Below are 144,179 nucleotides of genomic sequence, written 5' to 3'. Positions count from 1 at the left end.
GAGAGTGAGAGAGAGAGCTATAGGCAAAGAGGAGAGATTTGGCTTGGTGATCTTTGTCACTCACAGCATGTTTTCCCCCTTTAGGTATGTTCTAGATGTTGTTTGATGCTTGTTAATCAGTGTTAGTACCCTGATTGTAATCATTAGCAAGGTGAATGTAGGATTTTTAAGACTTTTTCAGTTGAGAATGAGAGAGAGAGCTTGAGAGAGAAAGAGTGAGTGAGCTATAGACAAAGAGGGGAAATTTGGCTTGGTGATCTTTGTCACAATGTGTTTTGGCCCTTCAAGTATGTTCTGGATGTTGTTTGATGCTTGTTAATTAGTGTTAGCACCCTTGTTGTAATCATTAGCAAGGTGCATGTTAAGATTTTTTGTCATGCTATAACTCGTTCGCTGTAATCAGACACGCATTGCATGGTCCAATTGCCTCAATCAAACCATCCAATTTTTTACCATTCAAACACCCTTCCCTTGTCTGAGTCACCAGATTCAGACACTCTGACCACTTATCCATTCGAATACCCTTCCCTCATCCAAGTCACCTAACTCAAACACTCAGACCACTTGTCCACTTAAACACACCTCATTCATCTGATTCTCTAGACTTGGACCACCCTATTTGGACCATCCTACTTGGACTTGCCAATTGGACCATCCAACTCGGATGGTTGTTTGACTCAAACTCAAAACACTCAAATGCACAAAATTGGGCACTTGGACTTGGATAGTTTGACTCGACCCCTCTGACTCAGACCATCTGAGTTGACCACTCTCTCAAATAGAGCTAGAATGAGAGATTCTGATCCTAGGAATCGGACAACTAATACTCGGATACTAAAAACAGAACTTAAGATCTGAGAAAACCAACATACCCTAGACCAAAGAGAGCCTAGAGAGAGCCCAACTCGGAGTTGAGCACCACCCTCCTAGTCCTCTAAACACATCGAAAGGCTCATAGAGCCTCCAAAATCCAAAATTTGTGACTTAGCAGCCTAAGAAGCAACTGTGAACATAAGCTCTTCGACCACCCATTCGAAACATCTTAAAGGACCCAAAAAAACCTGTTAGAGTGACCACCACCTATAGGAGCAGACTAGAAAAATATGTGTTGCACCACATTGTTTTCATCACAGTCACACACTACATAAATAATCACTTAAAGTGCGCAACTAGAAAGCTCAAAGCCTGGTTTTGTGTGGCACATGAAAAGAAGCACCCCAGAAGCACTTAAGTGCACTTAAAATTGACAACTGTTTAAAATAACAAGGAACTCACATGTACGATAAGAAAAACTTAAAAAACCCACTAATAGGAGAAGACCCTCATATCTTGAACATGTGACTAAGGATATTAAGCCTTAGAGCAAGCCTTTTGGAGAGCAAAAGGAGCTGACATGATTAGGGACTAAATCTTACCCAAGTTGATCAGCTTGATTGACAGTTTAAAAGCCCAAGAGACTAACGAAATGTCACGATCTTGCACTAATCCCAAAAATGATGAGCTCGATGTGGGAGATTTCCCAGTCAATATCTAGCCATGATAAATCAGTACAATTTGCAAACTAAAATGGAGCACCACAGTAGACCAATCGAGAACATCATATCGGACCTCAAGAAAGAGCAAAGACTAGCAAAGAAAGCATTGCAAAAGGCATTGTCGCCTATAATCAGGAGCAGTGAGCTCAAAGGCTGATGTAGGAGATAGAAATGTGAGAGGTCCAGGGAGTTTTAGCACTTGCCAATGGAAACAGAATAGGACCCAACACTAAGAGGGAAAGAGCACTTGAAGTCAACCTTACATTGAGTAAGCTTCTCACAAAGCCAACTCATATAGATAACATGGTTGTGGAGTAGAGTGGAGTAGAGGGAGTAGCCCTAGAAACTTCATTGCTAATAGGAATAGGTATTACTCTGAATTCAAAAAGCCAAATGAAGATACACATAGAGTTTCCAAGCAACTCGATATGTATCAGCTTGATAATGGCCCATATAGTTTTGTAGAGTAGTTTGAATACGTAACCAAGGGGAATGGCCTAATGGACCCTGCTCAACGTGCACAAGCTTTTGGTCTTTGCCTTGGGGATAAAGGACGGATGTGGTACACTAGTCTAAACAATGTTGAACAGAATAATTTCAACAATCTCAAGAGTCTCTTCAGCAAGAGATTCTCTAAGGAAGGGTACTCAAATAACCTTATTGTTTGACTAATGAATGTCAATCAAAAGAATAATGAGGATATTTGAGACTACATCACCCACTTGCGGAGTCTCTTTAAGAGAATCCCAACTATAGAGTGACCTAGCGAGTGAGTAGTCTCTCTACCATATTCTTAAGTGGAATTAGGAGTGAAGAGCTTTACAAGGCCTTGATGGACAATTCGAACCTGCAAAGGGATGTGCTAACTAGGGTATTTGATGAAGCCATACGAATGGATGACCTACTCAAAGAGAGACGTTCAAGGACCATTGTTAACTTCAACACAAGAAAAATAGAAAAAAGCAAAAAAAATGGATATGTGCAAGTCACGAGCTGAAAGAGGCATCCTAGAAGGAAATCAGACCTAGAAGAGTCCAAAAGTGCATGCATGGCATGACCACTAGAGCCCAAAAAGTGCTAAAAAAAAGAAGGTTCACCTTTGAATGGAAAGACACAGCCAAAATCCTTGTAAAAGAACACTAGGCTCCCTCCTGTGCAAATTGTAAGGGTAGACAGATGGTAGAAAGAAAGCCAGGAAGATAGGAGGACAATAGGAAAGAGGGCCTAGTACGCCACAACCACCATGTAAAAGAGGGGATGACCACCCAAAAGGGATAAGGTTTTTGTATATAAACTCAAAAAGTGAACGAGAAGCTCATTCTTTGGTGTGTGGCAAAAGTTCTTCCTCTTTTTCTTCTTTCCTTCTTGCTTGTGCTTGAGTGTGAGAGTGTGAGAGAGTGTGTGTGTGAGGGTGAGGGATGTTGGAGAAGAAGCTCTCCATCATTTCCTTTATTCTTCCTCTCTTCTCTTCTCCTCTCTTGTTTCATGCAGCTATAGAGGATGGAGCTTGAAGGAGAGGAATTGAGATTGCTCGAGCTCACATTATGAATCGTGGAGTTACCAGTCTGCATGAGGAAGGAGGTTACTTAATTAGGCATCGAGGTAAGATCACTACACTCGTAGAGAGGGATAGCGTGTCGACTATGTGAGAGGTAGTCATTAGTGCTCGGCTTGAAATGCTTGAAATAATAAGCGGTCCATGGGACTTGACAGTCAAGCATGAGCTCCCAACATTTTGGTTCCATTGTCAAGACCAATGGATTTGAGCCTTGAGCGCTTGCGCATTTTGAATCGAGCATTGATGTAGGGTTTCACCCCTGAATTGGTGCTTGATATAGGTAAGAGATTTAGGCGCTTTGATCTTTGAAACAAGTAAGTGTTTGGAGTTTTTGATGAGTAGACAAGTAGATTACTTCAGCCCATGGATTACTTTGTGGTTTTTTGTTGCATTTATGTAGATTAGGACCAAGAACTTGCAAGGAAACAATAGGGTTTTGTTGCTATGAAATAGGAAGAACAAGGAAAAGAAAAAGGAAAAAATGAGTTTTGGGGTTTAATGCCTACAAGACATGGAGTTGGAATGTTAAGGATGACTAGACATGACCCTAAAAGCCCAAAACCAGTAGGGGAGAGCTCATTTCTGCACTTCAGTAATGTGAGAGAGAGCTTGAGAGAGATAGAGAGAGAGAGAGAGCTGCAAGCACAGAACAAATCGAGTATTTTTATTTCGAGTCTATCTTTCATTCGAGGCCTTCCTTATGCTCTATTTGCTTGTTTTGGAAGGTTACACATTATGCCGTAAACACTAGGGACCCTTGGCATCGATTGAGCCAATATCTGCATTTGCACCCACCACAATCGAACCATCCATCAGTGTCTGCCGACTCCGAAAGTCAAAATAGTCGGAAAATCTGACTGGTAGAATTGGACTGTCCAACTAGTTAGCTAGACCATGCCCAATAATCGGCATTGTCTGATTAAACCATCCGATTGGACAACCTTCTGTTCAATCGGACAATCCACTCGGACCACCTTATGTCTAATCAGACAAAACCCCAATCCGACCAAACTTGGGAATCTGACCACCTTGGTCCGATCGGACTACCATTCGATTAGACATACCCAGTCAGACTCAAATTGTCCAACTCCCAAAGTTGGACCACCTAGAATTGGACCATCCAATTCTAGGAATCGGACCAACATTGCAAAACAAAAACAAGGACAAATCACCCAGCTTCCTACCAGAACCAGCTGAACTAATCCCTAAAACCCCCCGAGATAAATAACCTGACTTACAGAAGAGCCAAGAACATGGGAAATTGTGACCTACAGCCTAGAGGCAACCTCTAATAGCCTAGTCGAGAGTCCAAACCTTACTTAGACCCCAATTCCACCCTGACCGATCAAAAAGGAGTATTAAAGACCCTATACAATTCTTAGGAGCAACTAGAGAACGCGCTTAGAGCCACATTAGGCTAGAACAAAAAGGGAAATAGTGTGAGATACATTTTCCATTTTGCAATCGCACCCCACATTGAGTTTATCACTTGAAGTGCACTCAAAAAGCTGGAAGCTTGATTTTCACAGTGCACGGAAAAGAGCACCATACACACTGAGTGAAGTTAAATTGAGGATTGTCTGTAAACAACAAGGAACTCACTCAGACTCAAGAAACTAAATGAACCCACCAATAGGAGAAGACCCTAAAAATTGGATGCGTAATCAAGAACCCCAAGTGGTAGGACTAAGAGGAAGATGCGACACAAGAGCTAGACAAATCGGAGGCCTGATATCATTGCATGCGTGAACCTACCCGATTTAATCAACCTCATCAACACCCTGGTGGAACAAGAGATTGCAGATATGGCAAAGAGTAGCATGAACCCCAACGCAATGAAAAGCTCCATCTAGGGGATTTTCCAGATGAAATCCAATAAATGGTGAGTAAGTACGACTTGCAAACCTAGATGGACCACCATGGTAGGCCATTCGAGGATATCATAGTGAACCTCAAAGAGCAGAGGAAATTAGTGCAAGAAGCTTTGCAAGGGATAGTGGCATACAATTAGGAATAGCAAGGCAAAAGCTTGCGACAGAACATAGAAATGCACGAGATTCAATGAGTGCCAGCCCTAACAGGTAGAAATAGGACATAACCTGACACAAAAAGGGAAATAGCACTAAAAGGCGATTTCACGTTGAGTGAGCTACTTACAAGTGACTGCTAGACAATGTGTTAATAGAGAAGAGCATCAATGGCAACCTCATTGCTTGTAGGATTAGAGGTTAACCACAGGGCTCTAAGAGCCAATCAAGAATCCTTATCGTGGCTAAGCGGCTAGACAAGTACCAACCAAATGATAGCCCATATAGCTTCATAGAGTAGTTCAAGCAAGTTTGCGAGGGCAATAGCCTCACCAATCTTACTTTGTGCTCACAATCTTTCAGTCTATGCTTAGGAGATGAGGATAGAACGTGGTACACGAGTCTAGATGGTACTGAGTGGATTGACTTCAAGAACCTTAAGAGTCTCTTCATTAAGAGATTCTCTAAGCCTGGGTACTTCGATAACCTTCTAGTGTAGCAGTTGATGAACGTCAAGCAAAAAGACAAGAAGGACATCAGAGACTACATTACCCATGTGCAGAGTCGCTTCAAGAGGATCCCAACTGGTGAGCGACCTACCCAAAGAGTGGTCTTCACTGTCTTCATCAATGGGATACGAAGTGAGAAACTCTACAAGGCCTTGGCGGGAAATTCAAGCTTGCAGGGAGATGCACTAGCTAGGGTCTTTGACGAGGCAATTAGAGTGGACAACCAACTCAAAAAGAGAAGCTCCAAGAGTTTGACCCGAGAAGAGACAAATGCTAGAAACTTTGAGAGAGTTTCAACATCAAGTGAAAGATCAGGCCCAAGCACTTAGGATAAAGAAAAGGGCATGGATGCAAGTTAGAAGCTAGTAGAGATGAAGATGGAGCTAACCAAATTATAAGAAATGATAAGATGACCAACACGTCCTCATGTTCAATGCGTGTATTATGGAAAAAACCACATGCCAGTTGAGTGTCAGGTCCTGACCTTACACCAATTATGGTAGGTTCGATCACAATGTCATGTATTATTGACTATGGAGGAGACTCCTCTACTCACAACTGTACAGATATCCTTGCTTGGCAAATATGCCACAAAAATTCTTCAGAAGGGAAGCCCCATTGGCTTTCTTGGCACCTAATGATACCAAACAAGCCATTCTTAGGATGGAGATAAACCTCATAGGCATACCTAGACCACTTGGACCCTACGTAACCCATCCACCGAGTGATGCTCCAATCCACTATGTGGAGGAGCCAAATGACAAAGAGCCTTATTGTAACGTGCCCACCCCTTGAATTACGGGACACGTCTTAGCAGCCCATCAAGAGATCAATCTAGAAGACGCTGTGCGGCACTCCCAAGGAATGACATGGGGTTCGCCAACTAGGGTCTCTCGAGTCTACCTTGCAACGGAAATTATCCGACCATTCCCACTAGGATTGACCTGAAGTCCGGGTTCCTAGCAGTTGAGTCTTCCTAACGGCTGACAGCCGATCCACTTTGCATAGATGTAATTGGACCCAAGCAGACTCATACCGCACTTGGTTCAAAGAGAATGGGAAATGAGAGGGAGGCATCGCTCAACCTCTCTGCCCGTAGGGCGGTCCCCTAAAATGGTATGAATAAGGGTTTCAACTTACAAGTTCAAAGGTCCTTGTTTAACTAACGTTCACATCAAAATAAATTCCATTAAGGAAAGCTCTCGGCTAACTGAGACCACCCTGCCGTAGAATGGACCCGACGGTCACATCCACCTCGCTTTCCTCGGGGGTTGTTTTAGTTATCTAATTACCTACCACATTATGTTTGACACATAAAAGAAACTTTCTTAATTAACCTATTAATCACTGGTTCCTTTACATAATTTAGGGCACGGACACAAAGACAAGATAAAACAAGATAAAACAGTGCCTTAACTTATCTTCATGTTAATGTTTGTCTCCCGCCCATACAGGAGAATTATGTGTCCCTTTCTGCCTCTACAAAAATAATCCTTCTATATGCCAGATTACATCAAGTAGCATGCCCGAAGGCTGTCCCAGAAATCTATAGGATTGCTGCTCCAAGTTCCGCCCGTAGACTAGTACACGGGCCTCGAGATCCCATCTCGAGTCACATCGACCTCTTGTGCGAGATCCGGAGCAAGGAATTTATGGCCAGAGCCTCCCTTGGCACCCAAGTGTCCTACCATTCCAAGAAGTACCCACGGAGAGACCTCGCGTGGCGGGCTAGGTCCATATACCCGGCGCGGCTAACAACCCCCTTGGATAGGGCCAGGCAGACAGTCGGAGGTAACTTATCCTACCTCTCCCTCTAGGCTTTTAACTTGAAGCATTAGGATAGAACATCCATACTTTGCCCAACCAGTACGCACGTGCTCGAGGGACTTGTCCTCTCTCTCTCTCTCTCTCTCTTTCTCTCTCTCTCTCTCTCTCGACACTCGACACGTTGGATCTCAGATCTCCAGTTTGCTCTTTCTCCACTGCGGATGTACCACATCTTGCATCCAGGAGGGATCCCCTGCTATTAGCGACTTTGACGACTGCTACTACATCCCAGGATAGTATATCTTCCTACATCTGTTACATATACACATCCCACCACTTTATCACAGCCGACAGTTGTTCCCCTATCACAGCCGACCATTGTTCCCCTTTTGTAGCCATTATCTGGAGTACCAGAGCTACATACGCACATACACATACACGACACTTATCACACTCACAACACTGTATTTTCAGTTTCCAGTTTTTAGCTTTTCATTCAGCACTTTTATTTTGGATAGCTGGACCTCATCAGTTGTATCACACTTTGTTTCATAGGCCAGTTTTGGTCTTTAGAAGACGTTAATATAACTTTCTTTCTTTCTTTCTTTCTCTCTCTCTCTCTCTCTCTCTTTCTCTCTCTTGTCATCAAGTTTCTGGTTATGCATGTCATTGTATGTGATATCATACCATCCATATCATGGATCCATGGCAACAATGGCTTTCACCATCCACTTTCATTGATCCATTTTGAGGATATGGAAAGAGAGATTGCATTCAATTATGATGTGTGCAATCTCTATTTCCACTGCCTTTGTCTCTCCTTGAGAAAAGAGAGAGGACTAGAAACTTGCCCCATTGCTAGGACAAGACTGGCTTGCCTCCTAGGCGTAGGTGTACCACTTGAATGGTTTTTTCTAGATGGGATAGAGGAAGCCCCCCCAATGGAGGAAATAGAGATGATTGGAGAGGGATCTTGTTTCGCATGTGAGACCTCATGATCGAGAGAGACCACCTCCTCACTTGCCCTTGAAAGGCCTTTGTGCCACCTCAATGACAAGTATTTTTGACAAAAATGTTGATAGACATTGTCGAGAATAGCAGGACATGGTGTGGCCTCCCCTCCTAATTTGCAAAGGTGGATATTGAGAATGCGAGTGATGGATGAGATTTGGATCTTTGGGAAATACTTTCATTGCTACTTGCAAGTGTCCGATTTCTCCTTCACTCACATGAAGTAGGTACGATGCAAGCAAAAGGCCTCATGAAGAGGGGGGTGGCCATTGATGATGTATGGAGAGAGGGTCATGGGTGGAGGGTGACATGATTGAATAAGGGAGTAGAAAGGGTAGAGAGATTGAAGGAGTAGAGAGCTTGAGCCTTAAAGGAGTAGAGAGAGGCTAGAGCTTGATGGAGGAGGAACTTGGAAGGGTTAAGTGGTTAAGGGAGGAGAGAGCTTGAGAGAGGAGGGATGGAGACCTTGAAAGGAGTAGGAGGGGTGAAGAATTAGAAAGGATGAATGAGATGGAGGAGGGGGAGAGAATTTTATAGAAAGGGATAGTGTTTTAGGGTTTAGGGTTGAGAGAGAGAGAGAGAGAGAGAGAGAGGATTTGAAATTTGAAATTTGAATGGTAACCCATGGGAGTAGATGGTTGTATTGTGCCATTGGGTATATGTGTGAGAGAGAGATGGATGAGAGAGGGCGAGGGAAGGAGAGAGTATTTAAACTTGTTAGTTTAAACTATATTATTCTCTTTGGGTGAGAGAGAGAATAAAGAGAGAAACAAAAGAATATAGAACAGAGAAAGAAAAGAAAGAAAGAAAAGAGGAGAGAAAAGAAAGAAAAGAAAGCAAGAAAAGCATAGAAAAAGGGAGAAAAAATTGTTAAAAATGTGATTGTTTGAGAATGGGACAGGGCACGCAATTAGACGCCAAAACTATTGAATGGCTTTACAACATCCCCACTACATAAATTACCAAGAGTTTGATTAAATGGTGTGTGGTCCTCGGGAATTTCTACATCCCATAAGAAAAACCCTAATTTGGGAAGTTCCTTCTATATCTATAAATAGACAAGCTACCTACCATTCAATCCATCCTTGTTTTGTAGGTTATGTTAGCAGATATGTCAGCTCATGTGTGAGTTTAAGTTGTAGAACACTATATTGGAGAAGATGGGAATTTCCCATAAGTTTGGGACACGTGGTCAAATCTTTGGATTTATCATAACTTGAACACTATAACTCCAAATCAAGCACTCTATAGCTCAATAGATTCCATTTTTCAAGTGCTTTCCAATGATAGGTCACATCATATGGTTTTGAGAAACTTATGGGCATGTTATCTGGGTGCCACTTTTTAGAATTTGAAAAATGGGAATATTGTGTTGTAGTGGCTTGGGCACATTATTTAGGTTATTTAGGCATTTCTTATTGTGTCATTTTATGGTGATATTGGGCGTTTATCGTTGGTCAATTAGCATTAAATGTTGGCTGACCTAACATATTTTATGGCATTATTTGTGTCTATTTATTCTAGGCTCCTCGTCCTCACTTGGTCAGTTCACCACCTGGAGGTCTCGTGGAGAGAGGAGCCAGTGTTGGTGCCCACATAGCCAGTGACTCACTGTTGTATGCAACAATCTCATGTCTGATATACGGATTCCATTTCCCGAGCATACATCTGAGTTCTCATGTGTATTGCGTTCATTCTTTCCTTTCTCTTTTGTCTTGTGTTTTAGGAGTTTATTGCAGCTCATGTTTATGCTTCCATTGTTGCACCACTTCTAACATGGTATCAGATTTCAAGATTTGTGTTCCTTCCACTGTGTTTTCTTGTTGATTTCAGGATTGCTTACAACCTTGCTAATCAGGTGACTACTACTCCAACCAAGTGACCTATTTTATCTATGTTTTTTGCAGATTTGCCAACGCGTGTTGTTTGCAACTCCTTTGTTGCCTACGTGTTCAGTTTTCAGGCTCCTGCAATAGGCTTTTAGCCTTTTTGTGGTAGTACTCAACTTGCTTTTGGTGTATTTGACTCCTTCTTGGTTGGGTGACTGTGTGCCTTCAAGCTATTTTTGCTATTTTTTGTAGTTTTTGACTCATTTTTTGTAGCAACTTTTGTCTTCTTTTGGTCAAAATTTTGTTTTTTGCAGTCTGTGCTTGTGTTTTGGCTATGTTCCCTCTCTAAATACCTTATTTTCTCTACTTCTCTTCTTCATCCTCTATAGATGGCTTCTTCGTGCACATCCACTGATGACAAGCTCCATGGACTTGATTATTACACATGGAGTGTAGTGATGAGGGTTTAGTTTATTCAGAAGTGGTTATGGTATGTGGTTGGCAAAGCTATGGCACGTCCTCAACAACCTTCTCATGTTCCATCTGATTTTGATGAAGACAACCATGAGGAGGCAGTGCTTACATGGGATTCGAATGATGCCTATGCTTATTCAGCCTTAGTTTGGTGTATTTCCAAATATGTCCTTCCATTGGTCACCTCTTGCAGGACAGTTTTAGATGCATGGTTTACAATTGATGTACAAGGATCCTTCAACCATGAGGGCCGTTACTCTCTATGGCCAACTCTAGCAACTAAAGTTTGAGCCCAAAGATACGATCCAATCATTTCTACTTCATGTTACCCAACTCCACGACTAGCTTTGCACTATGCAGTTTGCTCTAGCAAAGGCACATCTTGTTGATACAATACTCTACAAGCTTCCTCAAGAGTTAGATGGAGTGGCGAATGCTTTACGAGCATAGACATCTACAACTCCTATCAGTTTTCTTCATATGTCCTCAATGCTCCTTGTGCATGAGGCGAGTTTTCGGCTACAAGGGCAACTTCCGTCACATTATGGAGGTTTAGGTGAGGCTTTTACAGCTTTAGAGAGGGGTTTGAAGATGAAGAAGTCAAAGGCCCAGTGTTATCACTATGGAAAGAAAGGCCATTTACGGAAGGACTGCAAAGAGTTAGCGGCTTCTAGGAAGAAAAAGGAGCAGAAGATGAAGTAGGATGCAAACTCCTCCGACAAGTCATCATCTTCCTCATATTCCAGCTCAGATCCTTTGGCCATGGCAAAGTCCAAGGTGCAGAAGGGGTCCTCTTCTTGAGATCGTGGGAAGGGCTTGGTGGCCCCTTCCTCAACTACTTTCTAGTGGTGGTGATGAGTTCATTCCTCACGACTCTCCAGTTCTAGAGAGGGAGTGTGAGCGGGTGGCAAGATGGGGCAACTACACCTCATCTATAATTCTATATAGATGCACATGATCTAGAGAGGGACATCCTTGACACATCAACTGAAGTCTTGCATGTAGAAATATTGGAGCTAGGATTGATATTCAATTTCATGATGGGTTGGTTCTTTTACAAAGAGCGGGTGGCTTTTGTTTGGAGCTCACATGAGGGGACACTTTGGCAGTTTTGGCCAAAGGAGGAGATCCATGGTCATTTATATGTTGTGGCATTGGTGACAGGATGATCACATGTGCTACATCAGCAGCATTGTTGATAGACATTGAGAGCTACTATGATCTTCTCTAGTTTTCGGAGCTGGTATGATTGACATCGATATCAGGTTCACTCCAAGGCACCTTGGTGGTGGCTTGATCACCCACTGCTTGGGTATCCATGGTTCTATGATGTATGGTTTATAATTCATTCTCATTGTACCATTGTATTGTATCAAATCACCCATGGTCTTAGAAAGGGTGTTAGCAGATATATCAGCTCATGTGTGAGTTTAAGTTGCAAAGGCTTGGGCACATTATTTAGGTTTTTTAGTCATTTTTTATTATGCAATTTTATGGGCATATTAGGCATTTATTGCTGGCCAACTTGAAATATTTTATGGCATTATTTGTGTATATTTATTCTAGGCTCCTCCTCCTCAGTTAGCCAGTTCACCACCTAGAGGTCCCGAGAAGCCGGTGCTGGTGCCCATGCAACCAGTGACTCACCATTGTATGCAACAGTCTCGTGTTTGATAAATGGATTCCATTTTCCAAGCATACATCTAAGTTCTCATTTGTATTGTATTCTTTCTTTCCCTTTCTCTTTTGTCTTGTGTTTCAGCTGTTTATTACAGTTGATGTTTACGCTTCCATCATTGCACCACTTTTGACACGTTCAACCATCAATTCTCTTCCACTAGCTATTCGGCCCACAAAGATTGTTTCTCTGCTACATGGACTACATACCCATCTTTCCATAGTTGCATTGATTCAATTTACGAGTCTCAGTCACAGAGATTGCTGTGTTTTGGTTTCTAGCTTGCTACCATTCCATTTCTAGAATTGGCATGATTTGTATTTGCATCTACAACATGTCATTTTTGTGTTTTCAGCACTTATCATCATCATTCTTTGCTCTGACGGGTGGTTATTGCACTTTGGTTTCGTCTTTGGTGGATGACACACATCGGCACCTTCCTTAGCTTGCTCCCATGAGAGCCACAGCTGATGAATAGCTCTACCCTTGAGCATTTTGTACATTCTCTCATTCAATACATCATTGATTCATTTACTTTAGAGTTCTATTTCTTCCATGTTTGTGTTTGTGTTTTTGCGTTTTGTGTTTTTGCAATTTGTGTTTTGTGTTTTGATTTTTGCACTGAGGGTTTGTGTTATTTAATTGTCTAAGTTATTGCATTTTAGTCATGTTCATACATTCTATATTTTCTTAGAGTTACTACTATTTTAAAGAGTATATTGTGGCTATCATAAAGATCTTGTTTTTGTGCAAGATACATGAACAACAGATGTAAGTGATTCATGAAGGCTCAAATGGCTTGATTTTTGGATCCTTTGATGCTTTCTTTAGCTACTTCTTCAATGGAAGCTACGAGGAGGCATTATGGTCTTGATTTGGAGGACAATGATCCTTCTACAAACCTTTCTTGTAGGGATTAGTCACCAAGGCCCAACTCTTCTTCGTCTCATACTTCTTCAAAAGGAGCACCCTGTTCACGAGATTGATCACTTCTCAATAGGGAGAATACTAACACTTAGGACATAGACAAAGTTTAGAATCTTCACAATCAAGCCCAATGGTAAGTTCATACAATCCATCATTGTGTGAATTTGATTTTTTCTATACTGCTCCTTCTATTATGCAAGAACCAATTGTAAGTCACCATGGAGACCTAGATTGGTATTGGTATGGTTTTGAAGAAAACTTTGTGTTTAGAGATGTTCCAGAAGGCAATCCTTCATTCTCTTTTTCATTTGAGTATATTTCACACACTTCCCTCCTACATTTACTTCACATTTAGATTCCTCTTCTTTCAATCTAGATCCTTACTTTAAACCTACCATAGGTTATTCAGTCTTAGTGCCCATTGTCTTTGATGCACAACAAGGTTTTGGGCCATCACTAGACACTCAAAAGAATATCACTCTACACATGCTAAGTTAAAAATGCATTACAAATAGATTAGCTGTTTAAAACAATCCCAAAACATGTAAATTACCAAAAGTCTCATTAAATGGTATGCCGTCTAGATAGTCTTTATGTCACATGAGCAAAACCCTAATTTGGGAGGATCCTTCTACATCTATAAATAGATAGATTGTCCATCATTCAACCCATCCTTGTCTTGCAAGTTTCAGCCACCATCAACCCTCTTCCACTAGCTATATAGCCCCCAGAGACTACTATTGCATGGTCTACAATTGTCGCCCAGCCTCCCATTGCTATTGGTGATGAGCAACCATCACCTTCTTGCTGCCCTTCCATTTCCAGCATTAGCCTAGTTCTCCTTTGCATCTACAATATGTTTTTTTTAATAGAACATGTACCTATTCTAGAATATTGACCTAATGTCCTCCTTTATGTAGTTTGGCAAAAGAGTTTACTACTATCCCACACCCCTCCTTCATCACCACCTACAACAACTACCTCTGCCTCCTCATTAAGCTCAGGCTCGATCAACTAGTGAAACCTTATGATAACGAGCTACCCTAACTCTTCTTTGTAATCAACGCTGGAATTGATTGAGTAGCAATGGTTTGTATTCACTTTCATGCCCTATTATTGCCAATCTATTGTGTTCAATTGTTGGAGGACATGGGAACAACAAGTTCACTATGTGTTCACTATCTTACAAGCTCAATACAGGCAAATCGTTGTGTTCATGGAATGTGGAAGAGGTTAGGTGAGAGATAGCCACCAACCTTTGCCAATCAAACCTCTTGAATGAATAAGAGGGGTCCCACATCCCACCATTGAGTTTGTGTAGTGCAAGAATCAATGTAGCAAATAAGAAGGTCTTTGAATTAGATTGAGGATTAATTGTCAAAAATGCAATGGCTCATGAGACTATATTGTGAAACCACTATGTTATATCATGATTGACATGTGTGATCTTCATGGAATGATATATCCAACAAGGAAGGATAGTATACATCATTAATAAAGGTGCTAATGCTCAATAGTTCAAGAGGCTACTACCAAGTGGCTTTGCATAATAACATTATCACAGTCTCTCGATAAGTGTGATAATGGTGGCCCTAGTAGGCACGTCTAACGTCCCATCATTACAAATGCCCCCCCCTTTTATAATGAAATTAATGAATTTTTTTCTCATTCCCCCCCCCTTAAATTGCTGATAGGTGGCGAGGGGGGAAGTAGTAGTTGACGTGGGGTGGGTGTTGAAATGACAAAGGGGAGGAACGGACAAGAAGAGATGTCATTAGCAGAAATGTGAAGGAAGGAGTACGTGACGAGGGAGATGAGAGAGATGATGGAGAGGACCATGTGGAAGATGAATGGAAGAGGAAGGCCATGTGGCCAAGCCCCCCTTTGGCGTATCGAGGCCGTAGCCACCTGGGAGGCCAAGGAGCCCCCCCCCCCCCCCAAATAATACACCCCCACCACCTATAGAATCCCCCCTATCAAAATGAGAGTGGACATTACATCTTGCCTCCACCCCTTTGCCATTGAGAGATAGAGAGAGAGGAAGAGAGAGGAAGAGAAAGAGAGAGGAGACAAGAGAGAGAGAAGGACGAGAAGAAGAAGAGCAGAAGAGAGGGAGAGAGAAGGAGAAGAAGAGTAGAAGAGAGGGAGAGAGAAGGAGAACAAGAGTAAGAGAGAGGGATAGACAGAGGAGAGAAGAAGAGAAGGAGGAGAAGAAGAAGGTAGAAGAAGAAGAGGAAAAGAGAGAGAAAGAACAAGGAGAGGGAAAGAGAGAGAGAGAGAGGAAGAGAGATTCTTTCCCTTCCCCTCTGAAGAGGGTAGCCACACGCATTTCCTTCCCTCGTGTGGCTGCAAGCCTATACTTGTCTTATGAGATTATCCACCACTCGTAAACAGCCCCACTACTCGAGCACAAGGTGTGGAAGTCTTGTGCAACTCGAAAAGAGCGAGGATGGTTCCCAAGTGGAAAATGACACATGTGGATGGAAACCCCACACCGAGTAGCAACCAAACCTCGAGTAAGGAAATCATTCCCCATCCAACTATGGTAGCGGACGTAAGTAATGTATTTTCAAGTTAATGAATGCTCGCTTTCATTCACGCATGAGATGTGTTAGACCCACGCTAAGCCGCACAGAAAAGGATTATTGAAAAGGGTAAGTTTATCACAACAATTGAAAGATGGAGTTTACAAAGTGCATGTATCTAGGGAAGTTAGCTACACCTAGATGTTATGCGACAAATCCATATGTAGTATGAATGGCATACAAGGTTTCAAGGTATTGTCGACTCTCCCCTCTTGGAAATTAATAAATAAAGTATCTTACCATACTTGAAGTACGTAGAGCTTGCACGCTTGAAAGATCACATGATAAGTAATCTATCTTAGAGGAAAATGAATCTTGAAACTCTAGTGCATAGTTAACACAAACAACAACCATAAGGGTTAGGACTTAGGTGCCTTGGATTCCATTTAATAGCGGCTATGTTTATTAATCCTGCTTGGGGTTGGGTTAGATGCAACAACAACTCTAGGGCAAGCAAAGGCTCTAGGGTTAGGAAACCCTGAGTCAAAGGAAAGACCGATACTTTTGTACTCGTTAGGAAGAAGGTTTGGTTATCAATCAAAGTAAGGGATTATTAGAACTCATGTCTTAAGCAATGTCCTAGCTGAATGGAGGAAGTGTTCAGTAAATTTTTCATGGAATCACTTAGATCCCAAGGGGGAGAGCAAACACGCGATGGAAGGCTATCGTGACTATTCCTGCAATGTTTGGAAAAGGATACCATTGTTTGTGGATTGATTAGATAATGTCCTAAATGCTTTTGCATTAAATTGATTGTGGGATGTGAATTGGATGGTTATTCCAAGTGCTTGTGTTTGATGGTAAAAGCAAGCCAGGGTTCTGTAATGATAAGTTACCATGGGAATAAACGAATGTTCTTCTTGGAAGATGATATTAGACTGATTGCTTTGATCGCACGTGCTTGGTTCTTAATTGGATTAATTAAGGAAGGATATTTTGCACGTGTGGATCATCTTTAAGGTCATGTTGCATTTCAACCCGAGAGGGCACTACTCAATTCAGGGGCCAAAGGTCAAGTGGTGAAAAGGCCAACCACGGAAAGTGTGTCTCCCTCCTAGGTCACTTGGGGTCAATGGAGTTCTAGACACCCCTTGCCGAGTTTGGAAGGGAGTTGAAGACTCTTGTGAGCAATGTCTGGAGGCGTTAGAAGATCCTATTCTAGATATTGGATGGAAATTATAGGTGCCATGTGATTTGGACCAAGTACTTGTGTTGGACAGAAGGGATATATAACTCTCCTGTATGGGCAGGAGACAAAGATTAACTTGAGATAAGTGAAGGAACATGTTTGAACTTGTTTGTCAAAGGAATGTTTGCTCTATTTTCGCGACTGTGATGTAAATTACGTGAATAAACTGTGTTCCCTAAAGGCTTAATTAAGGAAGCTGATTTTGAATGTCACACATAAATATGATAGGACCTAATTAGAAAACTAAAGCTATCAAAAGGGGAAGCAAGTGCGGGCAGAACCCCGATGGGTCTATCCTATGGCAAGGTGGTCCTTGAGAATTGGGAGGCTTCTCACAGGGTTTTATCATCATTTGACCCTTAGATAAGGTTAGGTTAGAACTTGATTCATGCCATTTTAGGGGATCGGAATGGGACTATGCCCTGCAGGCAGAGAGTTTAAGTGGCACAGACATGCAAGAGAATAAGTTCCTTCTCAAGAAAATTAATGCATGCGAGTTTGATGGAGAAGGGATAGACGTCGGAGCAAAGGCGGAGATATGGATTGAGTTGATAGATGATTATTTCTCTGCTTCAGGAAATGTTGCTACCAATCAAGCAATGATAGCCAAACTTAAGTTAGTTGGCCATGCTCAGATATGGTGGAAGCAATGGTGCAAAGATCAAGGTATTTCTGAAGCCACTGCCACTTGGACTCAATTGAAAGATTCTTTACAAAGAAAATACATTCCGCCAACCTACCAAACTTTCAGGATGAATGAATTCTTCAAGCTCAAACAATTGGAATTAACCTTGGAAGCCTACTACTTGAAGTTTGTAACCCTACTAAAATATGCACCACCTATGGGTATTGCACAACAAGTATCCAAGTTTTGCCATGGCCTAAATAGTCCTCTGAACCATTGTCTAGAAGCAATGCATCAAACAAACTTGCAAGATGCATTACTTTGAGCAAAGACAATTGTCCAGGAACTTAATTTGGACAATTGTGACAAAGAGGATTCTCGAAAGCAAGGCAAGAGATGCCACATGTGCAGAGAAATAGGGCACATTCGTAGGAGATGTCCCTATCGTCAATGTTTCCATTGCAATGAGCTAGGGCACATCCAAGCAGATTGCCCTGACTTAAGTCTACAAGACATTGAGCCTCCAAGAAAACAAAGCTACACAGGCACAACCTATGGATATATAGAGAAATCAGATGACGACAAAGACAAACACCTAGAGCCTACTACATCTTTCCAAGATGAATAGTAATCCTAGAAATTTTATCAACATGTAATACAAATTATATTTGGAATAAACCTTGCTCTTGTAACTATTGCTAACTCAAGTAATATGAGTTGTATCTATTTTGAACCTAGAACTTGCAAATGATTAGGGATACTCTTACAAGGAATGGAAGCTATAACTTGCAATGAATTTTCTTTAAGTTTTCTTCTCACCTAATATAGATTGGGTCTTGCCAAAATGACGAAGTTTGGGAGTATTCTTTAATACTACAAGGAAAGCCGATTGACCATGGACCTCAGTCGAGGTCTAAAAAGAGGACAATGTAGAAACAAAGTTTCCGCAACCACTTCAGTCTACTAAAAGGATCCTAGGACAATTCGGCCTAAAGAAGAAAATCATGCTACAGACGACCAGAAATCTTGTGACTCCAAGGGATAAAGCTTCGTGTTGTTTCTATTGCAAGGAGCTAGGTCATTTCAAAAGGGAATGTCCAAAGCACCCTAAACACTGATGCTCCATACTCCATGCATTGCTATACAATGTTCTCTTTCACTCTACAGGTTTTGGAGCAACTTTGACCCCATTGATGCTCGAGATAACCCACCTTCAATGAAAGACCAAAACGGGCAAACAAAGGGTCGAGTCTCAAAACTATGATGTGGATTATCAATGTCATTTTGTGGCTATGCTACTTTATCTTTGCCCCACATTTTAATGTTTGAATTATATACAATATAAGCATGTTGACCCAAAAAGGAAATGTGTACCATGGTGCACTATACATTACACAATCCAATGCAAGGATGGGCTTTGCATCTTGGTTGTCAATGAGGATGCAATTGTGGATTTATGACATGCTACACAAAGGCTTCACTTTGCAAGCAACAAGTTTTGCAACATCACATACACATAGTGCAAATAGGTGGCAAGATGGTAGCTTGAAGACCATAAGAGATACTTTTCTTACATTGCAGGATACTCTAAATATTTCAAGAAAGTTGGAAAGTGTCATCTTGCAAATGGCCCAAGATGATGCACATAGATTGCACAATTGGGTCCTTGCCAATAAGAGCCAATTTTTTTTAAAAAATTCTTTGATGAGTCAAAAGGGCATGCATTTATGCTCAGTGTGCAAACCAATTGGCACTTAGAGGTGGCAAAAACACATGGAGACAATGTGTTGTTGGCAATGGATGCCACATTTGGCACTAATAAATACAAGGTATAATACCAAGAAAAGAAATTGATGCTAACTTTTATGTGCATTGAAAAATTTCAAATAATGTTGACAATAATGATATTTTTCAATTTCATTTATACACAATCTTGGTGTTATACTCTCATGGTAATGGTATCACTATTGCTTAGGCCATTACATCTTCAAGCACCATGCTTGACATTCAAGTGTGGCTAGTTGCCTTTCAAGATCAATTATTGGATGCAAGAAAATCATGGCAACACAATGCATTTATGATGGATGATGCCATTGTAGAAATACAAGCTATCATGTAAGCCATCTATAGAATTATTCCTCCACTTTAATTATTGTGCTATGGCACTTTATGTTGCATTGTGCAAGGATATGGAAGTTCACTTGAGGGTTCATTCTATTTTGTTGTTTGTGATAGGGAGCTCTTTGGTGTGCCAATGTACCTTTGTATTTGGCATGTTTGATGCTCTTGGTTAAATAACTTAATGAAGAAGGTTTTTGATAGATCAAAATGGGCCAACATGTTTAGAGCGCTAGGTCAAATAATGAATATGCAAATCCAAGTGAAGACTAATCATGTAAGTATGGAGTGAGAAGCCATGGACTTGGTGTATGCTTTCTTACATAGGTACAAGGAGGAGGAGAACTTCATCAAGTATTTTAAGTACCAGTGCATGGCATTAATAGGTAAGAATTGTGTTCTAATTAATACTTTTACCTCTCATATGATCCTAATTTTTTCTTTTGGCTTTCCAAGGAATGTGGATTCGAGCAACTTGCAATTTTCCACATTCAAATTAAGGGAAAAATGGTAACATTTAGTCTTATCATGGGATTTTAAAATCATGCTTTCTTATTTGATGCTAATTGAATTGGTCAAAGGGTAGATTGGCTCCTACAAAAGCTATTAGGCCCTTGTCATTCTTATTGATGATATTAGGGTATGTTAAAGAAGGATGCATTTTTAAAAAAATTCAATATCTTGGATGTTGTTGTGCAAGCTTAGTGCAACGTGCCCAAGGAATCCTTGATGACAATGTAAGATTCTTGAATGTTGAGCACAAGGTTGCCTTAGTGAAGAGCCAAAGCAAGACCTATGGCACAAAGTGGAGAATGCAAACTATGAGTGGTCATCTTGCTCATGCGAGTGGGTCATGCATGGGTCATCAAGACATCCATGGACTTGTACAACTTGTGCAACTTGTGCAACAAAGATACAACACGTGAGTCACTCTATTGCTAAAAATTTCCTGTTGTGATTTGCAAGAAAATTAGTAAGTGATTGTGGTTCAAAAATTTTGATAGGTCATGGGTTCTTATGCCATATGGACCCAATCAATGTTGAGGACTTGCTTCCCACGTCTCCCCATGGGGTTGGTGCAAGTACAAATAACTACATGCCATCATTGTTAAATTGTTGCAAGTTAACATCCATTGATGGAAAATGGTTTGTCACTAGGCTTGTCGACATCATCAAGTGAGTACACGATTGTGCAAATACACCAAATTGTTGATGAGATTCTTCCACTGTGGTAGGTATTAGTGGCTATGATCAATCTTAGCTTCAATCTACTATTGATGTTATGGTTGTCGTAAAATTATGTGCAATTGGTAAATGGCTATGATCAATCTTAGATTCGATCTACTATTGATGTTATGGTTGTCTTAAAATTATGTGCACTTGGTAAATGGTGATGTGGAACTATTAGATTTTTCTTGACATCTTACTCTTCACATGCAGATGTCTATCCAACAAGCAAAGATATCAAAGTCATAGCTACCACATCCACTTACTAACTTTTAGCTTGCTAAAGATGACTTTGGGAATTCACTAGCTAGGGCACATCCATTCTTTGAATCAAGTTGCCAAAAGAATGTTTTGAGGCGGAAAGCACATTTGAGAAAGCTCCCCTCTCTCCCAAAGCCTCCCAAAAAATTTAAGGTTACAATAATGCAAGAGAAATTAGACAAGGCATGTGAGGAGGAAGAAGAAAGAAAGGCTTCAAGTTGATCATGATTGTGCTTGCTTAGGCACATATGTTGGACTAATTTTTAATCGCATTAGCAACATGTACAAAACTTTTTTGGTACACATGCTACCTTGGTGTTGCAGTTGGTCAATCACATCTTTCTCTTTCTCATTTTATTTGTCTCTCTGTATTACTTATATTGTCATCACTTTTTATTTCTTCTCACTTTTGCTTTGAGAATTTTTGTTTGTATTCATCTTTAAGGCTTGAAGTGCCTCAAACTAATGTGACACAAATTGGATAAATTGATCTCCTCTATTTTTATTCCTTTTGTAAGAAATCTTTGGCTAATGCTCTCTCATTCTTGCTCAAGCACACATATAGATAGATAGATGCATACATGTGTACACATTTTTTGTACATATTGCCTTGGGATTACAAATAAATCATCAAACAATGTACTAGAATCCTAAGATTTTAAAATGTATAGGTGCAAGTGCAAGCTTCATGTAAATGTATATCACATTTTTTGATGCATATTGCTAGGTCTAAAAGGACACATGAGCAATTCGATCCTCAGCAAAGACCCACAAACTACTAACCATTCAGTTTCATATGGAGTCTTGTAAAGTTCCATGCAGCTTGTGTTTGAGCAAGGAAGGCGAGGATGGAGTGAAGAGATCCAAGTAAGGTGACATAAGTTGAGTAACCTCATCCAAGGATCTAAGTAGCTCAATTCAAGGTATTAGGCCTGTAGAAATTACATGGCACAGTGGGTAGAATCTAAGCAAGGAGTAGAGAACACACAAAAAATATGAGAATACTAGATATTGCTTTAATTTCAAAAAAATTGATACAAAGATATCTCTATCCACATGTATGCTTCCACTGTGAAGCTTAGATGGTGATCAAGATAGGAGATAGGTGAAGAGTTTAGGGTAGCTAGAAGAACTCTCACTAGGTGAGTATAGATTTTCAATGGCTTTAGAGGGATCTTCCTTTTATAGCTCAGAAGGTAGTTTGGTCAGCATGTCCAACCATATTATGAACCTTTCCTAGTCAGTTAGGGACCGTCGAGCTAATGGCACATCCCCTGACCCCAAAATAGGGGTTTCTAATAACTCCCACACCCCGCAACTCAATGCATTGTGCCTCAAGTTGCTACCAATATAACTACTCTATCTAACCCAAAGGTTAGATCCACAAAGGTCACATGTTTGCCATCTGGTCACATAGGCCTTATTTGGCATACAAGTCAAGACCCACCGTGCTCACACATGGCTTTTCCTCATAATGGGGACCTTAAAACTTAAAGCACCATGGATCATTATTGGAACCTTATGAGGGTGGGGCATTAAGCATATCTAAAAAGGCCGAGGGATGAGGCCTTAAGAGGCCAAATTTGAGTGTGTGATCTTGCCATGAGCTACGGCCGAGGGCCAAGTGAGAGGACCTAGTGGTGGCTAGCTAGAGCATATGGTCGAGGGCCTAATGGGAGGACTGTCAAGAATCTCGTGGTGGGGGGAGTTGCTCAAGATGCTGCGCCGAACACACATAGAATGCACAAGGAGAAGCTCACTCAAGAGACAAGAAGAGAGATGGAGGCCAAAACGTTTTCTTGCTGGTTTTTTCTTCTTCTTTCATACACTTCACAATATACACAAAGTATAGATAAGATACAACATAAAGGAAAGTGGCCTACTAAGTCAAACAATGCATAATTGACTACACTAGTCGAACTGGTGCTATAACCATGCCAGCTGTAAATAGGTGTAACAACCTGAATATAATAAGTAATGAGTCAGTGGCCATGTGAGAGTCATAATGACCACCGACGTGCTAAGTGTAGACATGTGGATCCATCTAACCAGGCGGTCCATCATCAATGTCCACAAGTGTTGAGCTTGTCATCTCAACACTCCCCCTCAAGCTCAACTGCATCTCTACAACTCCAAGTAAGCTTCGAAACTTTTGAAGCTTCTCTGTACCCAATGCCTTCGTGAATATGTCAACTATCTGATCTTGTGTGCTAACATACACCAAGTCAATCTCACATGCTAATACCTTCTCTCTCACAAAGTGGTAGTGTACCTCAATATGTTTTGTCCTGGCATGGAACACAGGGTTCTTAGCCAACTGTATACTGCTCATGTTGTCACAATAAATGACAACTAGACCATCCACCTACATATCCAAATCAGCCATTAACTTTTGTAGCCATACTACCTCACATGCTGCAACAACAACACCTCTATACTCAGCCTCTGTACTCGACAAAGCAACTGTACATTGCTTTTTGCTGTTCCATGCAACTGCTGCACTACTAAGAGAGAACATGTATCCACTGGTAGATCTTCTATCAGACATACTACCAGCCCAATCTGCATTTGTGTACCCAAACACTTGTACCTCTGTACCTACCTCATAGAAAAGTCCATAATGTAATGTGGACTTCACATATCTCAATATGCATCTGACTGCATCCAAATGTGGCTTTCTAGGTACTTGCATAAACTGACTCACAAGACCAACAGTGTAGCTCAAGTCTAGCCTTCTAATGGTAATGTAGATCAAACTCCCCACTATCCTCCTGAACATAGTAGGGTCTTCTATCTCATCCCCAACATCAGCACTCAACTTTACATTCTGCTCCAACGGGACTGAAAGTGGTTTGCATGCTATCATACCATACTTGGACAACATATCCAAGCCATACTGTCTTTGGGACAGCCATATACCATCATCACATCTGATCACCTCAATGCCAAGGAAGTATCTTAGCTCACCTAAATTCTTCATCTCAAAATTCTTCTTCAAAGAATCCTTGACTTCAGCAATCCCACTATCACTATCACCTGTAATAATTAAGTCATCCACATAGATGACTATGATGACCAAACCTGCATCTCCCTTTCTCACATAAAATGAGTGATCAACATCGGAAACATAAAAGCCAATATTGACAAGATACTCTCTGATCTTTTCAGGCCACTCTCTAGGTGCTTGCTTGAGCCCATAGAGCGCCTTCTTCAACTTGCACACATATGTGGGATGCCCTAAATCTTCATAACATGCTGGCTGATCCATATACACTTCTTCTTGCAAATCACCATGCAAGAAGGCATTCTTCACATCCATTTGCTACAACCTCCAAACTTTAGCTGCTGCCAAAGCAATCACGCATCTGACAGTTGCCATCCTAGCAACTGTACTGAAGGTTTCATCATAATCTATGCCATATGTCATCTAGGCATAGCCTTTTGCAACCAGCCTAGCCTTGTACCTGCTAATAAAACCATTTGCATTGTGCTTAATCTTATAAACCCACTTACATCCAATAGCTTTCTTGCCCTTTGGCAATGATATTAGATCCCAAGTCTTATTGGCCTCTAGTGCAGCCATCTCCTCATCCATTGCTGCATCCCAATGAGCATGACCAAAAGCCTCCTCAAAACATGTGGGCTCAACATCCTCAACTAGTTTCACCATATAAGCATAATGGTGAGCTGCATAACCTTCAAAACCAAATCTTTTAATAGGGTATCTCACCCTGCTAGACCTGCGTACCACTGGATCACTCAATGGAGTCTTTGCATTAACATGTGCTCTCTGCACACCTAGAGTCCTCACTGAAGGAATGCGAAGCTCATCATCCAAGCTCTCTAAGCCACTAGAGTCTCCATCAAGAACTGCATCAATGCCTTCTAACACTTTACTTTTTCCTTTGTCTTTACCTGTAGGGCTACTAGATGCACCTGAAGATGTAGAGCTACTCCTTAGTCTCCCAGACCAAGGACTACCAGATGATGTCTTTGGTCCACTAAGAGTCTGTGATTCTTGCTTTTCAGCCTGCACATGAGTGTCATGATCATCATCATCATCCAGTGCATCACCACTAGATGCATACCAACTACTCATTTCATCAAAGATGACATCCCTGCTCACTCTAAACTTACATGTGATAGGGTTGTAAGAGCGATACCCTTTCTGCTCTAAAGAGTATCCAATAAAGACACACTTTTCAGCCTTTGGATCGAGTTTCTTCCGCAACTCATCTGGCACATGAACATACACAATGCAATCAAACACTTTCAAGTGTGAAACATCAGGCTTCTTACCTGTAAAACATTCTTCGGGGGTCATACCATGAACTACAGCTGTGGGAGTTCTGTTCATAATATAAACAGCAGTATGAACAGCCTTAGACCAAAAATGCTTAGGCATATTCTTTTCAGCCAATCAAGGCATGTGCAACTTCTGCAATATGCATGTTTTTCCTTTCTACAACCCCATTTTGCTGTGGAGTATACCTGCATGTGAACTGTCTCTTTATCCCATGAGACCTTAGAAAATCACTGAACTCATTCGAGAGGTACTCTCCCCCTCCATCTAACCTCAAGCACTTTACTTTCAAGCCTGTTTCTCTTTCAACTGCAGCCTTGAAAGTTCTAAAGTGCTCAAATGCTTCATTCTTTTCCTTCATAAAATATACCCACAGCTTTCTAGAATAATCATCAATGAATGTGACAAAGTATGAACTGCCTCTAAGAGATACATTTTGTGTAGGCCCCCAAATGTCTGTATGCACAACATCAAGGATATTTCTGCTTACATCTCTATCATGTGAAAAGGGTTGTCTTGCCTGCATACCAAACTGACATGCTTCGCATACCTTATGAAATTCTACAACTCTAAATGTAGGCAAACCTGTAACCAACCCTTTAGACTGCATTAATTTCAGCCTTTGTACATTTGCATGTCCAATGCGTTTGTGCCAAATTTCAATGTCTGCCAACAACACCTTTTCCTTTAACAGACATAGCAGCATTCATAGTAGGAATTCCAGCATCCAGAGTAAACATACATCCAACTCTACTTCCCTTTGCTACTAACCTGCACTTGTCATTGAAGTCTTCTACAAAGCAACCCTTTGCATTAAATCTGACTTGCAGCCCTTGCTCCATTAGGGCCAAAAACACTTCAAAAAGTGCACTTTTGTTAATCACGGGATTAAGGAAAGGGCCAAGGAGAGTTCGCCACGTGTGCAAGAATATGGTATTCTTGTCTCCTCTTTTTTAGAGATAGTGGAGTCCATTTCGTGATTCTCTCTTCTTTTTTAGCCAAAACCCCTAAAGTCTGACATGTTTTGGAGTCCCAAAGACGTTATTTACTTACAAATCTGACAAAATACGTGACAAAGATGTGATGAAATTAATAATGAGTTTTTTGAAAGTCGAGAGATCTTTCAATATTGTTTTTGGCGCCCAATACATACTCATTTGTGTTCTTGGTGCTACTTTTTAGTTCATTCACCCCTCTTTGAGCTTCTTTCTTTGCGCTTTCATTCTTTTCATGGCTTCCTCCAGGCGCCCTTCTCGTTTAATACACTCTTGCACAGTCTATAGCCAGGGAGCAGATGGAAATTTTGAGCCCAAAACCTTTGCTATAAACGATTGGGTTACCATGCTGCCATCTTGCAAGGGCTCTCATAAGGTGAAAAGAAGAAAACGAGATGATATAAAAAATCACTAGAAGGGGCGTATCATTGCCTTCAAAATTATGCTCGAAGGCTGGTTTGTCAAGGTGCAACATGTTTACATGGCCAAGGATATGCACTTGCCTCCAAACGAACGTGTTCCCCAACAAACACATTGTAAGTTATTAGTTGAATAACGTATATAATTCTTTTCCATTTATACAAGTTCTAACAAACGGTTCGTCATTGTAGATATCTTTCCATCAACAAGTATTGAATGGCAATCTGTGGAAAGCCTAAGTGGGACTTTCCATGCCATTCATAAGGTATTGGCAGACATTATTTATGCCGATCAAACTATGTCTTTTTTTAGTGAATGCAAGGTTTTTATATATTATGCATAGTATGTGGTTCCCTCTAAAGTGGATAGGTATGGGAATATCGAAGATTTGCCATTGCTAAGTCTTTCATCTCTAAACTAGGAGATTCCTGACAAGGTAACGGTGCAGAGTTTCACATTCAAAATATCTTAGGATATTAAAAAGTCCATGACAGTTGGAAGGATCTCAAGAAGAATACGTTTATCATGGTTTGTACCCCTCCATATCTTCGTGGCTTGCTTCAAAACAGCAAATTTACAAAGAACGAAGGTATCCTGGCTAAGTAGAAACTTTTCGGAAGAGGATTTGGACAACACTATAGGGACGCTTTGGAAATCTAGAGAGTGCGACCATAAGGGTGATATCTTGAGATGCAGTGTATGCCCTCAATCCTTGGCTTTGGCTTACAGTATCCCTCGCCAAACTCTTGCTTTGGGCTTTGATTACAGGAGATACAAACTAAGATTGGGTATTTGGGTTCCCTTGGATTCCGATACAGATTGCACACCATATAAACTTGCGGTGCACGTTTTGCCACATGAAGAAGTAAAGAAGGTGAATGTTACTTCCAATTGGAGTCTGAAAGATGTGAGGGATACCTTGGAATTGCTAGACAATACATCCCCTAGATATAAGTTCAAAGTGAATGGCGTAACAATTGGTAAAAGAGCCGAGCACTCTTTCTCTTGTACGAGTTGTTTGTCTCCCACAATTGTGAGTTTTGAGCCTTGAGAATGAAATCTTTGCAGGAATTTATCTTAATAGACTGTCCTTAAGATATTTTTTAGTGGGAACTCATAAGCTATCATGAAGCAAGTTGCCTTTCGAATGTATATAAATAAAATGTACATTACATTCGATTTATAAGTGAAAAATTTCATTACACCATGAGGTACAAAAATTTCATATAAATCTACAAAGCCAAAATAATAAGGCTTGTGTATGCTTATGTTTTCTATTTTGATTCTTTATCTACTACCTTCTCCTTTGTTGGCTTTGTGGCTTCTTTATCGATTTCTTCAAAGATGTTTTTTCTCACAGGGCCTTTCTTTTTTTTATATTGTTGAAAGAATTTCACCTTTATAGGTAGTCTCTTTTCTTGGGGCTTAAGAGGGGATGGATCAAATTTCAAAGGAGAAAGCATTGGCATTCCTTTTTTTTAAGACTCTGCAGTAGTGGTCCCATTGCCTTTGCCCTTGCCCTTGCCCTTGCCCTTGCCCTTGCCATTGCCATTGTCTTTACCCTTTCCCTTTCCCTTTCCCTTGCTTGTGCCCTTGGCCATTGAAGTTTTGGGAGGAAGAGGGGAGTCAGGATCATATGGTGTGATTGCCTTGTCCAGAATCAGCTCAATGCATCTCTCCCTTATCCACCAAACATATGAATTAGGATAGTCTCTACGCTGTAAAAATAAATGTTATAAGTTAGTGAAAAGAAATCATGATAAGGGTTACACAAACATCAAATGAAATTAACTTACATTCACTCCTTCTATTTGTAACAACTTTGAATCCAATGTTCTGCAAATATTTGAGATAACTCTCCATCCACAAGAATGCGCATTGCTTTGCAATGGAACTTCTTGTAGAAGAAACGTATAAGGCCTTTGAGGATCAGCAAGATCCTCATATGTAGTATCCAAAAATGTAGAAACAAGTCTACTAGCACTGCAAAAGGAAGCTTTGTAAGTTCAAAATATTTTTTGTAAATAAAATCAAAGTAAGTAATTTTCTTTCAACATACATTCGTGCTTGGCCATGAACACCGCTAAGAGACTTCATAAAGATAATTTCTCTTGTAAGACAATTAATATAGATGAGACTTCAATGTCCTCTGCAAATTCATAATAGAGATGAGTAGAAGGGTGAAAGAAAATGAATATAAATTTTCCTCTACAGAAAAGAAAAATACTTTTCTACATAAGGGAAAAAGATGTGGTAATTTGTCACACTATCGAAGCTACGAAAAAATGGTAAAATATTAGACCCAGCTTTTGCAAATAGTTCCACAGAGAGAAGTGGATCAACAATATATATGGTTCTACGGATATCGAGAGTGAGAGAGGAGACCAATGCCTTGCAGTCAATAGCAAAATCTATTCAATACAAATTACATCCAAAATATACTTGAACCTATAAGACTTACCTTACGTAAAAAAAACAAAAAATATGAGCCTTACCTTATGCAACAAAAAACAACGGAGTCAGATAGTTGGACATCCCTTTTTTCCAACATGGGCTTGTCCTCGGGAGATATACTAAGATATTCCTCCTCAGGTTCCGCAGAAACATTCACAAGCATCTGCCCATACACTTTGCCCATCCTCTCGCTGTTGACGAGAGCAAGTGATGCGGCTTTCCTCTTGTAAACTTCGTCTTCAGTTTCCAACACCTCCTGATTTTTTTCACTCAAGAAAGACTCCTGCTGGGTAGCACCCCTTGTAAAGTAAAGGTGAGTTACATCCTCAACCTTTAGCTTTTTCCCTTTCCTTGACAATTTCAAGGGAATGTTAAGGATTTCAAGGGCTTTTTGATCGTTGGAAGGTAAGGGCCTCATCACTTTATCAAACCTATACCTGATTCTGCTGATGATGCTGAAATCCTTATTCATAAGGGTAATTCTATGAGCATGGGCGGCAGCAATGTAAGCATCGTTCATGAAATCAATAACAAAATCCTATGCGGCCTCTTGTAGGGCACCAGAGATAGTTTGCCACTTGAGATAATCTATCAGAGATCTCTTTAACGACTCTTATAAAAGTAGCCTTTGGAATGACATGCTGTGTAGCTCTCTAGGCTTTCCTGATCTCACTGAAACATCTTTGCATATAGGAGAACCGGGACTTCCTCTTTCTCTTTTGTGGCTTGGGAGGTTCAGTGGCTTCAGCAGATGAAGGCTTAGGTGCAATTGCAGGGGATGAATCTTTCACAGGGCAAGTCTCACCCTTTGCTTCCTCAACTTCAGGAGAAGAAACATTCACTGCACTGAAATTCTTTAACTCCATGGAAGATGTTAGGCCAACACCTGGTGTAGGGGGGATTTCTGTGGTAAAATGCTTTGGGCCTGTGATGGCCCAGCTTCAGCAAAATTTGAAGAGGGATCCTCCTTAGATTCATCAAATTGTAACTTTCTTCTACCCCCACTGTCCTTCCTATCCAGATACACTCTTCTTGCAGTTTGCTTTGTCCTTGCCATCCAGAGAAGCAAATACAAGAACCAGAAGGAAAAAAAGTGAAATAGCAAAAATCTGTAAACACAACAGGCCTTATACGACGCAAGAAGGGATGAAAAGAGAAATGCCTATACGGCGCGATATCAAGAATACAAAGAGTATGGAAGTGCGCCCTTGCTCCGTATTGGAGAGACAAGAAGAGAAATTCCAAGAAGAGAAATGCCGAAATGGCGTGATAGGAGGAATACGAAGACAATGGAAGCACGCCCTCGCTCCGTATTGGAGAGGACAATCGCGTCGTATCAAAGACGAGATGAAAAATGTTGATATGGCACGATATGGAGAAAACAAAGACTACGTAAACACGCCCTCGCTCCGTATTGGAGATGACATAAGGCTGATATGACGCGAGGGGGAGGTTACAAAAGCCTCGGACAAACGTCCTCACTCCGTATCGGCACACCTTGTTTTGACCATCGAAGCAAAGAAATCAGCAAAGAGACACTCGTTCGGAAGTAAGGACGATGAACCGATACAACGCGAGAGAATAGAAACGCAGAAGACGCAAGACTTGGATTGCACCGTATCAGCAAGTAAGGCTGAAGAGCTCGAGAAATGTAAAGTGTACATGTAGGCAAAATAACCCCTTATATACCCACATCAATCATGACACATGTCAGATGCTGATTGTGCCACGTGTCTGCGCATATCGTGCATATGCTATGTGTCGACTAACAATCGGTCCACGTGTTTGCCACGTGTTTATCGGCCACGTGTTGGCCAATGGCTACTGCCACATGTCGAAGCCCAACGGATAGTGCCAGGTGGCATTATTGCGCGCCTACATAAGGGTGTGTCCCTAATCCGCACGGCTTTTTTCGGTTTCTTTGTGGACCTCTATCTCTTCTCCTAATACGGCACGAGAAGCGAGTGTTTGTCTTCTGCGCTTTCGTATATTCGCGTCATTTTGGGTGTTCTGCAGAGTCTTCCTTCAGTGTGCCTCCTAAGCTCATAGCGCCCGAGGTCGGGTGATCACTGATTCTGGCTCTCTCTTCTCCCATATTTACGGTTGTGGCTCTTTCATTAAGGTTCCTGCTGGAATCACCGATACGGCGCGAGGAGGCACATCCGTGTCAAGCGTTTCAGTCTTATCATGCCGTATCGGCACAAGTTGGAAACATGTCTGAACCCATAGAATTCCTAGGCTCCAAGGCTTTTCCAAGAACTGGTAAAAGAAGAAGGCTTTCAAAAGGCTCAAGGGCATCAACATGTGATGAGCCTATGCATTATGTTTCTTGTCCATGCTCTGCCACTAGTGTGAGAATGCCAAGTACATCTCCAGGGAAGGAAAAGTCAATAATGAGAGGTCAAGGAGTATCAGAGCTTACTGATATCACTCCATCAGAGAGGCTTCTTGATTTTATCCTTCAGAATGGAATGGATCTCTCATTCTAAGTTATGAAGAATGTCTTTAATCCTGATTGGGACCTTGACAGTGTTTTGAAATCTTGTAAAAAATATATTTTGGATGACTTTTTGGAGTTTGAAAATCTTGCAGGTTCTTCTATTGAAGTTGGCACAATTGAATATGTCCATGTTCCCATTGGGTCAACAGGAAATGAAAAGTCAGTGTTTACTAAGAAGTGTGGTGCCCACTCTCTGGAGAGGTTTTATTCAAGAGACATATTGTGCTCCACTCATTCCAAAAACTACAAGATGATGAGAAAATTTGCTGCTTTTATTGTTTTCACCCTTGTCAAATATCATGTGAAAGTTGATGAGCAACAATTGGAAGGAGCAAAGTCTGCCAGTTTTTGCATGTTAGATGATCTGGCAGATGAAAAGGAAACAGAGGAGGTTGTAGATACAGATTTTGAGGCTTCTATTGCTGAGAATTTGGATGTTGCTCACTTCAAAGCTTAGACTATCATTGAGGAGAGCCAAGGAGATACAAACCCTCCAACTGATGAGAGTTCTCACCATACTGTTCCTTCTCTACCATCTATATCTTTCAAGGACAAGGAGTACATTTTACTGATAGATATTCAAAAACTTTTCAATCTCAGGGAAGATTATTGTCTAGCAATTATTGCAGAGGCTTTTGATGCTGCAAATGGGATAATTGACACAGAGAATGAATCAAAGGAAGAGATACTCAAACTTGATAAAGAAACTCTAGACGATAAGTTTATTGATGCTGGTGAGGCCCTCTCTCTTTGTTTTGAAAAGGCCAAAGAAGTTGAGAAAGAGTTGAGTATTACTGATGAGGACTTCGATCGCATTCAAAGCCAACTTGGGATTTCCAATTTTGGAAGAGAGGAGTCTGAATATATTAAAGAATTGATTAACACCAATGAGACATCATCATCAATAAATTTATGGAATCCAGTTAAATTGGAGTACGATGAAAATCAAGTGGTAAAATAATTTTGAATTTGCTTTTACACATTGGTAGGTTTGCATTTCATGCTCATTTTGTATGGGTTTTATTTGCAGTTGGAGATTGCTGATACAGATAACTTCTTGGGACGTGGCAAAGGATCGAGAGCTGGTGGTAGTACATTGAAAGACATTGCACTCGGCCACTACTTGGCTAGGATTGACCCTGATTCCTTTTTAGTACTTCATTGTAGTTTCTCAGAGGATGCAGCATGGCCCATACTTTGTATTAAAGCTCTTACAAGGCTTCTAGGTTTCTCAGGATTACAATATAATGCCCACAAAGTAATGTTTTTGGAAAAGACTGCAGCAATTAGGAAATTTGGCTACGGCCCAGATTACTTTGCTTCTAGAGCATGATACTTTTTGGCGTTCACATCCTACGCCTTGGCTACAAACCAAACTTATGTAAAATCTACAGCTGGCTACAAGAGAAAACAATTTCTACGTTATAGAGGAAGGATTCTTGAGGAGGAAGAGAATGTGAGAGTTTTGGAAAACTAGCTTTGTATATATTCTTTCTTATATATAAAAGTGTGATTGCTCATGTGTCATTGCCGTCTTTTATCTGCATTCTTTGAAGTTGTCATCGAAAAAACCAATTGAATAGCTCCTCCAAAGCATTACTTTTTGTAACTCCTCCCCCATGCCTCATGCTTCGAAAATAACTTGTGCGTGCTTGATAGTGGGATTTTTCCATGCCTTGGTTACTATAAGTTGCTAAGGGGCCATGCTCCTCCACAAAGTAAGGTCCATGAATATGAAGAATATGTTGCAATACAAAGTAACACTAATTTTATACCAATTGAAAAACATGTCAAAATAAGCCTATATTAAATAATTGTTACTTTACCAGAAAAAAAGTGATATCTTTTTCTCCCCATGCCTTTTTTATCACCTGAAAAAGCTTTGTGATTGATATTTTGAACTCTTCTGCATATGTATATGTTGTCTTATGTTGCCTGAGGAGTTTCAGAAAAACATCAAGGTGTATCCAAACCTCCATTCTAAGAAACACAAGCCTTGGCGTGCTTGCAACATTTGTTGTGATCTCACATAGCTCTCTCCAACACTCCCAAGCCACATTCACATGCTTTCCTGAATGGTTTCCTAAGAATCGTCTAGCTTTTGAGCCTCCCATAGAGACATCGGCCAAGATATCTCTTGTTTTTCCTAAAAGTATTGGATCCTTTCTCAAGTGAACTTTCCCCCCATGAAATCCCATTTTCAATAGTAATGCCTCGCATTTATCAACACACTCATCTGATAAAGATAATGGCTTAATGAAATATGCATAGTCAAGATGCAACCTGAGAAGCTTATCAATTATTCTAATCTCTGCATGCAAAGAACAAATATGAACATTCTTAAGAGAGATGGAAATAATGGGATCCCAGATGTCTTCTATGTTTTTAAATTTACTCAAATCTATAGAGTCTCTATTTGGGGCTCTTCTTACTGGTCGCAAACTACTCCAATCTTTGGATCCAATACTTTCCATGCAATAAATGCAAGGATATTTTGCATTTGCACCATTACATATTCCAAGCATACATTTGATAGTTTTCAAATCAACACTCATATGCCATTCCACATTAAATTTACCAACCCCATCAACTACCAACATTTCGTCTTCACTTTGAGACTTAATGATATTTGGAATACCTGTATTGTTGAACAACCATTTCAACGTTTGATGATTTTCAATTGGTACCTGGGCTGCACCAATCCACCAAATCTCCATCTCAGATTGGATCTTATGCAATGGAGCTTGGCCCTCACCATTGCTATGGTCCAATGCCATGTTCATGAGGCAAATGCTAATTCTTTCCATCTTCTGTCCCTTTTGAATCTGTGCTTCATCCAACTTCAAGGCAAACTTTAGAACACCATAACTTTCTTCTACTATGATTTTATACGTGTGAACCATTGCAATTTGCACCTTTTTTAGATCAACCCATATATTGTTAAACGCATTGTAATCAAAAATTGCCTTCTTTTTTGTTTTTCATAGGACATAGACCTTTCGATGTGAATGTAATCTCCAAAAACATGTGGAATCTTGCGATTCATGGCAATTCTTGCAGTCGAAACTGCAAGGGCTCGGGGCAATCCAAATATAGTTACCCTATTGCGTTTAAGATTTTTAAACCATAATCTAGAGATAGCAGGATAACCTTTTCGACTTATACCCACAGTATCACATGTCTCTACGATTTCATTTGCTTTCACTGTGCCTTTTAAATCCTTCACTAACTCTTTGAGAGTTGGACCTCTCAAATCCGCATTTTTGGGTGACTTAAGAATCCTCAAAATATCTTTCTTATTCATGGTTTCCTCATTCTCTCGGATATTTATGCCTAATATGTTAGAGACATATTTCTTTGTAAGATTTAGTCTCCTTTTCTTTGCTCTCTCACACAAGCTAGTTATATTTTTTAATGGTCTCTTACTCTCTATAAATCCTATTGGAGTTTCTCTCAAGCGTGTTAGCTTATCCTGCAATGACTTGTTAACATTTTTCAAAGTATCAATCTGACTTGTCAACTCTAAAATATTTGTTTGTGTAGTTTCTAGTGCTTTTTTCATTTTGTGCATTTGAGCTATATATGTGTAAGATGTAGAGTATAACCTCATACAGTAACCAAGCATTCCATTGTAACCTTCTCCAGCATATCTTATATAGTCATGGACATTGAAAAAAGGAGGTGGTTTACCTGTAGAAGGATCCCTGGGATAAATATTTCCGTCCACCCACAAATCTATATGCTTCATTCCTTGTGTTCGCAACGTGTTGCCTTCAATCTCATCTATCAATACTCGATGATGTATACTTCTCCAAGATGTGTAAATCGGATCTAGCTGAATAGTTAGCTTGTATTTACATGTGCTTGCGCCTGTGTTATTTGAAGTAGTATTGCTAGATATTCTAGCAAATGAACCTAGCAAGAATCTCATAGTGATAGGAAGCAAGTGCAACAAAAAGAATGGTAACAGAGAATAGTGTGTAGAAAGAAAACGCGGGAGCAAACAAATGCGAAGTTCGTACGAAAATCTCAAAAATACAAAATCTCTCGAGTTCCAAGACAAAAATGGCCAAAAAGGTGACCCCTGACCTGGATTAAAAGATGAGGGCAATTAATGGCCGACCTCTTCAATGAACCAAATATTCTCTCATTAATCACATCTGGACAACGAAATTTAGAGGTTTTATTCTTCCTAAACCTCAACTAACTAGCAACTTAATCACTTTCTTACAAGTGCCATTTTTGAAGCGTTTTTGGCCCTAATGCTACCATCTGACCCATTGACACCAAGTTCTTTGTAATAGACGACACATGTAATACATGTGAAAGACTCTTTGTCTTACCATCATGCAAGGACAAGGGAACTTTTCCAATGTGTGAAATTGGGTGGCATGAGTCATCACCCGTCTGCACATAACGTGCATTCTACAAATCCTATATCTCTCCAAACCATTCTGCATGGCTGGTCATATGATTGGATGCACCTGAATCAACATACCAAACATCTTCATGTGTTCCCTTTCTTGTAATAGCATTCAACATATGTTGCACAACAAACAGACGTTCATTTTTGTCTTCATTCTGTTGTGAAGACGATGCATAGTTTCCTTGCTACAACTTGCCACTCCGAATATCATCTTTCTTAGCATAACATTGGGCTGCAATATGACCTGTTTTGCCACAGTAGTGACACACAATACCAGAGTTGTTAGAACCTCTGTTCTGCCATCCACCTCTTCCTCTAAAGCTCCCCCTGCCTCGAAAGTTACCACAACCTCTTGAAACCTACATATCACCAAATTGTTGATTCAATCTGTTTTGCTAGTTGTCACTACCACCTCCTGTACCACGGCCTCTTGAAGAGAACCTACCACGTCCCCTTCCTAAATTGGAGTAGAAAGCTTGGACCTATTCACTAATTCTTTCAAATGTCTCACTCTGCATCTTGATCTCTTCACCAACTCATCGAAATCTAGGAATGGCTTTCTAACATATATGGAAGTTACAAAAGACTTCCAAGCCTTTTCATTGTTAAGTCCACCCAAGATAGACGACACCAAATCATCATCATCGGGCATTGCATCAATCGCTTCCAATGCATGTGCAATGCTCCTTACCTTCAGTACATACTCATTGATAGACATATTCCCTTTCTTCAATGTATTCAACTCTTGCTTGAGTTGAATCTTTCATGCCTTTGTATTTACAGAAAACATACTTTCAAGTATGGTCCAAGTTGCATATGAATTCTCTGCATTTCTAATATGTCCTAGCATATTATTGTCAGTTACTCCAGACAACCAATACATGACCTTCTTGTCTTTTTCATTCCATTCCTTTCGTGCCTTTGTCTCTTCTGCAGTTGGAGGATCACTCACCTCCAGCTCATTTTCTTCACTTGAAACAAACTCGTAGAGGCCTTTTCCAATAAGGAAATTCGTAACACGGAACTTCCATGAAGGGTAGTTGTTCTTATCAAGCTTCTCAATGATGGGGCTTCCACTGTTCTCTGCCATTATCACAAAACTAATACCAAACAGCAAGTAGATCTTTCGCAACACTCGACCTGTAGTGCACAACAATACACCAGACAGCCTTTTTCACTGTCTGCTCAACAATACATGCAATCTGCAACCAGTTTGCAGATAAACCTTGTGTTTACTCACTGTAAACACCTTTGAACTTACATATCTAAAATCTGTAACCTGCACACCCACTTCCGGTCAATACAGTGGAAGTCACAGTGTACCCTGAAACTGTTGTCCGCAACCTTGCGGCTCTAAAACGGGCCCTGAAACGGCCTCAGATGCCCAAAATAACTGTGGGAAAGCCCTAAAGGGCAAATCTACAAAATACACAGAGTTCTTTGCGCACACCAAATCTCACTGCAATCTGAGATTTTTGCTCTGCCCTGCTTCCGATGCCTCCACAGGCACTATCCAAGAGAAAGAGTGGAAGGATGGGAGAGCTTCTTACCCGTGGCTTGCTTGCTCAAACCTTGCTTATTCTCCTTTGCTTCAACCTTTGAAATCAGCCTCTCTCAGTGGCACGGCTCTGATACCATGTCAAGAATCGCGTGGTGGGGGGAGTTGCTCAAGATGCTGCGCCGAATACACACAGAATGCACAAGGAGAAGTTCACTCAAGAGACAAGAAGAGAGATGGAGGCCAAAACGTTTTCTTGATTTTTTTTTCTTCTTTCACACACTTTACAATATACACAAAGTATAGATAAGATACAACATAAAGGAAAGTGGCCTACTAAGTCAAACAATGCATAACCGACTACACTAATCGAACTGCCGCTATAACTATGCCAGTTGTAAATAGGTGTAACAACCTGAATATAATAAGTAATGAGTCAGTGGCCATGTGAGAGTCATAATGACCACCGACGTGCTAAGTGTAGACGTGTGGACCCATCTAACCAGGTGGTCCATCATCAATGTCCACATGTGTTGAGCTTGTCATCTCAACAAGGACCTAGTGCATAGAGTGGCACATGAGCTTTAAGGAATAAGGGTTGTCATGATGATGTACAATTGACATTATGGCTATAGGCCACGTTGGCCATGTGAAAGGGTGGGGTGTCCCTTTTGAGTATGGTCCTTATGGGCTGAGCGACGAGCATACTAGTGGGTGTTGTTCGAGGGGGGGGGGTAGTTTATTGAGAGTTAATGAGGCTATCTTGGTGTAAGCAGCATGTCTAACTGATAGTCTGTGAGGCCTAGTATAACCTTGATGCTTTAAGAAAAAAGTGACCTATCACTTCCTCTTGCAACAAAGAAGAAGAAGCTAGTCCTTGTAATAGGGAGCAAGCATTGCTAGAGCCTGAATGTTTGTGCACAAAATATATCCTTTATACCATTTTACCATCATCACAAATCTATGCCTTGGCTCTTTTTAAAATAGGTTTGCATCCACCTATCTAAAAAATGCCATTGTCTTTTTTCTTTCTTCTCATAGGGTGGATTACACATAAACCAAAAGAAATGAACTTTTTTGTGCTTTTTTATGTTTTGATTGCTCTAGGGTCCCTAGAGGCTTCATACACAAAAAATCATTTTGAATCTTCAAACAACTAATCTACCTTTATTCCCTCTTATTTTTCGATAAATCATAACACCTTGCTTGATGAGGGCCTACTGCTCTTGGTTGCATGTACACCCATGGTTCTTGAGTGTTGTTCCTATCCATTGTCCATGGTCATCCTTTGTATTTTAAACATAGATAGCCTCAATGAAATTTAGAGGATGTTGATGATGACTTGCAAATCCCATAAAAATGATTCAACAAGAAGAGACTTGTAGTTCTTGCAAGAAAGAAGGCAAGGAGCTAACTATGAGAAATGGAGGAATCATCACTATGGAGCACCAACTAAAAATGGTGCCTTTGTGGCTATGGCTCTGACTGTGGAAGAAGGGAGCTAATGGAAAGAATGGACGGATGAATTTGTGGAATGGAAAGGAAGAATGCCAAAAGAAGTAGCTTTTAGAGAAACACACCAATCAAGCTTTTTTTTACTATATACAACATGAAATGAGCTTTTTGTGAAAAGGGGGCCTTTTGGGAGAGAAGGGAAAATTGTTAACTTTTTCCCTTCACATTTGAATGCCCTATGGGGCCCAACTAGCATGTTATTGGGATGTTTTGCCACTACCATAGAATTTTTTGAACTGATTTGAGCCTGGTTTATGCTCAGTTGATTGTGTTTTTTCATTGTTGGAATATAGTTTACAACAAGCAAGTTTTCATGAAACTCTACTTGAAGAACTACAGGAAACTAGTCCTAACCTATAGGAAACTATTCTTGGACTGTAAGAAACTGTTCCTAAACTGCATGAAGACTATTCCTAAACTGCATGAAGATTGTTTTTGAATAGCAAAAAGTCTATTCTTGAATTGCAAGAAAACTGTTCCTAAACTGCAGTAAGTATTTTCTTGAATTGCAGGGAGTCAAGATTGTATATAGCATTGAATACCTTAGTTGCAAATATAACAAATGCTCAAGACACTGACAACATCACTCAAATTGTGAGAGAGAAGCTTGATAACAAAAACTTTGCTCTATGGAAATTCAAGATGTAAAACTTTTTGACTGGCAAAGGTTATTGGGATTTATGTACGGGGGTTGAAGCTGAACCGTGAATGGAATCCCACACAAGAACATCAGAGATCTCACTGACAGTGGTTGGAAAGAGCTACTAAAGTACTGTATTAATTTTCTTTATGAATTTATGATGTGATGGCTATGTAGATTACCAATTGCTATTCCTTTAAGGATGCTTGGGATGCACTCATGAGAGGAATTATGGTAATGTCACGCATGTAAGGAAGATATAGCTGAAGCAACAGTTCAACAACATGTCTAGGAATGACACAAGCATTCAAGCATACAAGATGGAAATAAAGACCACAGCTAACCAGCTGGCTACTATTAGATCTCATGTTTCAGAGGGAGATATTATTGTAGTGACATTGAATGGGTTAGGCAAGTAGTATAAGGCATTTGATACATATATTTCTATGAGAATAGGACCCACTTGATTGGGATGAGTTACTTGTACTGTTGCTACGTGAAGAAGTAAATATTGTCTTAAATACACGTTCAAGAACATCTTAGGGCAGAGACACTGTCTTTTACTCTAGTTAGTGAGCTAGAGGTGGTAGAACTCACGGAGCTTTCTGGGGTCAAGGAGACACTTGAAACACACATTAACAGTGATAGAAAAATACTTGGCATAGCTCAAATACACAAGGACAATGAGGATCTAGAGCCTTTAGAGGCACGAGAGGTCACCTAGAGGCAAAGGTGACTCCTGGAAGTCTCATGAGCAGTCTAATAGGGATAAAGACTATCATGACTATGAAAGATATGGGCATATTGCCAAGGATTCTCATAAAAAGCAAGCTAATATGAAGGCAAAAGGTAAGCAACATGGACATTATGCATCTTCAAGTTGTACTCAAGTTGACTATGGGAGATCGACTATTTGTTATGCAACATGTATCACAAAATTAGTTTGATGAGTTAGTAGCAGGGTCTCATGGATTTGTATTATGTATTGGTGATGATACATAGTATGATATTCAACATATAGGTGTGGTTCCGTTGGTCATGCTCGATGGCAAAAAGAAGAGCCTACATGATGTACTACATGTACCTTTAATTACCAAGAATTTACTATCGATTGGATAGATGGAAAAACAAAATCTACAAGTCAGATTCAACAAGGATGGGTGTTTTATTGAAGAATATGGCAATGGTTGTACGTTGATTGCTAAAGGAAAGAGAGATGGCCGAATGTTTACCTTGGATGCATTTATTCCAGAATTGAAGGCATCCATTTTTGCCCATGATACAGGAGTAGTTTGGGATGTAGAAATCTAGCATAGACACATCGCTCATGTTAATGTATAGAAACTGAAAAATATGCAGCAGAAAGAGATTGTACTTGGCTTGCCGAAGTTCAAGTACATTGATCTTGGACACGTATGCTCTATGTGTCAGTTTGGAAAATAAGCGAGATTCTCATTCATGAGACATGTCAGAAACAGTGCTCGGCCTTTGCAATTGATATATTTGGATGTATGGGGACTTGCCCAAAATGCATCTTTTGATGGTGCTAGGTATTATGTATCCTTCATTGATGATTTCAAGTGATAAACATGGTTGTACATTTTGAAGCACAAGGATGAGGTGCTAGATGTCTTTAAGGACTTTAAGAAGCATGCTAAAAATGAACTTGGCTATTATATTTCCTATCTAAGATGTGATGGAGGTACAGAATATGTATCCAAAGAGTTTGACATGTACCTTGCTAAATATGGAATAAAAAGGCAGCTCAGATGTAGTTACACACCTTAATAGAACAATATGGCAGAGAGAAAAAATCAGGTGCTTATGGAAGCTCCCAAGGAAATGCTTAATGAAAAGAATTTTTCAAATGCTTATTGGGCTAAAGCAGTGGTTACTGCAATTTATGTGTTGAACCAAACATCTACAGCTGGGATTCATAATTTGATTCCGTATGAGAATTATATGGGCACGAGCGTGGTATTAATCACCTAAAAGTATTTGGTTTGCCTACATACATGTGCTTGATGAAAAGAGGAAGAAGTTAGACCCAAAAGCTATGAAAAGTTTTTTTCTTGGCTATGCATAAGAAAGAAAGGCTTACAAATGCTATGATCCGTTCACTCAGAAAACCCACCCTGATATGTAGGAATGTAATTTTTGATAAGCTCGCCTCATGGTATGGTAATCCAAATGTAGTGGTCTTTAGTGGACTAGCCAATCCTACATATGCTAAAAATTATCCTTCAACCAATACATCTATGAGTGGGATTGACAGGTGATGTTCATCTATTGTTAGTCCTTGGACAGGACAACTTCGCAATTGTGCTACTACATCCACTGACACGGATATGTCAGTGTGGGGGAGATTAAATAAAGGTTAAGAAAAGGTGTTTGACAATGTCACTGACCCACTTACATTTGGATATGAGCCACTTGTCAATGACATTCTTGATAATGAATTGGGAATACCATCAGATATGACGCGTGGTGTAAAGCAAAGCATGCATGTGCCCCCTCATGAGAGGCAAGCCCAGAGTGCACTACAATTGAGGAGGTTTGAAAGGGTCAAAAAACCAATTGATAGGTTGACATACAGTGGGTATTCACCCAACCATTATGCATATATGACTAAACTGTCAAGCTATAGAGAACCTATGAAGTTCAGTGAGACAATTACATATGAGAATTGATGTGCTACTACGGATGAAGAATACATAGCATTGGCTAAAAATAAGACATGGGAATTGGTTTGTTTGCCTAAAGGCAAAGTACCCATCGATTGAAAATGGGTTTATAAAGTGAAATGCAAGTCACATGGTTTGCTGGAAAAGTATAAAGCCTAGCTAGTTGCAAAGGGATATGCACAACAATACGGCCTATATTATGAGGAGATTTGTTGAGATGACAAGCTTAACACATGTGGACATTAATGATGGACCGCCTGGTTAGATGGGTCCACACGTCTACACTTAGCACATCGGTGGTCATTATGACTCTCACATGGCCACTGATTCATTACTTATTAAATTCAGGTTGTTACACTTATTTACAGCTGGCATAGTTATAGTGCCAGTCGACTAGCGTAGTCGGTTATGCGTTGTTTGACTTAGTAGGCCACTTTCCTTTATGTTGTATCTTATCTATACTTTGTACATTGTAAAGTGTGTGGAAGAAGAAGAAGAAACCAGCAAGAAAACGTTTTTGCCTCCATCTCTCTTCTTGTCTCTTGAGTGAGCTTCTCCTTATGCATTCGGTGTGTGTTCTCGGTGTGTGTTCGGCGCAACATCTTGAGCAAGTCCCCCCACCACGCGATTCTTGACATGGTATCAGAGTTGCACCACTGATTGAGGCTGGTTTTGAAGGCTAAAGCGAAGGAGAGGAGCCAAGGATTTGAGCAAGCAAGCAACGGGTAAGAAGCTCTTCCATTCTCTCCTTCTTCTCTTGGATAGTGCCTGTGGAGGCACCAAAAGCAGGGCTGAGCAAAAATCTCAGATTGCAGTGAGATTTGGTGTGCGCGAAGAGCATTGTGTATCCTATCGATAGACCCTTTACAACTTTTCCGCTACTATTTTGGCCATCCGAGGTCATTTCAGGCCCCGTTTTAGACTCGCAAGGTTGCGGATAGTAGTTCGAGATACCCTACAATTTCAGCTGTGTTTGCCGTATACAGGTGCACAGGTTATAGATTTCAAATCTATAAGTTCAAAGGTGTTTACCAGCTAATAAACACAAGGTTTATGTGCAAATTGGTTGTAGATTGCATGTATTGTTGAGCAAACAGTGAAAAAGGTTGTCTGGTGTATTGCTGTGCACTACAGGTTGAGGGTTGCAAAAGATTTGCTTGTTGTTTGGTATTAGTTTTGTGATAATGGTAGAGAACAGTGGAAAACCCATCATTGAGAAGCTTGACAAGAACAACTACCCTTCATGGAAGTTCCATGTCACGAACTTCCTTATTGGAAAAGGGCTCTACAATTTTGTTTTAGGTGAAGAAAAGGAGCCGGAGATGAGTGATCCTCCAACTACAGAAGAGACAAAGTCATGGAAGGAATGGAATGCAAAAGACAAAAAGTTCATGTATTGGCTGTTTGCAGTAATTGACAATAATATGCTGGGACATATTAGAAATGCAAAGAATTCATATATAGCTTGGACCATACTTGAAAGTATGTTTTCCGTAAATACAAAGGCATGAAAGATTCAACTCAAGAAAGAGTTGAATACATTGAAGAAAGGGAAGATGTCTATCAATGAGTATGCACTGAAGATAAGGAGCATTGCAGATGCCTTGGCAACAATTGATGCAATGCCCGATGATGATGATTTGGTGTTGTCTACCTTGAGTGGACTTAACAATGAAAAGGCTTGGAAGTCTTTTGTAACTTCCATATATGTCAGAAAGCCATTTCCAAATTTTGATGAGTTGGTCTCCCTTATGATCACTAAAGAGATCAACATGCAGAGTGAGACATCTGAAAAAAGTGGTGAACAGGTCCAAGCTTTCTACTCCAGTTCAGGAAGGGGATGTGGCAGGTCCTCTTCAAGAGGCCGTGGTACAGGACATGGTAGTGACAACCAGCAAAACAGATTGAATGAGCAATTTCACAATATGTAGGTTTCAGGAGGTCGTGGTAACTTTAGAGGCAGGGGGAGCTTTAGAGAAAGAGGTGGATGGCAAAACATAGGTCCTAACAACTTTGGTATTGTGTGTCGCTACTGTGGCAAAATAGGTCATATTGCAGCTCAACGTTATGCTAAGAAAGATGATATTCGCAGTGGTAAGTTGCAGCAAGGAAACTATGCACCGTCTTCATGACAGAATGAAGACAAAAATGAATGTATGTTTGTTATGCAGCATATGTTGAATGCTATTACAGGAAAGGAAACACATGATGATGTTTGGTATGTTGATTCAGGTGCATCCAATCACATGACCAGCCATGTAGAATGGTTTGGAGAGATGCAGGATTTGCAAAATACAGGTTATGTGCAGACGAGTGATGATTCATGCCACCTAATTTTACACATTGGAAATTTTTTCTTGTCCTTGCATGATGGTAAGACAAAGATTTTTTCAGATGTATTACATGTGCCATCTATTACAAAGAACTTGGTGTAAGTGGGTCAGATGGTAGAGCAAGGGCTGCAAGTCAGATTTAATGCAAGGCTACTTTGTAAAAGACTTGAATAACAAGTGCAAGTTGGTTGCAAAGGGAAGTAGAGTTGGACGTATGTTTGCTCTAGATGCTGGAATTCCTACTATGAATGTTGCTATGTATGCTAAAGGAAAAGGTGTTGTTGCAGATATTGAAATTTGGGACAAACGCATTGGACATGCAAATGTACAAAGGCTGAAATCAATGCAGTCCAAAGGGTTGGTTACAGATTTGCCTACATTTAGAATTGCAAAATTTCATAAGGTATGCGAAGCATGTCAGTTTGGTAAGCAGGCAAGACAACCCTTTTCACATGACAGAGATGTAAGCAAAAATATCCTTCATGTTGTGCATATAGATATTTGGGGGCCTACATAAAATGTATCTCTTGGAGGCAGTTCATACTTTGTCACATTCATTGATGATTGTTCTAGAAAGCTGTGGGTATGTTTTATGAAGAAAAAGAGTGAAGTGTTTGAGCACTTTAGAACTTTCAAGGCTGCAGTTGAAAGAGAAACACGCTTGAAAGTAAAGTGATTGAGGTTAGATGGAGGGGGAGAGTACCTCTCGAATGAGTTCAGTGATTTTCTGAGGTCTCATGGGATAAAGAGACAGTTCGCATGCAGGTATACCCCATACCAAAATGGGGTTGCAGAAATGAAAAATGGGCATATTGCAAAAGTTGCACGTGCCTTGATGGCTGAAAAGAATATGCCTAAGCATTTTTTGTTTGAGGTTGTTCATACTGCTATTTATACTATGAATAGAACTCCCACAGTTGCAAATCATGGTATGACCCCTGAAGAATGCTTTATTGGCAAGAAGCTTGATGTATCGCACTTGAAGATATTTAGCTGTGTTTCATATGTTCATGTGCCAAATGAGCTATGGAAGAAGCTTGATCCAAAGGCAGAAAAATGTGTCTTTATTGGATACTCTTTAGAGCAGAAAGGGTATCGCTATTATAACCCTGTCACATGTAAGTTCAGAGTGAGCAGGGATGTCATCTTTGATAAAATTAGTAGTTGGTTTGTATCTAGTGGTGATGCATTGGATGATGATGATGATCATGACACTCATGTACAGGCTGAAAAGCAAGAATCACGGACTCTTAGTGGACCAAAGACATCATCTCGTAGTCCTTGGTCTAGGAGACTAAGGAGTAGCTTTACAACTTTAGATGCATCTAGTAGCACTACAGGTAAAGAAAAAGGAAAGAATAAAGTGTCATATGGCATTGATGTAGTTCTTGATGGAGACTCTAGTGGATCAGAGAGCTTGGATGATGAGCTTGGTATTTCTTTTGTCAGGACACCAGGTGTACAAAGAGCTCATAGTAGTGTAAAGGTTCCATTGAGTGATACGGTGGTATGCAGATCTAGCAGGGTCAGATACCCTATTAAAAGATTTGGTTTTGAAGGTTATGCAGCTCACCATTATGCTTATATGGTGAAACTAGTTGAGGATGTTGAGCCCACTTGTTTTGAGGATATTGTTGGTCATACTCATTGGGATGCAGGAATGGATGAGGAGATGGCTGCATTTGATGCCTTGGGATCTAGTACCATTTCCGAAGGGCAAGAAATCTATTGGATGTAAGTGGGTTTATAAGATTAAGCACAATGCAGATGGTTCTATTAGTAGGTACAAAGCTAGGTTGGTTGCAAAAGGATATGCTTAGACATATGGCATAGATTATGAAGAAACCTTCATTCCAGTTGCTAGGATGGAAACTGTCAGATGTGTGATTGCTTTAGCAGCAGCCAAAGGTTAGAGGTTGCAGCAAATGGATGTGAAGAATGCCTTCTTGAATGGTGATTTGCAGGAAGAAGTGTATATGGATCAGCCAGCAAGTTATGAAGATTTAGAGCATTCCACGTATGTGTGCAGGTTGAAGAAGGTGCTCTATGGGCTCAAGCAAGTACCTAGAGCATGGTCTGACAAGATCAGAGAGTATCTTGTCAATATTGGCTTTTATGTTTGTGATGTTGATCACTCACTTTATGTGAGAAAGGGAGATGCAGGTTTGGTCATCATAGTCATCTATGTGAATGACTTGATTATTACAGGTGATAGTGATAGTGAGATTACTGAAGTCAAGGACTTTTTGAAGAAGAAGTTTGAGATGAAGGATTTAGGTGAGCTAAGGTACTTCCTTGGCATTGAGGTGATTAGATGTGATGATGGTATATGGCTATCCCAAAGATAGTATGGCTTGGATATGTTGTCAAAGTATGGTATGACAACATGCAAACCACTTTCAGTCCCGTTGGAGCAGAATGTAAAGCTAAGTGCTGATGTTGGGGATGACATAGAAGACCCTACTATGTTCAGGCGAATAGTGGGGATTTTGATCTATATGACCATTACAAGGCCAGACTTGAGCTACGCTGTTGGTCTTGTGAGTCAGTTTATGCAAGTACCTAGAAAGCCACATTTGGATGCAGTTAGACACATATTGAGATATGAGAAGTCCACATTACATTATGGACTTTTCTATGAGGTAGGTATAGATGTACAGGTGTTTGGATACACAGATGCAGATTAGGCTGGTAGTATGTCTGATAGAAGATCAACAAGTGGATACATGTTCTCTCTTGGTAGTGCAACAGTTACTTGGAGCAGCAAAAAGCAATCTACAGTTGCTTTGTTGAGTACAGAGGCTGAGTATAGAGGTGTTGTTGTTGCAGCGTGTGAAGTAGTATGGCTACAAAAGTGAATGGCTGATTTGGATGTTCAGGTGGAAGGTCCAGTTGTCATTTATTGTGACAACATGTGCAGTATAGAGTTGGCTAGGAACCCTATGTTCCATTCCAGGACAAAACATATTAAGGTACACTACCACTTTGTGAGAGAGAAGGTACTAGCAGGTGAGATTGACTTGGTGTATGTCAGCACACATGATCACATAGCTGACATCTTCACGAAGGAATTGGGTACAAAGAAGCTTCAAAAGTTTCAAAGCTTACTTGGAGTTGCAGAGATGCAGTTGAGCTTGAGGGGGAGTGTTGAGATGACAAGCTCAACACATGCGGACATTAATGATGGACCACTTGGTTAGATGGGTCCACATGTCTACACTTAGCACGTCAGTGGTCATTATAACTCTCACATGGCCATTGAATCATTACTTATTATATTCAAGTTGTTACACCTATTTACAGAGCTGGCATAGTTATAACACGAGTCGACTAGTGTAGTCGGTTATGCATTGTTTGACTTAGTAGGCCACTTTCCTTTATGTTGTGACTTATCTATACTTTGTGTACATTGTAAAGTGTGTGGAAGAAGAAGAAAAAACCAACAAAAAAACGTTTTGGCATCCATCTCTCTTCTTGTCTCTTGAGTGAGCTTCTCCTTATGCATTCTGTGTGTGTTTGGCATAGCATCTTGAGCAAGTCCCCCCACCACGCGATTCTTGACAAGACTTTCAATCTGGTTTCCAAGATGGCAATTGTGAGAACAATTATTGCATTAACGGCTTCTAAGGGCTAGAAATTATGGTAGCTGGATGTCAAAAATGCATTCTTGGATGGTGACTTGCTTGAAGAGGTGTATATGGAGTAAGCTAAGGGTTATGTACACCCTGATTATCCGACATATGTGTGTAAGTTGAAAAAGGTATTGTATAGGCTGAAGCAGGCACCGAGAGAATGGAATGCTCGCATAAGCACTTATTTGCAAAAACTTGGTTTTTAGATAGGTCATGCAAATCAAAGTCTATTTAAAAAGAAGTCTGAGCATGGTTATATTTTTCAAGTGGTTTATGTTGATGATTTGATCATCATTGGAGATGATGATCATGGAATTTTTGAAATTAAAGCAATATTGTAGGTTGAATTCAAAGTCAAGGATCTTGGTGAGCTGAATTACTTTCTTGGTGATCAGAATGTCAAACTTACAATTGATGTTGGGACTGAGATCGTGAATGTCACTATGTATAGAGACAGATGGTGGGTAGCCTGATTTACCTTACTATTACTTGTCAACTTAAGTTATGCAATGTAGTTGATTAGCCAATTTATGCAAAAACCTTGTAAGCCACACTTAGATGCACTTGGGAGGATTATGCAGTATATGAAGGGTATTTCTGATTATGGATTGTTTTATGAGCACGGGAAATCATTCGACTTGATAGGTTATATGGATGCTAATTGGGCTAGTTGTCTCTATGACAAGAGGTCAACAGTGGTTATGCTTTTAGTTTGGGTAGTAGTATGATTAATTGGAGTATTAAGAAGCACCCGACCGTTGCTTTATCTAGTACAGAGGTAAAGTATAGGGGTGCATCCTTAGAGGCATGCGAAGTAGTTTGGCTTATGAAACAACCGCTACATGACTTGGATATACAGTCAGGTAGGAAGGTTACCTTGCATTGTGACAATCTCAGTAGTGTGATGTTGGCTAGCAACCTTGACTATCATGCTAGATCCAAACACATAGAAGTTCATTACCATTTTATCAAGGAGATGGTACTCGCTGGAACGATTGATCTACTCCATGCGAAGAAAAAAGACCATGTAGTAGATATCTTTACCAAATCACTTGGTAAAGAGTTTGTGCATTTCAGGGAGCTACTTGGAGTACAACAGTTAGCTTGAGCTTGAGGGGGAGTGTTGAGAATCAAGCTCATGATCAATATCATTGACATGACCGCTTATCTAGATAGTTGTCATCTTAGCTATCACTCTACACGTGTGTTGTAATAACTAAGTCGATCAGACTCAACTACAGTTAGTGGTACGGTTAGTTAGTGACCTAGTGTGTTTATCAGTTATGTGTGATTAACCTTTAGTAAGTATTATGGAAGAATGAGAAGAAGAGAACAATGAGAGTTCACTACTCTCTATTACAGCTCCATGTCTTTGTCTCTCTCTCTCTCTCTCTCTCCCCCTCTGAATCTTGAGTAGGTTATGCTACATTTTTAACAATGCAATTGGTAACATTCACCAAATGGCAAAGCTCTTGTAAGAGACAACTCATGTTATGCATCCTGTAAGAGATGTCTCAAATTATGAATTTAGCTACAATCTTATCCTACTTCTTTAATTTTTCTATTACCTACCTATGGTTTTGCAACTTGTGGTGCTATGACTTGCCTAATCATGTGACTACCCTAATTTTACCATCCAAGTATTTCTATGATGCAAGTTAATATGATTATGTAGAATGGTTTGGGTATTTAAAGGTTCTTTTCTAGTTGTCCTTCATTAAGATAGAAGCTATAGGAATTCATGAGACTACATATAATCCTCTCATCAAGTGTGATGTATATATTGTAAAGATTTTCATGGAGATGTTGTACTTAGTACTGGCTGTATAAAGTTTCATAGCATTGCTAACTAGATGAGCAAGGAAAAAAGTTATCTTGCATCTAGAAGCAAGGGGATTAAGGTAATTAGTCTAGTCAGTGAAATTATGGTGTATGGATGGGAGGCTTAACCTAGCACCAGTGAGCACCTTCCAACTAATGTGGATAGCTAACTCTCTATTTCTATGTCTTCTAGCATTGATCATGGATTTATTCCAATTGTGTTGGCTTTCTCAAAAAAGAGTTGAAATGATATTCTAAGATTGCACAAGCTCAAGGTGAACTATAATTGTGTGTGTTACTTTGGAGGACATATTTTTATTTTTTTGGTTAAAGAACAAAGATAGAGAGAGGGAGAGAGGATGAGAGGATGATAGAGGGATGTATACATATACACAAATACACACCCACACACATAGAGATGGTGAGAGTTAGATAGAGATAGGGAGAGAGGGAGAAAATGAGAGAAATAGATTGAGAGAGACTAAGAGAGATATGTGTATAGAAAGAGATTTGGAGCTAAATAAAGAGACATGGTTATAAAGGGAGAGAGGGGAGCAGAACTTGCTTTATAGGATATTGCATCCATGTGCTACAATACCTTATAGGCTTGCATGTAAACATTGTTTTACTGGAGATAACTTTTGATCTCATGCTGCAAGGCAAATGTACTAAGAAAAATCCCATGTTTGTTTTGATTTTGTCATTCTTATTAAGGCCATTAAGCTTAGTCCCATGGATTTTGTTGTGTATTGTCACTCATTTTCCTCCTAATAACATAGCAATAAGCATTCTTGGAGACAATTAGAGGGGGATCGTGTCATAAGTGGATGTTGTAATGGAAGCATAAAATAATGTTCTAATAGATTGTAGAATACTAGAGAGAAGAGAGAAATTTACATAAGACTACTACAAAGGAGAACTCAAAGATATGCTCCTCACACTAAATGTTCACCCCACTGGCACAAGCATACATATGAATTCACTATAAGCACTAACACCCTCTCCAGATCATGGGTGATTGGTATAATATAATAATACAATGATAATGACTCATCATAGGATTACAACAATGACCATTAGAATAAGATCATGGATATCCAAGTAGCGGGTGATCAAGCCACCACAAGATGCCTCAAACAAAGCCTAATAATGTGAATCATACCAATTCTTGAAAATAGATAAGAATCATAACGACTCTCGATATCTATCAACAATGTCTCATAGTAGTACATATGACCATTTTGTCAAAAATGCCTCTAAACATATGTGATCATAGATTCCTAGCCTTTAACTAGATTGCCAAAGTGTCCTCTTATGTGAGCTCAAACTAGAAGTCAATCCCACTTTTTATCAAGAAATAGCCCTTAGTGAACTCAGATGTTAATCCCAACTCTAATTTGTACATGCCAAATGCACCAAGGACATCCTTCTCTAGATCCTGTATACCTATATAGGTGTATAGATGAGTCCGCTCATTATACCTAGCTCACTACCCTCTCATTTTTCCTCTTTGGCATGGAGAGTTGTTAGAGAGAATCACAACACCTGCACTAGAAAACAACAAAAGGAGAGCCTGTTAAGCCCTTCCCCATCTTGATAGAAGATGATCCCTTTTGTACCTTGGCCTTTTTGTTTTTCAAACAAGCAAAGTCTAAATCTAAGGAAGATGAAGATGACATATCAAAAGAATCCATTTCCTACTTTTTCCCCTTCTTCTTTCATGATGCTACTAACTCCTTATAATCCTTGTGCAAATTTTCCTTGTTTCCATAATGGTAACAATATACCTTCAACTCTTTCTTTCTCTCGTCCCTCTTTGAAGCTACAAATACATAATCTTGCTCACTATGTCAACATGGAAGCCTTGTAACCACAAAGATGGATCATGATCAAGCAGCATTGAGAATATATGACTAAAGCTTATTGCAAAGAGGTCTAAGCTTGCAAAGCATTGGCCACTCTATCAAAGTGCAAATGAATCTTGTAGAGTATAGTCCCAACTAGATGTGTCTCTAAAAGAGTGGATTGTATATTTTGAATTTGATCTTAGATATATGTTACATGAAGCAATAAATATTGAATAGTATATTTAGGTTCAAACTTAATCTACTAAAGCTAACAATTCAAGGTCACTGCACACATGATGGAAGGAGCCTCATATAATATCTACAACTTGTCCCACACCTCTAAAGCAGACTTGCAAGAGGTAAAAACTAGAAGAGCCTCTTTAGAAATGCATTGGAGTACAATTGAATATGCACAGACATTGTTTCAATCCCAAGTAAGCACAACTTCCTCATAGTTGTCATGGTTACAACCTTTTGGAATGGATTGAGATTGTCGGGATGCAAAATAGCTCCAAAAACCACATACCATAGTTGCTTCTACACAAACCATGCTTTTATGAGAGCAGTCCACATGAGATAGTCAAGGTTGTGAAGTTTATCATCAGTGGAGTACCAAGAAGATGCCATGAAATTTATTGTTATTATAGTAGTAGAATGAACACCACCATGCCCATTAGGAATCAACTACATATGAATTTTTCCTTTGATCAAGATGGAAGAGCTATCCTCTATGGATATTTTCCCATGCAAAGGATGTGCATGGGAAATCCCATTCGAAGGAGTCATGTTGGCAAGAAGCACCACTTTCTATAATCCACTCATAAGGCTATGGGTCATCATCTTTACATCATAAGCCACTAATGTCGAATCCTCAATCGCCTCCAAATGAAGGAAGGCCACTGATTAGGGAGCAACCACCACTCTTGAGTCCTTTGAAGTTTTCTCCGTCTTGTTGTCCTTCTTGCCCCCTTCTCAAGGCAGTCTTTCTTTGAATTATGTGTCTTGCCACATATGTGATAAGTAGACTTCTTATCTTTGTTCTTTTTGGTCTTCTCATCCTTCTTCTTCTTCTTCTTATCCTTCCCCTTATTTAGGAAAGATTGACCTATCAGAGCCTTTGTCTTTAAAGCATTCTGACCTTTGAGTTATTCATGCTTGCCCTGAAGCAATCATGGCAAAATAAAACAAACAAAATCATGATGGTAACTATGAGAAAAGGGTTTTGGCCATGTCTTGTGAGGTAACTCCATTTCTTACATTTTAGACCTACATTTTCAATTGATGAAGATTATTGACATGCTCTTGATGGAAACAAACTTGGGATTCACTATCTAGAGACATCTCCTTCATCACGGTCATTTGATTGTAGAATTAATCCAACTCCAACCATATATCCTAAACTATGGTCAAATGCTTAATATGGACTATCAAGGCTGATGTGCATGAGAGAAGAAAAAACAAATGGATGCAGGCATTTAGCTTATCCCAATATGGATGAAGCTTCACCAACTTGACTTTCTCATATGTAGAAAATTGGGCATATGACGGGGAGCTCTATGGACTTGTTTAAAATCTGTGTCAAATCATAGGACTCCAAGATGGCAAGTATCATCATCCACCAAATGTGTAAGTTCCCCCCATCAAATTTCTAATCTTGTAGAAGAGCTAAAAAGAGTGGGACCTCATAGTCCATAATAGCATGAAATTCTGTGTCAGCCTCAAAAGGCATCTCACGTGAAAAATCTACACAAAAACAAGGGTGTTCCCCTTTGACTCCAAAAATACAACATGTTAGGGCTTCCTCTACTCATTCCACACCTTTTTCAATCACTTGAGGAAATGAAAAGGCAAAAACCTCTCTACTTCATAAATAGAAAAAACCTTTAAAAAATTAGCAACTTTTCTCCTTTCTTGTGCTTCCCTACTTGCCTCAGTCACCCTCCCATTTGCCCCTAAACATTGAAAACATAGTCTCATTGTCAGCTAAAATCTCCTTTTTAGGTTTACCCATGATCAATCAGCCCTTTAATGACGTTGCTCTAATATGACCTTGTATCTCAATGGGATGCTATCTACCATTAGCCATAGAGATGCATATTCATTGATACATGAATTTGATACATATGTTATTTATTGATAGTTATAATTACATTTGCAAACTTTAACTTGGTGAGTAGTGGTATAACAATAATAATGTAGAGATTATATTTATACCAATGCTAATGTGTAAACTTTATTTTTCAAGCATTTTATAGAGTAGCAACATGCTATCCATCGCTAGAGATGGGTTGTTGATAGCATTATGTAGACTACTACATAGGCAGGGCTTGATGCAAGAGGAGATTGAGAGGATATGTAGAGATTCATGATTGTCTCCAACAATGTATTGGAGGTGACCATAAAAAGTTTGATTGCCGTGATGGCAACCCCACCATCTAGGAGAGGGCACTCTTATTTTTTGCTAGGACTCTACCTCCATCAACTCAAGCGATGTAGGGTTTTGGTCATGTCACTTAAGTAGAGACATTGAGGTATGGATAAACCAACCCATATTGAACTTTACAAACTAAATTGAAACTTAGACTTATAGGTGCTCTTCACATTGATTCTTCTCCTTTGTGTGTGTAGTAGTGATGAGTGTCTAGTTCCTAGGTGGAGTGACAATTCCAAGTCTTGGTAGCACAACTTGCTATGGGGGCTATCCCAAGAGCAATAGCCTCTATTTCTGAAAGTATTTTTTTATAGCTTTTGAGTGTATTATGCCTATGTATTGGAACCCTTATATTTTTAGATTCCTTTGTTCTATAAGTTACACCATCTGCATGGGGAGATATGTTATCACACGTGATATTGACGAGGATGTTACCAACATCTCTCTCATAAGAGGCTTCATTTTTAAAAAAAGGGTGCATGACACTATCAACCTTTATTTGACACACGTTCATTTGGAAAATGCATAAATATGAAATCAAAATTTTTAATGTAACATATATGTTATGCTTATGTTGTGATATCCTGATTTTAATTTCAAATCTTCCCCACTTCTCGCAAAGTGGACTTGAAGAACTCTTAACCATTAAATAAAGAAGGTACCGAGCAAAATGGTTCGAGGTTTGTAACTCGACATATTCTCAAAATTGATAAATATTGTAGCCATCCATCATGGAAGTTACCCCATGAATGTGAGTCATAGGACATAAGTCAAATTTGACCAACCATTTAAAAGTTGGCAACAAGTAAGACAAATCACAAAGCTTTAAGCTAAAAAGATTAAAAGCTTATGAAAATAAAAAATGAGGAGAAGAAGACATCGACAAACAACCCCCCACCCTTTTTTAAACCGAAAAAGAATAGTGCCTTACAAACCCGAATTTTAGAATTCCTATTTTGGATGAAAAAGCATGAATTCTCCTTTTGTAATTCAACAATTAACTCCAGTGATCTCCCTCTCTTCTCATTTTGTTGAGAGGCTTGGATTGAATCAAGATTATCCAAGAGCCAAGTGAATCAATCATAGCATCTCTGGACCTCAAAGATCAAATCACCAACATCAAATTGCATCTTGAAAGCTTCTAGATTACTAATTTGCCAAGATACCCTCCATAAAGAGTTCTTATTCTTGGCCACAATCCTTATTCTTCAATTTAACTATAAATACAAGGCATGAGAAGCCATTGGGAGGCAGTTTGAGTAAGGGAGGAGAGGCCCTTCCCATGAGTATAGAGTAAGGGAGAGTGGGGCAAGAGAAGCACAAGGACGTGAATTTCTCGTTACGAAGACATGAAGGATACTCTGCGAGCTCTTGAATTCAAATCCTCCATCCCTTCTACCCTACTTCCCCATGGAATCAAAACTCTATTCAAAAATTTTTAAATTCTTAGTGATCGCCTTCCCCCATCAATCAAAATTTTGTCAATCTAATTACCCCCAAGCTCCTTCACCAAGATACCCTTTTCAATCTTGTGATTAAAGACCATGTCTCTGAAGAGGAAAGTTACAAAGGTCGCGAAGGCAGGAGTTGCTAATAACACTATGGACAGAATCACTACAAACAGAATGATGAGTACTGGGGTTATGAACGAAGGTGCAAATACCATCAACCAAGCACCCGTCATGGATCCCCAGTAGGTACTATATTTTTATAATAAAGGTAGCTAGTAGGTCATCATCCCATGAATTGGCAACAAAAGCTATAGTCATAAAAGTAGGATTTTATTCATTTCCTGCATATAATGTTTTAAAGGAATTCTTAACCGCAAATTCCAAGTGGTAACTTGGATTTGTACAAGATGAAGCTAAGCAAGTACCAGGAAGGCATTGTGTCCCTAAAAGATTTAATACTTTTTATTTGTGTTGATTGAGAGAAACCTTTAATGGGTAATCACAGACGTTAATCATCAGTATATAAGAGACCTTAAGATGGAATTGCCGAAGAATATTGTTAGTAATTAAACTAACCAAGATTTTCTTTTATTGTAGGCAAGGATCCACAAAACTCCAAAGAGGTTATTCTCAAGAATAAAATTCTTGTTTAGATTCAATCCAACTAGATCTCGAGGAAGGGAATTTTTGGAAAGACTATTGGAAGGTATTGCCACTTATGCTAATTTTCCCACTTACGGTAAGTTTTTCCTTGATGTTATTATTTTTGGAAAGAAAAGATTTGTCTATGTTAAAAGTAATGGATTCAAAATAAGATATTTGTGATTGTAAGTTAGGTATTGATATTTTCTAAAATCATCAGGCTAAAAGATGGATGATTGAGTATAGATCACCAAAATTGAGGTAGTATTCCGATGAGTTTAGACCAATCATCATGCGAAAGGTCTTATTTAAGGAACTCTAGTCGGTAGGAGGAGGTGAGGATACCATGGGGCTCTGGTCATAATTTCCTTAGGCTCTTACAAACTGCCAACTACCCTTTGATTTCCAGACTGTGTCCTGGAAGTTCCAATACTAGTTAGGGAATGGAACTTGGAGAGAATAATACCTTCAAATAAAAAACATTGTAAAAAGTCATTTTTAAAAAAAGGAACTATTAAGGAAGAATTGCTTTACTCTATTTTTGTGTCGTGAATTAAAGGTGCGTAGCAAATTTATATCAGGAGATAATTCAAAGAAGCTGTTTTTGTATGTTGAACCTAAGGTGGTAGGTAATTAGGTAATTAAAAACACTTTCTAAAGGGTAACGGGAGGATGGACCCTGACAGATCCAGACCAATGGTGGCTAAGCGATCTTCCTAAGCCGAGAGCTTTCCTAAGAACGAATAAAAGCCACATTTTTTTATAGACCATTAGATATCAGAAAGCTTGACTCGTATCACTTTAGAACCTTGGGTAGAAGGGATTAAAGTGTCATACTTCTCTCATTCTCTTTGAACCCAGTGCAATGTAAGTTTGTTTTAGACAATAATTCCTATAAGGAATGAAATCTCGAACCACTGATACTAGTCAACCGTTTAGTAGTTGTGACTTGACAAAAAAATTCAGGTCCATCCTCATGGAAATTGCGAGAACTTCCATGAGGATCCAGGACGTTAATAATTGCAGCTTATAGACACTTCACTATTCTATAGCATAATCTTGTAATCAGTGTCTTGAACACACATGACTATGGAGCAGGAAGTGCCATGTGTTTCTGGGGCTGCTTCTGCAGCCGTCCAATGATCCACTCAATTTTACTGCGCAAAATCATGTCTAGTAAAGATGCCCTATGCCATCACCTTAAATGTCTACCTTTACTGCAAAGTATTCTATAGATATGCTTGTAATCAATGTCTTGACTGGTAATTATCAACCGGATTTTAATTCAAAAGATAGAGGTCAAGCTCCAAGTGTAGTGGCAAAAAAGTGCACAAGTATCACACAAAACAACAAAAGTGTTGTACTTACTACCAAAAAAACCAAGAACACTTTCCATTCCTCAAGGAAAATGTTTGGTTCTTGTACCTTTTAACTCAATTGACACAATTATGTAGATGTAATTCAGCATAAAATGATATAATGCATAAAATTTATACAACACCTGGTCAAAGGACCATATGAATGGTATCAAGTTCCCTTAGCTTATTTGTATCTACAATTGTAGCAACCTCCAGACTTCAATGACCAATTTCTCAAGGTCCTCTTCTTGGCATCCTATGTTAAGCAAAGAACAGTCATGCAACTTCTCCAAACATTTTGTAGAAAATCCATGGTAACCTTATACATTATTGTAGCAAATACATTATCTCCCAAATTTCAAAGATTCATGATATTGTATAACCTACATTACATGTCTTAGAAAGAGACTTGTGTAACATTAAAAGGTAATCTGAAATTCTTCCAGATGGACCTACAGCCCTTGCTATTTTCCTACAGTCTAAGGGGGGAAATCTTTTTTAAAAATTGACCATGTAAGCTACTAATATAAGCTTTTCTAGTATACATGCATGCAGGATGTAACCACACCTAAAAAAAGCTTAGGAGAGATTAAAAATACCACACCATCTCTTCTAAGGGAGACATTTGTTCTTTTTCTTGTCATTAGACACAATGTAACTGTCAAAGGTACCAACAACTTATAATTAGGACCAGCGATAGTATAACTTCAAATCTCATGTTGTTGCTCTAAAATTTAGTCAGAAGGAGAAGCAACCATACACTAAGACTCCACATAAAGATGGCTCAGTAGTATCCAAGTCTTGCATTTAGACACACAATTGGTCAGTGACTACCACAATCCACAGACCTTGGTGGCCCACAGTTAGTCACTAAAGGCAGAAGAACTATAATGCATGCAACTAGTATCCATTAACTTGACAATAACTCTTGCCTCAGGTCTTTAGGAATTTAGAGCTATTAAATAGACACCAAAGTCCTTGTAAAAGTTTTACTCAACCATGATTCTCAATTACATGTTAATTCTAGAGATTGCAAAACTCATGTTAGGACCATCAAAAATGCCACATAATACTTGCATCTCTTTAAAATTGTTGTTTCCCTCCTTGTTCACTTTTTGTTATTACAAAAATAACCAATAAACAGATAAAGTATATTTCCTTAATTCAATGATATAAAAGGCAACAAATCAAAGACTTCCCTAAAGTACCTCCTAACATCTTGTACAACAAAGCCTCCAGTTTGGAACCTCCGCGTCATTCTCCCTCCCTTTCACACAAGGGGACTCCTCAGCTAGGACCAGCCAATTCTTTAGGGATTGGCTTCATGTCTCAAAGATCCCTCACAGATGCAGGTGCAGGGACTAGCAGAATCCAAAATAGTAGGAATGATGAGATCAGACATTGATTATTGAGTAGGCATTCTAAATTGGCTACCATTTCAGGAACCTGCAAAAATAAGCTGTTCTGACATTTTCAACATAATCTTGAAATCTTGCCAACAATGCATCTAGGGTGATGGCACATCATACTTCGAGGATGATAAGTAGCAACAAGATAGGCTACTGATTTGGATAGGTTTCTGTGTTTCTCTAGACAAGGTAGTGCATGCCAGCACAACACAACAAACACTGGTACAATGTTTTCACCCGATTTTAATCTTGCAAAGACTGCATGAGTGAAGCCAAGCTCGAGACACTCTATGTACGTGAAAGAGACCACTAGTCAAAACTCAACAAATAGTTCTAATCTTGTAGGATGTATTGGTCACTCTCAAGCACGAGCAAAGCCAAACTCGATGGGACCCCTGTAAAGGGATTTTACTGAAACCCTTTTTATCCCACAAGATGCACTTGGCACTTGCTCAAGTTGAATCTCAGGATTCATTTGCCAGGATAAATTGGACTCCAAATACTCCAAATTGGATGGCCATTCCGTGTGAACAGCCCTAAGAGCATGGCAAACAAGGAGCATTGCATGGCTAGGTGGTTCCCTTTATGCTTCTGCATACAGCTTGTGTGATGTCATGCATGCAGGTCGGGCATACATGGGCATTTCAAAATACACCTTTGAAAGTGTGGATACACAATTCCCAACAGCATCATTGTGTTCTAACACCTCTTAGTGAGACACTTTCACCATGAATTACATAAATCGAGATCCTTAGTTGCATAAGCATGTGGGTGATTGATCCAATGACAATGATATGTTAAACTTGTAGTCATCAAATTGGAGATTTAAGCATATTCTCTATGAGAGCATTTTTCATTTTTTAGCTGGTGTGCATTCAGTTTTGCTTTTGCCTACATGCGACTAGCATTCCTGAATTCTCTTGCAAGATCAGCTTGCTGTCCATTTCACCTTGTCACTCACTGTGTTCCAGACCTTAAGGCAACCAAAAGATGCATTTCCCTCAACCAAGTCTGGGGTCATCTTTCAGGTCAGTTCCTCAATTGGAGATCAACAGCATTTTGCTATTCTCAATTTTGTGCAATGTTAGTCTAAAGCTGTTGTAGTTTTGAGGTCTTCCTATTTTGTTCTCTTCTTCAGGCAGTCCTGAAGGCACTAGCTTGCTGCTTTTTCAACCTGACCAGCATACATGCTTTCACCTCATCTCCATACAGCCAGCCAAGTGCTACTCTTTGCCTCAGCCAAGCAGATAAGCTTTCTTTTGCTTGTACTAGCAATACTTGCTGTGTTTTCAGTCATGCCCTAGGGTTCCCCTAAACTTGCATTTTTCCACCAGATTCAATATACTATATACAGTCTGTGAAATTGAATTACGTTTTCTTGCAAACAACTGAGGAACCATTGGTTAGTTGCTTGCGTTGGTTCATCCTTGAGAATCTCTGTTCCCACAGCATCTTGGCATGTGGTTTCTCCTACCTTTTGAGAGGCTCTTGAGAAGGAGACCTGGTGTCATGCTGTGCAAGAGCTTGATTACATTGAGTAGAACCAAATTGGGATTTGGTTCAAAGTCCTCCATGAAGGAAGGAGATTGGAATTCAATGGGTCTACAAGACCAAGTCCTGAGCAAATCTTGGGCAAGCAGAAGGCTGGCCTTGTTACCAAGTGCTTTTCTCAAAAGTCAAGCTTATGCATAGGCATTTGCTCCAACCGACTAGATATCTATCAAGGTGATCCTCTCTCTTTCAGCACACCATTATTGAGCAGCTTATAAGATGGATGTTAATTCAGCTTCCCTCCACAGCATATGACAAAGGAGATCAATCGGCCTCCAAGTTTCAGTATATCGAGCCAAGAGGATCATCAGTATTGCTTATGTATAAGGCCTGAGGCATTGTTCACATCGTACTTCACAGGTTTCAGGGAGCAAATCACAAGCCCAACCTCTAGTTTCAGTCGATGGTGGACAGCCTTGTCAAGCCAACCATCTTGCATGTTGATCATTTTATCTTCATAGGTAGTCAATGTGACTCCATCTATGAAACACAAAGGACCAAGGAGTCCATAGCTGTCATCAATATCGTCCCCTTCGAAAAGGACCTAGCAATCCAAAGGCCCCAAATGAGAGGCGATGAAACCAGCCTTTCTTCCGTGGATGGGTGGTACTTCCCTAATTACAACTTGGATACAACAATAACATTCATTACAAAACTGAGAGATGCAAAATAACTTACAATCTTGGACAATGGACACCTTGTTGGCTCCAAAACTGGTGCCCCTTTTGATATTTCTTTAGCTTAATTGAAGAAGAAGTTGATGTACAATGGGATTCTCACAATCTCTTTCGGTATTCCAACTCCCCTTGCTGTCCAAAATGACCAGCAAGTTTTCAATCTAATTTTCCCCTTGACTTGGGCAATCAATTGGCCTTCACTTACTCTGATGGCAATGGAAAATGCCCCAAATTCATTGATTTACTAGTCCCTCCACTTGAATTTGACTGAAAAGAGCTCCAACCTTGTTGAATCCAAGTCTTTGAGCTTCCAATTTTTGGCACAATTCCCAAGGCTGCTACGAAATCCTAATTTATGCTTGTAGATTAGGGTTTACAACAGAGAAATCTGAAATTTCTCAACCTCTAGTTATCTCAATGTTGTAATCTTCAAAACAAGGCTATAGAAATGTTGGATATGAGAGAGAATGCTAAGGAGAGAGAAAATTCAAACTTTCTTCGCAAAGAACTGAAGAAAATAAGTCATTTAGTGTTATTGCATTGTCTCAACAACTTGTAGATGCAAAGAACTGAAGAACATCAATCATTTACTGCTGCTACACTGTCTCGATAGCCTGTAGATGCTATCACCTGTTGATGATTGGTCTTCCCCTGTCCCTCCCTACCTCAGAAGGTCCTCCAATGGCTGCAAATCAAACTAGTAGCATATCCTACCTCTCTCTTGGAGGCTGAATGCACTAAAATGCTTCTCTCCAGCCTCTAAAGATGTTTTTTAATCTTACATGGGCATTTTTGACAAGTGGCAACCTTCTCAAATGGTTTTCTGGCATTATCCACAATTAGATATTAATTTTTAGTCTTGAATTACTAAAAATTAATCTAATTATAATTTCAATGCCCAAAAAAATAATCTGACTAAACAATAAGTAAATTAGATAGACAACTTTGTAAAATATTACACGGCGCAGTGAACAGAATCTGAGAAAGAGATAGAGAGTACACAACAGATAAGAGGAGAATCAGTAAATTCTTTAACTCCAAACAACTGATACAAAGATGCCTCTGTCCACCCGTGCGCTTCCACTGTGTGAAGCTTAGATGGCGATCTAGATAGAAGATAGGTGAAGAGCTTAAGGCTAGCTGGAATAACAACTCTGACTGGGTGAAAGATGAGTGAAAGATGGCTGCGAAGGGGTTTAGCTTTTATAGCCCGCGAAGGTCGTTAGGTCGGCCTGCTGACCGACCTACCATATGAGCCTCCACTAGTCGGCCAGGGAATATTCCCTTTACCATTGGGCCGGGGGTAGCAACAGTCACCTTTTTGCCATCCAGTCACATAGACCTCATCTGATATACAAGTCAGGACTTAACCAATGTCCGGGCTCACATTTGGCTTCTCCTCATAATGGGGGCCTTACAACTTTGAGCACCATGGATCATTGGTAGCACCTAATGAGGGTGGGGCATTGATCATATCTAACAAACTTCCATTCCTGAATGTCTATGCACCATCTTTGACCATCAAATTGGTATTAGGTACCATTAAACGCCACTTTTCTAGTGTCACCAACAACTGAAACTTATGGCCAAATGAATGATCTAGGCCAACAATTGGCACCAAATACCACCAAGTACTTGTGTCGCATAGCTTATAGCAACTTTTTCCTTTGACATCTCGTGATTTCCTTGGGTCTTGGGCTCATAAATTCACTCTAATCCTAGTTACACCTCACATGTGCAACATTTACTTAACCATGTGATTAAAAATCAATCCATATGTTAAGTGAAGTTTCAAAAATACATGTCCTCATGACAAGCAACATGACCTACAGCCCTTTGATTGGCAAGTAAGTATTGTTGGAGAAATTTACTAGTAATAAACTTCAGAATTTTCTCTCCTTAGCCATCTCTCATCTTTCCTAACATTTCCTTAGCCATTCTCAATTTTTCTTAACCATTGAAGATGGGCCATAAGGCAGATTGCTATAAAAATCCTTATTTGCAGCACAAATTAGGGTTCTAGAAGGCTGGTTTTAGGAATGCTTATCTACACTTAATTTGGCACACATGCAAGTGTTCTTCGGTCAATCTGTAACCAAATTGTAGCCAAATCAAGGGGCAATTTGATCTTTGATACTGTTGGTCATTTGTGATAGCCCACTATATTGAAGTTTAAAGAGAGATTAGCCTATAAGCTAAATTAGGTCATTTACAACCCTATCCACAAAGGAAGGCTGGTTTCAGACCTAGTCACCTTGCTGCCCTCATGGTTCAGCTACTCTCTCTCTACACAAAACTGAATTGTCTATCCTCAAATCTACCCCAAATAGCCTCACATAGCCATCTCAAGATTTGAAGCAACTAGGGGAATTTCCTAAGTTAGCACCTCAAAAAAGGGGCCTTTTGGCATCATTGAGAGTATTATACTCATGGTTGAATTCTATCCACGTACGGATTAATGTAGCACAATCCATCTCGTCCACTTAAACTGGTACAATCCGTGCGGGATTCGTATGGATCTAAAATGATTAAAAATTTGCCCATTTTTTGGATCATTGGAGCTTCTAAAAAGTGCCCTCCTATCCATTTTTTGGCCATTTTATGACAAATTTCTAGCTATTTGTTTCTCATCCCTCAATTTTTCACCTCTATCTAACACCACGAGCTTCAAGCTCTTCCTCTCCTTTTTCCTCTTCATCTTCCTCTTCAACTGTCTCTATCTATACCTTTCTTACCTTCCCTTCCTCTACCTCTCTCTTATCACCTCCTTATCCTCTATCTCGTTTCTCTCTTCCCTTCATCGACCTCACTCTCTATCTTGATCACCTCCTCTTCCTCTCTCTCTCTCTCTCTCTCTCTCTCTCTCTCTCTCTCTCTCTCTCTCTCTCTCTCTCTCTCTCGCATATCCACTACCTTGATCTCTATTTCTTTAACTCCTCTATTTGGAATTTGCATCTATCTTGATTCTTTATCATTACTTGTCTTGTCACTCTATTTAGTTTTCTACCATGGGTCATCATGTTGAAAGCATTAGGTTTAGCATTTATACATAGTAGGATAGAATAATTGCTCATATTTTATGTACTTTTCAATTCACCGTAAGAAATGCCATATCTTATCCCATAAAATTTTGTGTACATTTAGTATTATACTAAGTCCGTGTATTGAACACATCTTACGAAACATACCTAACTACCATGGTTATAATTATTATGTTCCATCATTGTTCAAGTATGAGTGCTTCTTATCACAAGCACTTTTTATCTTCTAGCTAGAGAAGGGTTTTTCCCCCACATGAACACCCATCTCAAGTATGATACTATAGTACCTTAAGGATTGTACTATCACTCTATCATTCTCACATTAGTAGATTGACATTCCAACACTCCACTCTCTTGTTGTTCATTGTTCACTATGAGAGAGAGAGAGAGAGAGAGAGAGTGTGTGTGTGTGTGTGTGTGTGTGCGTTCGTGCGTGAAACGGGCCTTTGAAAGCTCTTAGGGTAGTAGACCCATATTTCACCAAACACTTAAGTTAGCTTACGAATAAATCGAGCAAGAAAAATCCATGCATAATTGAAGCTCGAGTGCTCCTACACCACACATGATACTTGGTGTCCCTTTTGGTGTTACTTTAGATTACTCATGCTCCCTCGAAATTGATTACAAATGGTACTATTCTAACATTTCTCACGACACAAGTTGTCCAAGGGTGCAAAATGACCTTGCCACCTTCAATGTTGACCTCCAACCAACTATAGAGTATTCAAAACAACGAATGAACACTTTAGCCTGCTAAACCCTAGAAATTACAGCCATCATTTGAAGCCAATATCAAAGAGCATTCATCTAAACAACTCTCATGCATAGTTTCCATGCAATCTCACACTGTTCCCCTTACAAAAAGAGGGATTTCTTGCAATGAAATTGTGAGATCACTTTCTTCACAAGATGAGCTTGCCCAAAAAGCACACTAGGCTTGAGACCTTTAAAGAAAGAATCTCAGCCCATAATGCTATAATAACCTATTTTTTTGATATTTAGTCCCAAAATAGCAACATACCTTGCTGCAAACAAAGATAGAAAGCTCCCCAATGGATCTTAAGAGGAGAAGATTGGTGATTGTCCACACTCAATCCATGCTATCAACTCATATTCCATGATTGAAATCTGCAATTTCTAAGCAAAGAAGAGAAGAATGACACTCTCTCTAAACTTGGCTCTCCAAAAATGACACAGGAACTCACTAGACCAAACATAAGTGAACTACTTATGGGTGAAACTTTCAATGTGACTTAATTCTATGGTGCAGACTGTAATAGATCTTTTGTATATCAACTATTACCAAGATGTCTAGGCTCAATGATTCAAATTAATGTAATGCTCATATACCTTGAAGGGTAATTTGTATATTATTTGAGTATTTAAAATTTTGATTAAATATTTATCTTTCCATATAAGGACTGACAATGGCCAAAATACCATATAATTCTATTTGGGCCATTATCGACAAGATGCTCGAAAGAAATCAAAAGTTTAGCCAAGTGCTTAGATTGACCAGAAAACCCAAATCACTAAGACTTTTTCACTCACATGGTCACATTGACTATAAACCCACATAATGAGAGGTTTTGAAAAATGAAACCAAATACTCATGATCAAAGAAACAAACCCCGAACCAGTGAACATAACTCTCCTAAATCCAAATTTGACAAAACCTAAAATTTAGGAGGATGCTATTTTTAAAAGTTATTCAAATGGAAATATTTTCCCCACCAAAGGCTTCAAATTTTCATAAATGACAATTTTATCTTCAACAGCTATCTCAAATTCTTAACCATTTGAGAGATTTTTAGAGTAGAAGGTTTAGAAGCGTCTTTTTCTACAAAAGTGACATGTGGCATCTAAAATAAAACATGTGTCTTTTTTTTTTCAATTTTAAGCATCCAAGCCCCACATCTATATATTGGAGGTCCCTCTCTCATTTCTAAGAAGCTCTGACGCCGAAATTTCAACTACATGCTTTGCACTCGCCTATCTATCACTCTTTCAAGAAGCACTTTGTACTTAGCTTAATCAAGTCTAAGCACTAAATAAGAAAATCAACTTGCTTCCTGGAGTATACATAAATTAGGGTTTCAAAACCCTGATGTGCAAAATTAAAGTAAATCAACCCATTGTATAGAGTTCATGCACTTGCTACATGTAGTTTATTCTTGTAAAGGGGGAGAACTGATTCCCCTCTCAATGTGGTCTCTCTCCTCTCTTTCTCTTGCTCTCTCACTCTACTTTTTCAATTTCACAATGGTAAATTTTTCAAGTTGGATAGTTCAAATGATTGTTATTTATCACATTTTTCTAGCCCTTACATTGGTATCAAAGCAAGGACATCTTCGTTGTAGGAAGTTTTCTCGGGTGACAAGATCTTTAGGGTTAATATCTTCACCATGTAAGAGACAAAGAGAAGAATTTCGGCCAACAACCGAAAGGCTCCCAATACATTGTATATGTATGCTTCTCTAATTATGAGAAGATACAAAGACACAAGGACCTTAAAGCTAATCTAGAAATTCAAGCTTTGATAAAGGAAAGGGAAAAAGTGTGGGCTGAAGTGAAGGTCTTTGAAGATTTTCTTGCTGAGAAGGCTCTTGAGACACATGGTATTATGACTACGAATTGATATCAGCATGAAACATATCAATGTTATTGATGCAATTAATTCTATGAAAGGTAACACATCACCTATCACTGGAGTATCCACCCAAGTGATGACTTGAAAGTCTCACCATACACAAGCTGTCTCCTCTTGTCCCAAAATTTCTTCATGGAGAAGGGTAAGGAGAAAATTTAAGAACCGGCTATTTCGATGCAAATTGAATATTCAAAGATGCTTTTAGCAATGGAAAACTATGTTGAAAGAGACTTCAAGCTTGGAGAAAAGAGCCTCAAGTTTGACATTTTCTATGGTAAGAGAGATTCTCAAAAAGCTATTCGTTTACTAGACAATTTGATACTATTTTTCGAGATGAAGATTGTACATAAAAATTAAAGATTATGATAGTTAAAATACATTTGAAGGATACAACTTTAAATTAGTGCCTCAATGTTGTTTAAGAGAAAAAGAAACCTAAGTCTTGGAAAGAGTTTAAGGAGATGTTTAACAAGAAGCTTTTGCCTTCATCCTTTAAAGCCAATGTGCAACAAGAATGGGATGAGCTCATGCAAAGAGACAATGTTGACACATATATTAACAATTTGCCACTATTTCTCTCAAATTTACATCTCTTAATGAAGTTCCTTTCAATATGAAGATGAGAAAGTTTATCCATGGATTACATCCAATGGTGCAACGAGCTATCAAGATGACAAAGCTTGATACTTTGGAAGCAGCCCAAATGCAGGCATAGAAGCTAAAGGACTACACATTTCACAATGAAGTTCCTTTCTTTAATAGATGATTATTGATAACCAAAGTGCATAATAAGCTCTTGAAACGTTAAGAATTCCCAACCTTTTAAGGAGGCTATGATATCTAGGTTCCAATGATCCAAATCCACACCCCACCACTTAGGTTTTAACACAAAACTTAAGGTTGTACAAATCCAAGTTGATCATTTCCATTATCCAACCACTAGTAGCAATCTTTAATGTCAATTCTAGCAATGGCAACCTAATTTGAATCAATGAAATTCTTCAACCACAAAAGTAATAATTCCAAAAGTAGACTCCACATATCTTGCACTCAAGGACAATTTGCCATCTTAATGGAAGGAGTGTGACCTAGCCACCACATATCTATACAACTCAAAATTATTTATAACTATTATTATGTTATACTTATGGATCCAACATGATACTTTAGCACATCTAAGATAATTTAGAAGTGTATTTATCTATGAAACAACCTCAAATCCATCCAAATTCATGTACCACGTGGATAGCTAGCCTGTTTTAGTTTTGCTAGGAGAGTCTTGTGCATGGTGTAGCACATGACACATCATGAGGACATGTATTTTTTATGCTTTGCTAAGCATTTTAATTAAACATTAATCAAATGTGCACATGTAAGGTACACGTAATGTGAAAGTCAATTAAGTAACCATGATGGGCCAAGGATAGCGAGATGTGAGTGGGTGTCGAAGGCAAAAGTCATAATAAGCTATATTAGTGGGGTGGTTCTTAGTGTTAGTTTGAGCCTAAGGCATTCAATTAGCCATGAAATGTCAATTGGTGACATTAGGAACTAGGCATTAAATAATTAATTAATGCCATTTTAGAGGATAATTAATACTCAAGATGGAGTCAAAATGGCTAGTTAATTGTGGATGAGCATACTTAATTTTATAGGCAAAGATAAGGGCTAATTTTTTTAATAGTTAATTTTAAATTAAATGGCTGAAAATTCGATTTAGCAAGATATCACTTGGCAAACTTGCCCATGCAAGTGAGAAAAAAAACTATTACAAGGCTAGTGGAGCCTCATTCGACATTCTGGAGGTTGGGGGAGGAGGAGAGAGAGCTATTCCTGCAAATTTCTAGCCATTGGTGATCAGCCTAGCCATTAAAGACTGTCAAGGAGCTGCCACCAAGTGATCAGGAGGCCATTGGAGGCAGGTGAAAACCCCTATAGGGCATCTATAAGCAAGAGACATCTTGTTGATGGTGAATTACAATCATTCAGCCATTTTCAACAGGGCAGCAATAAATGTAAGCACTTTCTCGCAATAGAAATTAGAGATTTCTCTCCTTTATGAGAAATCCCTTAGTAGATTTCAGCCATTTTTAGGCCTTGGTAAAGAGCAACTATGTTTTTGCTACTATAAACTCTAACTTATAATAGAAATTAGGGTTTAGTAGCCACCTTGGGGCCCATGCCAAGAAATTGAAGGCATGGTACTTGAAATGGGAAGTGGAGAGAAAACCCTTGTTAGATCAAGGGGCAAATTGATAACAAGGCTTGTTGCTCATTTATGACACCAAGAGACATTTGATAGTGAAGGAGATTGGAGTCAAATCTGAGTGTACTTCATTCAATTTTAATCAAAGTTAAAGAAATACCACAAGGAGTGCCAATTTTGGGGCCAACCGAGAGTCTTCTATCCCAGATTATTTGGTAACATTTGTATTTTCAGTTTATGTGAATTTCATGCTTGCTATAATTAGCACTTAATCATGTTATTTAACACCCTATCTGAATTGGTGGGCTTGAGGCACCTATGAAGTCAATAGCATTGCTTTGATATTGACGTTGTATTCAATTGAGCATAACAACAAGTATGTCTTCATATAGTGAGATGGGATCAAGTAAGGAGGATGCCTGTCAATCTGAAAATTTCACAATGTGTTGAGGGAAATGCAGCTAATGTACCATTTTTTTCAGTAATACAAAAGTCCAAGGATTTGTATGGTCCAAAGGGATGAAGGCCTAGAACCTAGTGTAGGTTTCCAGGCAACTGAAGTTAAAAGTTAAAGTTTCTATACGGTACTTGGTGAAATTTTAGGTTGTTTCACCTATGGAAGGATGCAAATGGATGGAGGAGGGTGGTGTGCAAATCATTGTTAGTGTTGCACTTCACCTTGGCATGTTTCAATTACAATCGATTTTGGATGGGGCATTCAAGTTCAACAAAGCATAGAAGGTCTAGCGTATTCCCTAATGCTCAAGGGGGAGATTGCACCTCCACTCCCCTAGTGATGGATAGCTCAGTTATGTAGTCAATCTCAAATATACTTGTTTGCATCCATGGTATTATATCATATATGGCATATGCTCACAATATCCATGCCATTGCAATCACTATTCAGTGTACTAGTCATTGTGAGTTGGAATGCAATTGCATCTAGGCTCTAAAACTATACACTTACAAGGTTGTTGGAATGTATGGAGTACATGGAATGTACATTTGGACATCATGTACATTTGCAAGGCATATAAGGCACAAATAGATAGTATGAAATGTACACTCGCAAGTGATGCAAGAGAGGTAGGTTTGGATGAGTTACATGGATTTATAGCTTATGTATGCTTTTCATGAGTATCCTGTGGTATATCATTGCTATGATATGAGGCATTGTTTATACTCAATTTATGCATTGCTTTGTATTGGTGATCAAAACAATGTTGGGTTTTGGTAGGTGGATGCACCACTTATGGTTCTCACAATAGTTATGATTCATGTGTTTAAATCATAACTGGTTTCAGTATCTGGAATTTCATAAATGCAAAGTGCATGGCCATGGTTAAGTAATAGGTATTAGAGTGCAATCAAGGACGATTGCAAGGAATTTCAAGGGGGAGGTCTGTCACAGAGACGTGCATTTTTAACGATTTTCTTAGCATTTGTCTTAAACATACATGAAATGTTCATATGTAAGGTGCACATTGTGAAGATATACTAGGGTTTGCATAGAGAAAACACAAAATGTATGAAGACAACTAAAACGCAAAACCCAAAATGCACAAATGTAATCACAAACACGAAAGAAAGAGAATTCTAAAGTGAATGAATCAATGTTGTAAATGAATGAGAGAATGTACAAAATGCTCAAGGGTAGAGCTGTCCAACAACTAGTGGCTCTCATGAGAGCATACTGAGGGAGGTATTGATGTGTGACATCCACCGGAAACGGATCTCCAATGCAATAACCACTAGTCGAAACAAAGGCTAATGAAGAAAAGTGTTGGAAACACAAAAACAACATATTGTAGATGCAAAGGCAAACGAGGCTGATGCTGGAAATAGAAGGGCAGTAGGAAGGTGATGGTTGCTCATCACCAATAGCAATGGGAGGCTAGGTGACAATTGTAGACCATGCAATAGCAATCTCTGGGGGCTATATAGCTAGTGGAAGAGGGTTGATGGTGGCTGAAACTTGCAAGCCAAGGATGGGTTGAATGTTGGACAACCTATCTATTTTTAGATGTAGAAGGATCCTCCCAAATTAGGGTTTTGCTCATGAGACATAAAGACTATCTAGACCGCACACCATTTAATGAGACTTGGTAATTTACACGTTTTGGGATTGTTTTAAAGAGCTAATCTATTTGTAATGCATTTTCAACTCAGCATGTGTAGAGTGATATTCTTTTGAGTGTCTAGTGATTGCCCAAAACCTTGTTGTGCATTAAAGACAATGGGCGCTAAGACTGGATAACCTATGGTAGGTTTAAAGTAAGGGTCTAGATTGAAAGAAGAGGAATATAAATGTGAAGTAAATGTAGGAGGGAAGTGCGTGAAATATACTCAAATGAAAAAGAGAATGAAGGATTACCTTCTGGAACATCTCTAAACACAAAGTTTTCTTCAAAACCATACCAATACCAATCTAGGTCTTCATGGTGACTTACAATTGGTTCTTGCATAATAGAAGGAGTAGTATAGAAAAAATCAAACTCACACAATGATGGATTGTACGAACTTACCATTGGGCTTGATTGTGAAGAGTTTGAACGTTTGTCTATGTCCTAAGTGTTAGTATTCTCCCTATTGAGAAGTGATCAATCTCGTCACAAGAGAGTGCTCCAATTGAGATGCACCTTTTGAAGGAGTATGAGACGAAGAAGAGTTGGGCCTTGGTGACTAATCCCTACAAGAAAGGTTAGTAGAAGGAGCATTGTCCTCCAAATCAAGACCATAATGCCTCCTCATAGCTTCCATTGAAGAAGTAGCTTAAGAAAGCATCAAAGGATCCAAAAATGAAGCCGTTTGAGCCTTCATGAATCATTACATGTGTTGTTCATGTAACTTGCACAAAAACAAGCTCTTTATGATAGCCACAATATACTCTTTAAAAGAGTAGTAACTCTAAGAAAATATAGAATGTATGAACATGAATAAAATGCAATAACTTAGACAATTAAATATCACAAACCCTCAACGCAAAAATCAAAACACAAAACACAAAATGCAAAAACACAAAACGCAAAAACACAAACACAAACATGGAAGAAATAGAACTCTAAAGTAAATGAATCAATGCTGTAAATGAGTGAGAAAATGTACAAAATGCTCAAGGGTAGAGCTGTTCATCAACTGGTGGCTCTCATGGGAGTGAGCTAAGGAAGGTGCCGATGTGTGTCATTCACGAAAGACGAAATCAAAGTGCAATAACTACCCGTTCGAGCAAAGGATGATGATGATAAGTCCTGAAAACACAAAAATGACCTATTGTAGATGCAAATACAAATCATGCCAATGCTAGAAATGGAAGGGTAGCAAGCTAGAAACCAGAACATAGCAGTCTCTATGACTGAGACTCATAAACGAATCAATGTAACTTTGCCTGAATATGATGGCAACTATGGAAAGATGGGTAATAATTGTAGTCCATGTAGCAGAGCATCAATCTTTATGGGCTAAATAACTAGTGGAAGAGGATTGATGGTTGAACCTGTCAAAAGTGGTGCAACGATGGAAGCGTAAACATCAGCTGTAATAAACTGCTGAAACACAAGACAAAAGGGAAAGGGAAAGAAATAACACAATACAAATGAGAAATTAGATGTATGCTTGAAAAATGGAATCCATATATCAAACACGAGACTGTTGCATACAATGGTGAGTCACTGGTTGCATGGGCACCAGCACCGGCTCCTCTCTCCATGGGACCTCTAGGTGGTGAACTGGCCAACTGAGGAGGAGGAGCCTAGAATAAATAGACACAAATAATGCCATAAAATATGTCAAGTTGGCCAACAATAATGCCTAAAAAACCTAAATAATCCACCGTGGCACGGAATCCACCGTGAAATATGCCTCCTGGCATCATACCCCTGGGGTGGGATAGCAATTGACCTCAATTGCTATTAGCTCAATGTGGAGCTAACAGAGTGGGAAAAGCATTTAAGTCTCTAGCGTGCATACATTGTGCTTCCTCTACAGGATGGTTCTTAAATTTAACTAGATATCTAGAATATCTTCGGCCAGTTCTAGTGGTCATAAAGTTAGTATCTATGATAGCTTCTGGTTCAAGTATTTCAGTCTCTTCCTCTAACAAAGGTGGGTTTTCATAAGCAGGGTGTACAAGTAATTGGCCTCTAAAGGGTCTTAATAAAGTAATGTGAAATGTGTTGTGAATTTTTCAATGAGGTGGTAATTCTAACTTGAATGCATTGTCATTAATTTTATGAATAATCCTAAATGGTCCATAGAATCTAGCGGCTAATTTCACAACTGGGTGTCTATCTACACTTTGTAGTCTATGTTTTTCTATTCTCAACCAAACATAGTCATCAACTTTGAAATTCATTGCTTGTCTTTTCTTATTGGCTTGTTTGGTATATGATTGCTGGGCTTTGGCAATCATGTCTTTAACCTCATCAAAAATAGTGTTATGCATACTAGCAATATCATCAGCACTCTGAATTCTATTTGACAAAGATGCAACACGTGTAGATAATCTATATCCATAAATCACTTCAAACTGTGCTTTCTTTGTAGATGTGTGTGGTGTATTGTTATATGCAAACTGAAATAAATGCAAATGTGTGTCCCATGTCTGAGGTTTAGAAATAGTATATGCACGTAAGAGATCTAGAATAGTGTTATTAGTGGCTTCTGTTTGTCCATTAGTTTCTGGGTGAAATGCAGATAAGAAATCAATTTTTGTGCCTAGGTTAGCAAACAGAGTAATCCAAAAGTTGTTACAAAATCTAGAATCACGATCTGAAATAATAACTTTTGGCAATCTGTGGTTAGTGAAAACAGTTTTCAAAAACAATTGTGCTGCTTGTGATGTTGTTAAAGTTTTCTTACATGGAATGAAATATGCTTGTTTACTAAATCTATCTACTACTGTCCAAATCATATCATGGTTAGATTTAGTATTAGGTAAACCAGTAATACAATCCATAGAAATTTGTTCCCAAGGTCTAGATGGAATAGACAAAGGCATAAGTAATCCATATTGTTTACCATGATGTCTCTTAACTCTTTGACAAATCAAACATTCAGAAACAAAGTTAGATACATCAGTGTCCATATGCGGCCAATAAAAATCTTCAGTTAATGTACGTAAAGTAGATATGATACCTCTATGACCTTGATATGGGGGACAATGAATCTCATTCAAAACAAAAGATCGGAATGGGATCGTAACACATAATCTCTTTTCATAAAACATAAATCCATCATTATATGACAGTGAATCAATAGGAATCAAGTTATTTTGAACTAATTTATTCCAATCAGCATGAAAAGTAATATTGTGATGATAAGTATCTTTCATAGCAATCAAAGAATCAAAAGATATAACAGAAATATTATGAATGGCAGGTCTTCTACTTAATGCATCAGCCACTACATTTTCTTTACCGGGTTGATATTGAATGATAGGATGAAAACTCTGGATAAAAGATGCCCATTTGATATGTCGGTCGGATATTTTGGGTTGGCTAAGTAAATGTCTAATACTTTGCTAATCGGTCTTAATCATAAATTCTGAAACCATTAAGTAGTGTTTCCACTATCGTAATGCTTGTACAACAGCTAATAGTTCTTTATCATATGTGGAATATTTCAGTTCAGAGGGTTTCAGCTTACAACTAGAATAAGCTATAGGATGATTATCCTGCATAAGTACAGCTCCTATTCCTAATCCACTAGCATCAGTCACTACTAGAAAGAATGGTCTATTAAAATCAGGCAACTGTAGGACAGGGGCATGGGTTAATGCATGTTTCAATAATTCAAAGGATTTCTGTTGATTTTCGGACCAATGATAAACAATACCTTTCTTCAGAAGTTTGGTTAATGGTAAAGCAAGTAAGGAAAAATTACGCACAAACTTCCTATAAAAACTAGCAAGACCAAAGAATGATCATAATTCATGCACGTTTTTAGGTACATGCCAATTCAATATTGCATCTATTTTCTTAGGGTCAACTTTAATTCCATCAGATGATACAATATGACCTAAATACTCAATTTCTGTTTTAAAGAACTCACTCTTTTCAGGGTTTGCATACAGTTGATTATCTTTTAGTAACTGGAAAACCAATGACAAATGCTCATAATGCTCTTTCTCATTTTGACTAAACACCAAAATATCATCAAAGAAGACAGTTACACAATACTGATATTTCAAAAATATACGGTTCATCATTCTACTAAATGTAGCAGGTGCATTAGTCAATCCAAATGGCATCACTAAAAATTCATAATGACCAAACTGTGTCCTAAATGCAGTCTTGAATATGTCTGACGTATCTAGTCTCACCTGATGATAACCAGACTTAAGGTCTATTTTACTAAATATAGAAGATCCTTGTAGTTTATCCATAAGGTCGTCAACTCTAGGAATTGGATACCTATTCTTTACAGTGATCTTATTTAAAGCTCGATAGTCAATGCACATACGATAGGTATTATTCTTTTTCTTGACTAATAGAACAGGTGCACCAAATGGAGTACTAGGTCTAATCAATCCTCTATTTAGTAATTCCTCAACTTGACTTTGGATTTCTTTTTGCTCAATCTGGTTATGCCTATATGGTGCTTTGCAAGGTAGTTGTGTGCCAGGAATCAAATCTATTTTATGGTCTTCTGGACGTGAAGGAGGTAAACCAGGTGGTAGGTCTTCGACAAAACAGTCTTTAAAATGTGCAAGAAATTCTTTATGCCTAGGATGCATATGATTTTCTTTGACTTGCAGTTCATTCACCTAAATGAGATAGGATTTACTACTTTTGCGTAATGCACGTTTAGCTTGAGTATGCGAAAGCAGTGGAAACACATTAGATGCATGCATACCATACAATGTAATATGTTTTCCTTGAAAATTAATATTCATTGAATGTGTGGAATAGTCTATATCTGGGTTATGCTGATGACGCCAAGGCATACCTAAAATAATGTCACTCGACTGTAATGGAACAACTAGAAAATTTCTTCTTTTAGTGTATTGACCAATTTGAATCTCTAAGTCTTGCACTTCCTGTGTATCATTATACCTAGTGCCTAAGAATGCTGCTTTAATGCGATAATGCATAGGTACAGTCTATAACTTCAATTCTTTTACTAACTTTGCTGAAATAAAATCATGAGTACTACTGTCATCATGCAAAATAATCTTTTCCTTTCCATGCACCAAACATTTCATAGTCAATAAAGAATGTGGAGTTGGCATACCTGGTAAAGTATCCGAAAGAGTAGTAATGTCGTCCTCATCTTCTGTGAAATCAAGCATATCTTCATGTTCTTCATCGTCCATTGCTCCAAGGTAGTTGATATGGGTAGGTGGCTTCTTCGAATGGAAATTTACTGCTAAATGTCCAGGCTGGTGGCATTTATAACATACTATTGGCTTGGCTTTGGTTACATTGTTTGCAATGGCAGGAAGTCTAGGGACATTAGGATTTGACTATGGAGTAGGCTTGGAATTTTGATTGACATTGGATGGTAATGTAGGTGGTTTTGCCCAATTCTTATGGAAAGATGATGAAGTGAAACGACCTTGATTAAATCTTCTAAAATTTGAGTTGAATTGTTTAGATCCATAATTACCATTGGCTTGGAATTGCTATGAAGTTTCTCTCTACCTCGCAATTTGTCTTCAGTGTCGTGAGTTAGTGAAATTGCGTCTTCATGAGTAGCAGGCTTGAACATGTTAACTTCAACGTAGTAATGCCCAAGGAGTCTTGACATATACTTGCGCTTATGTGTCGCTTCAGGTACCTCTTCAAGCATGCGTAGCTGGAGTAGTGCATTCCAAAAATGCTATGTGTACTGAGGAATAGGCTCACGATCCCGTTGCTGAAGAAGATCCCATTGCTTTATAGCTTTCTCATGAAATTGTGGAGGAAGGAAATTCTGCATGAACTTCTTCTTGAAATTCTTCTAGGTAGCGGGACAATCTATACTCTTGCGTACAACAGTCCACCAAAGAGATGCTCTGTCTACTAAATGATTAGTGACACACTTGATTTTATCTTTTATTTGAAACTTCTTTTACTTATCTTTGATTCCTTGCGGATGGTTTGAGCTTTGAGAGTTGCGTCAATGGTACGTCGGATAAGATCTTCAGATTGAGGTTCCTCTTTGTCGGTAGACGATCTTTGTAAATTTGCCAGTTGAACTTGCAATGCTTGCCTAGCCCTTTGTTCTTCATCCAATTGCATCCAGCTTTTACTCCATCGTAGGTTCAAGTAGGTCGTCTTCAGCCATTAAATCGTCCATATGTGGTTCCGTCATCCTGCAAAACTCAAAAGACCTTTCTCACTCAAAATCAAGTTAGCGGGATGAGCGTAGCTCAAGTTCGAAAATACAAGGCTTATGTATTTTTTGGGTGTGGCTTTCACAATATTTGGAAAATCTGTGTTTTATCCTTCTTCGTATGCTGAAAATGCTTCACCAAACCTACGTATGGGTAGAGTACCTTCCAATGAACAACTTTGCAGTTCGGAGTTTCTGCACAGGAACAACCCTTCTATGAGTTTTGGACAGAAGTCAGTTTTGACTCCAGTTGACTTGTCTAACTTGCAGAATACTCGACTAATGTGACTTGCAGAGTTTGTTGACTTGCAGAACTTGGTTGCTTACGGAACTTACAGAACTTCAACTTGATAGACTTGCTGAATCTAATTGATTGTGAAAGGTGAGAAGGATCGAAGCTTGCACACGAGCTATGGCGGGAGAGCAAGAGCAAGAAAGAGAGAGACAAGAAATGGGAACTCCAACAGTCACAATGTGTGACCGGGCCTTCCTTTATTTACTAGTCACTAAAAAATGAATGTAAAGAATAAAGAAACGTGACAGGCACGTGCCACCTGTAGTGTGCACTGGCGGGTACTCTCAGTGTAGTAATACACGGGGCGGCACGGCGGAGGCGCCTTTACCCCAACAACCTCCCACTTAAAGGCGAATCTTCCCCAGTGAGAGAGAGAGAAAAGAAAAAGACAGTACAACTGTACATAGGTACAAGGGATGAGGAAAGGCAACATCTCATCCAACTCCCATCAATCTCCTGAGGAAGGCAAAGCGCTCAGTAGTGAGGCTTTTTGTGAGCAGATCTACAGGATTCTCGTCAGTAGAGATCTTGACAAGGTCAACAGACTTGTCCTCCACGACACCACGTATGAAGTGATACCTCACCTCAATGTGTTTTGTCTTTGCATGGAAGACCGGATTCTTAGCGAACTAAATGGCACTCATAGAATTCGAATGCAGTGTAGGTATAGCATCAATCCCAAGGTCAGCAACTAGACGGCCTAGCCATATGGCCTCCTTGCAAGCCTCAGTGGCTGCAACATACTCGGCCTCAGTGGTAGACAAAGCCGTACACTTCTGAACCCTGGACATCCAAGAGACAGCACCTCCAACATAGGTGAATACATAGCCAGAAGTGGACTTCCTACTATCTGCATGTCCTGCATAATCAGAGTTAGTGTACCCTATGACCCCTATATCCTGGCTGCCATAGCAAATACACATATCTGTTGTGCCCTTCAAGTACCTCATGATACCCTTCACGGCATCCCAATGTTTCCTACCAGGTGTAGCCATATAGCGTGCCACAACACCAACTACAAAGGCAATATCTGGACGAGTGGCTATCATGGCATACATCAAACTACCCACGGCTGAAGCATAAGGGATCTGGGCCATCTCGGCCCTCTGGACATCTGTCTGCGGACAATCGGCCTGTGATACCTTCACATAAGAAGGCAATGGAAAGCCAATAGGCTTTACGTCTTGCATGCGGAAGCGCTCGAGGACTTTATGAATATACTCCCTCTGTGACAAGTAGAGGAGTCCCTGATGCCTGTCACGTCTAATGCGCATACCAAGTATGTGAGAGGCCTGTCCCAAATCCTTCATCTCAAAGCTCTTCTTCAGCTGAGATTTAAGAGCATCTAGCTCATCATGAGCTTTCCCTGCTATCATTATATCATCCACATAGAGTACCAAAATAAGCAATGAACCATCACGGGCTTTCTTCGTGTAAAGACACGGATCCATAGCACTCCTGCTGTAGCCCTGTGACTGCATAAAGGCATCAAACTTATGATACCATTTCCTAGGTGCCAGCTTCAAGCCATAAATAATTTTCTTCAACTTGCACACTAGGTGCTCCCTGCCAGGTTCTGCAAAGCCCTTAGACTGCTCCATATAGATCTCATCATGCAAGTCCCCATGTAAGAAAACCGTCTTGACATCCATCTGATATAGATCTAAGTCAAACTGAGCAACCAAATCCAAGACCAAGCGCAGGGTGGTCATCTTAACCACAGGAGAAAAGACCTCATCAAAGACTACACCATGCTCCTACTTAAAACCCTTTGCTACCAATGTAGCCTTGTATGCCGGCTTGGGGTGTCCAGGGGTACTTTTCAGCTTGTACACCCACTTGCATGGCAAATCCTTTTTGCCCTTAGGCAAGGCAACCAAATCCCAAGTCTCATTCTTATGCAAGGAGTCGATCTCAGACTGCATAGCCCTCTCCCAAGAGTGACTGTCACCCCTACGCATAGCCTCATCATAAGTGAAAGGCTCTCCTGCATCTATAACCAAAATATAATGCATAGAGGGCTGAAATCTATCAGGCGGACGTTTGTCTCTAGCAGACTGTCTCACTGCATGCTCTGCTGCCTGCCCAACTGCCTGTCCAACGTCCTGACCATGAGCATCTGCTGCAGCTGTAGGTTGTCCAACTAGCTGTGCAGGAGCTCTAGGCTCCTCCTGAAAGATCACTCTGCGGATCTCAACCACTTTCTCAGGCTGCCTGTGCATCTTGTCTTCATGGAAGACTACATCATGGCTGCATACTATTTTCTGTGCCTGCGGATCCCATAGGCGATAGCCCATTTCTCCTGAATCACCATAACCAAGAAAGATGCATTTAATGCTCTTTGGATCCAACTTACTCCTCTTGTCCTTGAGCACATGGCAGAATGCCTCACATCCAAAGACACGGAGATGCGCATAAGAGGGTGGCTTACTAGCCCAAACTTCCTCTGCAACCTGGAAATCCAATCCACTAGAAGGTGATCGGTTTATGACATGCACTGCCGTACTAACTGCCTCAACCCAAAAGCTCTGTGGTAGGCCTGTATGGCTAAGCATAGAGCGGACACGCTCCTGAATAGTCATGTTCATGCGCTCAGCCAAACCATTCTGGGCGGGGGTGTAAGGGGCGGTCAACTGACGCTTAATACCCCTGTCATCGCAAAACTGCTCAAAAGCACATGAGACATATTCTCCCCCATTGTTAGTCCTAAGGCATTTCAGCCTATACCTAGTCTGGTTCTCAACAAGAGCAAGCCAACGCTAAAAGACTGCTAAGACATCAGACTTTTGCTTTATGGGATAAGCCCACACTTTCCTAGAAAAATCATCAATGAAGGTAACAAAGTACTTCACGCCACCCATAGACATACACGGCATGGGCCCACAAACATCTGAGTGTACCAAAGCCAAGGGCTCACTCATGCATGGCCTACCCGATTTCTTATGCGTAGACCTATTCTACTTACCATAAAGACAATGATCACACGAGTCAAAACGTGCATAGTCCAAAGGCGGAAGATATTGCAAACCAGATAACATTTTCATTCCCTTCAAAGACATATGCCCCAAACGGGCATGCCAAAGTGATACATGTGGGATAGAGCCCACTGCCAAAACATGGTCTACAAAAGACCCAGATACAACAAGAGGATAGAGGCTGCCAGCCTTGGCGCCTCTAGTAAGCACAAGTCTGCCTTTGGTAATCTTCCAGGTAGAATCCCTAAAACAGACATGAAACCCTGCATCATCCAACTGTCCTGCAGACATAAGACTACGCGTAAGCGCAGGTACATGACGTACATCCCTGAGCAAAAAGGAACTGCCAGTGGAAAACTGCAACTGAATATCTCCACAGTCCACAATATCAAGAGACCTGTCATCTCCAAGTCTGACTGATCCAAATACAGTACGGTAAGAGTGAAACCACTCATGGTAAGGCGTCACTTGGAAGGACGCACCTGAATCCAATAACCAGCACTGTGCATACATACTAGGTGTCTCAGTCAAGTGTGAAGCATTAGAAGAACTAGCTGCAAGTATGAACTCATCACTACCATCGGAATCCTCGGTTTGCATGACATTAATTTCTTCAATCTTGACGCTGGACTTCACAGGTACTATGCTGTGATCAGAGGACTTCTCCTGCACTTTCTCTTTGCCCTTATCCTTGCGCTTCTCATTGCACAACTCATGACACTGTGGTCTGATATGGCCCTTTTTCCCACAATGATGACAAGTGACATTAGCGTTGCATCCACGCGACTTATTACGCAACTTTCCACGAGATTTAGACCAACCCTTCTGCGAGTCACAGCCACGGTTATTACCACGATCATTCCTGTCATTCCTGCCTCTAACTATCAAAGCATGTGAAACACGAGAGGCATCAAAGTTTTTGCGATTAACCTCTTCTTGCAGAAGAGCACTCTCAACATCATTCAGTTTTAGAGTAGCACTAAAGGCACATAGGGCAGTGCGGAATACATCCCATGACTCATTCAGAGTCCCAAGCAAGAAAAGAGGAGTTACTTCCTCTCCAAAGGTGATATCTTGCAAAGTCAGGTTCTTCAGTATAGCATGGAACTGGCTCAAGTGAGCAGACATAGTCGCATTATCCTTCATGCGCAGATCCATAAGCTGCTTCAACCAGTACATCTGACTCGCCGGACTTTTCTTATCATAAAGATTATTGATCTTATTCCATAGATCCCATGCACTCTGTGCTTCCTCAAATACATTATAATGTACCTATTCAGTGAGAGACAATACAATCGTGGACTTGCATAGCTCATCAAGTTCAAGCCAGTCGTCATTGTCCATAGTTTCAGGCTGCTCCCCGCTCAACCGAAGTGGCTTAATTTGAGATTTCTGCACCAAGACCTGCCAAATTTGACTCTTCCAATAAGAGTAGTTAGTACCATCCAACTTTGTGATGTTAAATATGGCATTATCAGTCGAAGAGAATGCCATAATGCAAGCTAGAAATGCACAGACAATGTAAAACTGCTGGCTGTTTTACTGCAGAAAATGCCCAAAATCCACTAAAATGAGCTCCAAATGGCGAGAAAAGTGTGCCAAAAGATGTTGCCCACTTAGTACTATGTGCGATACACCAAATTAGGATATTTCAGCATAAAAAATACTATTCAATCCACCAATAAATGCAATAATGAGAGCGAACTGTCCCAAAACTAGATCTAATGTCAACTAAACAATGCTAGGTCCAAAGCCGGCATAAAGAGGACAAAGAAAAGCCAAATGACAGTGAAAATATATGAGCATAACACCGAGAGATGTCAAATAGCATCTGCCAGTAAGAGGCACACCCCAGACAATCTAGGCAAAATATAGAACCAACTACCAAAACCTGACACAAATAGGTGTCTGCTCAAAAGAAAGCGGATCCAAAATTGAGACTCAGCTCATAAGCATCCTGTGAACCAAGACATATACTCAATGCAACATCCAATTTTCGAAGTATAATCCCAAAGTCTCAACACATCTATAACTGCTCAATGACATAGACTGCTCCAATAGCATGTAATCCCTGCTCAAGGTCAAGTAAACATGCAAGATGCTCCCACTGGCACAAAAGGCATACAATCGAGTTAAGGGCTTAAGCAACCCAAGACAAAGTACCAGTGACAAGTGACCAAGTCAATGCGTCATACGCTTCCCAGGAGCATGACATACATGAAGCAACTGATGTAGCAACCATTAAGAAAGACATAATCCCAATGGCAAGATCTCTGTCAAGTCAATACATCCAGTAGCAAGCCAAAGTCAATATCCCTATGAGTCGGAAGTGCTTAAAACATCCAAATTGGAGCTCCAAAATATCTGTCAAGCATGGACGAACTAAGAGGCATCAACCACAGACCAAAGCATGTAATGTATAGAGCTTATCCGTCAAGTACAGACAATAGGCATAAGCGGCCCAAATGCCAGTCAAGTCGACCAAACTACCAATGACAAACCAATAACAACAGAGCAAATGTGATGCTCAAAAGCATTCCGGAATCACAATCATGAGTTCGAAGTCGATCCCCAAAGTGTAATATATCATGACATAACCCATAGCATACATCCGGTATTGATAGAGAAGCAATACATGTGACAAATTAGCTTCAGCCCGCTCATGTACAGCAGCTCTAAACAGTCCATAACTGTCAATTTCCAGCCCAAAAACAATGCCAAATCATGGGCAAATCGAATGCATACATTCCCAAGACATTAGGCATCATGTAGACCGCATACGGGCATCAAACAAGGTAACCGGAGTAGAGTATAAGCATCAAATGCCAATGCCAAGTGTGGCTGCCCTCTTTCCAGCACTGTATAACAGTAAATAAAAGTCCCAAATCAGCCAATATTTTAGGCTAAAATCATGGCATAATCATGTGCATACATTCCCAAGGCACTAGGCATCATGTAGACCGCATACAGGCATCAAATAGCACAATCAGAATGGAGTATAAGCAACAAATGCTAATGCCAATGGTGCTGCCCTGTTTTCAGCCTGTTATGACAGTTCATGACAGTCCGAGATCTAAAGAAATCAGCCCCGAATGATCAAGACCAATGCCCAAAGCTTGAATGACATCAAACATGAAGTCTATAGCCCTCTTGATCAAGGTAGAGAGCAAGAAGCAATGGCCAAGTGTGGAGCTAAAGTAGACGAGTGCTAACAGCCTGGAAAAAAATGGTGCAATCTACCCTATTGGTGCTAAACTTGCTGTTGCTCCACATGGGCTGAAAAGGGGGTAATGGGGGGCTCAAGAAGGGCTTCTCAAAGGCCTATGACAAGCCTCTTTGAGCCTTAATAGGTGTAAGGCACAATATGAGGAGAATAAGCTTCAAGGGTTTGAAGCCATGGCTGCCCTTGTTGTTTGCAACCTATAGACTGAAATAAAACCCTGAAAGAATGATCAAATACCTCAGTATCAATGCCTTGAAGGTGCCTCAATAGGCCAGGAAGGTGCTCGGGAAGCCGAGGAGTGACGGGAGCTCGGGAAGATTGGATATGGCTACCGGGATGGAGATCCAATGCATGAAGGGAGTCGATGCAAAGGTAGAGAAGCATTGAGTCGAGCTCGAGCAAGAGGAAGCCAAGCTCTGATACCAGTTGAAAGGTGAGAAGGATCGAAGCTTGCACACGAGCTATAGCGGGAGAGCAAGAGCAAGAAAGAGAGAGATAAGAAATGGGAACTCCAACAGTCACAATGTGTGACCGGGCCTTCCTTTATTTACTAGTCACTAAAAAATGAATCTAAAGAATAAAGTGACGTGACGGGCGCCCGCCACCTGCAGTGTGCAGTGGTGAGTACTGTCAGTGTAGTAAGACACGGGGTGGCACAGCGGAGGCACCTTTACCCCAACAGATTGTGTGTGACCTGTGCGGCTTATGACTTAGCTTAGTAATGTGACTTATGGCTTACTACGCCCAATCTGATTTTGAGGTATCGCAGCATGCTGTTGTCGTGTTTGAAGATGTCGAGTGCATACTCACGCCGCCCGAATTGAAATTTTGAGTATTAATCTTTTTAAAGCTTAATACTAAGCTTTATAGTTTTTGATTTTTTAAAGCTTTTAGGCTTATAGTCATGAAACTTATCTCTGGTTTTTGACGACTTGTATGTGAGGATGTAGAAGTGGTCCTCCGCCTCTGCAGACCGGTCCTTCGCGATCCGATGATGGAAATAGGGGTTCTTGATCACCAGAAATCTGCCTGTATCAACCGTTCGCGACAAGATTGACCGTAGAGCCTGATCGTTCCAGGAGCTCTGCCTTCGCATGAGATGGGTAGCGATTGGAAGCTCTTGATCTCAGCTTTGATCTGATACCACTGGTGCACACATCTGATGATGTACGCTCGCGTAGTGAATGCCAGAAGGTCCCCAAGAACAATAGAACTCTACTTTTTGCACAAATTACAAGGTAAAAAGAATGAATGACAAGAGCAAGAGACCAATTGGGTGCAATCTCCCCCCATGCCTTGTGTGAGCACTCCAAAAAGCATGTATTTTATGTATTATTCATCTTCAAGCTCAAATAATAGCCCAAATTACAAAATAGCAAGCTTTTAGCTTTTGAGTTTGCTTTAACACAAAATAGGAATATGGACGGTGCCCAAAGAGCCTGGCATGCCCAATACAATGTGCAAATAGAAATAACATAATTGTGCGCCCATGCGCATACAAAATAATAATAAATATCTGATGCCTTAATAAATAGGCGTGACAAAATATAGGCGCCATGCGTAAGGTATGCGCCCATCAAAATATAATCCATAAATCGAATACTCGCTATCCTCCAATGCTTTCCTCCGCCACTACTGCTATCTCTACACATCAACTGAAGCATTCACAATCGTTAGTAGAATAATACAATTAAACCGACAAAAGTGAATACCTAGCAGTCTTCAGCTACATAAATAAATCAACCGGTTAGAAATAAATCCTAACCTTAATTTATTACGAGTGCGCACTCTAAACTCATAAACTTTTATTAATTTAATATGCATTTTGCAGAATCACCCACTATGGAATCACCCATGTACACACTAAATTAATGAAACGCCCGAAAAGGATAGGCGTCCCCATCAACTTCTCGCACAAAGAATCCACTTTGTGTATGAGCCCCGGTCATCAAAGTTTACGGAATCCACCGTAAAACCTCACAGAATCCACCATGAAATATGCCTCTTGGCATCATGCAGTGGGTGATCAAGCCACCGCCAAGGTGCCTTGGAGTGAACTTGATATCGATGTCAATTGTACTAGCTCCGAAAACTAGAGAGGATTATAGTAGCTCTCAATGTCTGTCAACAATGCTGCTGATGTAGCACATGTGATCATCTTGTCACCAATGCCACAACATATAAATGACCATGGATCTCCTCCTTCAGCCAAAACTCCTAATGTGTCCCCTCATGTGAGCTCCAAACAAAAGCCACCCGCTCTCTTTCAAAGAACCAACCCATCATGAAACTGGATGTCAATCCTAGCTCCAAGATTTGTGCATGCCAGACTTCAGTCGATGTGTCAAGGACGTCCCTCTCTAGATCCTATGCATCTGTATAGAAATATAGATGAGGTGCAGCTGCCCCATCTCACCACCGCTCACACTCCCTCTCTAGAACTGGAGAGTCGTGAGGAATGAACTCATCACCACCACTAGAAAGTAGCTGAAGAAGGGGCCACCAAGCCCTTCCCACAATCCAAAGAAGAGGACCCCTTCCGCACCTTGGACTTCACCATGGCGAGAGGATCTGAGTTGGAATCTAAGGCAGATGATGACTCGTCGGAGGAGTCTCCATCCCGCTTCATCTTTTGCTCCTTTTTTTTCCTAGAAGTCGCTAACTCTTTGCAATCCTTCCGTAAATGGCCCTTCTTGCCATAGTGATAACACTGGGCCTTCAACTTCTTCATCTTCAAACCCCTCTCTGAAGCTATAAAAGCATCACTTGAACCTCCACAATGTGACGGAAGTTGCCCTTGTAGCCGCAAAGTTGCCTCATACTCAAGGAGCATCGAGGACATATGAAGAAAACTGATAGGAGTTGTAGATGTTAGCGCGCGTAAAGCATTCGCCACTCCATCAAACTCCTAAGGAAGCTTGTAGAGTACTGTATCAACAAGATGTGCCTCTGATAGAGCAAACTGCATAGTGCAAAGCTGGTCCTGGAGTTGGGTAACACGAAGTAGGAATGATTGGATCGTATCTTTGGGTTCAAACTTCAGTTGTTGGAGTTGGCCATAGAGAGTAACGGCCCTCATGGTTGAAGGAGCCTCGTACATCAATTGTAACTTCAACCATATGTCTAAAATTGTCCTACAAGAGGTGATCGACAGAAGGATGTCTTTGGAAATACACCAAAGTAAGGCTGAATAAGCACAGGCATCATTAGAATCCCATGTAAGCATTGCCTCCTCATGGTTGTCTTCATCAAAATCAGATGGAATAGGAGAAGGTTGTTGAGGGCATGCCATAGCTCTGCCAACCACGTACCATAAACGCTTCTGAATAAACCAAACCTTCATTACCGCACTCCACGTGTAATAATCAAGTCCATGGAGCTTGTCATCAGTGGATGTGCACGAAGGAGCCATCTATAGAGAATATAGAAGAGAAGTAGAGAAAAGAAGGTATTTGGAGAGGAAACACAGCCAAAACACAAGCATGGACTGCAAAAAACAAAAATTTGACCAAAAGAAGACAAAAGTGAGAAATTGGTAAGCCACCTAGACATTGGCACAAATCTAAATATCTTCTTTTTTGCTCTAAAAAAAGTCCACAAAAGCATGATTTGATTAAATGTAACATTCTAGATTGGCTCAAAAGGTTCTATATAAGGGAATTATTGGTCATGCCACTTTCATCCGTCATCCTCCCATAGGCCACCACTCCTTGTTATCCCACTCATCATTTACATCCTCATCATCTCCCTCCTCTCAAGTTGCCACCCTGTTGTCCCAATCACTTAGGCGCTACTACCCTGCCGTCTTTTGCCACTCTCAACCATGGCTAGTCTCTACATACCCATCACTTGCCACCCTGTTGTCCTCTCAAGTTGCCACTCTATTGTCCCAATCACTTAGGTGCTACTGCCCTGCCGGCTTTTGCCACTCTCAACCATGGCTAGTCTCTACATACCCATCACCAGTTGCATTTTCATCATCAACCTCTTCTGCACCTACTTTTCACCCATCAGACTTTGTCACTAGAACCCTCATTGCACTGTGTGCTTGTTGATCCAGCCCTCCAACTATTGCATTTCAGTTTCCAAGCTCACTCCTACTGTAGCATCCATTCCATCCATTGTTACAACCTCAACTATTAAGCCACTAAAATCAAAGGCCTCCATCAACACAAAATAGCATGCATTATCACCTAATTTTAATCCACAACAATAGCCCCAAAAAGACATTTTTATGAAAAATGCATTTATTTTATTCAATAGGACAATACCAAAATCTTCTATATAAGGACATGTTGTGGCCATCCATCACCCATTCTTTTCAAATCTCTAATTATTATCATTCATTCACTTCTCTTTGAGTGTTCTCTCTCTTATCTCACACTCTCCTACTGCCACGCCCCTTGGAGGAGCTGCCATCCACTCTAGAGGTGTTGCCCTACTTCCCAACTACCCCCTAACTTGCTGAGGCAATCACCAGCCTACTGGACTATGGCCCCAGCCTTGGACAAGCCATCACCAACTATTCCTAGCTCACCCTCACCTGTTGCAAAGCACAATACAAAAATAAAACAATTCTACTACTAGCTTCTCCAATGAAAAATTGTGCAAAGTACTCCCCAATGAAGCTGAAGGCTTTAAAACACCTCCCCCTAGCTAGCTTCAATATTGAGGGTACAATATGAAGATGATGTTGGCAAAATGCTAAGGTTTATGATGGGGAGAAATGCTAGGTTTTGCAAAAGAAAATACAAAGTGCACAAACATAAAAAAAAACAAAATTAACAAAGATAGTAATACAAAAAGTAAATTTGAAGAATGAACATGAAGCTAAATAAGTATATAAATGCTAAATGATGAATAAATGAAAGTACATATGCACATGACACTCAAAGCAAAGTAGTCCAACAGCCAATGGCTCTCGTAGAAGTGAACTAAGGGAGGAGTCTCGGAGAGTGTTTTCCTCCAAGAATAGATCCCGAGTGTAGTAACCACCATACCAAGGAAAAATTGATGAGGATGCAATAGACTAGCACTGAGGGTGATGAAACACAACACCCATGGGCCAAACACGTAGACAAATATCAATGACAGTGACCAGTAGGCGACAAGTAGTAGGATGCATCCATTAACTCTCAACCAAAAGTGTTCTAACCAAATAGCCATAGTAAAGACAAAGCATAAACCATGACTAGACTATCAATGGAACTATCAATGGCATCTAGTAAGACTCTTATGTCCAAAAAAACTAGCTGAATACCACTAACAACCAATGATCATCCATTAAAAACCAACAATGGATACATGATGCACATGCAACAAGCCACTATCAAATAAATAAAAGAAATGTTTATGTCTTTGACCATTGCAAAGCTGATCATAAACATTGGAAAAGTCCCAATTAGTAGCATACTAATCTTTCACGGTCTCCAAATCAACATGATAGACCATAGTAACTTCTAAAATCTGATGCTTTCTTCACAACGTGTTAGCTACTACATTCTTTTTGCCATCAATATGCACAATCTGAAAGTGAAATGTCAAGAAAAGTTTACCCATCTCATATGCTTCTCAAATAACTTTGTTTGGGACAAAAAGTAACATAACATCTAATGATCTATCTACACAGTGTAATCAACCCCTTAAAGATACTATTTCCAGGTGGAAAGAGCATGAATTATAGCAAGTGATTCCTTCCCATAAACCTGCAAATTCGTTTCAGCACCATGGATTATCGCTTTGGGTATTAGCACCATGGCATTCAATTTGAACACGACTTCCATAGGCCATCACACCATCGTCTCTCATTTAAATGGCCCAAACCTTGTTACCACTTGCATTACACTACACTACAATAGACTTCCTGAGATCTAGTGATATAAGCATTGGATCCAAAGTCATCTTTTCCTTCAGTTTTTCAAATGCTGAAATTCCCAGTGTTGTCTATCTAAATGGAATATCCTATTTTCGGAAAGCATGCAATGGAGAAGCAATTTCATCAAAATGCCAAACATACCTTCTGTAATAAGAATATAGGCCCAAAAATTTGTGAACTTCATGTACATTTTGCAATGGCCATGACCGTATTGCCTCAACCTTTGTGGGATTCATGCATACCCCATCAGCCAATATACTATGCCTCAAAAAGTGGATTTCATGCAAAACGAACTCACCCAACCCCCATAGGACATTTAATTGTCAGAACATCAATTCGCCTAAGACTAGCATTAATTTATCAATTAATGCCTAGTCCCCCAACATCACCAATGGACATTTAATGGCCCAATTAATGGCTTAGACCCAAATTGACACCAAGTAACCACAAGTACATATCCAGCAGAGCTTTGTACAACTTGCGCCCTTGTCAACCATTGTTCACTTGGGTTACTTTAAACTAAAGCCATCACCGTGACTTAACTAGCTTGCACTTCACATGTGCACCTCACATGTACACAACTTAATAATGCCAAAGATGAGCATTAAAAATACACGTCCTCATGACATCAAGTGCCAAGCAAAGCTCACCCCATTTACTTCAAGAGGTTCTACCTAAAAGACATTGGTTGATGGGTACACATCAACTACCCATAACATGCCAAGTCTACAAAGGCGATGGTAATCTTCCCTTAAAAGCCCAAAGGGTCACCTTAGAGAGCCCAAGGCCTTGGACAAAGGATACACATTGAATACTTAATGACCTACAAGGGTATGAATCACTTTGAACTTCCTTTCTTTTCGAGTTTGTGCCAATTGGGGGAAAGGGATGCTTGGCTCTAAAAACTAAGAGCACATACACACACACCGCAAGGGTGTGATAAAGAAGTATGAGTGAAGAGGTCTTGTAGATGCAGGCTACTTGGAATCTAAAGTGAGTAGGGATGCTTTGCACAATGAGATGCATAGATTGATGCTACATATAATGACAATGTATATGCAACCCAATGCCACTCGGATAGTGTCTCTTATGGGGAAATTGTTCACTCCTCAACAATTGCATTGGTACCAACTCATCTAGATTCAATTTTGAGATTGAGTATGCACTTGGGAAGGAATGTAGGAGCGAATGCATCGAGTTGGCAACCACATGCAATGATGGTAGTTACTTTAGTGGAGTTTGATTTCTTCATTCCTATGAAGGAGCTCTATGAAGCTAATCCAGATTTTGGTCCAATGATACAAAAATGCAAGCTAGGTCCTCATTCAAATTATGTGATGAAGGAGTGATGGATGTATTTCATAACAAACTTTGTCTTGTTATTGCTCGATCTCCTAAATTGGACTATCACAAGGTTGCACAAAAGCAGCCATTGCCTATTCCAAATTTACCTTGGTAGAAGATTTCTATGGATTTCATTATTGGCCTTTTAAAGAGCAAGTAGTTACAAAATGATGCCATCTTTACTATGGTGGACAAGTTCAATAAGCAAGTGGGGTTGATTCCATGCAAATCCAACATGGATGCGGTAGAGATTGTGCAACTTTTTATCAAAGAGGCCTTCCAAGAGCATGGCTTTGTACAAAGGATCATGATTCTAAGTTCACTAGAGGGGTTTTAAAAGCCTTTGTTCTATGGCCTTGGCACCAAGTTAGCATTCTCTATCACTTTCACCCACAAATTGATGGGTAGACAAATTTCCAATCGCACTATGATTACCATACTTCATTGCTACTGCCAAAATTATCAACTGCATGAGAGGAGTATCTTTCATTGGTCAAACGTGTGATCAATGATACGGCCCAATGGCTCTACCGAGCTGACCCCATTTGAGATTGGTTATGGGAGGTTGCCAATAAGCAATAACTTCTACCATGTTTTAGAGATCTCTACCAAGAGCCATATAGTGGACCAGTTGATTGTGGATATAAATTAGTTTGTTGTTGAAGCAAGTTCAAAAGAATATTTAGTGGGCACAACAACAGCAAAAGGAGGCAGCTAACAAACACCGACATAAGTTGATCTTCTAGGAAGGTCATGCAATCTCAAGATCCAAAAGCAGTGTTTGAAGCAGTTTGGGGAGCTTTCACCTAAGCTTGCATCTTGGAAGAAGGGGCCTTTGCATATTGTGAAGAAGCTTAGTGATGTGAATTATGAATTACAACTACCCTCTAATTGGAAGGTCCATCTAATGTTTCATGTGAGTAATTCTGCAAAGTATCATGGACCTATTCCTACCACAACCCATCACAGTTAGTGGATGCTAACACACTTTAATAGTGGGTGGTGCCAAAACAAGCGTTGCTTCACAAGTACAAGAAGGATACACAGAGGAACTCCAATATTTACTCAAGTTTTAGAGTTACCCCATGCACGAAGCAATATGGTTAGATCACCAATCTAAATTTGGTGATGCTCTTTACCTTTGTTTTAGATCTACCAAGAGGCTATGCAAGTGGGAACAACTGCAATTCTAGTGACACTACAAGGAATTGGGCAATTAGCGACGCCGATTAGCGATGACGGATATCGGCGTCTCTATTTGCGTGGCTATTGGCGTCGCTATTTGCGTCGGCATTTGCATCGCAAATAGCGACGCAAATGCGACGCCGCAGGGAAAAAAGTGCAGCCGAAACCCGAGCGCCGTTTTCATTTCTTTTGCTTTGACTTTTGAGAGCGAGAGCGAGGGAGAGAGCGAAGGCTTTGTGAGAAGGAAGGAGAGGAAGAACACTTGCTGCCGCCGCCACCTCCGTTGTTCGCGAAGGAGAGGAGGAGCCCTCATTGCAAAGACAAGCCGCCCCACGCTCGTCATATCTCATTGGTGAGTCTCCCTCTCTCTTTCTTTTGCTTGTTGAAGGTTTAAATCGTTCTCTTTTGCTTGTTTAGGAGAGGAAATAAAAGAGAAGGAGAGGGAGAGGGAGAAAAAAAAAAGAGAGGGAGAGGGAGAGGGAGAGGGAGGGGAAGGAAATGAGAGAGGGAGAGAAAGAGAACGAGAGGGAGAGGGAGAGGGTGAGAGAGAGTGTGTGCATTCTCTCTCTCACGACGGGTTTGGTTGTTTGTTGTTTTAATCACTTCCTTTTTTGCTTGTTTAGGAGAGAGGGAGAGGGAGGGGAAGGAAATGAGAGAGTAAGATAGAAAGAGAGGGAGAGGGAGAGGGAGAGGGAGAGGAAGAGAAAGAGAAAGAGAAAGAGAAAGAGAAAGAGAGGGAGAGGGAGGGGGAGGAAATGAGAGAGGGAGAGAAAGAGAAAGAGAGGGAGAAGGAGGGAGAGTGCATTCTCTCTCTCCCTCTCCCTTTTGCTTGTTTAATATTTAAATCACTTTATTTTTTGCTTGTTTAGGAGAGGAAATGAGAGAGAAAGAGAGCGAGAGGGAGAGGGAGGGGAAGGAAATGAGAGAGGGATAGAAAGAGAAAGAGAGGAAGAGTGCATTGTATCTCTCCCTCTACCTTTTGCTTGGAGGATGTTTAAATCACTTTATTTTTTGCTTGTTTAGGAAATGAGAGAGAAAGAGAGATAGAGAGGGAGAGGGGGAAAAAGAGAAAGAGAGGGAGAGGGAGAGGGAGAGGGAGAGGGAGAGGGAGGGGAAGGAAATGAGAGAGGGAGAGAGAGAACGAGAGGGAGAGAGAGAGGGTGAGAGAGAGAGTATGCATTCTCTCTCTCACGACGGGTTTGGTTGTTTGTTGTTTGAATCACTTTCTTTTTTGCTTGTTTAGGAGAGAGGGAGAGGGAGGGGAAGGAAATGAGAGAGTAAGATAGAAAGAGAGGGAGAGAAAGAGAAAGAGAAAGAGAAAGAGAAAGAGAAAGAGAAAGAGAGGGAGGGGGAGGGGGAGGAAATGAGAGAGGGAGAGAAAGAGAAAGAGAGGGAGAAGGAGGGAGAGTGCATTCTCTCTCTCCCTCTCCCTTTTGCTTGTTTAATGTTAAAATCACTTTATTTTTTGCTTGTTTAGGAGAGGAAATGAGAGAGAAAGAGAGCGAGAGGGAGAGGGAGGGGAAGGAAATGAGAGAGGGATAGAAAGAGAAAGAGAGGGAGAGTGCATTGTATCTCTCCCTCTCCCTTTTGCTTGGAGGATGTTTAAATCACTTTATTTTTTGCTTGTTTAGGAAATGAGAGAGAAAGAGAGATAGAGAGGGAGAGGGAGAAAAAGAGAAAGAGAGGGAGAGGGAGAGGGAGGGGAAGGAAATGAGGGAGGGAGAGAAAGAGAACGAGAGGGAGAGGGTGAGGGTGAGAGATACAAAGAAAGAGAGGGAGAGGGAGAGAGAGGGAGAGAAAGAGAGGAAGAGGGAGGGGAAGGGGAAGGAAATTTAAGATAATAGACTTATTGATAATGGTATGCAATGTGCTTTGCCATGGGCCACATACATTGGTAACTCTTTAAGATGGCTTAAAAATGGTCAATTCCTTCATAATGTCCAAGTAGGGGATCTAATTGTGATATGCATAATTCATTGTTTTTGTATTAACTTTATAGGCATGCCAAATTAGAAATCATGCCAACTAGTCAACGGAAGGACTAAAAGAAAATGATACCCTAGCTAATGGTCATTTAGGTACTTCATCAAAATGAACCCAAAAGTATTGTTATAGAAGAAGAAACCCTTAAATTGAGTATAGGATAATTTCTCTCAGGTCTTATGACTATGAGTAGAATTGATTGAAATAAATTTTATTAATATAGTTATTAAATTTCATAGATGACGTGCATTAATTTTAAAATGGATTACTTATACTCAAAGCCGAGATATAACAAATAATTATCTACCGGGATGAACAAATCCTTGAGCATGATACAAGGCCGAGATATAACATCGGAATATCTCTCAACTACTATATACAATGCAAGATTTATGGTCAACTTGCAACTTGACGTACATCTCCATAAAGCTATCCATTTAAGCCTCATTTGCTATAATGTAGATAAGATGGAAAACGAAGAACGTCTTATTGTTCAAGACCGCGAGACGTATCTTAATCAGCGTGTCCCATGTCCTTGCTCTCAATGCAAGTTGGCAATTAGACGAAAACACCGATTGTCTATAGAACACGTACGACGATTTGGCGAGTTTCAATCTGAGATTATTGATCAGGAGATTGCGGATTTTCAGCAAATGGTAATTTGAAGTTAATATTAATCAAGCATTGTACTCTCAAGCTAATTGAAAACCATATACAATAAGATTGGGTCTTGTTGGCAAATTTTCTATCCAGGGGGGTGATGTCTCGACCCAAGGGGGACTGCACCCTTTGCGGCCAATTAGAAGAGTTCGTGGACGTTCGATGGATGGATTGCAGGAGCCAATCGACCACTCGCAAGGCCCATCTATACCGTCAATGCCAGAGGAGACAGACAACCTTCCCGACCTGCCTACAATCTTGGAGCCTGAGATGAAGGCAATGATCGATGCATTGATTCCCATGGATATTGAGACATTTGACTCGATTAGAGAGGAAGCATCCATACCATTATATGATGGGTGCCGAGTATCTCGGTTGAAGACATTGCTTGCACTCTTAAGTGTGCAAGAAAAATACGGTTGGAGCGATACGAGTGTGATTGAGTTATTCAGGTACCTTGCACACAAGCTTCATTGTTTTTTTTATAAACAATGTTATTGCAAACATTTGTGTTTTTTCAAGGTGTGTTATGATTTTTTTCAGCTAATTGAAATATCATATATTGCCACCTGCAAATACCATGCTTGAGTCTCGTGATGATGCACGACATGTTTTACGGAAGCTTGGCATGGACTACAATAACATCCATGCATGTATCAACGACTACATATTGTTTCGAGATGAATACGAGACTATGGAGACATGTCCAAAGTGTGGTGCTCACAGGTATCGACAGGACTTGTAAGGGCAAACCATCCCTCAAAAAGTTCTCAGACACTTTCCGCTCATCCCCCGCATAAACCACATGTTTCGCACGTCTGCCATGGCAAGCTTGACAACGTGGCATGTGCAGAATAGGTCCACGGATGGAGTTCAATGAATATCAGCGGATTCACGCACATGGAGCCACATTGACTCTACCTTCCCAGGCTTTGCGCGAGAAGGTTTTCTTGCCGCTTTCTTGCCGAAGGATCATGAACTCAGGGAAGGTTTTCTTGGATGACCTCCAGCACATATGAACCTGCAAGCTGGTATGAGCTGAAAATGGTAAACCCGGAATCACATCCAAATGGAATGCAATGGTTCTCAGTTTTCTACGAGTTGCCATATTGGACCCACTTACAGGTCAACCACTTGTTGGATCCCATGCATATTTTCAAAAATGTGGGCAGCTTGCTATGGGACCACATCACAAGAAAGAGAGACACTATAGGGTCACGAATGGATTTAAAGGAGGTAGGTAAGATCTTCCATAAAGGTAGATAAGATATGCATTTTAAGAGGGATTTTTCAAAAATGATTTATATTAATGTGCTTTGTATAGTTTAAATTGATTATTCTAACATCATTTTTTATCTGTGCAGGTATTGACATTTTCAGGATGAGTCGAGGGATGAGCGATGAGGAGTTTCAGGACATGATGGCACGCATGTCTCCAGATCAGCTCGGGAGATTCAGAGAGATAGCAGATCAGGAGCTGTCTCGTTCTTCGTCAGGGCACTCTGCTAGATCAGCTTCAGCGCGATCAAATGCTTCAGCTTTGAGGAGACGATCTTGACGCTCGCGACTTGGGCCAGAGGGAGGGACTGCGACTGCAGGAGGATCAAGGGGGTGCTACTGTGGAGACACGAACGTGGTGTCTCCGTCTCCTCGTTCAGCTGGAGCTGCGTCACCTCCAGGATTTGTCACACCTGTGGGGACGTCCACTCCAGTTACTCTGGCTTTTGTGCAACCGTCGGCAGATGGCACGCCTTTTGGTGGCACTCCTTTTGGTGGCACCCCTTTGAGTGGCACTCCAGGAGAGGGTACCCTCGTCGGTACACCGGATGTACAGGGGTCTCCTGGATATGCCCAGGAGCGTAGATGGAGATGGGAGAGGGCCTATCTTAGGCATACTCCTAGGGGTTATGGATACCTAGTGGATAGTAGGTCAGGAGCCATCATCATGAACGATGAGGGGAGGAGGGTGATGGCTCGCATGAGGGAGTTGTGTCAACAAGTTTTTTGGCACAACGTCCTAGATCATTGAAGGAACATACCAGAGGGGAGCAAGGACTACATAGTAGCATCCTTGCACGAGGAGTTCCCGGTGCCAGCCGCAGTAGATAGATTCTCTACGGGCTGGATGATGGATTGCATGCGTGCATACATGTCACATAGACGATCCGATGCACGCAAGGCAATCAAGAGTGGGGCTCCAAAGCCCGAGTGGTTAGATGCAGACGACTGGCGCCAACTGAGGGAGGAGGCTACAGATTCGCCAGGACGTTGGAGTCAACAACAAGAGGCAACGAGGGCACGAATTGAGGCCAGATCGGTGCATCATCTTGGGAGTGGCGGCCACAGGACATATTTGGAGGACTTTGTAAGTTTCTCTTTTGTTTTGCTTATTTGTTTTTTCGAGATATTCTTTGTACTGACAATCATGTTTCTAACAGTTAGCATTTTGTTTTCTTTGCAGCACTCTGTTACAAATCGCGATCCGCAAGGCCTTGAGACTCGATATGCAGAGAGGCACAGTCTCAGGGCATTGATCGACCGATTGTATAGACGCGGCGGCCCTGTAAGTCACTCATCTTTCTTGTCCGTAGTTACCATGAGATATTTGAATGCATTATTGTATGGTGGATTGATATGTTGTTTCTTTTTCTGCAGAATCCGTTTGATGCTCCTTTGCAACGGGATGAGCTTTCGAGGGATGAGGATTTATAGCTCACCCTTGGATCCTTAGAGCTCACACACCTTTAGTTTTTAGTCGCCTGATCTATGTAGACATTTTCTATGTATTAGTGATATCGTTTCATGATTGTACCAATCGCATTTTATGCGATCATGTATTTATTTCATGTATCAGTTTTATGATTTCAGTATACATTCTTTTTGTTTGCAAACGCTTTGTATGCAGCAGTGCAGAAACTATTTTGTATGGCTCTCATACAGCACACAGCGCTATATGTGGCAGGGCAACTTGCTGCCTTGCCACAATTTTTTTTTCTCTGTTACCGTCGCTATTTGCATCACAAATTTATTGCTCGCGTCGCTATTGGCGTCGCTATAAGCGTCTCAAATTCTCTATAACCGTCGCTATATGCGTCGCTATATAGCGACGGTCCTATGGCGTCGTCAATAACGACGCTTTTTGCGACGACGGGGGCAAATTTTGTTGTTTGTATTTTCGTCGCTTTAAACGTCGCTATAAGGTCTATATCTTATAGTGTGAGAAAGGATGTAGTGCACCTTTACACCACCCATATACACATGCTCATACACCAGACATGTGATGAGACATGCAAAGGAGGATGACATGGTCATAGGAGCGCGTGTGAAAAAGGATCACTCCAAGCATGTCAGAGAAGGATTGCACACAAGGTGAGACTTGCATACTTGTATTGTACTTGTGACAAGGGTAACGGTTTCCTTGACAAAATACACACTTTTTGGCGATAGAAATAGTCAAAACCCTATCATAAATGTTCTTCAACCATGGATACTTGATCAAAGTTTTAGACATTTAAAATGGCTCTAGATAGTCATTTTAATGGTCAACAAGCGACTTTTAATGATTTGGCTGACTTTGTAATTATTTTAAAAGCTTGGCCTACTATTGAAAATTGACTAGCTATGGAAGAAAGAGAAACAATAGAGTCAAAGTACATAGTGAAATAGACAATGTGAGATGAAAACAATAGATTGTATTTGTTGAACTAAAAGTAAGAGTGTGAAAGTATAACCTTTGGTCTAAGGTAGACCAAACCCCTAACTTAACTAAAGTTAACTAGCTCTAGAACTAATTCTAGAAGTGGGGTCTTAGTCATATGAGCTTTCTAGTCAATCTGATCACCTAACTAAACTTTTAATTTCTCTTAGGTATCTCCTCAATGACAACCCAAGTATAATTATAGGGCGTTTTGGCCACTGATGACCAACCTTAAATACAATGATGAACATTTAGTCATATTTTGAAACACTTAAAGAATACAAATCACCTTTCAAAGCACATGAGCATCAAAATAATTTGGAATCGTTAAGCCAATATGTCTCAGTAACAATTGATATATGAAAGATTTGTTATATATCAATTGCTAGTACTAAAGACAAAAGTCGTAATATTAGGTGGTACCTGTTGTTAGATTTTGGTCAAGACCAATTTATTGGCCACTAATATTATTGGTGACATTAGAGGCTAGGCATTAATTAATTAATTAATGTCATTCTAAGGGTCAATAACTACTCGAGGATACTTGAGATACAAATTGGCCTAGACAATTTAATTATTGACTAACTAAATTTTTTTGGACACCATAATAATAATTAAATTAATTTTTAAAATTAATATTTTAAAATTAACTTAATAAGTTGGATAATGCTAGAAAATGGGATTAGAAGACTGTCACTTAACAAAACTTGCCAATCGAAGTGGAAAAAACAATTTTTAGAGGTTGGTGGAAGTCTATTTCAACCAGTGTGAGAGAGAAAAAGGCTGTTACAAAGGTCTAGCCTCATTATGAGCTGCAAACATGCATTCCAAAAAATTCAAAGATGCTTTGGGCGTCTTGGATGATGGTATATGAGGTATGATGACTCTCCTAACTGATAAGGCAAGCAGTGACAAAGCCCATGCATCTTTTGGGTCCCATCTCCTTTGATCTACTATAGGAGGAGCACGGGCAGCAAGTGGAGCAAAAATAGGAGCAGCTAGCTATCCTCTAGCACCATGCTAAGGTGTCTGACATGCAAGCTCACCTAGTCTCAATAAATTACCTATAACATAGTCCCAGAGATCCTTTGCGACACGAAGATTGCACACCATAAAACTCCATAAAGGATAGTTGGTGCCATCTAGAATGTCCTCAAAAGTGGGGACTTCCAAATTGTTACTCTAATACGGGGTTTCGTGGTTTGACATTACGGCAATTTACGCACAAACTGTGAAAATTTTAGGGATCTATACTTACAGCCTCAAAATCTGAGGGAATGTCACCTCAAAAACGTATCAACAGCAACCAACAACTCCAAAGGCACCTTGGGATGCACGTTGAATGCGGAAATCACTAAAGCCCCAATTTTGTTCAAAAACGTCGAAGAAATTGCTCAATAATGGCGATTTCCATGGAGATGCGCACACGGGACTTCAAATCAAGCAAAAGCCCCATATTGTCAAATGCTTTCACCTCCTCATGATGAGAGTCTGGTGATTCAACAGTTGCAAAATGCAGGGCGGATGCAACTGTGGTGGCGCTAGTGGCTGAGCAAGGTGGCACAAAGCGACAGAGTGGCGCAGCTGGCGCAACTGGCAAAGCAGATAGCAAGACAGGCGTGGCATGGCACTGCTACAGTGGTGCAAGTGGCGATTGTGCTATAGAGCAGTAGGCGACAGGTGGTGGACAAGGCTCTACAAGCAGAGGAGGTGGCGTTGGCATAGGCTGCACGCAAGAAGCGACGGCTAAGTAGACAAGGTGAATGCAAGGTGGTGCAAATTGGAGCAGAGGCGGTGACGACTGGAGCTGGGAGGCGCACAAGCTGGTAGTGCATAGGGTAGCATTGGTCAGACAAGCGGCATAGGTTGGAGCCATGCAGGTCTAGCGGACAATGGCGTTGGAGACATAGCAGGCTGCGGGACTAGCTAGAACAGCTTTCGAGGTGGCAAGGGAGGGAGGAAGTTGGCAAGCTCTCAGCAGGACCACCTTCTCCAATGGCAGCACATCTTCAAGGCAGTAGATCTATTGTTTCTCTTTCTCGGGTTGAGAGCCGGCTGGTGGCCACATGGCCTTAGGCGAAGCGGCGGCAGCAGCTGACGATGGCTAAGCAAAATCCGCGAAATGTGTGCTACTTTAGTACCAAATGTTGAAAACCGACCATCTATGGAGGAGAGAGAAACAAGAGAGTGAGTAGATAGTGTGAGCTACAAAATATAGATTGTATTTACTTAAGTGAAAGTACAACCTTTGGTCTAAGGTCGACCAAACCCCAAACTTACCTGAAGTTAACTAACTCTAGAAGTGGTGACACAACTTATGAACATAATTGCGTTTACACTACAAACTAACCGACTAAAACATTAGGCACTACCCATGGCAATGCAAATTTGTAAGACCTACTTTGTAATGTTTTGAAGAGTTTTCAGCTATTTAAAGTCACTCTTGGTTTTCAATCCTTAATTCGTGTTGGTGGATCATCACGGAGATCATGTTGGTCGCATTTAGCATTCACATCTTCTTCGTCTTCAGTTCATGCTGACTTGTGAGGAGCAGCAGTATAGAGGTCTAGACATATTATTGGTCTCACACTCAACCAATGATAGATACTTCTCCTAGGTAGCTTGGTAGGGGCATGGATAGTATTGTTAATTGCATGCTCAACCAATGGTAGATACTTGTCCTAGGCAGCTTGATAATCCTAACAATAGCAATGAAGCATAAAACTTATACTACAATTGGAATTCTTTGTTTGCCCATTGGTTTGTGGGTGAAGTGAAACCAACCTTTTTGGAAACGGTGGCATTTCCTAATTAAGAACTTATTACATCAACAACATCAACAATATTTATTACAAAATTGAGAAATGCAAATTAACTTACAATCTTGGACAATGATCACCCTGTTCGCCCCAAGGCTAGCACCCCTTTTGGTATTTCCTTAACTTAATTGAAGAAGAAGTTAATGTACAATGGGATTCTCCCTATTCCTTTCGGTATTCCAACTCCCCTTACTATCCAAAATGACTAGCAAGTCTTCAATCTGATTTGCCCCTTGATTCGAGCAATCAATTGACCTTCACCCCCTTTGATGGAGATGGAAAATGCTCCAAATTCATTGATTTGCTAGTCCCTCCACTTGAATTTGACTAGAATAGCTTTAGCCTTGTTGAATCCAAGTCTTGGAGCTCCCAATATTCGGCACGTTTTTTAAGGGTGCTGCTCAACCCTAATATTTGCTCTACAGATTAGGATTTACAGTAAAGAAATCTAAATTTTCTTGGCCTTTGGTGATCTCAATGCTATAATCATCAGAGCAAGGTTGTAGAAAGGCTGGGAGATGAGAGAGAATGTTGAGGAGAGAGAAATCTCATACTTTCTTCGTGAACAACTAAAGAAAGTCAGTCATTTACTATTGTTGCCCTATCTCAATAAGTTGTAGTTGTAAAGAATTGAAGAAAATCAGTCATTTGCTATTGTTGCCCTGTCTCAACAACCTGTTGTAGATGCTATCACTTGCTTTGATTGGTCTTTTCTTGCCCCTCATTGCCTTAGAAGGTCCTCCAGTGGTTGCAAATTAGATTAGCAACATCTTCTTCCTCTCTCTTGCAAGCTGAATGCACTAAAATGATTTTCTCTCCAACCTCTAAAAACTGTGTTTTTCAATCTTGCATGGGCATTTTTGACAAAGTGACAGTCTTCCCAAACGGTTTTTTTAGCATTATCCATAATTAAATATTAATTTTCATTCTTTGAATACAGAAAATTAATCTTATAATTATTTTGGTGCTTAGAAAAATAATTAGACTGGTCAATAAATAAATTGGGTGGGCAACTTCCATTCCCGAGTGTCTCTACACTATCATTGACCATTCGATTGGTGTTAAGTACCATTAAACACCACTTCTCTAGTGTCACTTGATTGACACTTATGGCCAAATGAATGACCTAAGCCAATAATTGGCACTAGATATTGCCAAGTACCTATGCGACATAACTTATAACAACTTTGGTCTTTGATATCTCATGATTTCCTTAAGCTTTGAGCTCGTAAATTTACTCTAACTCCAGTTACACCTCACATGTGCAACATTTACTTTAACCATGTGATTAATAGCTAATCCACATGTTAAGTGAGGTTTCAAAGATACATGTCCTTGTGACAACCCTCTCCCTTAAATTCTTGCAATTATCCTCAATTGTACTGCTAGATGCATCAAAAGTAAAATAGTGGACTGGAATTTTCACAAGGTATCATAGTTAACACAACATCACTCACTAGTACTCAACCATTCCATATGTCCAACACATGTTGAACATTACTAGGCAATCATAACATCACGCACTACTACTCAACCATTCCATATGTCCATTACCAGCCAACAAACTATTGCAAATGTGATTCCAAACCGATCACAAACTCATTGCAAAAGCTGACCAACAATCAACGCAAAAACTGATCCCCAAAGTGACTATAAACGGTTCTCAAAGTGATAAAAATTTGAGCTGAAACTAATCAAAAATTTTGTCTCAAAAGTGAGGTGAAATTCAAGCCAAAATGATCATAAGCTGATGTAAAAGTATAGTTCCAGTACTTGGGTTAAACTCATACTTGTCTAGATACATCTCACAGTGACTAGTACACTAAGTAGTGACCTCATGGTAAATATATTGTCAACACAGTACCTTGGATGCATGCTAAATACATCTGAGATCCACTACATATGATAGCAGTCTATAACTGGAGGAGTGGAAGTGCTACCTCTCCCCTGAGCATCAAGCAATACTTCAGACCCTTACTCTGTGGAACTTGATGGAGCCCGAACTAAAGCTCTAATTGAAAGACATCTAGCTAAAGCTACAACAATTGAGGATGGTTTGCCAACTAAGTCATCCCCTTGCATCCATTTGGCATCCGTTGGTGAATAATTCTTAAGTTTCACCAAGTATCTCCTAGAAACTTTAGCTTTGATCTTTCTTTTCTTGTGTGCCAAAATCTACTTGCATACCAAAATCTCATCTAGCTCCTCAACCTGAGTTTCAGTAGACATATCCTTTGGCACATCCTCATGAAAAGGTATCAGCAAGCTGGCATGAAAGGCATTGTGTGTTTGCCAATGTGGAGGTAATTTCAGCCAATATGCCACATTGTTGATCTTCTCCAATACTTGGAAGGGCCCATAGTATCTCATACGCAACTTTGGATACAATCTTTCTTTTTCTTTCATCTTTTTCAGCCTTGCCTTTTCAAAACACAACAATGCATTATCACCCTCTGCAAACTACAAAGCATGTCTATGGCGATTAGACTCCCTCTTTTGCTTTTCTTGCGATCTCTGAAGTGCATACTTTATCTTTGCATAGGCTACATCCGAGTTTTCCACAAAATGTTTAGCCTCAAATATCTTATTCTGAGTGTGCAAAATAGGCGGTACCTTCTTGCCACCCTCAACCACCTTTAATGGAGCTTTGCCCGTGGAACTATGCACTGTGTTGTTGTAAGCAAACTCAAGCAAGGGCAAGTACTGCTCCCATTGTGTCTTGTGGTCTAAAATATATTACCTCAAAAGATCTAACACTATGGAATTTGTTTCCTTAGACTGACCATCTATCTGTGGATGGAAGGATGACAAGAATTTCAGCATGGTACCCATATTCTCAAACAAACTCTTAAAAAATGAATTGGTCATCCAAGGGTCTTGATCACTAATGATGGACTTTGGCATACCATGATACTTAAAGATGTGCTACAAAAACAATTGTGCCATATGATCAGTCTTTATTTTCTTTCTCATCGGAATAAAATGGGCTTGTTTGCTAAACTTGCAAATGATAGTCAATATCCCATCATTCCTTGTCAGTCATCTAGGAAACTTAAAAATAAAGTCCATTGCAATGCTTTGCCAAGACCTATTTGGAATAGGCAGAAATGAATTGGCGACTATGTGGAACTATTTGACTTGAGCCAAGAAATGCAAAAATATGCCCTAGAGTACTGATTGTACAACAATACACTACATGTGCTCGTCGAGGGTCCCCAAGTGAATCTCTAACAATATCCACTTAGATAAATTTGTGCAACCATGCCCTTATATATTTGGATTAGGTGTAGGATTTTGTCATCTTTTCTAGATTAGTTTACCCATACCATGGAGGGGTGTTTGCATGCAATCTCATTGGCTTTAATTGATGTCCGTTCTTGGAAGACTCACAATCCTAATGCACAACTCGTTAAAAGAAAAGGGAACCCAAGAAAGCTAGAAGAGATCGTCGAATCTTTGTTAGAATAGTAAAATAGAGATTTATAAAATTGTTGGCTTTGTGAGCCCAAGCTTTGTATAGCACTTTGAATCCACGAAGCCATTTGATTGTCTTATTTGGGATATCTCTTCATTCCATCTTGATCTACCTTCATTAATCTTTATCTCAATCCAACCTTAAACACTCTAGCTTGTCTCGATCTCATGTGTACTCCATCACAAAAATTTGAGATAGTTTAATAAGCAATACCTTCAACCATGCTTTTGAGACTTCTACCAAGAACTATGCGGTAGATCAGCTAATTGTGGATATGAATCAGCTCTTGAAATAGGTTTGGGAGAATATCCAATGAGCACAGGAGCAGCAAAAGGACAAGGTTGACAAACATCATCGAGAGTTGATCTTCTGAGAAGGTTTAGGAGAATATCCACTGAGCACAACAGCAACAAAAGGACGAGGTTGACAAACATCATTGAGAGTTGATCTTTTGAGAAGGTCAATAGTGCTATCTTAAGATCCACAAGCATTATTTGAAGCAGTTTGGGGGCCTTTTTGCATTTTTAAGAAGCTCAGTGTTGTGACTTATCAATTGGCGCTACTTTCTAACTGAAAGATGTATTTAGTGTTTCATGTGAGTGACCTTGCAATGCATATTGTGTCATCGCGTGGTGGGGGGACTTGCTTGAGCTGTTGCACCAAACACATACTGTATACACAAGAGGAAGCTCACTCAAGAACACAAGAAGAGAGATGGAGGCCAAAACGTTTTCTTGCTAGTTTTTTCTTCTTCTTCCACACACTGTACAATGTACACAAAGTATAGCTAAGATACAACATAAAGAAAAGTGGCCTACTAAGTCAAACAGTGCATAACTGACTACACTAATCGACTGATGCTATGTCTTTGCCAACTGTAGGTAGGTGTAACAAACTAAATATAATAAGTGATAAGTCAGTGGCCATGCAAGTATCATAATGACCACCAACGTGCTAAGTGTAGATGTGCGGACCCATCTAGCCAGGCGGTCCATCATCAATGTCCGCACATGTTGAGCTTGCCATCTCAACACTCCCCCTCAAGCTCAACTCTATCTCTGTAACTCCAAGTAAGCTTCGGAACTTTTGAAGCTTCTCTACACCCAATGCCTTTGTGAAAATGTCAGCTATCTGATCCTGTGTGCTAACATATACCAAGTCAATCTCTCTCACAAAGTGGTAGTGCACCTCAATGTGTTTTGTCCTAGCATGGAACACTGGATTCCTAGCTAGCTATATGCTACTCGTGCTATCACAATGAATGACAACTCGACCATCTCCCTGCACATCCAAATCACCTAATAACTTTTGCAGCCATACCACCTCACATGTTGCCATAGTAGCACCTCTATACTCAGCCTCTGTACTCAATAAAGCCACTATAGGTTGCTTTTTGCTGCTCCAGCCCAATTTGCATCTGTGTATCCAAAGACTTGTACGTCCTTACTTGCCTCATAAAAAAGTCCATAATGTAAAGTGGACTTCACATACCTCAATATACGTCTAACTGCATCCAAATGAGGCTTTCTAGGCATTTGCATAAACTGACTAACAAGACCAACATCATAGCTCAAGTCTGGCCTTGTGATAGTCATGTAAATCAAACTCCCTACTATCCTCCTGAATATAGTAGGGTCTTCTATCTCATCCCCAACATCAGCACTCAGCTTCACATTTTGCTCCAATGGTACTGAAAGAGGCTTACATGCTGCCATACCATACTTGGATAACATATCCAAGCCATATTGCCTTTGAGATAGCCATATACCATCATCACATCTAATCATATGAATACCAAGAAAGTATCTTAGCTCACTCAAATCTTTCATCTCAAACTTCTTCTTCATGAAGTCCTTAACTTCACCAATCCAATTGTCACTGTCACCTAATCAAGTCATCCACATAGATGATTATGGTGACCAAACCTGCATCTCCCTTTCTCACATAAAGTGTATCTACTTATCATTTTGCAAGAGTTATCTCAAGAAAACTAATGGTAAGCTATGGTATTGTGATAGGAACCTACAATGGTAGGCCATGACAAAGGCAAGCTTCCATTCACGGAAGAAGAACAAGCAAAGTACCACCTAATGACCAAAATAAGGGCCTTCAATTGGTTCAATTTCAGGAACATCATGAACTTGGAAGACATGGTCATGGAAGAATCGACCGTGAAGCAGAATGTCAATCGATGCAATCTAGGAAAGTACTTGACTATAGCAAGGGTGTAGAGTTCCTACAGACTTTTGATGCTAATAGGAACCATGTCACTCTAATAGTGAGACAAGAAGAAGAAACTTGCAAGGTCGAGGTTGAATTGAGCCCATAAATGGTGGAAGGAGAATTAGGCTTAGTCAACAAGGTTAAGAGGCTGCCTAAAAGGGATGTCTACGGTCTGTTGGGAATGGACAAGGCCCTAGTCCACACCAACAATAGCATCAACCTAGTCAATATTCCAAATCTTGAGGTCAAGTTGCAAGAAAAGACAATCCATACTTTGTTCTTTAGTCAGAGGTACAACTCTTTAATGATTAGGATTGGAGTGCTCTTGCTAGAGAGCCTTGCAGCCAAGACCTTGGATAAAGTGAATTGGAATGGCTATGTGTGGAAAACTATTGAAGCCTTAGCAAAGGCACTAGCCACAAGTATAAGACTAGCAAAGCAAACAGGGGGAGTCTTCACCTTCCACAATGGGAATGGCAAGGAAGAAATCATCATCCAAAGCATTGATGATAGGGTTTGGCGGGGTGCTAGTCACTATCATCCAAGAGGCTATGGGAGAGGTGGAAGGTGAGGAGAAAGTGGGTGACATCAAACATCTTATAAGTGCATCATTACTATTAAGAAAGCAATAAATTATCCATAAAACTATGGTGAATATAATGCTTGAAATGCTTAAAATGAGCTCATTTCATCTAAGGCTATCTCAAAATGTAGGTTAATGAGAAATCTTGTGCCAAAATCCATCCCATTTGATGACCTCAAATTGTCCAACATCTTGATAATAAGAAAACCCACAAAAACTAGAAAAAAAATATAAACATAAAAAATGGAAATCAAAGCAAGTTTTCCCCCTCTTTTGATATGTCATATGGAGAGGCTAGGTTCAAAGTTCTATAAATCCTAAATGATACAAGTATCCCCTATGTATCAAATGTTTTTCTTGAAAATTTACAAACTACATATGGTGATTTATTTTTTAATGACTATAGAATATTAAGAAACCCCTTTTGTCAACTTAGGTGATACATTATGTTTATTTTTATTGGCCCCTCAAGCAATGAATATGACCTCAACTAGGCAATGGATGACATGAAAAAAGGAATAAGGTCTTTCTAAGCTAAACTAAAATAAAGGTGAAGCATTATGTAAATAAAAGTCCGAGAAGAATCTCTATAACCCCTAATCTAGATAACTTGGGATGATGGCCTTATAAAGTGGTTCTCCCTTGATGTTGAGAAAGGAACTCAAGAGGATGATGGCCTTAATTAGTTCTTCTTTGGATGGAATGCTGAAAGAGATACCTATTATTTCCAACTTTCAATCATGAATATTTATACTAGTTGATTGGATCCTGGTATTAAGTCACATTCTCAAGGTTATGATGCACTTTGGTTTGCTCTCAATTGAAAACTTGATAGTAATTCTTATCCTTTTTTGGCCATTGACACTTCATCATGCGTATGAGTGATTTTCCTTGAAATAGGTTTCTAAAGTCTTTGCTTAGATAAGCCTTAGCCACTTCTCTATGATTGAAGGATCCCTTTTAGGCATTCAAAAAATGTTACTTCTTTCAACTATCAAGATCTCAATCAATCATAAAAATAGGAGGCCCAACTACCTACCTCCAACTAAAGGAGGATTTGGCAGTTGTGCTTTGGTATTCTATTCTAGGGGTGCTACAATAGAATCGGAGCAAAGATGTGAGTGAATGATGTGCATTTACGAGTACATCAATATATCCATAAAAACCATACAATTACCATATGATTGTGGTACTAGACCATAAAATTCAAAAGATAATCATGGTAAGGAACTCAATGAAGGTCAAACACTCTCTATGCACTTACAATTTATCCATTGGATCTTTATAGAAGATAGTTTAGGGTCTAGGGTCTATGGTTTAGTGTTTAGTGTATAGGATTTAGGGCTTGGTTTATGATTTAGTTTTTAGTATTTAGGCTTTAGTGTTTAGGATTAGGGTTTAGAGTTTAGGTCTTCATATTCTCTTACACTTCAATGGCGATAAAGTGGCTGCTAAACTTTAAAGGCTTTAGCAGGTTTTGACTTCTTTTTGAGGTTGTAAATTTTACCTTTATACATAAATAAAAATCTGTATAAGCATTTTTTAATTTTAAAAAAACACTGAAGGGATCAAGTAAGTGCATGCTAATGCATCTATAGATGAGATTACGCATTCCCACACCAATAAGAAATAATGCAATATAAGTAATAAATTTCACATATATATAAAACAACTATCGTGTGTGTCACGTAAACAACACTAAGGAACAAACACTATATGAGAAAAATAAGCATTCTAAAAGACGTGTCATATTAATAGAAAAGACATACATAAGCCTCGTCCTCCTGATCCCTCCATGTTGTCATACTCATTATCACCCTTAGGATCTAGAAGAGGTCTCTCCACCAAGAGCCACACATGATAACAATAATATGACCAAAATCAAATGAGTAGCATGGATGCCCAAAAGATGCATGTATGCATCGATGGGACTGGAAGGTCATTGGGTCCTTATCAATGGTCATTGTAATATTAATTCCTCCCGTGAATAGGAAACAATGGAATAGCTTTAGTTCTTCCTTCCATAGGATCCGATGTTACATTTGAAAGAATATGATCTAACTTGCCTTGTAAGTGGGTTTGATGATATGCATCAAATGCTTGTGTTTTAAAGTATCTGAAAGGGAGAGGCCAAGAAATGGTATTAGAGCTTCCCAAGAGGGTCAATTAACACCTTTGAGGGACTATGTGATAAATTCTTAGATGAGTATGAGAAGAAGGTTCCCATGACTCAAGTCTTGGGACAACTTATGCATATTCAACAAGAGTAGCTTTATATTTTAGTACAAATGAGGTAAATCCTTCATACACAACTATTGAGGATTGTCAATTGGAGGATAGTACTAGTATTGACATTCCATAAGACATGGAAAAAGACAAAGCATGAGAGGTGTGTGCATGGATGCACTTTGGCAAGTCTACCATTGATATGTCTACTAAAAGCACGAATTTTGGTTATGGAAGCATTCGAGGTATGCTTCCTATTGACTTTGATCAACCCATGGATCTTCATGATAAATGAGCAAGGGATAAAGTTTAAAATATCATACATGCCATAAGAGCCTCTTCTAGACACATTATTGATCTTAAGGTAAGGTGATAAAGGCCTTTGTTTTGTTCATTTCTCAATGCCAAGCTAGCTAAGCCAAAATGGATAATATTCATTGGATGCTCTAGATAGAGAATCAAATCATTTGAATAATTCATAAAAACATTATTTTTGGTGTCCATATGATAGAACCTAGGTTTTTTTGATTGTTTCAATTGACTCATGAATAGGAAACGATTCAAAGCCTATATATAGAGGTGGATGTCATCTAGCTTAATAATAGTGCTAGGATATGGCACATGGGTGTTAATAGGGGTTTAGCTAGGTATAGAGTCATAGGCTGTAAGGTTTTAGGTCAAGGGGTAGAGTCTAGGGCTTAAGGTTTAGGATCTACAATTAGGGTGACGTTTTTAGCATTTAGGGTACAAGGTTTTGGATAAAGCGTCAAGTGTTTAGGGTATTTGGTAAAGGATTTAAGGTTTAAGGTATAGGGCCATGTTGGATTAGGCTAGGAAGAGATGCGATAGCATGATGTAGCTATGTAAATGAATTTAAAATTGCAATGTGGAAACAGCCATTAGAAAACATGATAAGTGTCCACTATATTTTACTAAACATGTAATTATATCCACATGTTGAATTGGTTTTTTTTAATAAATTACACATACACATTCATTACCATTTTTTAAAAACCTACGAGTGTACTATTCTTGTATTTTATTCTTAGTCATTAGAGGATGAACAAAAAAATGAAAGTAAGTACACACACGTAGGCACGCACACACGCACACGCACGCACACACACGCACACGCACACGCATGCACGCACACGCACGCGTGCGCGTGCGCACACACACACACAGGGGAGGGAGAGGGCAGGAGGATCAAAGGACTTCAAGTTGCTATTTTGTGGAGCATTCCGAGAACAAGAAGTAGCCATTTTCTTCCATCTTAAAGGTATGGAGTCTCCTTACTTTTGTGTTATGAATGTTTGTTTCTTTATTAATGATCCAAGAAACAAGATTGTTGACAATACGGTCTCTACAAAAATGGGTGTTTTTGCATAGTGAACATGACATTTTAGGTGTTTTTGAATGGTCTAGGGTTCTTACTTAATGTGATTTTCAATTTGAGTTTAAATACAAGTACACACTATCATTAATGTGTAAACTTTGTTGTGCAAATTGTATAGCATGCAACCTATATAATGAAGAAGAGGAGGGGAGAAAGAAAAGGCAAAGTCAACAAAGCATCAAACATACGAGTGGCTATAGTTCTTTTTATGTTTGGTTGGATTTGTTGTATTTATTGCTAATTAGTCACACATAGTAAACCTACATTTTTTGTGTGTACCCTTAAGATTCAATTAAATATTAAATTTGAGGAGGGCTAATATTGATTATTCTCTTACTATAGTATATGAGACATAAGATGGTGTTTGTATCAATGAAAGTACTTTAGTATGAAAGAAATGTATTCACCAAAGCACCCAAACCATTCAAATTGCACTAGCATTGGAATTTTCGGTATAAAAATGCCACAAATTCTAGCCCATTGTAGTTTAATATTGTTGAAAACTTTGGTGAATATTTCCTACAAGGAGATAGGCAATGTTGACGAGTAAATAAACATATTTTATGAATGAAGAAAAAAATTGACAATCGTATTCATAGGTGTGTTGGGTAAGCATGGAAATAAACAAGCTTATAAATGGAACTATAGATGTGAACAACCCTAGCACCAAAAGAAACCAAGGAGTCTCTTGTCTTAAAATTGCATATGAATCTACAACTAACAACTCCTTTTTCTTTCTAATTAGAGATGTCCATCGCTAGTTATTGACTTTAAAATGAATGTGTTAATTTGAGAAGATCCATTAGTTTTCACACTAATTACACAATTTCAAAATGTCAATTCAATAGTGAGATTATATTCGTTGCTTTGACAAGATTCAACACTTTTTACACTAATTACACAATTTTAAAATGTCAATCCAATAGTGAGTATACATTATATACATCAATTGAAAAACACCAAAATCTAAATTTTTATTACCAAAAAAAATTCTAGAATATATAAGTATTTTAAGAATGACATCTAGTCACCTAGTGTGGCTTGCTGAACTAAAAAATCTACCTTCTATATACATGTCATAAGCAAAGTATAGCTCATCTAAGTATATTAGAGAGAATTTAGACTTAAGTTTGAGCCTTGTGAGATATCTCACCTTAACATAGATAGAGGTGATTAGAATATAATTAAAAGTAAAATATAATCTTATTTCCTTAAACTTTTCTCATTTCTTCAAAAATTCATAGAGCAAGAAGTTTTTAAGTTGCCAGATACCCTTAATTAAGAGTCTATTTTCTTGAAACTTTCCCTTTTATTCAAAAATGCAAAAATTTAAAGAACATTTAAGTTGCCAAATACCCTTAAGTAAGAGTCTAAAGGTTAGTACCTGAAATAGACTCACTAGTACTTGGACTTTGGTGGCTTAAATTTAGATCAATTTGAATTAATGATGCAATTCTTTTTTATTAAAAATTGAGCCAAAATACTATTCCAAGGGTTAAGCTAGCTATATTTTGACATGTTGCATTTTTACACATTCTCATTTGAAGTATTGTCATTTTTTGGAACTTCAAACTTCAAAAATTCTAGCTTTTGTGTGATGTTGCACTACAATTGCTTTGTGATCAATCTCTCTTCACACAAGTATATAATTATATCTAGTGTATTATAATAAATATTACAAGAACTCTCATATCTAGCACAAGTTGGTCGAGAATATGAAATTTGAAAATGAAAATATTACATGTATTAGAAAATATTAATAACAACATTAAGCATATATAGATTCTAGAAGAGATTTAGATATATGTAAACTTAGCCTCCCACATATTGATGCCTCTTCTTGAATTGAAGCGTGATGATCCATATTTCATCATTTGGATTAATTGTACCTACCTTTGTTCTATGCTAAAGATCCTTGCCACTACCCTTCTTCATGCTTCAACCCACTAATTCTTATGACACCTATAAGCATTTGCAATCGATTTGTTCCTTTGTCTTTCCTTCTTTCTTGGTTACTCCTCCCATATTTTTAGCAAGAACCTCTTGTTCTACAATATTTTTCTAAGCTTTTTCTCATGCCTCATTTTCAGTGAACCTCACGTGTTTGGGAATGATTAAAATATCATATTCACAATGTTGATGGTTTCTTAGAGTAGACAAGGAATCTCAAATGGAGATAAAATAATCCCTATTTGCACATACTATAGAAAGAATGTAGCTCACAACCTCCTTCCCCTTGCTTTAGCCCATAGAGCGTCTTCTTTAACCTGCATACATATGTGGAATGCTCTAAATCCTCATAACCTGCTGGCTGCTCCATATACACTTCTTCTTGCAATTCACCATGCAAGAAGGCATTCTTAACATCCATTTGTTGCAAACTCCAACCTTTGGCTGCTGCCCAAGGTAATTACACACCTAACAGTTGCCATCCTAGCAATTGGACCGAATGTCTCGTCATAACCTTTTGCAACCAGCCTAGCCTTATACTTGCTAACTGAACCGTCTGCATTATGCTTGACTTTGTAAACCCACTTATAGCCAATAGCTTTCTTACCCTTAGGTAAGGGTACCAAATCCCAAGTCTTATTGGCTTCCAATGTAGCCATCTCCTCATCCATTGCTGCATCCCAATGAGCATAACCAACATCATCCTCAAAACAAGTGGGCTCAACATCCTCAACTAGTTTCATCATATAAGCATAATGGTGAGGTGCATAACCTTCAAAACTAAATCTTTTAATAGGGTATATGACCCTGCTAGATCTGTGCACCACCGGATCACTCAATGGAGCCTCATTACTATGAGCTCTCTGTACACCTGGCGTTCTGACTGAAGGAATGGCAAGCTCATCATTCAAACTCTCCAAACCACTAGAATCTCCATCCAATCCCAAATGACTAGTAGATGCATCATTACCATCCAACACTTTTTTCTTTCCTTTTTCCTTCCTTGCAACACTTATAGATCCACCTGAAGGTGTGGGGCTACTCCTTAGTCTCCCAGACCAAGGGCTCACTGTAGGTGTAGTACCAGAAGATGTTTTTGGTCCACTAAGACTCCGTGATTCTTCTTTATCTTTCTCCACATAGATGTCCTAATCATTATCATCATCCAAAACATCACCAGCAGGTGTATACCAACTTCCCATCTCATCAAAGATAACATCCGTGATAACTCTGAACTCACCTATGACAGGGTTATAATAGCGATACCCTTTCTTCTCTAAAGAGTATCCAATAAAAACACATTTTTCTGCCTTTGGATCAAGCTTCTTCCGTAGCTCATCTAGCACATGAGAATATGTAACACAGCCAAATACCTTCAGGTGCGATACATCAGGATTCTTGCCAGTAAACCATTCTTTAGAAGTCATCCCATGAACTGCAACTATGGGAGTTTTGTTCATAATGTGAACTGCAATATGGACGGCCTTAGACCAAAAATGTTTGGGCATATTCTCTTCAGCCATTAATGCCCGTGCAACTTCTGCAATATGCTTGTTTTTTCTTTTTGCAACACCGTTTTGCTGCGGGGTATACCTGCAAGTAAATTGTCTCTTTATCCCATGAGTCCTCAAGAAGCCACTGAACTCATTGGAGAGGTACTCTCCCCCTCCATCTGATCTCAAGCACTTCACTTTTAAGCCTGTTTCTATTTCAACAACTGCCTTAAAGGATTTGAAGTGCTCAAATACATCACTCTTTTCCTTCATGAAGTATACCCATAGCTTCCTTGAACAGTCATCAATAAATGTGACAAAGTATTTGCTGCCACCAAGAGATACATTCTGTGTAGGCCCCCAAACATCTGTATGCACTACATCAAGTGCGTGAAGGGTTGTCTTGCTTGCTTATCAAACTGGCATGCTTCATAGACTTTATGCAATTCTGCAACTCTAAATGAAGGTAGCACTGTAACCAATCCTCTGGACTGCATTAATTCAGCCTTTGCACATTTGCATGTCAAATACCTTTATGCCATATTTCAATATATGCAACTACTCCTTTTCCTTTAGCATACAAACCAGCATCCATTGCAAGAATTCCAACATCTAAAGTGAACATTTGGCCCACTCTACTTTCTTTTACGACCAACCTGCACTTATCATTAAAGTCTTCTACAAAACAACCTTTTGCATTGAATTAGACCTGCAACCCCTGCTCTACCATTTGGCCAACAAACACTAGATTCTTTGTAATTGATGGCACGTGTAATACATCTGTCAGACTCTTTGTCTGGCCATCATACAAGGACAAGGGAACCTTTCCAATGTGTGAAATCCGGTGGCATGAATCATCACCTGTCTGCACATAACCTAGGTTTTGTAAGTCCTGTATCTCTCCAAAGCATTCAACATGACTGGTCATATGATTAGATGCACGTGAATTGACATACCATACATCATCATGTGTCCCCTTTCCTGTAACTGCATTCATTATATGCTACATAACAAACAAAAGCGCACATGAACATATGCAACACAACCAAATACCTTTAGGTGCGATACATCAGGATTCTTGCCGGTAAAGCATTATTTAGGAGTCATCCCATGAACTGCAGACAGCTGTGGGAGTTTTGTTCATAATGTAAACATCAATATGGATGGCCTCAGACCAAAAATGTTTGGGCATATTCTTTTCAGCCATTAATGCCCGTGCAACTTCTGCAATATGCTTGTTTTTCTTTCTGCAACACCGTTTTGCTGTGGGGTATACCTACAAGTAAATTGCCTCTTTATACCATGAGTCCTCAAGAAGCCACTGAACTCATTGGAGAGGTGCTCTCCCCCTCCATCTGATCTCAAGCACTTCACTTTTAAGGCTGTTTCTATTTCAACAACTGCCTTAAAGGATTTGAAGTGCTCAAACACATCACTCTTTTCCTTCATGAAGTATACCCATAACTTTCTTGAGCAGTCATCAATAAATGTGACAAAGTATTTGCCACAAAGAGATACATTCCATGTAGGCCCCCAAACATTTGTATGTACTACATCAAGTGCGTGAAGGGTTGTTTTGCCTGCTTATCAAACTGGCATGCTTCACAGACTTTATGCAATTCTACAACTCTAAATGAAGGAAACCCTATAACCAACCCTCTGGATTGCATTAATTCAGCCTTTGCACATTTGCATGTCCAATACCTTTATGCCATATTTCAATATCTGCAACTACTCCTTTTCCTTTAGCATACAAACCAGCATCCATTGCAAGAATTCCAACATCTAAAGTGAACATTTGGCCAACTCTACTTTCTTTTATGACCAACCTACACTTATCATTAAAGTCTTCTACAAAACAACCTTTTGCATTGGGCAATACCAACATAGATGTCATTTTTAAGAAACCTTATCTTGATGATATCTATATGCATCATGTTGCCTCAATGGAGGTCCTACAAAGCTTCTTTGGCTTGATAGCTAATTGGGTAGAAAACATGCAAAACTCTACTAGCCATTAGTAAAACCTCTTGTTCCACATTGTTTTTCATGTGCTATATACCCTTATTCTTCTAATCCCCACTGAAATCAATAGATTGCATGCTATCTTTTATCCTACAACATTTGCTAATGTGAAGGGTCTCTAATCTATAAGAGAGCTATATCATATTCAAAGAACCAAATAGAAGCTTGAAGAAGAGTTCAAATTTTAAAAAACCGTGTGTACAAATGCATCTACAATGTGTGAATGTGTTTACACTCTTGTCCAAGAATCATGAAAATTTGGCCTTATATATTACCTAAGTGCATAAGGTAATCATGTGCTTCAATATGTCTAAGTAATCGAGTGGCTAAGGTGTTCTTTTAGTAAAATGCTATGAGCCATAATGACATGGGATAGCCATTTTCCAAGCTTGCCATCCCAATCCTAGCTTATCATCAAACCAACCCACTATTGAGAAATAGACAAATGATGTATGCTCCAGGAAGAGATGTCATGAATCCCATATGCATAGTGAGGAGAGTGGAACAAATCCAACTTCTATAAAGCATTGTACTTGATTATCACTTTCACATTGAATAAATACAATATCATGATACTTTGTACTTTCACTCAATGACTTGTCAGTGTCAATTTGTTACACAGGATTATCTTTATGAGTCCAAGATAATCTACCTTGGAACCTAATTCACTTGTGTAACAACCGCTCTCTCTTTGCTTGTGTCAACATAAGTATTGTCTTCATCTTCAATCCTCCATAGCTCTTGCCATGCTCTAGATCCGCTCTTTCTAACATGGTATTAGAGCCTACTTGGGCATGGCTTAGCTCATCTCCATCTCTTCTCAGCTCAGTTTGAGTGCTCAATCTCATCTCCAACTTCATTTGTATTTCTACCTTCAATAAAGCTTCCATGAGCCATAGCCAGTAGCACCCTCTAAGCTTGAAGATTTCATATCTCTCTCCACATGCCAAATTTCTCTAAACTTTCTTCTAGAGAAGTGTTTCCTTTCTTCCCAAGCTCCTCCTTTGCATCTCAATCACTGACATTGAGCAACTATAGCCTCGGCATTGCCTCTTTTCAAAGTTGTTACCATAACGGTGTCTGTGGACAACAACACCTACTTGACTTGGAGGATTTGGATCTCCACATAAAGGCCATATCTCTCCAAGCTCTCTTCTAGAGAAACATTCTTAAACTCCATGCACTCCTTCTTGGCACATTATAGTGGGACATTGCTGCTCCTTGACTTTAACATTAATGAAATTTATCACGTTCCCCTGAAATGCACCTACTAGTTGTCTGTATGTCTGTACTCCGTGCATGCAACACGATCCTTGCCAAGACCATAGGGCTTTGGAAGCTTGGTTCATAAGCTTCTTCCTCATTAGATGATTTGTCATATTAATGTGCCTATAAGCTTCCCCAAGTGAAAAACCAACCACCTGCCTGTGTAACCCTAATTCCACCATAGCCACCAACTACAAGCTCATTTCTAATCTTACTCTCTCACTATTTGCAATACATTGAGGCCACTACCAATCAGATTTACTCAACTTCCAACAAGGGAAATATCCAAGAAGAAGATTTGGAAGTTCAAACATCAACTATCAAAGTTCAACATCAAACTTCCACTACATAGTATCTCTTGATACTAGCTAGTGTTGTTTAACACTACTATTACTTATGTTTCTTGACACATTGATGAGGAACAAATCCTTTGCTGGTGGCTGATTTCCTACCAATAAAAAACAACAGAGCTCAAATAAATAGCTGAGTGCAATGGAGAAGGCTTTTGTGCATGGAAGGAAAAGACCACGTACCACCTTATGAGAAAAGACCTCTGGGATCTCTTTGAAGATAATGAAGGTGATGCAGATGATGAGAAAGAAGATTTAGAAAGTGGGATCCTTGCAGTAGATCCATCAAAAACCAAAGAATGGAAGAAGATGAATAACAAGGCACTAGGCATCATTGCCTGGGGATTAAGTGATGATGTGCTACATCATATCTCTGGCATTAGAGATGCTAGAACTGCTTGGGAGGAACTTGACACGATGTTTGGTACCCAAGCAAAGAATTCAAAGGTAAAATTACTAATGCAGTCTTATAAACTGAATATAAAAGACAGTGCTTCCATGACCATACACATCAACAAGTTCAAGATCCTAAAAACCCAGCTTGCAACTCTTAAGAAGAATATTGATGAAGATGAAGCAATAGCCATACTTCTTGAAAGTATAAATAAGGATCCATATGAGAATCTTGTATCCAGACTAAGTAATATTCCAAGTCTCTCACTTAAAGATATTGAGCACTCTCTTCTTGATGAAGAGAACAAACAGAAGAACAAGAATGCAAAAGATGATATCCCATCATTTAGGGAAAATCTATTATACACCGAAGGAGCTACTGGACCCAAAGGAAGAGTTCAGGGATTCAACATCGACAAAAAAAATCGGATGACATGTCGTTATTGTGGTAAGACTGGCCACATAGCCAGTGAATGCTTCCACAAGAAAAGAGCATAGGAGATGCAAAATGATCACCATTAGAACTAATTCATGAATGAAGAAGAAAGTTGTTTCTGCTACCATCAACATCACCTCTGATAGATTATTTTGAAGAAATTATCTTTCCCTTAGTGGATTTTCTTTGTAAAACAAAACCATTGCCAAAGATGTAAAGCTTCAAGCTTTAACTTAACTAGGCTACTTATGAGCTAGTCTCCCGGGCCACTAAGCAAGAAATTTCTTCTAGATTGGGTGTGGTAACTTTAGGTAAGGGTTATGCTTTTCCAACTCATTAATTTGTGCTTGCATGGTACTATTTTGATCCATTAGGTCATGGAGAGTTGTAGAATCAGTGGTTGTCTCCCTATCACCTTCTTCTTTTCCTTGCAAAAACAACTTTCTCCTTTTTGGGATATCAGGTTCGATCACAAGACAACCCCACATGGCATTGTGGCTAGGAGAGTACAAGGGACATATTGTCCTAATTGCTAATGCAGATATTGTGTTTGTAGATGAATGTAGTCCAACGATTTCCCTTCCCTACTCCTTAGAGGGAGATCCCACACATCTTAGTGTAGTACACCATCGTAATACAAACATAAAGGAGGCACCCCTAATTCCTAATATAGATATTGTGTTTGTAATGGAATGTAGTCCCCAACAATTGCCCTTCCCTACTCCTCAGAGGGAGATCCCACACATCTTAGTGTAATAAACCATCGTAATACAAACATAAAGAAGGCACCCCTCTAGCTGAATGCCGTGGCCACTATAGCTCTCCTACACCTTGGGGATTGGCCCCAAGATGCGTTGCTCTAACATAAAGAACATACAAAAAATCTCCACTTTTATATATTTTGAACGATCCAGGAGATTTGATATTTCCTTACCAAGCTTGAAACCGTTCGTCTACTCTACACCTAGGGTTTCCTTACACACTCCATGTAGGTCAATGTTTGGAAAATAGTTGCAATGTGTCCAGGTTTGATACCATGTTATTCTCAATGCAAGTGTGGATGACCATTGTGTCCAAGCATTTTATCGTTAGAAACTAGTTAGGTGAAGTGCAAAAAAAACCTCCAATGATTTTCCAACTAATCGTGCGTGCGACATTGATAGAGACTAGCACTGAATTTCTTCGTGCTACTAGTTTCCTTAAATCAAATGATAGTTCATCCTATATGTTATGTATAGACAAATAGATCAGAATTTGAATCATTTTCAGCAACCAACCACTTTCATAAACCCTCTTTGTAATATACTAGTTCTCACAGCAAGACAAATAACTAGAAATTTATGAAATACACCATACTTGCAAATAAATACAAGAAATGCACCATATTTGCAAGGAAGCCATAGCCAAGGTAGCTAAGCATAAAATATTATTGCCATGGAAGGCTGAGAATCATAGATGTAAGCTACAACATGAATATTCACCTCATGTCAAGGTGGGACATGGTATGCACCCCATATCTTGGTGGCTAAGAGCATGCACGCTCTTAGTTGATGGGATGAAGGAACCTCAAAGCATGTATTGCTTTAAAATAGCAAAAAAGATCCCTCACATGTTACATCTCCACCTTTTATACTTAACCCTAGCTTACTCTAGACTAAGGTGACTTATGTTTTATTACACTCTTTCCCCTACTATTTAGATTTTGCATTCATTGGGTAGGTGTAACATTCATTTTTATGTCATTTTTCATGAAAAAATCGATTAAAATATACTCTAATATAGAAACAAGGTTTGACAGTCCGCATGCTCCAACCTTATTTTACGTTCACAAATATAAAATGTATTTTTTTCTAAGTATTAAGGTGTAAAAACTAATTTTTTATTATTTTTATTTTTTTCCATTTATTTGTTCATAAAAATGTGATATTTTTTGATTTATATGTCTCAACTGATCATATTTATTGGACACTGATTTTTATCAGGTTTTTATCCCATACGAATTCCATTTCCCAATCCAAAACGGAACAAATCTTCATTTACTCTCATTTATGACACATTTTGAGTTTAAAATGATTAATTATGACTATGTACGTCTACGGATTCTACGTTTTATCATGTACAACCCTCAAACATACTTCAAACATGATTCATATAAATTTTATTTCCATGCACACCATTAAAGCCATCAAACATCAAAACAATGCAAATTTCTTTGTAAAAATTGGACATACGCTTATCTGCATGTTGAAATGGTTTTGGGCAACTAACAGACTCATCATCCGTTCCTCGACAGTGTTGGACATTGCCTCTTATCCTCCCTTTGATATTGGAGCAATCTAGTCCACGCTGGACAAGCATCCTTCATCGCATCCTCGTCTTGATTTTCTGTGTGTGATCAACCCCTTAGAGGAGAGAGGAGGAGGAGAGAGAAAGACTGAATCTGGATCTCACCAACCGAGCAACCATTGCACGAGGGGAGACTGGCGATAGGGAGCGAGAAATTAGAGGAATCAATTGGCATGATCTATTTGGGGGGTTGTTCTTTGGCCCAAGATGGCCCTCTCTCTCAATTCGTCTCCTAGGGGGGCGTCACATTTTTTGGCGCCATTTTGAAACGTAGCCCCCCTCGCCATAATCACAATTTCTTTCCTTTAAATTGGGGGCCCAAGGCCCCGCCCCCCCCCTCCCCCCAACAATGCCCATGCCCAAACTGTTTTAACTTTGGATCTTTTTCCCTTTGGCACTGCCTGACTTCATATCTCCATTGTTCGGCTTTCGAATTGACCTCTAAAAATTTCTGCTTGCTTGACTTCGGGTCCGTCATTGCTGGTCACTTTCTCTAGCTCCATTCGACATCTTACAAAATTATGAAAAATCTACAACTGATCTTTGAAATTGCTTTGAAATCCCATCTTCCATGGCTCAAAAAAATTGCCAAATCCGTCTTTGTTGCTTCTGACGAGGTACAATTCCCTCCTTAAATTTTCTCTTCTCTGCATCTTTTTCACACTTTATCGGTCTTTAAATCCTTCTCTCATTGGTGACTATGGGATAGGGTAACTCAGCCCATTGAATCCCACGAATGGATCTGCACAAACATAACCAGAAAGAGCATCAAGCTAGCACAAAAAGTACCTAACAAAACACTCCACAGCTCTTACCCGACCCCTTGACATAATCAATGCATGAAAATCCACAAGGGATAGGCTCAACATAATCTTTCAGAAAATCCAGAGTGAGTCTTTAACCCACTACTTGAACACGGACTGGTTAAAAAGCCTATCAAAGAGGTCATCCTAGTGGTGGTCTGAACTACCTACCTAACTTAGGACAATTAGACCAGAACCTCCTGCTAGGCAAGGACTCCTATAGCCTGGTCATCATATTTTTCTTGTAACACCTTTTTCGTTCAAGGTTTCATACTCGGGCATGTAAAAAGGAGGGAGCTGAGCGTAGAGTGACACAAGGAGAATAGGGTTGACTTGGTACCCAAGAACCTACCAAGCACTCACGAGGTGACACTTAATCATGTTAACGCTCACTTTTATTTTCGCTCCAACCTTCCTTTCTTTTCTTTTCTACTAGAGCTGCTACCCCTAGGAAGACAAGGCATTGGCCCTGGGTCTCTGACTCATCTTCGTAGGAACCTACCACAAGGCAATAATCAACTACTTATAGGAACTTTCTTCCTTTTTCTTTTCATTTTCTTAGTGTGAGGGGTTAGAATCCATTTTTACACACCTATGTAATTTTTATTTTTAGATAGATTAAGAACTTGCTCTTTTCTTTAATACTTTGGTAGGCTTCTCTAACTGCATCACACTAGTAGGGACTCCTGGGACAACTGCCTAGCAAGCACAAAGGACATGGCCACAAGGACAATGTCTTAATAGGAGGTAGACAACTAGTCGAATCTCCCCCAGATATATCTAACCAACCCTAGGACTTAATGCATTGATTTTTGGTCCCCAACTAACGAAAGAAATTAACCCCTTCATACATATATAACATTATCTGCTTAAGGAGAAAACTCAGAAAGGGGACGATACCACCTAGAATAGCAACAATAAGCTCCTCCACAGCAAAGGCCCCCCTCTAGTGACTTCGTCGACCTGTGTGATGCAATTACTAAAACAAACAACCATTAAACATACCTACACCTAAACAGACATAAGGCCCTCATGGCTTAAGGAAATATCTCATTTCACACCCAACGAAATTGGCCCTTGTGGCCTAAGGAAATAGAACATTAGAACTCAACAAAATCGTCTCTCTTGGCCTTAACAAATAAAACATTTAACTACCATTCAGCACAATGCACTATTAAAACAATCCCTAGGTCCTAACGTTACTCTACTAAAGCACAAAGCCAACTAAGGATGAGGTCTTGTAGGCCTTACACTAATTGCATTAGGTTATTAGCTCCCTTGCATAAATAGCAAGGGGTATTCGATGAATATGATGATATACAATCCTATGTGTCCATGACATAGTAGGAAGGTGCTCTTTTGCTACCTGACTCGTAACCCAAACTAACCATCATCGTTTGAAATATGATGTGCCAGCAAAAAGACCCAAAAGTAGTCCAGGGTTGATGTTAGAAGGTAATTGCAAGGGCTCCTTTGGACCACAATTGAAAAAGACATCTTCCACAAAGGCATAATTAGCCAAGGAATCTGCAAAGTGATTCCATTTTCAAGAAACTAACTGACAAGTCACTGTCTCAAAGATATGCAACATATCCAAGGCTACACGACGGTACATTTGTAAGATGGGATCTTGCACACTATATGTCCCATTTAGCTGATTAATTACTAACTGTGAGTCTCCTTTAACCAATAACCGGTGGATACCACCATATCAGGCTATGTTCAACCCCATGATCAAGGCCTTGTATTCTATCATATTATTAGTAAAATAGGGTCCTAAATAGACTTCTATCTTCATAACAACCCTACATCAGGGATCTTTAATGATCACACTAACTCTCGTATGTTTAGCAAGCCCTCTAGAAGCTCCTCAAAGTACAGAGTATAAACCCAGGCTTCATTGATAGGGCACATTGTAATAATTAGCTCAGTCATACTTATGATAATCAAAATCAAGTCGAGAGAGAGGGTGTAAAATGGTGGCAATAGACCTTAATTTCCCACTTAAAGGATTCATCTTGCCACTAAATAACCTAATACCCTTTACTCCATCAGATCACTCGACCTTGCTAGTAACGTTGCTCAAGGTATGAATGCTCTAAAAAATAAGGAATGATGCATCCCATCTGCTCGCATTGGTACCTACTACACGTTAAAGCTGAATCCTGAAGGACCTACACAAGCACCAAGCCCAACTTTAGCCCTTACGCATAGTTAGGCTTTAGCTTATTAAAGTTAACTTTAGTCTTAAACTCTACCCCTTGCAAATCTACTAAAAGGGTCGTAGAGCGATTATTTCATAAATGTACAATCTTGCATGGTCGATCCCATTTGGGTTCTACTTTTCCTGGAAAGATTTCCCTTTGAGCATCATAATATAACACTAACTTCCCTTTCACAAATTTGTACTTCTTAGCCCAAATATCATGCAAGGCTTTCATTCTCCTCTTTCCTACTTCTTGATTTAGCAAAGACTGCAATTGAATCTCATCAAGATGTGCTAGGAAAGTATACCATTTCTGTAACACTTCTTCATCTCCTAATGAATGATTGAGGGCAAAACGCATAGTGGGGAGTTCTATTTCTAATGGCAAAATGAACTCCTCCCCATTCACTGGCTTGAACGGGGTGTGGCATGTGGCTCTGTTGAATGTCATGTTATATGCCTACACTAACACATATAATTTCTTATCCCAATCGCGCTTGCTTTCTGATATGATTTTAGATAATATTCTTACCAGTTATTTATTTGTACTCTCAATCTAACCGTTTGCTTGAGGATTATACGAGGTAGTCTTGTTGTGCTTAATCTTCAGAGCTTCAATCAAGGCCACTATAACCTTGTTCAAGAAGTGTGTCCCTGGATCAAACACAATCTCCTTCAGAGGGCTGAAATAGAAAATAATTTGCTCCATAATGAAATTGGTTGTCTCCTTAGCATTGTCCTTCATCATCGCTCAAACTTTAGACCATTTTGTAAAGTAGTTCTTTGCTACAATAATATACCTCTTTTGCGTAGTTGATGAAGGGCATATTGGTCCCACAAAATCAATACCCCATTTTTCCAAGGGTAACATAACCAAAATGGGATTAAGATGTCGCCTACGAATTTCTCTCGCATTTTGTCTTCGACAGACATCACAGCGCTTCACATAACTGAAAGCATATTGGAAAATCGATGGCCGCCAATATCCAGCACATAGAGCTTTTTGACAGTAAGCCAGCCAAAAAAATGTCCCCCACATATTGAATACACAGAGTCCTGGGCAACCAATTTCTTCTTTGACTCATGCAGACTTAACAGTTTTCCAATGACAGGCCACATTATGCCCTTTGTTCCAAGCTAAAGTGGAAAGTCTTTAGTCCAGGATGGACCTATTATGGTCTTCATTTGAGCAATTTCAGGAGTATATTCCTCCTGACCATTATTTTTTTATCCACTATCAATTGCAAAAGTTGGCCTTCTATATTAAACTCTCAGCGATGGATCTACCTCTTCTAGAGGATGGTTGGAGTGGAGCCTGGTATTCTGATTTGCTAACAGAAGTAGTCCACATGGTCTTTGAAGACTCTGTGACTTTGGATACAATGTTGATGTCTTGCATATATCTACAGGGCGGTGATCTGTTGATTCACGATGATGAAGATCTGGCTTGGTATGTAGATGATGTGGTTTTACAAGCTGCCTTATATGTCAAACATTTGGAGTTACTACTTGATGAAATTTCCAGTGCTATTCTTCCAAAGTGACTGCTTGCCCTGACACTTTATGGCATCCAATGATTGATTCTATAGTCCTGAACCAAAGATAGAAAATGGTATCATCGAGCCTTGCCTTCCATTCTCAACTCAAGCTAGAAAGGAAGTGAAGATTATTCTCTTGCAACTTCTAAATGCTCGTAGATACAAAACAAACATTAGCTTGGCTGCAATGGGGCCAAAGCTTGGGTCTTGTCACCACCTCCGACTTGAAAGACCTATTAATAAGGATGGATTACACCTTTGGGAGGGATGTGATGCTTGAAAGACTGTTTTCTATGAAATGAAAATAGTTTATCTTGTTAGTTATTGGATGTCACATGGGAGGACCATGTAGTTGGTCTTGAAATAAGGTTAGCAATACACCTGCTTGATAGAGTATTAATGGATTCTAAATGGCTCAAGGGGCAAAGGGAGGATCTTGCAAATGGCCTAGAGAATGAATGGATTTTGAGAATGATGAAGATGGGATCCTTAGAATGGTCTAAGGGATTATATATTTAGTAACGTAAGATCATGAGTGCAGTGTCTCCAAGGAATAGTTGTAGATATGGTAGCTACAATGTGCGGATTTGAGCCATGAGATAGTTACGATGCTGAGGGGTACAGAAGTTCATTCGCACATATGAATTTGTATGAAACATGCTTGACATTTTTGGGCACTAGCTTTGAGATATACACATTGACTAAACTTTTTGTTCTTGTATTACATTAGTGTTTTTGGTGATGATATGCAAAATGCCTAATCAAAGTTATATATGAACCTGGATCTTTGACAAACTTGGTTTGTTTTGGCTTTACAGCTATAGAGTGTCCACTTTTGCAATTATTCTAGGATTGTTGACAATATCACATTTTCAAGTAGGATATTTGGCTATGCCCCAGACAATAGAAACAACTTTGATAACTTTAAAGGAAGACAATTACGATCACGATCTAGGAAGAAGTGGCTTTGGTCCTAGTATCTAGAATGGTTAGTTTCTAAAATTGATGTCATCTTAAGGCTTGCTTTTTAAGAAAAGTTGTTGAACCCCAAAGGAGTATTGAAAAGTTGAAAAACTTAATTTTAATGATTAAAAACTACTGAAAAGCTAGAATGCAAAGGCTGAAAAGCAAAATACCAAAAATAAAAGGTGAAAAGTGGAATGTAGGATTCTAAAAGGCAATTTGCAATCATTATAGAGTCACATTGTAAGGCAAACCTTCATCAGCTCATTAAACAACCCCGAAACTCAAATACACTTGGTGTGATTTAGTGTTCTACAAAAAAATCCACACACTTTGGTTGGTTCTTTCTATAAATAGAGTGTATGCTAGATCACTTGCATTAGTTTGCCATGTAGTCTGCCCATCACTCCAACTGATGTTGTGACCATTTGCTGCTACCAGCCTGATCATCTGGTGGCTCCTATCATTTGCATTTGGTTCCAGCCTGTTGTTGCCATGAAATCAGCCCCTACATGACTATTCAGCCCTTGCTGAATAGTATTTAGTTGCCATCTTGATCAGCACCACCTCGGGAGTGGTTACATTCATGTGAGCAAGTTGTGCTGCTACTGTCTGTCACCTTGAGGACATTTACATAGCTGTGTTCTATTCTAGCAGGCCGCCCTGCTGTTGTCTAGTACCCAATTGGTTAATTCAATTGCTCTACTTGATGTCCAGCTTCATCATTTGTCATTTGAAGATTGTGGCCAGGCTGTACACTGCTATGTTTATCAATCATTATAGAGTCACATTGTAAGGTAAAACAGGTGCATTACACATTAAACCTTCATTAGCTCATTAAAACCCCCTGAAACTCAAATGCACTTAGTGTGCTTTAGTTTTTTGAGAAAACCCATACACTTTGGTTGGTTCTTTCTATAAATAGAGTGTGCTAGGTCACTTGCATTAGTTTGCCATCTAGTTTGTCCATCATCTTAGCTGCTGATGTGTAACCAATATTTTGTATATCAACTATTACCAAGACATATTGACTCAATTATTCAAATTAATTTTATGCTCATTTACTTTAAAAGGTGATTTATATTATTTTAGTGTTTTGAAAATGTTAAATGTTCATCTTTTTATTTAAGGGTGGCCAATGGCCAGAAAGCCCTAGAATTATACTTGAATCATCATTGACAAGATGCCCAAGAGAAATTTCAAATTTAGTTGAGTGTTTAGATTAATTAGAAAGCCTAGATAAATAAGACTTTTTCACTTGAGTAGTCACATTAACTAGAAGCCCATATAATGAGTGGTTTCAGGAAGTGAACTAGATGCTCATGATCAAAGAAACAAACCATGAACTAGTGAATCTATACAATTAAGCTCTCTAGAATATGAATTTGGTGACTTTTAAAATCTAGGAGGTTATTATTTTTTATAGTTGCTCAAATGAAAATTTTATTTGCATTGAAGGTTCAGAAATTTTCTCTTTTTTGTATGATTGTATCTACTATGTTCCATGCATGTACTAGTTATATCATATGCTATGCATGTGATTGCAAGGGTCTAGGCCCTAGCAGATGCTAATTTTGGCTTTTAATCTCATGTATTCATCTTACTTTGTAATGGCATTACTATTTTCACTTTAAATATGTGTTCTATCATTTATAGTTTTAAAAAGGCTAAGTATTTTTTTATGGTACTAATATTGTACCATCCCCTATAAAATCTTGAGGTACCATTTAGTATTGTATTTTATCAGACCGTACCATATCATATCTTTCATACTGACAACTATATGCAAAAGAAAGATGGATATTAGCATATGTGTGTGAACTACATGGCCCTTAACAAACTTACAATTTCAAATAGATCTCCCATTCCAAGAATTGAAGATATATTGGATGGATCCAAAATATTCAATTGTCTTGAAGAGCGACTACCATCAGATAAGGATTGCTTCTTCAGATATTGACAAAATAGCATGTAGGACAACTTTTGGTTTGAATAAGTTTCTTGTGCTAATATCTAGTCTCATGGATGCTCTTGCAACCTTTAATAGAATGAGAATCTTTAGAGCGTACTCAAAGTTTACATGTCCTTTCTTTGATGATATTTTGGTTCATTCAAAATATGAAGAAGAGGATAAGTAACAATTGAAAATAGTGTTTTAGGAACTCCATAAACACAATTTTATGTGAATGGAATTTTTTTTTCCTAGAAGAGATTTACTAAGGCCATATTGTATCCAAATATGGGATTTGGATGGATCTAGAAAAGGCAAGGCCATTGTAGAATGGCCAGAATTGATTAGTATTCATGAAGTTCGAGGTCTCTTATTACAAGAGATTCATGAAATGGTTTGCAGTATTTGTTGGACCATTGCATGATTTGACTAAGAAAACAATGGCATTCTAATTGACCAAACTAGAGAAGGAAGCTTGAAGCTCTGAAATTTTATATCAGCAAAGGACTTGTTTTGATTATACCTAATTTGTTAAAACCTTTCTTTGTGGAATGTGATGATTTAGGAGATTACATTGGTGCAGTCTTAAACTAGTAAGAGCATGCAGTTGCTTATACAAGAAGAAGATTGCAAAATGTAGAAAAGAATGCTATGACCTATGAAAAGGAGTTGATGACCATTATTCAAGCTTTAAAAAATTGAAGAGACTATCTTTTAGATAGAGAATTTATCATCAAGATGGACCATGACAGACTGAGACATTTTCTCAAGCAAGTAAAGTTTTCTGAGAAGAATATTGTATATGTCTATTATTTAGCTGAATTTAACTTTTAGATCTTGCATATTCTTGGGAGGCAAAATAAGGTAGCTGATGGCCTGTCAAGATATCTTAGATTCATGTAGTATCTGTGATTTACTATACAAATTTCACTAATATGAGAGACATGCATGCTTTTGATAAAGATTTTAAAATCGTTTAGGAGAGTTTACAGCTTGGTAAAAAGGCAAACTCTTGTGTTAATCAAGATGGATTTCTTTTGATGGAGAATAAGTTGTTTGTTACTAAAGATTTCAGGCCCAAAGTAATGGAATAATGTCATGTTGCTCCTTATATGGCTCATCATGGTATTTTAGTCACAACCAAGGCACTTGAAATGTATTTCTTTTGACCAAGTCTTTGAGGAGACATTGAATAGTCTATTAAAGAATGCCATGCATGCCAAAAGATAAAATATCTTTTTGTTGTCATAGCTATAGCAGTCTACCTTCCTATTGGTAGGCCGTCCCGCACTCGTGCCCAAAATCTTTCCATCCCTTTCAGCTCCAAGTCTTGCATGACTTCCCGAACAACGTCCTTATGAAAAGATATTTTCAAGATGAGAAGCTTATATCTACACTGCATTCTCCTTATCTCCCGAAGGGCATGAGGCCTTCCCATGGCTGAGAAACGGGGACATGCTTGCTTGGTGCCTACCATGCAAGCTTGAGGAGGGCAAGATGGAGAAGCGACAGAGGTTGGGGGTTCCCTCCTTCTCCTTTGTAGTTGTCCCCTCTCTTTTAGTGGATGTGGTGGCAATGGTAGTGGTAGTGGTAGCCTCTCTCTCCCTACCTCCCTCTCTCTCTCTCTCTCTCTCTCTCCCTTGTGTTGATATGTCTCCCTTCTTCTCTCTATACATCTCTTCATCAACAAAAAGAAAGAGAGCAGTAAAGAAAATAGAAAAACAAAGAGAGAAGAGATAATGCATTTACCTCAAAGCTTGAAGAAGAATCCTTTCGCGCTTCTCTCCTTCTTCTTCTTCTTCTCCTTCACGGGTTCCCTCCTTCTTCTTTGCAGTTGTCCCCTCTCTTTTTGTGGTGGATTGGCGGTGGGAGCGACCTCTCTCTCTCTCTCTCTCTCTCTCTCTCTCAATCTCCCTTACACACGTTGATCTCTCTCACTTCTTCTCTCTATACACTCTTCATCAACAAAAAGAAAGAGAGAAGTAAAGAAAAGAGAAAAACAAAGAGAGAAGAGATAATACACTTACCTCAAAGCTTGAAGAAGAATCCTTTCGCGCTTCTCTCCTTCTTCTTCTTCTCCTTCATGGGTTCCCTCCTTCTTTGCAGTTGTCCCCTCTCTTTTTGTGGTGGATTGGCGCTGGTAGCGACCTCTCGCAATCTCCCTTGCATACGTTGATCTCTCTCACTTCTCTCTATACACTCTTCATCAACAAAAAGAAAGAGAGAAGTACAGAAAAGAGAAAAACAAAGAGAGAAGAGATAATGCACTTACCTCAAAGCTTGAAGAAGAATCCTTTCGCGCTTCTCTCATTCTTCTTCTTCTCCTTCACGGGTTCCCTCTTTCTTCTTTGCAGTTGTCCCCTCTCTTTTTGTGGTGGATTGGCTATGGCAGCGACCTCTTTCAATCTCCCTTGCATGCGTTGATCTCTCTCACTTCTCTCTATACACTCTTCATCAACAAAAAGAAAGAGAGAAGTACAGAAAAGAGAAAAACAAAGAGAGAAGAGATAATGCACTCACCTCAAAGCTTGAAGAAGAATCATTTCGCGCTTCTCTCCTTCTTCTTCTTCTCCTTCATGGGTTCCCTCTTTCTTCTTTACAGTTGTTCCCTCTCTTTTTGTGGTGGATTGGCAGTGGCAGTGACCTCTCTGTCTCTCTCTCTCTCTCAATCTCCCTTGCGCACGTTTATCTCTCTCACTTCTTCTCTCTATACACTCTTCATCAACAAAAAGAAAGAGAGAAGTAAAAAAAAGAGAAAAACAAAGAGAGAAGAGATATTGCACTTACCTTAAAGCTTGAAGAAGAATCCCTTCGTACTTCTCTCATTTTTTTTCTTCTTCGGGAGTTCCTTCCTTCTCCTTTATACTTGTCTCCTCCCTCTTCGTGGATGGCGGTAGTGGTGGCGGCCTCTCTCTCTCTCTCTTGCTTGTTTACAAACCTATAAAATGCCATACTCGAGTTTTGACACTTTTTTATGAAGCCCCTCTCTCTTCCATTTTTTATTTCTCTCCATCTCTCTCTTCCTTCCCGTCCCTTCTTCTCTCTATTTCTCTCCCTCCTTCCCTCCCCACTCTCACTCAACACATCTCATTGCAAAGACAATCAAAGATAGAAAATAAAAATCTTAAGAAACAAAGATATTGAAAAAAATGTCACCCCACCTCTCTTTATCTCTCTCTCCCCCTCTCCCTTTACTTTTCTTTCTTAACCTTCTCTCTCATTCTCTCATTGTTTTCCTATTTCTCTCTCCCTCTCTCTCGCTCTCTGTTTTTTCTCTCTATCTCTCTTTCTCCCTCTCTCTCTCTCTTCTTTTCACTCTCCTTCCTCTCTTTACCTCACCCTTCTTTTCTACCTCCTCCTCCTCTCTTCCTTCCCTCTGCCTCTCTCTATTTCTCTCCCTCTCTCTTTCTTTCTCTATTTCCCTTTCTTTGTTTCCTCTCTCTTTGTTTCTCCCCCTCTCTCTCCTTGTTTCTCTCACTCATCCTCCTCTCTCCCTCCCTTCATCTCTCTTCCTCTTTCTTTTTGTTTCCTTTCTCTCCCTCTTTCTCTCTTCCTTTCCCTTCATTCTTCTTCCTCCCTCCCTTCCTCCCTCCCTCTCTTTTCATGTATCTCTTTGCAAAGAAAAACAAAAAAAGAAAACAAGAGAATACAAAAATAAAGCAAGGAGAGGCAATGTACCTACCTCAAAGGCCTGAAGATGAAACCCTTTGTACCTTCTCTTTGCACCTTCCCTCTCTTCTCCCTTGCACACTTCTCTTTCTTCTTCGTGTATAGCGGCCGCGGTGGTGATGATGGTGATGAGCTCCCTCTCTCTCTCTCTCTCTCTCTCTCTCTCTCTCTCTCTCTCTCTCTCTCTCTCTCTCTCTCACACACATACACACACACACACACACACACACAAAGCTTTAAGCTCTCTCACTCTCTCTTTCATTCTTTCTCGCAAATGTTACGCTCGGGTTTTCGAAACTTTTTCCTCAGACCGGCATCGCTATTAGCATCGCTATATATGTCACTATTAGCGTCGCTATTTGCGTCACTAATAGAATTAGCAACGCAAATAGCGACACTTTTGGCAACACCGCTTTTTTGTGTCGCAAATGGCCGTCACTATTGCCACATTCCCTTGTAGTGAGAGTAAAGCGTTTGGGCATCCCAAAAGTTGGGCTGTGCCCAAATACAATGTCAAATAATGGAATAATTAAATCGAGTGCCTATGCGAATACAAAATAATAAATGTTATTAAGTGCTTTAATAAATAAGCGCGCCAAAATAAATATTAGTGCCACACATTAGGTCCAAAAACGCTTCAAAAAATGCACTTTTGTTAATCATGGGATTAAGAAAAGGGCCAAAGAGAGTTTGCCACGTGTGCAAGAATATGGTATTCTTGTCTCATTTTTTTTGGAGATAGTAGAGTCCAATCGTGATTTCTCCTCCTTTCTGGCCAAAATCTCCAAAGTCTAACATGTTTTGGTAGTCCTGAAGTGTTTATTTACTTATAAAATCTGACAAATGACATAATAAAGTTGCTGTGAAGTTAATGATGATTTTTTTGAAATTTAAGAACTTTTTGGCACCCAATATATTTTCATTAGTCTTCTTAATATTCGTTTTAGTTCATTCACCTTTCTTGGTGAGCTTCTTTCTCTACTTTTTAATTTATTCATCTTTTTTTATAAGCTTCTTTCTCTGTGAAAATTTAATTTAAGTATGGCATCCAGAAGGCGCTCTTCTTGTTTAGTAAACTCTTGCACTGGTTATAGCCACAGAGTTGATGAAAATTGGGAGCCAAAGATCTTTAGTATAAACGATTAGGTTGCCATGCTGCCCTCTTGCAAGGACTCTCACAAGGTGAAAAGAAAAAGTGAGAGGATATTAAACATCACTGGAAGGGACATATCATTTTTTTCAAAATTATGCATGAAGCCTGTGGTTTATCAAACTGCAACATGTTTACATGGCGAAGGATATGCACTTGCCTCCAAATGAGCGTGTTTCGTAGCAAACACATTGTAAGACTTGAGTTAATAATGTGTGTAATTTTTTTCATTTAACCAAGTACTAATAATGAATTCTTGGTTGTAGATATATTTCTGTCAACAAGTACTGAATGGCAACCTATGGAAAGCTTAAGTGGAACCTTCCATGCGATTCATAAGGTGTTCATAGACATTATCTATGCTGATCAGATTGTGGGTTCTTTTATTATGCATGTTTCGTGGCTTTATGGAGAGGAGTTGGAATCAACTAGTGTGATTCCCCTATCCAAAATCAACTCAATACATTGCTCCCTTATCAACTGCATATATGAGTTAGGGTAATCTTAGCATTATGAGAAAAAATGTAGGATGCTCCAATTTTGCCGCAACTACAAGAAAGATGGATTACTTGATCTTCCTCCGACATATAGATTTTTGGGTATTTATTCTTAGAATGCTAATCACAATGCCATACCTAGATTGTGGTAGAAAAATATTTTCCAAAAATAATATGATCCCCCGAACTACTAAAATAATGTATTCCCTTTTTATTGATGTAAAGAATTATTTTTATCCATTCGTTTGTCTCCTTGATAAATAAAAAATAGTAGATAGAGTTTTTTCCTAATTAAAAATGAAAACTCTCTTTGGAAGTATAAACCCTGATCATTATTGGAAAGACAAGTAGTACGTAATTTCCTTTCTAAATTATTGAGGTAGAGTAAACAAGTAAACATATTTTTTTTTTCTGAATATGGTTGGAATAAAAATTGATCATAAATTTATATAATTCTCAAAACATCACCCCGAATCTCAATACTATGGAAACCGAAAGAGAAGAAATTTCTTCTCAAGCAATATAAGCCACCAGAGTTTGATGGTAAAGGAAGGGACATTCCAACTGAAGCAAAAACATGGATAGAATCTATGGAAGACAATTTCATTGTTACATGAACTGCACCATCAAATCAAGCCATGATCACCAAACTAAAACTCACAGGAGATGCACATCTTTGGTGGAAACAATGGCGCAAGGACCAAAGAACGCCCGAAGGCACTATTACTTGGGACACAATTAAGGATGCGGTATGTGGGAGGTATTATCCATCCATATATCAAGCCCCCAGAAGATGAACGAGTTCTTTAATCTAAAGCAGTTAAGCCTAAGCCTAGAAGCCTACTACTCCAAATTCGTAAAAAAGGGTCCCTAAAAAAACCAACAATATGAAAGACTTACATTCACTCCATCTATCTTGAGTATCTTTGAATCTATTGTCTTGTAGATATTTGAAAAGCACTCTCTTTCCACAAGTATATGTATGACTTTGTGATGGTACTTCTTATTAGAGAGAGTTATATGGTTTTTTAGGATCAACAATATCCTCATATGTGGTGTCCAAGAAGGTAGTCACGAGCCTACCAACACTACAAATGGAAACATGTAACTAAAATAGAAAATCAAATAAAATAAATAATTAACCAAAAAGCAAGCAGTATTCCATTCAACCCACATTCTTCCTTGGCCATGGATACCACTTAGAGAGTTCATGAGGATAATTTCTCTAGTGAGTGTATCCGATGTAATGAAAAAAAATATGGTAGTTTGTGATGGAATCGAAAGCTTTAAAAGACATTGCTATATTTGAACCAGATCTTGAAAACAATTCCATTGATAATAGTGGATCAACAATACACATAATTTTAGAGATTTATCGGCTAAGAGATGCAATCAATGCCCTAAAGCTAATAGAAAAAATAAAGGCATGTTATTTGCAATCAATAGCACAATCATTCCATATACTAAAATTTTTTAGAGTCAAAATGCCTTACCTTATGCAACAATAAACTACATAATCTAACAATTAAATATCCTTTTTACAACTAGCATAGACTTTCCTCATGAGATATGCTAAGATAGTCCTCTTCCTCAGAAGTGCAAGAAACATTGATAACCATTTGCCCATATACCTCACCCATTCTCTTATAATTAATAGGGCCAAGTACATCGATTTTTCTCTTGCAAACATCATCCTCGGTACCTTATTTTGCTAATCATATTAAAATCTTTGTTCATTAGGGTGATCTTATGAGCATGAGCACCAACAATGTAAGCATAATTCATAAAGTCAATAACAAAGTCTTTAACTGCCTCCTAAAGAGAAAGAATCGCTACAAGCTACCATTTCTTTTGCACGCAAGCTACCATTTCTTTTGCAGGCTAGTTTTAGTCAACATTCTTGAAAATATATCAGAAATATCCTTGATTTGTTGGCTGATCAAGTACTCTAGGGGAGATTGGAACCTTGGCAGTTGTCTACTTTGTCATTTTACTACTGCTTGAGAAAATGACAGGAAGAGTAATAAAAAACTATTCGCTGGTATGGTCGATATGACATGGAGAGAATAAGTTGATGGGATGCAAGCGTAGTAAATCCAAATCTTCACAGGATCCTATTCGCACCGTATCGTGGAGCAGCTGAAATGGTGCGAGTGTGGCAAACCATAATGTTTGGTACTATACTTCTCCCTATGTATCGTAAATGACCTGAAATGGCATGAGAGTGGCACAACGAAATCTCCGTAGGAGGAGTCCTCGCTCAGTATCGTGGAGGAGTAAATATGTACGTGCAAAGTACAATCCCCCTATAATGACTTATTTTTTGTGAGACCTTAAACCCATCAAAAAAATTCCAAAAAAATTACATAATGTTAGTAGGCTCTAATTTGTTTTTTTGAAAATTTTTAAGATTTTTTTGAGCTTGTTTGCTATTTAAAAATAGTTTTTAAGCAAAAAATGACAAAAAAATCACCTAAAAATAGCATATCATGATATGCGCAAAAAAGGGGTGTTCAAGGATATGGCATGAAAAAGGAGTATTCGAGTAAGCAGTGTTCGAGGACCTCGAACACCATCCTCGAACACCACCCCTTTTTCATACCATATCATGATATGCTATTTTTGGGTGATTTTTTTGTCTTTTTTAGGCCATTTTTTGCTAAAAATAGTTTTTAAATAGCAAACAAGCTCAAAAAAATCTAAAATATTTTAAACCTTTTTTTAGAGCCTAATAACCTTATGGATTTTTTTTGGAATTTTTTTGATGGGTGTAAGGTCTCACAAAAAATAAGTCATTACGGGGGGATTATACTTTATACGTGTATGTTTACTCCTCCACGATATGGAGCGAGGACTCCTCCTACGGAGATTTCATTGTGCCACTCTCATGCCATATCAGGTTATCGATAATACGGAGCGAGAAGTATAGTACCAACCATTATGCTTTGCCACGCTCCACAATACATCGCGAATAGGATCCTGGGAAAATTTGGCTTTGCTGCTCTCGCATTGTATCAACTTATCCTCTCCATGTCGTATCAACCATAGTAGTGAATAAATTTTTTTTACTCTTCCCATCATTTTCTCAGGCACAATAGTGATGACAAGGACAAAGCAGACAACTACTAAGGTTCCAATCTTCCCTAGAGTACTTGATCAATCAACAAATCAATCTAGATCCTCTTTTGCTCAAGGAAATGAGCCTTCCAAGCCAAGGAGAAAGAATATATATTGCATTTGGTTATAGCTTGATTTATAAAGACATCTTTTTGTGGATTAAGGGGGAGCATCTTGTCATGCTTTGTAATCCAATGTGGCATTGAGGGGGGGGGGGGGGGGGGGAGGGGGTGAACAGGACGAGGTATTGAGAGTGTATACATGTAAATCTTAATCCTAATGTTATAGAGGATAAGAGGAGCTCAATGTGAATGGCCTTGAGGGAAAAGGGACACCCTAACCCAAAAAAAGCACAAAGAAATCACAAAAAAAGGCCATCATGATATGGCACGAATGGGGGGCTTGCATGATGACACAACACCCATGTTCGCACCATATCATGATGGCCTATTTTTTGTGATTTTTTAATACTTTTTTGGGGTTAGGGTTTCCCCTTTCCCTCAAGGCCACAAAAAATAGGCCATCATGATATGGCCTGAATAGGGGGGTTGGGTTATCATCACCAAACCTGTAACGTGTCCACTTGTTCATTTGCAGGACACGTCTTAGTAGCCCATCAGAAAGAGGGTCTAGAAAGCTATGCCCTGCACTCCCATGGAATGTTATGGGATTGCGATCTATGTCTTTTCGAGTCTGCCACGTAGCGGAAGTATTTCGGACGTTTTCACTTAGAACCGACCTAAATCAGGGTTTTCCTAATGGTCAAGTTCCTAGAGAGTAACTAGCGTCGAACCCCTGGCGAACTACTTTACGCAGAAATGTCAGGGTCGAAGCAGATTCATGCTGCACTTGGTTCAAGAAGAATGGGAAATGAGAGGGATGCAAAGCTCAACCTCTCTGCCCATAAGGCATAGTCCCATTCCGTTCCCCTAAAACAACATAAATTGGGATTTTAGTAACCTAAACTTTAGGTCAACATTGCCTGTTGTTCATTTCCATCGAGCAAAGTTCCCTGCTGTCCATTTCATTTGAGAAAATTTCCCGGCCAACCGGGACCACCCATCCGTAGGACATACCCATGGCCACATCCACCGCACTTTCCTCAGGGTTACCTTAGTTGTCTAATTACCTACCACATTTAGTTGGACACGCATAAAACAACTTCCTTAATTAGCCAGTTTGGCACCGATTCCTTCACGTAATCTTAGAACTTGACATAGAAAAACAATGTCAATCAAGTCCCTTTTCAACTAGTTATCTTATTATCTTTGGAAAACATCATATAATCCAGCCCGTAGGCTAATCCATAATTCACCCGAAGGCAATCTAGTAATGCACAGGGATAACTAATCCAAGATTCCGCCTGTAGATTAGTATGCGGGCCTCGAGATCCAATCCTGAGTCGTGTTGGCCTCTTGTGCAGGGCCTGGAAGGCAAGGGATTTATGGCAAGATCCCCCCATAGCACCCAAGCATCCTCCTACTCCAAGTAGCGCCCAACAGAGAGACCTCTGGTGGCGGGTTCGGTCCACGTTCTCGGCGCCGCTAACAACCCCCTTGGTTAGGGTCAGGCAGAAAGTCGGGGGTAACTGATGCTGCCTCTCCCTTCAGGCCTTCAACCTGAAGCATTAATTATCTTTCCACTTTAATTCCTTGAGAAAACAATGCAAACAGTGCTCCTAAACTATTACAAATACAATCAATCCAGTGGTCGTTTATTTGGCCAACTACTAAGGAGTGAATCCTTCTCTCCGAATGCATCCAACATTCCAATTGCAACTTGGCAAGATCCCCAAGGGTTTGTTTGTTCACCCTTTTCTCCTTGGATTAGGATCATACATTGTCAACCCAAATTAACCAACACCTTAGGTTTCTTAAATTAAGACAGTAAATCTTGGCGACCATGTCGCTTTAACTTGATTGATCCTTTGCTTATTAGGCAAAACATAACTTGTTGGCAAATCAGCCCAAAAAAGGTGATGTAGCAAGATGACTACCCATCCTCTTGCAAGTTAGACTTGCATTAGAATTTGCCAACCTCATTCCAAGGAATGGCAAATCAATCTTGTGATTAAACCACAAAGCCATGCGACGTTGCAACTTGTTGCACAAATCTCGCATCTATCTCATGGGATCATTTCACCTATTGAACGGCGTTTCCTAGTCAAGGAATTTTGTTTAGACAAGATGCACGGTTTAGGGTGTCTTCTTACCCAACCCAGCCCTAATTGTACTAGGCCAACAATGTTCTAGGGTTTCCAAACTCAATCCGAGTTTTAACATTAGGTCGATGGATCCTTAGGGTCGAACCCTAGATCGTTGTTTGCATGGGCGTCCAATTGACCCAAACATTCCGTGAATGTGGGTGGGACCTTTGGGTTTGAGGGTTTCGACTCGGCGTCCAAGTATGATACTAGGCTGTATTTCTAATGTGTCAAGCCCTAGCTAGTACTTGAGGTATTTATCATATCGACTAGTTATGCCTATACGAATTCCTAACGATTATAATATTACAAGTGATTTAGCTAAATTGATCTACTTGTCTTGGGACAAGGACGATCCTTTCCTTAGAGATGCTCAACTTGTTCTAGAGGTGTAAATAATTGCAACATGCAATTCATTACTTTTAGGCAACTATAAGGATTGCAATAACCCTTCTCTTTCCTTGCTAAAGTCATGATGAACGACAATTTGGAGAATAACTTACAAAGGACTTACTAGGATTTACATCAAGGAATTATGCCTACAACCTCTTGTCTAAGCTTTTGAATTTCATGCTTTGATAAGCCATGCAACCTTTCCTAAATGCAACTCTTGATGAAATGAATTTTTCGCATGACGAATGTGTAACATGCAACCCTTTTCTAGATACAACATTGTTAATGAAGTTCATGTGACATGCAACCTTTAATCTGTTTGACAAACACCTTTGCATGCAACGTGCAAGTCTATGGTCCCATTTCCATGCTATGCAATGGACGTTAACAATTATCTCCATGCGAGTCATAACAAGGAAATTATTGACTAAAAGCAAGATAAGCTTGTTCTTTCATGGCCAAACAAGGATGCACTTAACAATTTCATCTTTTAATGCTAGGCAATATGTGTTTTAGGCTTGTCACTTTGAAATGCACAGCAAGGCAACAAGCTACTAAGCTCATAAAATGGATAGATAATTTACATTCATAACATTGGAAATGCAAATAACCCAATTGCTTGTCATGCATTAATTTTAGTAAATCGTTCGAGTAGGAAATTTTTCCCAAATGCATTTTAACTAGGCTAGGTGAATTAGAAACATGCATAAGTGCTTCCTTTCCATGAAAGTTATCGTGCTTAACGTATTTCTTTCACGTGGAATTAAAATCGTGGAACCTGGGCTTATGGGCCTGTGGGGATGTCCACGTGTATGTTTGGGGAAGAACCTCCCGCGGGTGCACCTTGCATCTTCTTGGGAGCCATCGTTGATGACTTGAACTCAGCGGATTCCTCCTAGCCTCTATTCACGCTCTTCGAGGCTGCCTATAGGTGGATACCTTCTCCCTTGTGTAGGAATTGAAGCTTTACAAGCCCGATTTTAAAACCGGGAAGGCCACGTAGAAACAAGGCTTATGGACCTTATCCTTAGAAGATTCTAAGGAAGCTTCTCAAGACTGTCACAGACGTGATGTGGGAGAAAAGGGCAATGAATGGAGATGATGACAAAAATCAGGGGATGGAGATGATAATGGAGGTCGTGGAGCTGAGGACGGCAGCAACGCGGCTGCAATGGCGCTAGCAGGCGTGTGGTGGTGGCGGAATGGCGACGGCAGCGACAGCACGCACGGCAGCCTCTTCTCTCCTTTTGTCTGATCCTCCTCCTTGTGCCCCATGCTAAGGGGTGTTTTTATAGTGCTAAGGGGGGAAGAGAGACTCCACACACGTGGAGTTCTTCTGCTCCTCTCTTCTCCCCATGCACTCCACCTCTACACCTCCCTCTCCCACTCCCTCTCCTCCAGCCATGCATCCGCTGGGGGAAGGGATAATTAATAAAAGAATTTGCCTAATTTTTATCCACTATCCCATTTGTCCTTTTTCCCATAAGGGTGTTCTCACGCGGCTTTGCGGTTTTGGACCCCGGCGTTGATTGCACCTCGCGAATGGGGATTTTTATTGCGCGCGGGGGGTAACCACTTGGCCACCGTCATTAGTCGACGCGGGAGATGATTTTGCATAGTTTTTTTGCGGCGTGTGGTGATCAAAGCTCCTTAATATTTCAAGCAGAAATATTACATTCTCTCCCCCTTGGAGGAATCAAGATGTCCTCATCTCGAGAAGAATTGGGGGTATTGTTGGTTGAGAGTACTTTCATCCATCCAAGTGGCATCCTCCTCAGGATAATCTTTCCACTGGACGAGACATTCTCTCAAAGTTCTGGATCTCAATTATCTCTCCCTAACATCTAAGATCCTGTCAGGCCGTAGCTCAAGGACTCCTTGGCTAGGCATTACAACTTGTTGATCATCAAGTACATGGCTAGGATTAGGTATATACTTCTTTAGTAGACTGATATGGAATACATTATGAACCTTTAGGTTCTCCGGGAGTTGCAGTCTATAAGCATTAGGTCCTGGGCACTTGAGGATCTTGTAGGGTCCACAATACCTTGGACTTAGCTTCTTGCATTCTCCTGACGATAGGGAACTCTTCTTTGGGTGTACGCAAATGAAGACCATGTCTCCTTCAGCGAAGGTTCTATCTTAACATTTCAAATCTGCGTATGCCTTCTGTCTATCCTTGGAGGCTTGGATGTCCTGTCTTATTGACTTCATTTGGTCATCCATATCTTCCAGCATGTGCCTTGAAGCTTCAACCCTCAAGGTTGGATCCGAGAAGTTTAAAGGACTTTGACAGTCATGCCCATACAATGCTTGAAAAGGGGTCATATGAATGCTATGTTGATAAGAAGCATTGTAGGCAAACTCAACCAGTGGCAAGTATTGAATCCACCTTTTTGGTTCATGACAACAGTGTGCCCTTAGCATATCCTCAATGACTTGGTTGACTCGCTCCGTTTGGCCATTAGTTTGGGGATGGTAAGTTGTACTAAAACAGAGTTGAGTCCCAATGGCTTCAAAGATAACTCTCCAGAAGTGTGATGTGAAGAGAGAATCACGATCACTAATGACTCTTCTGGGCAACCCATGCAGTTTGAATATCTCCTTGATAAATAACCTTACAATGTCAGAGGCTTTATAGTTTGTCTTAACAAGAATAAGATGTGCAACCTTGGTGAGCATATCAACCACAACCATAATGGAGTTGTATCCTCCCTGAACTTGGGGTAGGCCAACAACAAAGTCCATATTGATGAATTTCCATTTTATTTGGGGAATGTCAAGTAGTTGCAAATTTCCTGGCATTTTGACATGTTCGGCCTTAATACATTGACAAGACAAACACTCAGTGACATGTTTGAGAACGTCACCTTTAAGCTTCTCCTAATAGTAGCTCTTTCTGATTGCGTTGAGGGTCTTGGCATAGCCAGGATGTCTTGAGAAAGGGGAATCATGAGCTTCCCAAAGTATATTCTACTTGAGTGACTAGCTTGCCAGTATACATAATCTTGTTCTATAGTAGACAAGTCCACTATTGATAGAGAATTCTTGATACTTAGCCTGTAGCTTTCGGTCCTGATCCTTGATAAGGATCTCCCTTAGCATCTTCTGATAGGTTGGATCATGGCATGCTTCTTCTCTAGCTAGCTCAAGTATTGGGTTGTTTGGCATGGATACCTTTGTGGCTAGAGTTTCTAGCTGTTGATGGATTCTGCAAGATTAGAGAATTTAGGAATGCCCTGCGACTAAGTGCATTAGCAACTACATTCTCCTTTCCAGGCCGGTATTTGATTTCAAAATCATACTCCTCCAGTACTTCAGTCCATCGACGTTGCCTCATGTTGGGTAAAGATC

Source organism: Lygodium microphyllum, chromosome 29 (genome assembly GCF_053477565.2).
Source record: "Lygodium microphyllum isolate KBCC chromosome 29, Lygodium_microphyllum_v1.1.10, whole genome shotgun sequence".
In the NCBI taxonomy this organism is placed as follows: domain Eukaryota; kingdom Viridiplantae; phylum Streptophyta; class Polypodiopsida; order Schizaeales; family Lygodiaceae; genus Lygodium; species Lygodium microphyllum.
This window is presented reverse-complemented; position numbering follows the sequence as displayed.